General features: G+C 40.7%; 4 protein-coding genes across 17 annotated transcripts; 2 read left to right on the top strand and 2 right to left on the bottom strand.

Annotated features, from left to right (window-relative positions):
- Nucleotides 1–9,369: 9,369 nt before the first annotated feature.
- On the bottom strand, nt 9,370–10,323 carry OR6Q1 (olfactory receptor family 6 subfamily Q member 1). Its single transcript, XM_072638239.1, has one exon. It carries the CDS (start codon nt 10,321–10,323, stop codon nt 9,370–9,372), a length of 954 nt encoding a protein of 317 aa, XP_072494340.1.
- Nucleotides 10,324–43,797: 33,474 nt separating this feature from the next.
- Nucleotides 43,798–44,839, top strand: LOC140523310 (olfactory receptor 5P58-like). The gene is made up of 2 exons (XM_072638238.1): nt 43,798–44,377; nt 44,459–44,839. Exons 1-2 carry the CDS (start codon nt 43,818–43,820, stop codon nt 44,754–44,756), a joined length of 858 nt encoding a protein of 285 aa, XP_072494339.1. The 5' UTR covers nt 43,798–43,817; the 3' UTR covers nt 44,757–44,839.
- Nucleotides 44,840–67,991: 23,152 nt separating this feature from the next.
- LOC140522048 (olfactory receptor 5J3-like) lies at nt 67,992–68,951 on the top strand. The gene has a single exon (XM_072637097.1). It carries the CDS (start codon nt 67,992–67,994, stop codon nt 68,949–68,951), a length of 960 nt encoding a protein of 319 aa, XP_072493198.1.
- A 19,582-nt stretch (nt 68,952–88,533) lies between these two features.
- On the bottom strand, nt 88,534–141,192 carry CTNND1 (catenin delta 1). Of its 14 annotated transcripts, XM_072638675.1 has the most exons (22): nt 140,960–140,977; nt 140,698–140,767; nt 115,437–115,554; nt 113,838–114,125; nt 111,656–111,727; nt 111,292–111,444; nt 110,448–110,983; nt 104,199–104,662; nt 103,746–103,929; nt 102,257–102,374; nt 101,599–101,752; nt 101,202–101,219; nt 100,699–100,767; nt 98,503–98,630; nt 95,856–96,006; nt 95,298–95,490; nt 94,783–94,897; nt 94,083–94,170; nt 92,141–92,203; nt 91,431–91,531; nt 90,913–90,999; nt 88,534–90,638 (listed from the first exon to the last, which is right to left on the bottom strand). In XM_072638675.1, exons 4-22 carry the CDS (start codon nt 114,030–114,032, stop codon nt 90,627–90,629), a joined length of 2,901 nt encoding a protein of 966 aa, XP_072494776.1. In that variant the 5' UTR covers nt 114,033–114,125; nt 115,437–115,554; nt 140,698–140,767; nt 140,960–140,977; the 3' UTR covers nt 88,534–90,626. The 14 variants fall into 14 exon arrangements, with proteins under 14 accessions (XP_072494776.1, XP_072494777.1, XP_072494774.1 ...); XM_072638676.1 differs by lacking the exons at nt 140,698–140,767; nt 140,960–140,977 and adding an exon at nt 141,065–141,192 and having other exon boundaries at nt 113,838–114,036; XM_072638673.1 differs by lacking the exons at nt 140,698–140,767; nt 140,960–140,977 and adding an exon at nt 141,065–141,191.
- Nucleotides 141,193–144,179: the final 2,987 nt, after the last annotated feature.

Genomic DNA, 144,179 nt, shown 5'->3' with positions numbered 1-144,179 from the left:
TATTTATAGCAGCACTCTATGTAGTTGCCAAAAACTGGAAGTCAAGGGGATGTCCATCAATTGGGGAATGGCTGAATAAATTATGGTATATGAATGTAATGGAGTACTATTGTGCCATAAGAAATGATGAACAAGAAGACTTCAGAGAGGCCTGGAAGGACTTATATGACCTGATGCTGAGTGAAAGGAGCAGAACCAGGAGAACTTTATGCACAGCAACAACCACAGTGTGTGAGAGTTTTTTCTGGTAGACTTAGATTTTTGTAATAACACAAGAACTTCTTACCAAAAAAAAAAAATCCCAATGGAGGATCTCAAGGCAAAATGCCTGCCACACTCAGAGAGAGAAATATGGAAGTCACTCACATATTGTAGCAGATCATGTTTGTGTATGTGTATGTGTTTGTGTATCATGTTCTGATTTGTTATACGATTTCTTTCATTTATCTTAGTCTGACTACATAGCATGACTATAGTGAAAATATACTCAATAGGAAAGTATATGTAGAATCTATACAGAATTGTATGCAGTCGTGGGGAGAGAGGGGGGTAGTGGGGAGTAGGTGGGGAGGGATAAAATCACAATTGTATGGCAGTGATTGTTAAACATTACAAAATAAAAAAAAAAAAGAAAGGTTAAAGGATTTTTCAAGGGCCACATAGGTGTCTGAAGGAGGATTTGAACCCAGGGTTCCCAGACTCCAAATCCAGAGCCCTATTTACTATACCAAGTTGTCTGTAGGATATAACTTAACATCTAAGTGCCTACAGGCCATTCTGTAAGACTTCAGGGAACTGAGAAAATACTTGGTGGTCTCCATAGGGGAATATAGTTTCCATGCTGGAAATTCTTCAAAATTGATGAAATGATTAGTTCTAACCAAAAAAATAAAAATCATCCACAATAACAAAAGCCTTTAAAAGCCACAATAAGCTTTTTTATGGTAATTTATTATCAATTCAATAAGCATTTATAAAGCACCCATTATGTGCCAGTCACTACACCAGGCATTCGAGATACAAAGACAAAAATGAAACAGTCCTGACCTGTTCGGCCTAGAGGCTGATGGACTACCCGAGCCTTCTTACCTATTGTCCAGGTCTTCGGTGATCAGCCGGATTTACGTGTTGAGAGAAGAGACTTTCCAGAGTCGAACAAGGGTTAGGCTTTATTCAGGGTCTTAGTTACATATGCAGGGTGAATTCTTCCTCAGGAGAGAGGAATCCTCCTCCTCCCAAGGGCAAGGATCATACAGCAAGAGGATGGGAGTGGAAGAGGGGAGGGACCCTCCTCCCTCTAAGGGCCCCTCAGTGCAAAGGACGCCTTCAGGCTTTCCTGTCCCCACTTAAGCTCTCCCAGCCACATAGTTTGCACATGAATACTGTGCCTGCTCTCAGGCCCTAGCTAGTCACCAACAGGTGTGCCAATCTCAAGGGTGGGATGCTCTCCCCAGCAAGTTTCCCACTGAGAAGAGGTGGAAATACACAAGATAGCCTGTGTTTTTTGCCTCAATCCCCAGCTGTTCCCTGGGGGGCCTCGTGAGAACTCTAAGATTTAGAGGTCCTCACTTTTACCTGCCTGAGACTGTCCTCATGAAACTGAGCTTACACCCCTAACACTGACCTCAAGAAATTTACATAGACAATGAAGATAGGAAAGACAGATAGTAATTGGGGAGAGAGAGTGGCTGAGTAAAAGTGCTGAAAGCTGGAATCAAGGAAGTCCTCTTGTGGGAAGTGGCATTTGAGATGATCCTTGAAGGAACCTACAGACTCTAAGAGACAGAGAGGAGGAGACAGAGCATTTTACACACAGGGGACAGCCAGGGCAAAAGCATAGCAGTGTGGGAAATGGAATATCACATAAAGAGAACAAGTAGGTCAGTTTTTCTGAACAACAGAGTGTATAAAAGCGCATAATGTGAATTTAGTCTACAAAGACATGTTGGAGCCAGATTGGGAGGGGCTATAACAATGGGCAGAGGAGTTAGTATTTTTTATCTTAGAAACAATAGGGAACCATAGAAGCTTCTTGAGCAGAAGAGTATTTATGTACAACTCTATGTTCTATACTTTAGATCCTCATAAACCCATAAAGTAGAAAGTTCCAATAGCATTATCCCCATTTTACAAATATGGAAACTGAGGATTAGTTGGGGGAGATGACATGCAAAGGTCATCTAGAGTAGTGGAGCTAGAACTCTTCAGTCCTAGAGATCATTCCACTATATTAGCCTTCTCACTTAGGACCTTAATGTGTCACTCCCTGTTATGAGAATTATCATTCTAAAAGAAGGAATGTCTCCCTTACCACCCCCACTACACACACACACATACACACATGCACACACACACAAGCCAAAGAGAGCAATTTCAATTGACAGAAATATGCCTCTCTGTAACAGGTCAATAGATGGGGGGAGAACCTCACTCATCTTATCACACCATCATTGATGCCATGGTCTGGGTCTAATGCAGGCCAAGCACCTGATAATTTAGGTCTGAAATGAGAATGAAATGAGACACTCAGCATCCACCTCAGAGTAAACAAAAGGAAGCTTCTGTGGCCAAAGCAGGGAAAGGACAATCAGAGCAGGGAAGGTCTGATCATCCAAGAGTAAGCATTGCTTAAGTGATCACAGCTTCGCAGTGCATCCATATGCTATTGGTCTGTGATCACAAGGCTGAGAGAAGACCTGTAGCATCTCAGGTCCTAGTTTTTTTGTAGCCAGGCAACCAGAAATTTATATTAATGGACCGAGCCTTAGTCCCTTGAGCCACTTAAATCTCAAAGGACCATTTCAATGCCTTTTAAGGAAAAACTAACTTAATTTTCACTGGAGTTGAAAAGGGATTGGAGAAGGTTAGAATACTGCTACCACTATGACTGGCCATCACAGCCATTTCTGTTGTAAGTAAGGTCACCCTTGACTACATAAACCTTAGTGACAAGGATTATTCTCATCGATTGACATAAACCCAAATGCCAATGATGATTTTCCTCTTCCAGGAACTTTACAAATCCATGCCAATGGCATAATTCAATATGAGCTGGGAATACCTTTGTCAAGGATATACACTCAGAACATCTAGTCACAAAAGAAGCCATCCAGACCTGGAAAGATCACTTTGAAACCCCAGCCCTGAAAGGGCAAAGAGTTCATCTACTATGCACAACCTGTATGACCTTGAGCAAACAAATCACTTATCCATTCCAGAGCTCAATCCATGTATGGGATATGATTGGCCTCTAAAGTCCCTTCTGGCTCTCAATGTAGAATCCTATGATCATCTAGTATATCCTTACCTCGATGCCAGTCCATGATCCTTAGAGAATATAATACTTGAAAAGAATTCTTCTGAATTAGGTGGAACTAAAAAGAAGCTGCCATAGAGAAGGTAAATTCATCTTTCAGCCATGGGACTATGCACTTTTGGAAAGGCCAGATCTCTATTAATAATGGAGAAAAATGTGAGAGCAAAATGTAGCTTCCAGGCAGCTGCTGGGATGCTCCAAGGCAAGTGCTGGGCTTTTCTGACCAGTAACATTTGACCTTATTTCTTCCTCCAGATAAGTCATGGATCCCAACATATCAATTTTCTGACCACTGCTAGTTCCTCTCCTTCCTTTGCATAGTGCCCTGCAGAGCTCACCAACCTCAGCCCATGGCTAAGTGGTCATGGTCAACTGGACCTGGGTGAACTTGGTGGGCTCAGATATTGGTACTTTTGAGTGGTTGGACCAGGAATTCTGGAAGGAGACTGGAAAAAATGGAGGCTGTGTGAGCTTCTCAAAGAGGATCGATGGCCATATAAACAATGTAGGTGATGTGACTGATGCCATCCATACTTTCACTGCCAAGGTGATTGTCTGTGATTGTTACCACATTCACGTTAATATCCTAGCCAAGGTCCCTCAGGAGAAGAATGTTACCAGTAGGATATGGTTTTTGTCCACCTCCTTCCTTTTGAACCCCTTAAGTCTGAGGCAAATGCTAAATGGGAGCTTATACACTCAGGGCATACACTCAGGGCAGACAAGTGCCCGGTCTCAAGCACTTCCTATCCACTCTGTACCCAGTCATATACCCCAGACAATCACTTGATAAAATTGTTCTGGCAAGAGAACTGGCAGGTGTTGGGCTGCACCTGGCCCGGGCTTCTTCTATATTAACTGGATGGTACAAAGATGGGAGGTGCTTTAAAAGAAAGAACTGTACAAGGGAAGGATGGGAACAACATTATTTGGAAGCCAGAAAAGAGACTTAGAAGGGTTAGTGGTTAATAAACTTAACACAAGCCAGAAACAGGATGCGTCAGTAACAAAAATTCATGGAAATGTGGGATGTGGAAATGAAAATGCCTAAAATGAAAAGCATGCTCATGGCAAGGAGGTGGGGGCCTATAGTGACAGTCTCTATCAACTCTGAGATGCTGTTATTTTGTGATTCTGAATCCCAAAGGGGACAGTGAGGGTGGGGAAAGGACTAAATGAGACATTTAGAGAACTGACCAAGGTGCTGATTTGTTTTGCTTGGTCATCCTTATCTGTTAGAAGGAAGGATTTATTGGGTTCTGGGGGAGTCAGTAGAAATGACAACAATGAATAAAAGAAAGGAACATTAATAAAATACTTTTTAAATAAAAAAAAAATGTACCTGGCAAGTACAGCTATGAGCTGCCAGATTGTGAGGAGTCAAATCATCCTCAACCTTCCTCCCCATCAGCTTCCTCACTTGTAATCTTGAGGGGAGGGGATATCTTTCTTCCCTGTCTTGCTGAATTCTTGCTGAATTGTTCTAAATAAATTCCCTTGCCAACCTTTAAAGCTTCATAAACATAAGTTATGGTTATTATTATTATCCTAGGATGCAGAGTAATAATCGCACCATTTTCTGTCCTGGACAGAAGATTGTATTCAGCCCTGGGTGCCCCATTTTAGGAAAGACATTGACAAAAAGTCATATGCCCAGAGGTGGGTCACCAGGATCATGAAGAGCTAATGACTACACTAGTCAGCAGAAGTTCAGTTGAAGGAACAGAGGTAGTTTAGCCTAAAAGACAGCTAATAATATGAGTGGTCCATAATTACTGTCTTCAAGTATTAAAAGACTTTTCAGGGCACAAGAGGATTAGCCTTGTTCTGCTTGACCCCAAAGGAAAGAACTAAGGTAGAAGCTGTAGAAAGCAAAATTTCCAAAGGAAGAATTCACGAGATCCCCAAATTATGTAGGCTGCCTTCTCTGGAGGACTTCAAGCAGAGTCCACACTCCAGGCATTTCCACTGGCTGCCCCCCATCCCTCAAACACTCTCCCTCATTTCTACCTCTTGGCTTCCCTAGCTTCCTTCAAGTCCCAGCCAAAACCCGATCTTCTGTGAGAAGCCATTCCTGATGATCCCCTTTAATGCTTGTGCCCTGTCTCAATGGATTATTTCTTACTTACCCTGCATTTATCTTGTTTGTATATCATTGATTGAATGTTGTTTTCCCATTAGTCTGTGAGCTTTTTGACAGCAGAACTGTCTTTTACTTTTCTTTTTATACCCAGTGCCTGGCACATAATAGACACTTAATATATGTTTATTAAGTCATGGTGGAACAGAAAATACAACAAATTTTAGGTCAGACATGGTATTCAAATGCTTATACTGTCACCTGGTGGCTGATGCAGAAACTGCACTCCACAAAGCTATTCCATTCCATGTCTCAGGAAAGTACATGTGCCTTGGCATTCCCTTGTGGGTCTTTTGTCCTCCAGAGTCTGTGTCAGAAATAAGTTCTTCTATGCAGAGAAAACCATCAATACCAGAGCAGCTTCCTCTCCTTTTTCAAATATCTTGAGAATCATCAATGTCTTCAAAATTGTATTCTCTCTAGTACAGACTTCCATTATGTATATTTGGTTAACAAATTACTAATTCCTGTCATTTTTTTCTTTAGTACCAATCCTAGACATACATACAGCACAACGGATACTGTGGGGAGATTCCAAATATGACAATTCTACCAATGGAATTGGTGGAGAAAAAAGTTTTAGAAATCTTTACAGAACTTTTTCATTTTTCATCTATTTGCTCTCTATTTCTGGCTACATAGTATGCCCTTGGGATGATCAGGTTTAATTGGGTCTTTCATCAAGATTTCTGTAAATGTTGTTCATTCCCCTTCTTATCCCTATTTTATGAAAACAGTGCTAGTGATAATCGTCCACCATCCTGCTCAGTAAGATTTTACAAATGAGTTTATATTTTAAACTGTTGCTCTCCTTGGCTTCCATATCTCTCTACTCAGGAAGGACATCTAAGCTGATTGAAAACTTCAGCTCTCTTCTAATCAATTCAATGGAGCTACTACCTGTAAACATCTATTTCCTCTGTTTTCTCCAGATGGCCGGCCTCTCATCTATTTTATGTTTAAATGTCCCTTACCCTTGTTCCATGTTTTGAATTTATGAGTCAACTCAAATCTTTTTGGTTCAAGGTGGAGAATATATGATTTTTAATAAATTATTTTGATATAAACAATTGTTATTGAATAGCTCTTGCACACTCCATCAGGAAAGAAAGAATTTTGTGGGCAAATCAATAGTGATGAGTACCATTGGGATGTGTACTTATTCTCACCCAATGGCCTACCTTTGCCCCAGCCCACAATCCAAAAGTGATTAATATCCTCTTTTATGAATGAGGGTTCCTGGAGTCAGAAAACTAGAACTCATCATAAAGGTGTATGAGGTGTTCAGGGAGGACTAGTTTCTCAGGTTTGAGGACTAGCTTCTCAGGTTTCAGGGCTTGCCAAGCCCTTCAGAGGGCTGTTCATCCACCTTTAGTGTCTACCTGGAACATAATTCTCACCTGTGGCTCCAAGAAGCTGTGTTATGTGCAGTGGACACACCTAGATAACACTGTCTTAGATAGGCTAAACCAGGTTGAGAGTAACTGAGAGATCTTAAACCCGTCTGTGAATTAGGGGGACGTCTACCCCAAGTATGTGAAGATTTCCCCCAGTTGAATGGACAGATGGGAACAATTTGTTCCCACAGCCATAAAGGCAGCTGATGCAGGCATTGTGCAGTGCCTACAGCTTGGTCAGATTTCAAAGGTCATCCCTTGCATCTTGGACCATCACCAGTCATCCTGACTTTTGTCTTGCCACCAGACTTCAATGGATCTGGAAACTTTGTGCCACTCTGCCTCACTTAAATCCAATTCACTCAAAAGTCAAGAGATCATCAGTGATGTCATTAGTCCTTTTTGAAAACGAAAGACAAACAACCACTTGTTACAAATAGAACAGTGAGGCAAAGTAGAACTAGCACTGGAGATGGAATTTGGAGGCATCAATTCAAATCCCTGTTATAATGCTTACTGGTTATGGATCATTATATTTACTAAGAGCAAATCATTTAATCTTTCTGATATTCAATTTTTTCATTTGTAAAATTGTAAAAGGTAACATGGTACATTAGGGGACAAGGGGAGGGATAAGAAGACCTGCATTCAAATGCTACTGCAAACGCTTAGGAGCTCTGTGACTAGGATAAGCACTTTGAGCCCGTTTCCTCATCTGTAAAATGGGAGCATTGATAGCACCTACTTAACAAGATTTTTTGAGGAAAGTGCTTTGTACGTTTTAATGCATCCTAGAGCCATCATACCATAGAGTATTTCTATGCATTTAGTTCATCTTTAAAGGCAGGCTCCTGTAGTAGACAGAGCTTTGGACTTAGAGTTAGGGAGACCTGAATTCAAATCCAACTTCTGACACTTACTAGCTCTGTGACTATGGACAAGTCACTTAGTCCTCCATGTGCCTCAGGCACATTCCCTAGTGTCTATCCACTAAATCATATAGGAGCTACCATCTGTGTGGTAGAGGGAGCTTCCACATTGAAAAACTCCCACACTGCCTTTAACATATGATTAACCTTCACACACTGATCTTATAGAAGATTTAAATCATTCCCAGTTCACAACTTTAAAAAATGAAACAAGGGGTTAAAAAGATGCTTAATTTTCTAAAAATAAACATCATCATGTAGTTTTGGGAGAGAGAAGAAAAAGGAGCCAACAGGCTGCTGAAAGAAGGTTGAACCAACTCTCGTTAGAAACAGAACAGGTCAGAAGTCTCATGCTGATCAGTTGGGAGACCAGGCCCATGAGGGGTTGCTGCACTTCCATCCTGGGCAAGATCAGAAGGTCCAATCTCAAAAACAAAGGAAGGAAGGAAGGAAGGAAGGAAGGAAGGAAGGAAGGAAGGAAGGAAGGAAGGAAGGAAGGAAGGAAGGAAGGAAGGAAGGAGGGAGGGAGGAAGAGAGGGGGGAGGGAGGGAGGGAGGAAGAGAGAAAAAGAGAGAAGAAGAGAGGAGAGGAGAAGAGAGGAGAGGAGAGAGGAGAGGGGAGGGGAGGGCTAATGTCCAAAACAAAAAGTCTTGAGTCCATTTCATAGATAGGTAGAGGATTTACTAAGTGTCGTAAGAGCACAGGTTGAAGGAAGTAGGGGTGTCAAGTCTGGAGAAGAAAAGACTTAGAGGAAACATGGTAGCCATTATCAAAGATCATTGTCTGATCTCACTCATTCTTCTTGGCCTCAGAGAACAGAACTAGGAGTCAAGGGTGAGAAAGGCAAAGAGACAAATTTTAGCTTAAGAAAAAAATTCCACTCAACTAAAGCCTTGGGCTGCCTCAGGAGATAGTAGTTTCCCCATCTCTGGAAGCTTTCAAGAAAAGACTGGTTCACCATATGTTGGGTATGTTGTTGAGGTAGCTAAGAGGTACGGAGGATAGAGTCTTGAAGTTAGGAAGAATTAACTTTGAATTTGGCCTCAGATTCTAACTAGCTGACTAAGTCTGGGCAGGACATGACCACTCTCAGCCTCAGTTTATTCATGTGTACAAATATATCACCTCTTTCCCAGGGTAAAGCACCATACAAACCATAAAGTGCAATATGAATGCTAGCTGCTATTGTTTGGTATTGTTGTTTTGGGGGAATTCTTATTCTATTATAGGTTGATTCCATGGTCACTGAAGTCCTCTGCAGTGCTGTGAGTCTTGCCTCACATCTTATAGTGCCTTATCTTTAACCCTCAGGACCTAAGTTTTCAGGTCAATGGTTCACCCACTAGACGTCTTCATGGTGGGCTAAAAAAAGCAATGGGTTTGGAGTCAGAGGAAGACCCATGTTCAAATTCTACCTCTGCCACTTGCTACCTGTGTGACCTTGGGCAAGTTAATTAACCTCTCTGGGCCTCAATTTCTAAATCTGTAAGGAAAAAAAAGAGGGAGTTGAACTCAATGACCACTTTGGTCTCTTCCAACTCTAAATGTACAATCCTTTTTCTTCCAAAGATCTGAACCATTTACTCTTCATGACCCTTTAAACAATTTGAGGGACAAGGCTCGGCCCAGGGCCCCCTTTACTTCCTTGTTTCGGAGGCTATAGATGAGGGGGTTGAGCATGGGTGTGACGATGGAATAGAACACTGAAACCACCTTGTTGAAGTTCCTAGAGGAGGTCACCTTTGTCCGGACATACATGAAGAAAAGTGTCCCATAGAAAAGGCTTACAACTGTCAGGTGGGCAGCACAGGTGGAGAAAGCCTTATGGCGTCCTGCTGCCGAGTGGATGTGCAGCAATGTCCAGACAATGTTGCCATAGGATACAGCAATGACTGTGGAGGAAGCCAGAAGCACGGCCAGTGAGATCAGAAAGTCAGTTGTCTCCTTGAGGGTGACATCAGAGCATGAGAGTGCCAGCAGGGGAGATGCATCGCAGAAGAAGTGATCGATGACATTCGAGCTGCAGAAAGTGATCTGGGACATGAGGTAAATGGGCAGGATGGGGGTGAGGAAACCCAGCAGCCAGGAGGCAACAGCCAGACGGATGCAGGTACCCCAGGAGACTATAGCTGCATAACGGAGAGGCTCACAGATGGCCACGTACCGGTCATAGGCCATGACGGCGAGCAGAAAACACTCTGTGGCACCAAGAAAGGTAAAGATGAATAGCTGGGACAGACAGCCAGCATAGGAGATTGTCTTGCCTTCAGCTGGCCCAATGAATCCTGACAGCATCTTGGGCACGGTGACAGAAGTATACCATATTTCTAGGCAAGAGAGGTGCGTCAGAAAGAAGTACATGGGCCTCTGGAGCCTGTGGTCTAAGCTTACCACAAGGATAATGGCCAAATTCTCTACCATGGTGAACAGGTACATGGTAAGGAAGAGTATGAAAAAAAGATGGCAGGCTTCTTGGATACCAGCAAAGCCCATCATGACAAATTCAGACACCAGGGTCCAGTTCCCCAAGTAAGGTTGCATCTAGGGAGTGGAGATAATGTCAATGAGGCCAGAGCCAAGCTTTCTGTAGCCTTCAAAGTTCTCTGTCTATGTCATTATCTCTATGGCTATCTTAGAGGTAACTAGGCAGGTTGGTGGATATAGGGCTGGACCTGGAGTCAAGAAGAACTGAGTTTAAATCTGACCTCAGACACTTACTAGCTATTTCACCCTTGGTAAGTCACTTATCTTCTGTCTGTCTTGGTTTCCTCAACTGTAAAATGGGAATATTCATAGCACTTCTTTCACAAGGTTGTTTTGAGGATCAAATGAGATAATAGTTGTAAACACTTAGTACAGTGCTTAGCACATAGTAGGTGCTTAATAAGTGCTTATACCCTCCCCTCCCTTTCAATTCTATCTAACAGGGGTCCAATTAGGGAAAATTTGTGCTTTTCAGAATGCTGTCCAACAAGCACTAGCCCATTCAATCAGGAATCAATCATTTCTCATGAGGTCCCTGGCACCAAAAAGAGGGTCTGATGGCAAGGAGCCAAAATTCTCAAGTGACAGAAGTCATATGCAAGTGTAAAATCTATAGCATTGCAGACCAGTTGTATACAGCAAAATAGATAAGTGATAAGCAAATAAGGCATGTCACGTCATAATTTAGGGTTCTAGACAAAATATACAGGTTCCACCATTAATCATCTTCTGGCTATACATAGAGCCTCCTCTCCTGCTGCCCAAGGGACCTCGTATATCAGCATGGTCACCGTCTGGGTTGTGCTGACATTTCTGAAAGGACCTGTTGTCACTTTGGCATCATTAGTCTCCACCCCCACCATGAAGGAGTTAGGATCCTCAGGCCCAATGGTATAACCCCAATTCTGTGGCCCCTAACATCAGACCTGACTCTGAGCATCTGAAGCTTCATGTTTCCTAATTAGAAGGGTGTGTCCTTCTTTTAAAATGGAATGGGGCTGTCTTTAGAAGCAGGAGGCTCCCCTTCAGAAGACGAAGGCCGGGTGACCAGCTTATTGGCATAGTGGACAGAGCTCTAGGCCTACACTCAGGATGACATGAATTACCATCTTGCCTCAGACACTTACTAGTTGTGTGACCCTGGGCAAGTCACAACCTCTATTTGCCTCAGTTTCTTCATCTGTAAAATGGGGATAGTAATAATATATCACCTAGAGTTATTGTGAAGATCAAATGAGATCATTTGTAAAGTACTATATGAATGCTAGTTATTATTATCTCAGTTTACTGTAGAAAGGATTCTTATTCAGGTGTGGGTTTAACTAGTTGACTTCTCCATTCCCTTTCAACAATGAGATTCTGTGATTCTGTGTCTTACCTCCTCAAGTACTGTAAGCTCTGGAAGTCCTGGTGAAAGTCTTATACTGCTCTGCTAGAAGAGTTAGCTTGGTTTTAGTATCTGGAATTGAGTTAAATACAATTCCTACCTCCTTATTCCCTCTGAGGAGGCAAATCACACCCTGTCCATGCTGGCCAAGGTCCTAAGTCACTTTTACCTTATTTATATGTCGTAGCCTTTCAGAGTCATTCCAACCCATGAAATGAGCACAATAATGTCCATAAAAATAAGGCAGCTGAATTTCTTGAAATAATCAGTTTTAACCTCAGTCTTGGCCTTGAGTGACAATCAAATACACTGCCTTCCTCTGTGTAAAAAGGCAGAAAGTCATTTGTATAGAATGTTGCATATGCTGTCCGATGTCATCACTGGGTCAGTTGGTCTTGAGTTGCTAGAATTTTTTTGATCATTGCTATAAGGAAGTATTCAATTGAGCAGAAGCAGAGAATTTGAGAGTTGAAAGTGATCTCAGCATCCATCTAGTCTACCAACTCATACAACAAAAGGAATCCTCACTAGACTGTGCATTCAGAAGTCAAATCTGGAAATGACAAATGACAATAAAGAGATCGTTTTCATCATTATTTTGACGAGGACCCTTGGGGAGAGGGCAATGTGTAACCTGAATGAATGAGGGAATGAATGAATTTCTAAGGATAGAGGGGGGAGAAGTTGGAGGTCCTTCTTAATATCCTCAAAGTACACCAATAGAGTATTGGTGTATCAATCCATTCATGCATTTGACTAATTAAGCATATATTGTGTATAGAACACTCAACTAAGAATTGAAGGCAAGATACAGTTTGGATCAGATGTGATCTCTCTCTTCATTGAATTTATAATCCATGTAATAGAGACAACCATAATAGCTATAATTTGCAATATCTTAAGTGCATTAGAAACAAAGTATCTATGTGATATTCCAAGCATGGAAGATCATTATGAAGAAGGAAATCAGGGAAGGTTTCCTGGAGGAGGTATCCTCTGAAAAGGACATTAAAGGATGTGCAGGAATTCAATGTGCTAAGAAGGTATTGGAGGACATTCCAAGCTTAGGAAACAGCATAAGAAAAGGCATGGAAAAGGGAGACAACAGGACAAGTTTAGGGAATAAAGGAAATTTCTATCTGGCTAGAAAATAAGAGTTTGGGGAAGAGAGCACCATGAGATAAGGTTGGAAAGTTAAGATGGTGCAACATCATAGAAACCCATGAACACTACAAGGCAGTGTGAATATTTCTCAGTGGACAATAGGGAATCACTGAGGATTTTTGAGCAGAGGAGTAACTACATGATCAAATCTACAAATCACAAAAATTATCCTGGAAGTTATAAGAGAGCTGATTGGGAAGGGGAAGAGAGTGAAGGCAGGAAGAGATATGAAAATGTTTTGTTTTGTTTTGTTTTAGTATAGCCTAACTGCCTTATTCCTCCTAATCATTTCAAAACCTAGGATGAGAACACATCAAGATTTTAATTTGGAAGCTTTCCCATAGAAATTGGACTTAATTGTTGTGTCTACTTTTGCAAACTAAAGTAGAACACCGTTAAAAGTCAAAGTGAGTGGTGCAAGCTGGAAGAGGGAGAAAGGGAGATATAATAAGAGAGGATAATGGGCATAATTTACTGGGCCTCAGTTTGTCTCCCAGCTCTGCCAGGTAGTACCTGTGTGATGATAGGAAGTCACTTCACATCCCTTTCCTTCTATTTCCTCATCTACATAATGGGATTGGGGAGAAAGTAGAACTTTGAAAGACTACAAAATTCTGATCAATGCAATGACAAAGCAAGATTCCAGAGGTCCAGTGATAAAGTACATACATCACCCAGTTGCTGACCGAAAAATGCAGAGACATATATCTTTGGACATGACCAATGAATGGATTTGTTTTGCTTGATTATATTTTTGGTTACAAGTTTATTTTGTTTTGCAATAAACAGAGGGGTAAGGTTTGAAGAGGGGAGAAGGGAAGTAGTGATAATGTTACTAAAAAGGGGGGGGAAGGTCATTAGAATTTTTTTAAAGTATTAAAGAGAACAGAAGGAAATTCAGAAGGAAACAGACTTTGAAAATAGCATTTTGAATTTGAATTTATTATATTCTTTTAAAGCTGTAGATAATAGAAATTTGTGCTTTACATGTAAACTTCATTTTCTGTGCTTTGTTATAATGGTTATATGTTTGTTAAATTCAGAATTTTAGAAATATGTACTTTTAAATGAAGGTGTTAAACTGGATGACCTATGATCCTAGGTTTAAGAGCAGCCCCAGAGAGTGACCCAAGAATACCTGGCCATTGGTTGGATATAAGACATGAGGGATAGAAACCAGCAAAGACAATCACAAGGTTACAAATATAAGAAAATAGGTAAACAGGGGGACCATTAACAGAAAAAAATGCAAAGCTAGAAGAAGCAAGTTTACAAGGAAAGAAAAGAAACATGTTTTGGGACATACTGAGATAATCCAGAGAGGTAGATGGAGATATAGCTCTGGAGCTGAAAAGAGAGTACAGGAATGGAGGTAGAGACGTGGGGTCACCAACACGGAAGTTATGGAATTGCAGGAGTGAAGCAGATCAACCACAGAGAGAAGAGAACTGAGGCTAGATGGTGAGTGAAAGAACCCCTGTCTGTCATAAGGCATGTGGAAGAGGACAACAAACAAGCAAGAGAAGGAGAGGAAGGACAGCAGGCTAGCACTTCAATGTTTATGGTTCCTCAGCTATGGAAGTGCCCTATAAGCACAGTGGTAGAGGGCTGGCGTCAGCCCTCAAGTTCAGAAGACCTGAATTTGGATCACAGCTGTTACACACATTCATCTTCAATCTCTCCTTGAAGAGGCTGCTTTCCTGCTGCCTACAACCCTCCCCATGTCTCCCTCACTCTTTACTGCAACCATCATGTAATTAGATGTTTCCGCTTCCTTTTCCTCTCATTTTCTTCTAAAATCCCTGCAATCTGGGTTCCAGCCTCATTACTTAACTGAAACAGCTTTCTCCAAAGACCCCTTAATTGCCAAAACTCACGGACATTTTTCCGTTCTCGTTGTGAGAAACAAAAGAAGGAATTCTGTTTCCACAAGATTAAAAACTGCTCCCAGCTTTGCAGAAGTGATAACAGGACAGTCGGAGGTGACTGACTTGGAACAGTCAGAGGTAACTGGTTCTAATGGGAGCTGTGACCTAGCAGAACTAGGCTTCTGCTTAAGTAAAAGGCCAGAAGCTTGTATGCATGTTTAATGAGCTATTTGAGGGGGAACATATCAAGGAGGAGAACATGGAAGACATGCAAGTTGCATCTAGCCAATAGAGAACAAGGGGGTAATTTGAATTGGGAACAAGAAATAAATAGCCTTGCATTTGTCTGAACAAATGTAGTCCATTAGGGAGTTACCCATTCACAAGGAATGTAAAACAAATGTAAATTAGAATGAGAACTTTCTTGGCTTCACAAAGAGTATTTTCTTTCCAAAGCAAGCATGTTTCTTACATCATCTTTCTTGGCCTCTATAGCCTTTGACCCCATTGATCATGGTCTTCTGCTCTATACACTCTCCTGTAGAGATTTTCATGATATTGCTCTCTCCTGGTTCTCTTCCTGCCTGTCTGTGTGCTCCTTCTCAGTCTCTTTTGCCAGATCTTCCCCCAGGTCATGCCCACTAACTCTGGGTATTCTCCAGGCTTCTGTCCCCACCACTCTTCTCTTCTCCCTCTGTACTGTTTCACTTTGTGATCTCATCATTTCCCATGGGTTCAATTATCTTCTCTATGTGGATGATTCTCAAATCTATTTATCCAATCCTATTTTCTCTCCTGGCCTGCAGCATCAAATTACCAACTGCCTTTTGGACATCTTAAATTTAATATGTCCAAAACAGAACTCATTGTTTTTCCTCCTAAGGAAAAGGTCACATTACATGGCCTCTGAGTTTCCTTAAAGCTCAAAATCTCTGGTCCTATGATCATGTGATAATATTTCTAGTTCAACACTTTCATTTTATAGGTGAGGAAATAGGTCCAAAGAGGTAGTTTGCCCAAGATTATATGAGCAGTTCCTGTGAAGTAGGTAGGAATTACTATTCCCATTTTATAAAGGTTGAAATGGAGGCTAAGGAATAAGAAATGGTAACTGACATTTCTATGGTTCTTCAAAGGCTGGACTGTGCTTTCCATGCATTATCCCATTTGAGCCTCACAACCCTAGGAAGTGAATGCCACAAGTATCCTTATTCTCATTTGACAGATGAGCAGACTGAGGGAGTGACTTGACCAGCTACATAGTCCATAAATGTGGGCTGGTCTTCTTACTTGAAGATTATAAACCAAGTCTTCTCATATCCATCTCTGGAACCACTCATAAACTTAAATTTAGAATTGGGAGGAATTTCAAAGATCATGACATTTCAGAGATAGTAGTCTACCCCAAGTCTTCTACTCTGCCAATGAAAGGACCTACCTAAGGTCATATAGCTAGTAGGAGACCTTGGATTTAAACTTGGCCTTTGGAGTCATAGCCCAGTACTCTGTCCACTATCCCACGCTGATTCCCTAGTGGTAGGATTACTTAACAGAACTCAATGGATCTTTCTCCATTTCTACTGAGTGATCCATATTTTTTACTTCTCTAATACTCAGAATTTCTTTAAAATGCCTGCAGTCATAAAGGTTTTTTTCTTGTTCTTTCTCTCCACACACACCCCCACCCTTGACCCCTAGCTGCTGTTCCATGACCTCAATAATCTCCCAAAACCTTCTGAACCCTGCAGGGAGGTTCAAAGCTCTAGGGCCACCTGACATGTTCAGGGACATTTTCCAAGGAAGGTAGTGGGTTATTTTTATCTCTTTTACCCTTTGCTGTGAAAACTAATGGAAACAAAGGGAAGAGACCTATTTTACCAACTCTCTCCAGAAAGGAGGTAACTGATGGAAAGGGTCCCCATTAGAAGAGGATAATAAAAATCAATGACGATGGGAAAATGAAGTGTTTGAGGAGTGAAGGCAGATTTTAATTAGGAGGATTTATATGTTAGAGAGAAGGAAAGAACTCATTAGCACAGCTATTGATGAAAAAGCAGGGGAGGGAATATTTGAGATGAGCAAAGTAAAGAGAACCTTGCCCCAGGCTCTGGGAGAGACTGAATCTGAATGCTAAATGAATTGGATAATGAACTGACTGAGCTCCTGGCATTTAGTTCAGAAAGTCATGATAAATTCAGGGAACTAGTAGAAGAAGAGCAAAAGGTTGAGAAGCAAGTGTGGGAGCACTGAAGAGGGGACAGAGTCTGCTCTTTGAGGTGGCTCTTCCCTTACAAACTGCCCACCTGTATTCCCTCTGCCATTGCTTCCCACTGTAAACATAGAATATGAGCCACTAGGATGCCCTGACTCCAATAGCATAACTAGAAACCACCTCTGAGCCAAGAGGAGAAAGAGGGTGGATAGAATATAGGGCAGAGAAGGGAAAGAATAGTCATAGGTCACTAAGTCTGGAAGGAACCTGATAGGTCATCTATTCTAATCTTCTCACTTTACCCAGGAGGAAACTAAGACCTAGAGAGGGAAAGTAACTTATCCAAGGTCAGACAGGCAGTCAGCAACAGAGCTGGAATTTGAACTCAGGCCCTCAGATTCCAAATCCAGCAATCTTTCAAGCATACCACACTGATCATGGTGGAGCAAAAGATTTAGAGCTGAAAGAAAATCCCAACCATCTTGATCAACCCCTTCACTTTGTCCAACCACTTCACAGAGAAAGAAACTGAGGCCCAGAGAGGTTAAAAACTTACTTGTGGTCACACAGCAAGTAAGGAGCAATCAGAATCTGAATCTCTCATCATCTGACTCCTAATTCAGCATTCTTTGCACTCTCATGATGCCTCTCCCACATCTAGTCCAAACCCTCTACTGGAAATGAAACTGTGACCAGAAAGGGAAAGGTATCTAAGGGGCTCTAGCAATACCACCAAACAACATTAAAACTGACCACAGTCCAAGGTAGTACAAAGAATTCTGGACCCGGAGTCAAAGAAATTGTGTGATCTTGTACAAGTCACTTAATTCTCCTGAGTCTCAGTTTCCTTATCTGTAAAATGAAGGGACCAATGACCCTTCCAGCTCTCAGTGATGCACATCTAACCATCCTCTACTAGAATGTGAACAAGTCTCTTCTAGTTCTAAATCTATACTCTTCTAGCCAAGAAAGAGAAATCAGATGAGCCTTGTGGTGTAACTGAACATTGGTAGGGTCACGAATGAGCTTTCTAGGTTCCAGGACACAATTTTCTCCACCTGTCCTAGTTTTAATGAGGCTCCTGGAAATTAACCACACTAACTACATGTGCTAATGGCAAGGCAGCTGCTGACATGATAGATACCGACTGGAGTCAGGAAAACCTGAATCCAAATCCATCCTCAAACAGTTACTAACTATGTGACCCTAGGCAAGTCTTTCACTCTCTGCCTCAACCCATAAAATAAATAATAACAGCACCTACCTGCCAAGGTTGTTGTGAGGACCAAATGAGAGATTTGTAAAGTGTTTGTAAAGTGCTGTAGAAATACTATTAACCAATCTAAGAAGGAACTTGACTAGTGAACCTCAACTTATTGAGAATCAAAGAACCTGGTTTCCAATCTCTGCTTTGCCAATGGAAAGAAAATGTACAGATTCCATAGTGGCATCCGCTGGAGGAAGTCATTAAAGGTTTTGCCAAGGTTAAGCACAATTTATTGTTGTGTTGTTATTACATAAATCCTGAAATGAGTCTTGGATTTGGAGTCAAATGACCTAGGTTCAAATCCCAAGCAGGCCATTTAACCACCTGCCTGACTCCCCTTTCCCTCTCTGGACTTCAATTTCTTCTCTGTAAAATGAAGGAATTGGTTTAAGTGGTCTATAAGGTCACTTCTAAGTTCTAAAATCCATGACTATAATGTCATGTGGTTCTAACAGCATCCCTGCACATAGTAGGAGTTTAATATATGCTTGCTGAGAGAGTTTTTACTTTGGAGGGGAGAGGAATCAGGAGGGAGGGAACTGAGAAAAGGATTGTAATAGAAAAAGTACTGGAGAGTGACAATTATGCTGAAAAATTTTAGTAAAACTTCTTTTTTTTAATGTCAAGAGTGTATCATTCTGACCCTGGATGTGTTCATCACTAGTCAGCCTCTCTAGCGACAAATCCAATTCATTAAAGAGTGAAAAATTGGCTAGGTTGAACCATCATTTGACAAACCATTGAAATGACTTCATTTCCTTAGTTCTCTAGACTACTTTTCTCCTATCCTACAATATATCAGTATATATTGTACTCCCCAATCGAAGTACTTAGTGCCATGGAAGAATGAGCTACAAGGCCCCCAAGCAATGTTTTCTCTGCCTCCTCAAATTCCTCACATTCTACCTGAATCTCTTTGTCTCTCTCATATTCTCCCCAGTATCTTTATTATCAGTATACATGCCCCTTTCTGCAAGCACACATACACACATACATTCTCTCTCTCTCTCTCTCTCTCTCTCTCTCTCTCTCTCTCTCTCTCTCTCTCTCTCTCTCTCAAATTAGTGGATATGTCTTTCTTTTAAATATGTGTAATCCCTAGCATTTAATACAATGTCTTTTACACATTAGGCAATTGATAATTGTCTGTTGGATTGAAATAAAGCAAACCATTCACCTGCCTCACTCTTCTCTTGGCCCCCATCCTAAGAAGGGGAAAGGACTCACCATGTACAGATGCTTTGAGTCTAAAGATGTTGATGCTTCAGGTCATATTGCAGAACAGAGACACCCCCACCCTGAAACCCCAGGATGGTGGGACCTCAATCCAAAAGAAGAAAAAGTAAGGACAGCCCTCTAGCCACAATGCATTGGGGAAACACCAAACTAGTCAGGGGTCTCTGAACTCCAAGTGTCTTCCGGTTATTTTTCACCCTGCCTTTGACCCCTGGGATGGAGCCTCCAAGGAGGACTGAGCAGGAAGATAATAAAGAAAAATGGATAATGGAAATATGGAGCCTCAGAGGGCAGATGGACGGGTGGGAAGTTTCCCCAGGTGTGTGTCTGCTCTTAAAGAAACTTTTAAAATTAAAGAAACTTTTGTAAAGCACTTCCCAACCAACCAGTCAATCAGCAAACATTCAGCAAGTGCCCTCTATGTGCTAGATACCATGCTGGCCTTGAAGATATAAGCACCAAAACATCTGACCTCAAGAAGCTTGTGTTCCATCAAAGGAAACAATGTGTATATGTGTAAACAAAGAAGAGGATAAACAAAGTTTGGAACAAACATTTCTTTGATGTAGGGAACTCCAGGGTGAGGAAACTCCCTCCACTAAAACAGGTCAGCACCTTCTCAGCAATTTAAAGTCTTAGAAAGTTGCCTAAAGCTTAGGTGATTTGCCTAGCCACACAGAGTCAGGGGCAGTTCTTGAATCCAGCTTTTCCTGCCTCAGAAGCCAGCTTTCTAGCCACTGTACCATGCTGCATATGCATGAAACACCTTTATGATAAATAAATCCAAAGTCATAGTGGTGATTTTCTGTAGAAGGTGATGCATGATCTAAGCTTTGAAGAAAACTAGGGATTCTAAAAAGTGGAAACAAGGAGGGAGTGCATTCCAGGCAGAGGGACCAGCCTGTGCCAAGTTCCAGAGACAGAGTGTCATATGTGAGGAGCAGTAGAAAGGTTAGTACAGAACCTTGGATTGGGTGCTGGAAAAGATACAAAAGAAAGGAGGTTACTTTTGGCATCAAAGGACCTGAGTTTGAATCCTGACCCTACAACATGTTATCTGTAGGTCCTTGGACAAGTCCCTTCATGTCTATGTGCCTCAGATTCTACACGTACAGAACAAAGAGGACAGATTAAATGACTGCTGGAGTCCCTTCCAAATTTATGTTTCTAATCCAAGGATCAAGGAGGACTTCCTAAACAAGCCCAGGACTTGGGCTAATGTTTGAGTCGACACAGGACTCAATAATTGTAGGCACATATGCATCTCACACTTGGCATATCCCAAACAGAAAACATTATCATTCCCTCAAGACCCTCCCTGTTCCCAACTTTTCTAATACTGTGAAGTATTACATCCTCATGACCCATATTTGCAATATCAGTGTCCTCCAAGATCCCCTCTCATTCACTCCCCATATCCAGTCGCTTGACATATCTTGTCTTGACTTTCCCATCTCATCCTTCTCTCTACATCCCATACATCCTTGTCTTTACTCACACAGCCATCACCATAGTTCAAGTTCTAATCACTTCTCATTTAGACTATTACAAAAGCCTTCTAATTGGGCTCCCAGCCTTCAGTCTCCACCCCCCCCCCACACACACACACACATGCTAATACAAAGTCCACTCAGTTGCCAAAAAGATTTTTCTAAGTCCAACCAGTCACCTTTCTACTCAATAAATTCAAGTGGTTCACTATTACCTTCATGAGAATTCATCCACTTGGCATTTTAAACTCTTTGCATCCCAGCCCCTTCCTACCTTTCCAGTTGTCTTATCCTTTACTCCCATCCATGCAGTCTGATTTAGCTACCTTAGCCTCTTTCTCTTCCATGAACATGATACTCCATTTCCCATCTTCATGATCTAACTTCCATTATGCCTGGAATGCTTCCCTCCCCAGTTCCATCTCCCCTGACTTCCTTTAAGACTCAGACCAAATTTAACTTTCTGCAGGAAGGCTTTCCTAGTCTCCCCCCTCCCCCAAATGCTAGTGCTTTCCCTTCTGAGGTCACCCCTCTTCTGCTGTATGTATCTGGTATGTGTAGCCCTCCCTCATTAGAATATAAACTCCTTGGGGGCAGGGACTATTTTTTGCCTTTCTTATCACAGAGTAAGTGCTTAATAAAGGCTTCTTGACTGACCAAAGATGGAGGAGGCCATTCCAGACATTGGAAACAGCCTTGGCAAAGGCAGAGAGGTTGGAACATACAGGGCATGGGATGCAAATACTTTAGTTTGATTGTAGTGTACAGTCCATGATGAAGAATAATATATGTCTGAAAAGTAGAGTGGTGCCAGATGGCAGAAGGCCTTGAATGAAAAAAAAAATTAAATTTAAATTTAAAAAATGGATCATTACTCAATGTGTCATAGGGAACCATTGAAGCATTGTTTGGGGTGGGGGAAAGTTAACTTTTGTTTTTCATTGAGGAAGAGCAAAATCAGATTTAGTCACAAGAAAGACTGTACAATACATCAGTATGAATGAAGAAGAAATTAGAGAAAGACAAGAGGAGAGTTGAGAAGACCCTTTAGAAGCTACAGCAATAGTCTAGGTAGGTGTCAGTGATGACTTGTCCTAAGATAGGGGCAGTGAGAATTAAGAAAAGGGTACAGATGGTTAGAAACATTGGGAAATGGAATTGGCAATAATTGGTCAGTGACTGGAGAGAGAGGGGAGGAAGGGTGAAGTAATGAGATCCTTTCTTTGGCGCTTGAAATCTCCTAAGGGCTTCAGTCCACTCCAAAGTCTTGACGTAATTCTGTCCCTTTTTGGGAAAAGGATATTATATGAAGTATATAATTACAAATTATAATAATTTTAATATAATATATAATGAAATATATTATAAAGAATATATTATATAAAGTATATAATATTCAGTAAACTATGTAATCACAAAAGATATATACTTGCACAAATCTATGCTCCAACCTGCCTGATTTAAGTATTGCCAATATTTTATTACTTAACGGATCCATGATTTCATTCATGTCAAGAGACCCTCTTTCAATATGTTATCTTCTTGTCTGGTGTGATTCTACTCTAGGTTCTTCCATAACCCAAAAATCCAACAACAACTCACCGTTAAGGGCTGAGTATACAGGGACAAAAGTGACACAGTCTTTATTCTTGAGGATTATCCATTCTACTAGAGAAATGCAACATGTCCACCAATGAGCTAACACAGAAATATTCAAAATAGATATATGATGATGATTAAGGAATAGGACAGTGACTGAGGTCTCTTGAAGGAGGTGGCGCTTGAGTCAATCTTTGAAGAGAACCAGATGTTCTAAGAGGCAGGATTAAGGAAAAAGCCCTCAGACTTAATATAGCAGGGAATGACATGGTCAGACTTTAGGAAAATCACTTCAACAACAGTTTAGAGAATGGACTGGAGGAACTTAGAAGTATGGCCCATTGCATAGGCCAGGTAAGAGGGTACAAACTAGGATGGGGGCTACATAAGCAAAGAGAAGAGAAAGTACAAACGACAGTGTGTAGGTAGAAATGACAAAGATTTGGCAATGGAGTGGATAAGTATAGTGAATGTGATTTAGCAGCCAAGGATGACACCTAGGCTGTGAATCTGAGTGACCAGGAAGATGGTGATCCCTTTAACAGTAAGTGGAAAGTTAGGAAGGGGAAGGGGTTTTTTGGGGGGGAGGGAGAGAGAGAGGGGAGAAGAAGATGGTGAGTTTTGCTTTAGACATATTAAGTTTGAGATACATCCAGCTGGAAATATTCAAAACACTGCTGCTGATGCATGAATATAGCTCAGGAAAAAGACAGAAAGAGAAAGATGGAGAGGAAAAAAGGAAGGAAGAAAGGAAGGAAGGAAGGAAGGAAGGAAGGAAGGAAGGAAGGAAGGAAGGAAGGAAGGAAGGAAGGAAGGAAGGAAGGAAGGAAGGAAGGAAGGAAAGAAGGAAGGAAAAGAAAAAGGAAAGAAAGAAAGAAAATATGATCATTAGGACCGATGAGATTACCAGGTGAGATAGTATAGAAAGAAAGGAGGACTCAGGAGAGAACCTTGGGGACACCCATAAGTCAAAGCAACATGACAAAGCAATCAAGTGTTTGCCCCTAAGGGCAGTTCCTGGAATCTTTTCTGATAGGAGGTTGTAGTAATAATAATATTGGGAAACACTCATAGAGTGCTTTAAGGTTTGCAAATCATGTTTCCAGATATTATTATGATTTTCACAACAACCTTGTGAAACAAGCATTGTTACTATATTATTGATGTTATTATTGTTATTACAATTTTACAGATGAGGAACTAAGGTTGAAAGACTAAAATGGGCCCAGGGTCTCCCAGCTAGTGAGCGAATTAGAGGGAATTCAAACTCAGGTCTTGCTAATGCCAAATCCAGCCCTAGTCAATAAACCATGCAGATCTAGGAGATCGTTGGCTACAGAAGCAGTGAATGAAAGAAGAAAGGCGGTAGTTCTAGAGACAGCAGCTAGGTAGCATGGTGAATAATTCTGGACTAGGAGTTCAAATCCAACCACAGATACTCTGAATGAAATGTGTCTTTAGAACCCCAGCTTTCCTTTGTAATGTCTCTTCTTTTGGGTCAATGTGGCACCCACATGCGAGATGTATTTTTGAAAAAAGAGTGCCTTCCCAGTGTCTCACAAATCCTGGGACACCCTTGCAAGCCCAGGCCTAAAAAGAATTAAATATGTAAAGAGGCCAAATGACCCCAGAACCAGCTTCTTCTACTATCCTATGAACTGCCATAGTTGCTTTATGTAAGGACACGAGATTTTTAAAGGGGCAGACTATCCTGCCAACTATGCCAACAATAAGGCCAAATGTAAGGTGGCTGACCTGTTCTTCCCTTACATACCTACTATAGGGACATGAATCCTTCAATAAAATACTGAGATATCGAAGAGGGGCCCATGACAGTTTGGTTGTATAATAGGTTTATTAGGGTTAGTTAGGTTAATTGGATTAATTGAGAGAGTTTACTCATGAGACCCAGTCCTTGGTGGCAGGAGGACAGAATGGTGTAATGGATCCCCAGACCAAACCTGGACCAGGTCGTGTATTACCTAAAATCAGAACAAAGAAAACAGTGCCAACAGTGGCCCAGGGTCACTTGCAAGTGTTTCCTTCAGATAGCTGGAGCTTCTTTTGCTATCTATATTTACTCAAGGTAGTTTACATTCTCTGTTAGACTTGAGGTCACTTTCCCAGGCTCTAGATACTCCCCATACACTTTAATGTCCAGTGACTAGTCACCACAGCATTGATCTACACAATGTCTCAGAGCCAGAAGAGATCTCATAGACCTTCTAATCCAGGACTGCCATTTACAGAATCCACAGCAAGTCTTTCCTCAAAGATTTCAGTGAGATTTCCTTTGATCTCCTGGGACAACCCTTCGCACTTTTGTGTACCTCTTTCCATACATTAAACTGATATGTGTTTGAATATATAAATATATATACACACATATATGTATATATATGTGTGTATATATACACAAAAACATTACATACATATACATGTGTGTATATATGTGCACACGCATGTGTGTGTACATGTATGTGCATATTATATATATAAAGGAAATGGCAAACTAGTATCTTTGCCAAGAAAACCCCATGAATAGTATTGGCATGCTATGATCCACAGAGTCACAAAGAATCAGACACAACTGAACAATAAGTACACACATACATCAGGCACTTTTCCCTTTGATTGAGGTGAAGCCTCCCTCCTTATCCATCCTTGTGTCCCCTAAATGACCTTGCATGAGTTGTTTCTGTTGCTTGTCCCTCATTTTCAAAGAAAACCAGTGACATCACAGGGTAACTTAAGCATGAATTGAATTTCAGTGAGGAAGAGTTGCACAAAGTTGTTGGCCTCACTCTCTTCCTGAGTCACTGAAGTCCAGTGGCAGGACAAAAGTTAAGACAATTGGTGGTGGATGCAGTGAACAACCTTGGCATCTTGGATGTCTGACAAGGCTCTAAGGGCTCCCTAGTGCCTGCTTTGTGGCCATTGGAACAAATTGCTCTCATCTACTCATTCCACTAGGGGAAGTCTTCACATTCTTTGGATAGATATTCCCCTAAGTCACTGATGGGTAAGAGATTGAGAGAAAGTAAACAGTAAATAATTGTTGAATCAACATGCAAAAATCATGTCCTAGGTAGTGGTTACTAGCTTTATTACTAATCTAAGTTCATGTTTTCTTTTTTGAATCCTCCTTCCAGTTACATCTTTAAATCTCCTCAGGATGACTTTTCTTAGTTGTGCCTAACTTAGTTCAATCAAACATATTTTGAAATGGAAAAAAATCTATAAAGCTTTTCATAACAAACTCTTTCATCATCAAGGACAGTGGAGATACCACATTTGGACTTCATCATCACAGTCCTCCATTTACCCCATGAGGAAATGAAAATTGTCACCAACAAAAGTAAGGATGAGAAGAGTTGAATGAGATCAGTTATACACAATGGAGATCATACTGGAAGCAACACAATTTTGGAAACAACACAATTGAGCAGTAGATTCCTGAGAGGAAGAAACTAAGTATTTGGACCTTATTATAATCACACACACACACACACACACACACACACACACACACACACACACACACACACCCAAAAGGATATCTATTGTTCTGAGTTCATCTAGTCTATCCCCATCTAAAGACTTTTTGAAAATAATTTGCAGTCATGACAAAGGCATCCTAGATAAAGGCTTAAGAAGAGAACACATAGATTTTCAAAAATGAAATTTTATATATCTTTGCAGTCACACATAGCTGAAGAATAAATAACATAAGATCTTACTGAGCTTTTATTGTTTGGGAGACTACAAAATAAATAAGCATTTGATTCATTAGAGCTAAATGGAGACTTAAAGGATTTCAGTGAACAAGGAGTCTCTGTCAAAATAATACAAGATTGCTTGAAAAATCTAAAAACAGAGATGGCTTTGTCTAAAGCCTCTCTGGTTTTAATAACAAACAAGACATAAAACAGGGAGACGATATATGCTCACCAAAGGTTCCAGTCAGTTAACAAGTGAAGGATTCCTTATAGCTGGTGAAGTCCTAAAGAAGAGCCTGATTAGGATTAGTATTGTGCTGATTGCTTTGAGTTCTGCTACATTTCAGAGCTTTCCAATTAAAACACGCAATCACTCAAAAGAATTTGGTCCAACCATTCACCTTGGGAAAACCAAGTGGATGAAGAACATCTATTGTTCAGACTATGGTATGCAATTACATGGATAGCTCAGAAAGTTAACCCCTATGTGCATATATCTTTGATAAGACACTGGAAAGCCATGAACTAGGCCTAGAACTGAATATGGAGCGAAGCAAATTGGATTGTCTTTGGGAAATGTCATGGTTCTTAGAAACAGATAAGAAGGAAGGAAGGAAGGAAGGAAGGAAGGAAGGAAGGAAGGAAGGAAGGAAGGAAGGAAGGAAGGAAGGAGGGAGGGAGGGAGGAAGGAAGGTCAATAAAATGCTAAAAAAAAAAACAAAAGGAAGTTCAGAAGGGGACAGAGATAAGAAAGGCAATTTTGTTACTACTTTGTTAAATTTAACACTTACTTTAAAGATAATAATAATTTAATACTTATTTGAGCAGTAAACAATTTCCCAGGTCACATCAAGTAGCAGAACTAGGTTCTGAACTCAAGTCCTCTGCTGCTAGCTCTTTCCCACAATTATTAAGCAATCCATTACCAATACATAGATCTAAGTGGAACTCGAAGACCTTAATCTGGACATTAGTATTTTTTGTTCACCAGCATTGCTGTCTCCATACTAAGGCTTGAGAACTGAGAATTAAAAATGAATCTAAATAATTTCTGTTGACTATTTCATAGTCAATTCTAGTTCATAGAATATTTCATTCTACCAGGCCCCATCCCTACTAACAGCAGTGGAGAATAGTGCCTTGGTTATATATCTGTAAAATATGAGGGTTGGACCCAGCTTCTAAGGCCCCTTCCTTCCATTTACACTAGATATATCTTCTATGTACATAGTTATCTGCTTGTGGTCTCCCCCATGAGACTGTAAACTCCTTGAGAGCAGAGACCACGTTTTTGCCTCTCTTTGTATCCCTGGCACACAGGACAATGCCAGGTACACAGGAGGCATTTAATAAATGCTTATTAACCTGACGGTTTTTTTAATATATAATAGAAGTTCTTACTTTCATAATTCTCTTTTTGTTATTGTTGGTTTTTATACATTGAAACATTTGTGTTTGTGGATGATTGCTAATTTCATAACAAAAAAGACAAAAAAGTTAAGAAATTGCATCTTTTTTTAATTACCTCAAACATCTCCTTGAAGCAGAGGCCATTTTTTAATACCAACACTTATACGATGATGCTGGAATGTTGCAAGTCATAGCACACTATGGCCTCCAAAAAATTAAAACTGTTAATCTCCCAAACATTAATAAAGAGGTGCACAGTGGGCATGAACAAGCTGCAGCAAAGGAAGTAACAGGAGAAACAACATAAAAGATGCCATCAAAAAATGCATGACTAGGAGAGAAAAGATGTGTCAATTACATAGAAAGTGCATGGGTCAATCAAGGGGCAGCACATGTGTTCCACCGGTATCCATTCAGTGTCAAGAGACTAAAGGAAGGTCCTCGGTACTTTGATTGAACTTCTTATGTAAAACAGATGGAAAGAAATGGATGAGTCTCCTGGGGTACGTAGACATGCATTGGCTCCAATCTACCCCATGGGATGGACACCCACATCAATGAAATGAAATCCATTGGTGTATTGGAGGGAGCAAGAATCACAAGATCATAAATATAGAACTGAATAGGAGCTTAGAAACCATCAAGTCCAATCTCCTCACTGTAAAGATAAGGCAAATTCATCTCAGAGAGGTCATGGGTACATGGGTACATGAGAAGTCAATAACCAAGGCAGGATTTGAACCCAGGCCCTTTGTCTCCAAAGTTCTCACTATTTATACTACATTAAACTGCTGAGATTCACAACAGAAGGTTTCTCTGAATTGACTTACCCAATCAAAGCAGTTTGATATAGCAGGGAAAACTCTAGACTGACAGTTAAGTACCTTGGACACACTAGCCTATATCTTCCATTAGTTCTTTGTGCATCCTTAGACAACAAATTTCCCCTTCTTTGGTCTTAGTTTCCCATCTGTAAAACAAAATGGTGGGGAGGGGAGCATGTTGAATTAGGTCTCTAGATCTTTCAGATCTGACAATCTATATTATAAAGCTCCTTCCAACACTGACATTCTCTGTTCTATATTCTAAGGTCCCTTTAACTCTGACATTCTACACTCTCATAACAGTTCTAACATTTCATATTCTGAAGTCCCATGGGCTCCATGAAGTTGTGATGTTATGTGTTCTAAGTCTTCCAGCTCTAACATTCTCCATTCCTGACACTGTACATTCTGTGTTCAGAAGTCCTTCCCAGTTATAACATCGCTTTTTCAGCACAGGGTAGCAATATCATCTGGCTATTTGGGAACTCACAGAAGTTCCCATTCTGCCTTCATTGCCAATTATCATTATTAGAGAAACAAAGATGGTTCGAGCAGGAAGTAACATATCCACATGGGACCCTGAGGCAAAGAACAGCTCTGCAGAAAGTTGCCTTTCTGGACCAGTGGGGAAAGCCTCCTACAGATTGTTGCCATGGAAACAGAACCCCGCAAACTCCCATGGATGTCATCATCATTGGGATGGAGCACACCCCACAGTGAAAGCCAGAGAGGAGTCAGTCGGGAATATCGGCATGCACTCACATCACCGCAGCTGAGCCACCCCACAACCAAGCAACTGTCATCTCCGGGGGATCTAAACTGCTGCTCTAAAGCTGTGAATCCGAGAGAGAGGGTTAGGGGAGACTATTAGAGTTTGTAGTCCAGTTCCCAGAGGTCTTCAGAAAAGCAGAGGTCCTGAAACTTCTCCAGCCCACGGGCCCCATGGGTTAGGCAAAATCCTGCATAGACACATAGACACGTTAATGGGCACCCCCACACATACACAAACAGTAGAAACATACAGACAAGGCCTAATATGTGGTAGGTGCATACTAAATGCTTGAATGATTGAATGACACACATTCACATATATAAACACAAGCACCACTCCCACTTGCCACTATAAAAAAACAGAAACCCATTTTGGAAAAGGGGTGTCACTGAGACTCCAGAAAGGGATGTCATATGACAAACATTTATTAAACAAGAGCATAGAGCTTGTCTTGTTAAAAAAAAAAATTAATACCTCAAGGGACAGCCTCAAACTGGGTCTTTGTGATGTGTAGTTTCAGACCTCCAGTGTTAATCTCTTTTTGCCCTTAGCTAATTGGGCAGTTAGAACAGGGGCTTATAAGCTTTTTTGAGCTTTTTTTAATCCTTTGGCAGTGACTCTAGTGAAGCTCTTCTCAGCATCATGTTTTTAGAGGCATGAAGTGAAATACATAGTATTACCAAGGAAATTAGTTATACAGAAATACAGTTTCAAAATATTTGTAAAAAGCTAGTTTCATGCACCCTAGGTTGAGAATCACCAAATGAGAGGAATGATGGGAAATCTTAGATGTGTTACGGAATGAAGAACACAGAGAAGTGAGGTCAGAGGTAGTCTGGGCTGAGCTAGGACTCTTGGACCTCCCCCCCATCTCTCCCTCTCCCCACTCCATCCTCCCCTCCCCCGACCCAGTGTTCTTTTCACTGGAAACTATTTTTAGGGCTTCTCCAGGGCCCACTCCATTGAGGCCTGTCATTCACCAGGGAAGTTCTCCATTTACCCATCCCAAATACACATCCACCTTAATGTTCATTTCTTTGTTGTACAGTCATTTCAGTCATGTCCAGCTCTCCATGACATTTGGTGTTTTCTTGGCAAAGATACTGCAGAAGTTTACCATTTTCTTCTCTAGTCTAATGTTTTTTTGGGGGGAGGACTGGGGGTACAACCAGAGTTAAGTGACACACAGCTAGAAAGTGTCAGGTGTCTGAAGCCAGTTTTTAACTCAGGTCCTCCTGACTCCAGGGCTAGTGCTCTATCAGCTGCACCATCTAGCTGCCCCCTTCAGTTTAATCTTCATATCTACTATGTACTTTTTTATCGATATGTAACATAGCTACTTGACTGTCTGGTATATATCTGTACATGGTTCTTATATTTGCCTTTCTGTGTGCCCTATCCATGTGTCTAACCATGCTTTGCAATACGTGACTTTCTGGGTCCTCACTGCAGCAAGGTTACACTCCCCACAAAAGCTGTTACAAACTTTTTTCTTCTCTCCTCAAACCTCCCACATTACCCTCTTCTCCCACCAATTCAACTGATATCCTTGCCTCACACTATGCTGAGGAAATAGAGACCAATCTCCTTTTTCTGCCCTTTTGTACAACCCTTTGGCATAATCCCCCATTCTCTCCTCTTTTACTTCAATCCCTAATTGTTCGGCCTAGAGGCCTATGGGTTACCCGAGTCTTACCTTTTCACTGGTCTTCAGTGGCCAACCAGATAAACGTATTGAGAGAAGAGACTTTCCAGAGTCAAACAAGGGTTAGGCTTTATTCAGGGTCTTGGTTACATGTGCAGGGTGAATTCTTCCTCAGGAGAGAGGAATCCTCCTCCTCCCAAGGGGCAAGGATCTTACAGCAAGAGGATGGGAGTGCTCAGACTACAGGCCAATCTCAAGGGTGGGATGCTCTCCCCAGCAAGTTTCCCACTGAGAAGAGGTGGAAATGCACGAGGATGGGAGTGGAGGCGGAGGGACCCTCTTCCCTCCAAGGGCCCCTCAGCACGAAGAGCCCCTGGAGGGGACTCCGCATCCAGAAGGCCAACTGCACGAGATAGCCTGTGTTTCATGCCTCAATTCCCAGCTGTGGAGTGGGGTCTGAGCACACCTGTTGTTAATTAGGTAGGGGCTGAGAGCACGCATGGTATTCCCCACTCCAGCTGTTCCCTGGGGGGCCTCATGAGAACTCTGAGGTTTAGAAGTCCTCACCTTTACCTGCCCGAGACTGTCCTCATGAAACTGAGCTTACACTCCCAACACCTAATAAACAGATCTTTTCCCTGCCAAGGCCAACTTTTCTACACTTCTTTCTTCTCCAGCAGACATTGTCATCCCCTCTCTCTCTAATCTTCAATGAAAGAAAGATTCTTTTGGATATGTCTACTAATAGCATACATTTATTTGGGGTCATTCCTCCAAATTCGATGTCAACAAGCATTTATTAAGCACTTACTGGGTACTAGACTCTGTGCTAAGTGATAGATAAAAAAAGAAAAGGCAAAACATAGTCTCTGCCCTCAATGAGAGGGACAACATGCAAACAACTATACTTACGAGATACGTGCAAGGTAAATGGGAGGTAATCTCAGAGGGAAGACACTAGCAAGAAGAAAGGCCAGGAAAGATCATAGAAGCCAATATTTGTTCCTATTAGAATTGTAATGTTATCTCTTTCCTTTTTTTTGTTAGACAACCTGCTAATGGAAAGGCCTGGCCTGATGATTACACTATAATAACTGGGTTCGTTTCACAGGAACTCACAGACCTGAAGGAACTCTTCTTTCAGGTCATCCTCTTGATCTATTAGGAACTGTGGTCTCAGTTTCCTATCTGCAAATGAAGGGTGGCATGGGTAAACTAGCTCTAATGAAAATCCAGAGGTCTGTATGGGTCCTATGTAGGTCCCATTGTATAGTCTTTGTTCTAAGATCCTCCCCCCAGCTCTTACATCCCTCCCATTCCTTATTCTGTATTCTGACATCCTTCCCAGCGATATTGTCATTTCCTCACAATAGTGATGCTATCTGGCTCTCTGGAAACTGAAAAAAGGATTGACTGAGGAGGGTGCATTATCATGCTGCCTCTATTTCCAGGTCTCATTATTAGAGGAAATACATCATGTTAAATTTGACCTAGAGAGATCTCAGCTTTCCTTCTCCATGTACTTCCTTTTGAAAGTTCTCTTCTTGTGTATGTGCAATTCCTCTTGGTTCTCTGCAGAGCTGCTGGTCAGCTTCATTACCAGGGACAGGTCCATGAGGTAATTCTATGCAGTGGAAGGAGCAACCCAGACTCTACCTACCTGTGTGACTTTAGGCACATGACATCCTCTCTGGATCTCAAGCTTCCTTCCCTGTAAAATGAGCCAGTTGGACTAAATTATCGCTCAGTTCCCCTCCAGCTCAAAATCCATGATCTTATGAGCCTCTTGCTTCTTATATGACCCCACTGGCTCTAATGAAATCTTCATGATATAGAAAAGCATCTTCACTTTACCATTGTAATCTATGACCGGTCTATTCTGTCCATCTGCCACTCTCACCAAGATCTAAACACTAGTGTGCCCAGTCAGAGGCAGGGACCAAGGCTGTCAGTGCAGCTAACTCAGCCATGCAGACAGATTGCTTTAAGGTGGTCCCAACATAAGCAATAATTTCATAACATATAATTTATACAATATTCTCTCAATACACACACACACAGGCATGCACATACTCACACACACACATACACACACACACACACACACACACACAGTCAGTGCACTAACTCACCTGCACTAATATCACCATGGTAAAGGTCATTCTGGTTTCCCTTGCTATCTCAGTCAACCTCCCCACCATCTCCATCATACAAAATATACTCCTTACACCTATATCCTAGTCACCTTGGAGGATAAGATTCTCAGAAGCCTTCTCTGCCTGTCTCCCATCTCACACACACCCCTTACTCTTCTAGAAGTCAACATGTTCACTGTATACATCCAAGATAGCTCAGTATCCTAGCCTACCAAGTGTCCTTTGGGCGTCTTCCACCACCTTGGCCTACAGCCTGATCAGCCAATTAATCAACAAGAACTTATTAAATGCCAATTAAGTGCCAGGCTTTGGGCCAGTTCTTCGGATACCAGTACAAAGAACAAAACAAGTGCTACTTTCAAGGAGATTCATGGAGGAGACAAGTATGTGTGTGTATGTGTATGTGTGTGTGTATGCGTGTGTTGTGTAACAGAGAGATACTTATGTAAAGAGAGAGAGATTTTGTATATGTATAAAGTAAAAAACTTCAAGTATATACTAAGTAGTTAGAAAAAAGGTAATTTAGGAGGGAGAGTAAAGCACTTGTGGGGGATGAAAAGGCGATCGAGAAAGGCTCTGTACAGAAGCACTGTGTCTTAAAGCAACAGCTAGAGAGCACAGTGACTAGAGCGCTAGACCTGGAGTCAAGAGGACTTGGGTCTAAATCCAGTCTCAGATACTTTCTCTGTGACTCTGGACAAGTTACTTAATCTGTATCAGCCTCAGTTTCCTCATCTGTAAATGGAGATTATGATAGCACCTTCTCCCAAGGTTGCTGTGACGATCAAATGAAGTGATATTTATAAAGAACTACATAAAATGCTAGCTACTATTAAAGGGAAGGAAAGGAAAGAGAATGTTGTAAGAGAGAAGTAAGGAGGGAGTTCATTCCAGACATGGAGGGTGGCAGTAAAAAGTCAGATTGAGGTAGTATTGTATAAGGAACACAGAAGACAACTTTGGCCAGATCGCAAAAATGTGAGAGGAGGCACAAAATGGCCAATGCATTTAGAAAAGTTGGAATATGCTCTTTCTCTGGTACAAGTGGAAACAAAAGTCATTCTGTATTGTTGCTTTTGAATGCAGGAAAGAGCGTTATTAGCTAGGAGCTATGGAAAGAGTACCATGGCTAGGTGGATAGAGTGCAGGGCCTGGAATCAAGAATATCTGAATCTAAATCTGGCCTCAGATATTTACTAACTGTGCAATCCTGGGCAAGTCACTTAACAGCATTTGCCTCAGTTTTCTCTTCTGCAAAACGAGCTGGAGACGGAAATGGCAAACCATAATATCTTTGCCAAGAAAACCCCAAAAGGGGTCAAAAAGATTTGGACACAACTATAAACAACTAGACAAACAAAATGGAAAGAGTGAGAGTCTCTAGGACAGTCTGGCTTAATCTCTAATACAACTTCCATTTCCTGCCTCCATGCTTTTATCCAGGCTTTCCCCTTTGCCTGTAATGCTCATTCTCTTCGGCTCTGCCTCTTGGAATTCCAAGTTCCCTTCGAGATTCAGCTAATATGATTCACTTTAAAATATTTCTAATGGTTAATACCCTTAGTCCTGGATACCCTTGACTCCCATCTAAATCTCTACAATAAAAGGAAAGGATTTTTAGCTATCATGCAACACAAAGGCTAACAGATATTAAATTCAGGATAGTCTTTACTTAGAACTTTACTTTACAACAAAAGAAGATGCAAAGTTGCCTAACAAAGTCCATAGTCAAGATACCCTCTCTAGTGAACTACCACCTCCTTAGGGGCCTATACAATCATCCAGATTTATGGCACTGCCCTGGCTAGGACAATACCTTTCTCTCCCCAGACCCCCAAAATGGGAAAGCAACCTGTGTTAAAATCAAGCAACCTTCCCCTCTATGACTTCCTCCTTTGCCAAGGACCTATACAATCCTTCAGACTAAAATAAAATCCTTGATGTTTTTCACCATCAACAAAAAAGGAAAACAATCAAGTTTGCTAGGGAATCAACCAACCCAACCCTAAGTGACCCCCACCTTACTATGACCTATACAGTCACCCAACTTATGATAGCACCCTTAGGTGTTCCCCTCTCAAGATGACAGCATTCAGGGTCACTAAAGAATTGATCTTTCTCCCCTGGACCTGGGCAGTCCACACACCTTACAATGCCAGTGAAAGATAATGTTTGGGGTGGCTTTGCAATATGTGACTTTCTTAATATTCTTCCTTTCTAACATTACCTTCCCAGTCTCTTTACACCTTCCTACCTTCCACACACTCTAAGATGCAGTCACACTGGCCTCCTGACTGTTCCCTGAATAAGCTCCCCACTCCACACATTTTCACCTGCTGTCTCATTGCTTGAACAGTCTTGCTTCTCATCTCCTCCTCCTGGCTTCCCTGAAATCTCAGATAAAGATACATTCTCTTCAAGAAACCTTTCCCAGTCCTCCTTAATCACTTTTCTCTGGGAATATCTTCAATGTACCTTGTCTAAAACTTGTTTACACATAGTTGTTTGCATGCTTTATTCCCCATTGGGCCATGAGCTCCTTGAGAACAGGAGCTTTCATCCCCAGAGCTTAGAACAGTGCCTGGTATATAGTAGATCCTTAACAAATGTTAGTTGGCTGACTGGTTCCCAAATGATCTAGATTCTCCTTTTCTTGATCCAGAAGGCTTGGTCAGGAACTTCTCAATTGGACTTGCATCTCCTTCAAGGCTTCTTCACCGGTCCACCCTGTGTTAGCTTGTTTCTGCAACTCCTGGTTTGGCCCAGGCACTCCCTAATCTTTTGTAAAACAAAGGGCTCACACTAGATGAGCTCTAAGGTCCCTTTCAGCTCTGCCATTCAATGAATCCACACATAAAAGCTCATAGGTTCAGTCAGTAGCCTCAAGCTTTGCTACTGACACAGCCACCAAAAATGTGGAGATGGAAACATTATCATTCCCTGTTTTGTGACTTCCCCTCCACTCATTTCACTGTTGAAACTAAGCCAATTCCCACTTCCTTTATTATCACCCACAGAAGTCTGTGCCACCGTTTCTATCATCCTGGTTTCTGATGAGTCATGTGCTTGAATCATCCATGGGCTCAGTGCCTTCTACCTGCATATCCTATGCTCCACCAACTTCTTCTTCCTAGAATCATTCTTTTCATGTACACTCAGCTGAGTTCCAACAATATTACATGCCAGAATGAACTTGTGTCTGTTTCATACCACCATGATCCTTATGCTACGCCCTGAGAAAAAAAGGGAGTGGAAATGATGCTGAAAGAGATTGCTAATTTGGATAATTCTATATACAGTCCCTCCCAGAACATAATGTTGGGGACAGTCATACGGAATAGTTGGATGGAGTCCATTTCCAATCAGTCATCAGTCAATAAGTATTGAGCACTGAAAGGCATACTGAAAAAAATAGAAACCATGATCCCTGCCTTCATAGACATTAGATTCTAAAAGGAGTTAAGGCTGACATATCTGCAACAATTAATGTTTGCCAATGGTGATTGAAAGAATATGAGAGCCATGGGAGTTCAGAGAAGAGATCAGATCATTGTGGGAAAGAAAATAGGATTTGAGACATTAAGCAAAAGGGAGACACTATAGGTTTTCCAAGCAGGGGAGTGAAATGAAAAAGGCTGAGGATTAAGAAAAATCAGAGGGCCCTCAGAAGTGATCTAGTCCACACCAACATTCCAAACAAGTGCTCATCTGTACCCATTGTTTGAAAACTTCCAAGGTGGGGGAACACCTCCTCCAGCAAGTCATACAACTTTGGGCTGCTCAATTGGAAGGGAGTTTTCCTTAGGTGAAACTGATCTCTCTGCTGTTCCCTCAGCAAGGTAAGAGAGAGACAGAGAAGCCATGGGACACAGGACCCTTTAGAATCCACTCTAGCAGAGGATTTAGATATGTTTATCCTGAGTTGGTTGATCATCTCCAAGTTCCCATCAGGTATCACAAGAAAGTTACCCAAGGGAAGGTACTATCCGAACATAGAAAAGAATTTCTTTAAAACAAGTTATTTTCATAACAAGGCATTTGCTTCTCCTAATTATCTCCCCAAGGGGTCTCTCAGTGTTCAGAGTAGCCTGCAAAGGCCAAAGGACCATTTCCTTTTTCTTGTACATGCACATACTTTCAGTCTGCCCTGTGTCCTAATGAGCTCTTATCAGACTCTTGACAGTTCTTTATCTCCCTATTACTTAAATCTGTGGTCTGAGAGGTACTGAAAAGACACGAACAAATTAACCAGGTATGACAGTCCAGGGCACCATTAAAATGAAAATAATACCACAAAGCAAAATTACATTCTAACCCACAATTTGCAAAAATTCAGCAAAACACCTTTGGATTCCCCTTTCTATGACCTTTTCTCATCTTCTTTCTTTCCCCCTACCCCTAGTAACTGCTCTACATTCAGGAAAGACTCTCCTGGAAGTATCTTCAGCTTTCCTATGAAGTCGTAGCATCACATATTTAGAGATGAAAGGAATGCTAGAAGTCATCTAGTTTAATTTGATAAGTTCACAAACAAAATTTTCCATAAAATGTGTGTGGAGGCCTTGAAAATCATCTTCTAGGGCAAACATCACAATTTGTAGAGGAGAAAACTGAAGTCTATAGAGGAGAAGACTGAAGTCCAGACATTGGGAGTGACTTACCCAAGGTCATGCAGATATGGTATGTATGTAAGTGGTAGCACTGATATTTGAACCAAGGTCTTGTGGTGGCAAATCAAATGCCCTGGTACTTGTGCAGGTGATTTTTTTTAACCCAAGTGAAAGACTTACTTCTAAGTCTATTAAATTTCATTTTTTTAATTTGGTCCATACAACCTGTCATGACATTTTAGATCCTGACTGTTGCCAAGGGGCTTCTCTCCCAGCTTCTTGCTACTCAGGAATGTATTAGTTATATCAGTTACACCTTCATTCATGTCATTGATAAAAAAAAAAATGTTGGTGGAAAAAAAGTCCTGTGGTTGACATCCCATTAATTTGTATCTAACTTCCAACCATCTCTGAATCCACCCAAATGCATTATCATTCATTCATCTCTCCATCTTGCCCACAAGAACATCACCTGAGATCTCATCAAATGCCTGGCTGAAATCTAAATATTTCTATTTTTCACAGGCCTAACAGTCTAGTAACTCAAAAAAAGAAATTAGATTCATCTGACCTGGTAAACCCATGATTGATCCTAGTGATCACTACTTTCTTTCTAAGACAATCCCTTTAATAAAGCATTTTAGAATCTTGCTAGGAGGTGAAGTCAAGTTCACTAGTTTTACAAAGCAGCATGGAAAAGAGCATTTGTACCTACATTCTTCTCCTTTTTCAAAACTAGTTATCATCGTTGCCCATTTCTCCATATTTTTCAAAGACCATTGACAACAGTTAAAGAATCAGATCCAGTCTGGTCATTGCTCCCTTTCTCAGGGATCTGTCTCTTCATCTCAATCCTTTTCCTTCACTATGGCATGAAAGGATTTAGAGAATTTCTGACATTAGCAAGTGGATGGCAGGGAGAAGACAGAAGGATTTAAGAGTTTAGATGAAAGAAATTTCCCCACAGTTGGTGAAATCCCACGTCATGGGCACCCTCTTACCCCACCTTGCTAACTAGCTTAGTTTGTGTAACCAACAAGAAATACTTTAAAAAGCAGCCATCCAATTTATCAGCCCCACCAAACTCCCTAGCTCACCTGAGGAAGTATCTGATCCTGTAGCTGGACCAGCATTAACTGAAATATGCACTGCATCAAGGAGACACTGGTTCAAGTCCTGGCTGTTATCAAAGATTTGCTGCATGACTTGGGGAAAATTAATCAACCTTTCTTGGCCTAATTCTTCCCCTCTAAGAATACCTTACATCAGTAGAATACCCTATATTGAATTAGGGCAGAATCTAATGATTTTTTTGTGTCATAGACCCATCTAGATGTCTAGTGAAACTCATGGGCTCCTTCTCAAAATAATATATAAATGTAGAAAACAAAATACATAGGAATACAAAGGAACCAAATAAATTGAAGTAGTTATTAAAATGAATATTTTTAAACCAAGTTCATGGGACCAAGGTTAAGAACTTCTGTTTTAATTCCTGTTATGTCACAAAGTAACACAGAGTTGATTACTAGTAACTTTATGGTGATAAACAATAATATTTAGCTATAGTAATAAATGAAAAGTGTTTTGACATCCTTGAAACAAGGGGATTCTACAGGTGCTCTGTTCCACACTGCTCTGTAAATCTCATTCGAGAGTTCCCAAAACTCATTAAACCAAAAGTGGAGGAACCCTAGGGGATGACATACTAAGAAAAGAAGAATCCACCTGAGATTGGAGCCCTTGGCAGCAAATTTCTCAAACTCAAGATTTCCAAGATGTCACTCACTAAGCAGGATATCTTCCCAATGGGCCACTCTAGACCCCAAAGTATCATCTCCCAGTTCCTCTAGAGGTAATCAGAGATAAGCCAACCTCTCCTCCCATACCGTAAACTCCAGGGATGCCAAAAAAAAAAAGAAAGAAAGAAAGAAAGAAAAAAACTGATAAATATTAGAAGGATTATCTCAGGGAGAAGGAATCCTCATACTTTACAACACTGATTTAAGATCATCTCCAGATGAAACTAGACAGACAGTGATAGAGGTAGCCAGTGCCTCAGGGAGGGAAGGATTCCTAGAGAGGCCTCAGTGAGTCACACTCTCTAATGAAGCTTCACATCCAGTAGTGTCCATAGACACTCAACCATCCTTTGCTTCATCTTCCTTCTCTATGACCCTGCCACCTGAGGGAAAGTGGTAAGTCAGTTGTGAGAGACAGAAGTGGAAAGAAGAAAATAATCATTTATTGAGCATCTACTATGTTTCAGAAACTGGGTTTAGGGCTTTACAGATATTATCTCATTTTAGATGGGTTTAGTCATTTTCAATCACATCCAATGCTTCATGTCCCCTTTTGGGGTCTTCTTGGCAAAAATAGTAGAGTGGTTTGTGATGTCCCACTCCTGCCCATTTTAAAGGAGAAGAAAGTGAAGCAAACAGGGTTAAGTGACTTGACCAGGGTCACAGAGCTAATAAATGTGTGAGGCCATATTTGAACCCATGTCCCTGATTCTAGCACCTGCACTCTATCTGCTATGCCACCTAGCTGCTCTCCATTTTACACCTGAGGAAACTAAGATAAACAGAGGTTGCAGATACTTAAACAATGAAAAAGTGGCTTTATAATGATTACAAAATCATAGAATAAAGGAACAGCTAAGAATGAGAAAGTTTTTTCATTTTACAATCGAGAGATTTCGAAATCCTTTAAAAAGCATTACTGAATTCATTTAATAAATTTTTTGTTAAACTGAGTTTAATTGGATATGATTGGACTGGAGTGAAGTGGACTGGATTGGATTGGATTAGATTGATTCTGAGAATGAGCGAGATGTTCTCTCTCTTACTTATCAAGCTGAGTATTAAAGGGCAGGTCTCTCTGGAGGCTATTTCCTCCTACACAAAATGTCTGTGGTTCGGAGAAGTTGCTGTAAGTTCTCCAGGGGCCATAAGCCAGTAATACAAACAGTAGGACTTCAAGGGAAGAGTTCATAACATGCTCTTCCACTCAATTCTGTTTTTTCTATCAAAAATAGAACCCATTGAAATAGCCAAGAAGAAGATCCAATCACTAGATGTATACACAAAGGGTAAACAAAGACAGAAACATTAAGGACTGAGGTACAGTTTTCTCTTGAGCCCTAGAAAATAATGATAGGTGGCATTCACCTAACACTATATGTTTGGCTGCTAGGGACAGCTTGGGACAGCTAGGTGGCCCAGTAGATAGAGTGCTGGATCTGAGTTCAAATCTATCACACACTTCTTATCTGGTCAAGTTACTTAACCCTGTTTGCCTCAATTTCTTCATCTGTAAAATAGGCTGGAGAAGGAAATGGCAAACCACTCTAGTATCTTTGCAAGAAAACCCCATGAGAGGTCACCAAGAGTTGGACAGAACCGAATAGCAATATGCGTTTTGAGAAGTGCTACTATACATGTTATCCCATTTGATTCTCACAAGAACTCTGTGAGGTGAGTACCTTTAAAATTATCCCAATTTAAAGATGGGAAAACTGAGGCTGAGAGGTTAATCGATTTGCCCAGGGTAAACAGTAAATATCAGAGGCAGAATTTGAACTCAGCTCTATCCAGACTTCCAGTTCAGTCCTCTAGCCAATGTACTACTTGACACCTAACTACCCCCTCCACCTCTTACACAATTAAAGAGAAGAGAAATTTGTTTATGCCTCAGACATTCAAATGGCTATTCTAAAAGATGCCCTACAAACATTCTTAGAAGTTTTTAAATTTTCACATTTCCTGTTTTCATGACTCTCCCTTCCCTGGGCCTCCAAAGTCACTTGATAATATTCAACTCATACAAGCAATCACTAAGTAGCCCTTTAAAGGCTTGGGAGATCAAGGCTGGGAGCAACAAGGTTATCAAAGCTCCTGAGGATGACTGGACTCTTCACCAAGGGATATTTGGTGAGTGTTGTTTTGTTTGAGGTGGTTAGGGCACGAGATCTTGGGGCTCCACCTAAGTTGACACTGCTATCTTTCGCCTACTTTAACTCCTAAAACCCTCTCAAGTTTCTCTTTTTTTAATGTTTTATCTTTTTTTATTTTAGACTTAAATACTAACACTTACACAATAAGAAACATAAACTTAAATATTAAAACTTAAAAACAAAATAAGAAAAGAAAAAAACATCATTCACACAGCAGAATGTGAGAAGATTCAAAATATATAGCAATTTCTTTTGACTGAAATTTATAAAAATTTCCATTTCGAGAAGTCTGATGTAATAAATATGACACATTGTGTTGAGAGCTATCCATCTTTTCTTTGTTTCCTTGTAAGTTTTCTTTTGTTCTCTGCTGTGCACTTTTTACTTTGCTCTGTTTTCCCCTTTCCTCCCCACCCCTGCTCTCAATTTTCTCAAAGTGAATGATGAGGTGGAACTCCCCCTACGGATCTGGAGGAAAGCATGGCCAATAACTGAGGTATAGGCTGGACTATGGTCTATGTAAGGAAAGTACAAAAGGCAATGACAAGTAAGCAAGAGTCAGAGCCAGAGAGAGAGCACCTGACCGGTACCTGCCTCGGTGGGTACTAGAGACCTGTGGTTTGCTGTTCATCATTAACAAAGGGCCAGTGCAGCCTGGCTAACCTTTATGTCTAGGAAGTAGAGACAAGCGAATCTAATGGGCAGCCACCCATGCAGAAGAATGTAGAAAGGAATGCTTTTTAACATGACATTATATAAATGCAAATATTTTAATGCTAAGAATATTCCTCTCTCCATGGTCTGTAAATATGAATTTTAAGATTTCTATAGGAAAGGCTTAAGAGTCCTAGAGCTTAGCACAGTTTGTGGCATACAATGGATACTTAATAAATATTGAATGATTGATCAATACTGGGCAGTTACGAACCTCCCTGAGGCAATACAGCTGCTTTGTCCTGGCTCTGCATGTTGTTGGAAAAAGTGCTGACTCTATAGCCAAAGATTTGGGTTCAAATTCTGGCTTATTGGATGACTAGGAATCATCAATTTCCTTCCTGTAAAATAAGATTGGCCAAACAAGAGAAGAGAAAATACACTTTCTCTCCTTCTTTCACTGGAGAGGAAGGAGGCTCCATAGGTGTGGAATGCTACATACACTTCAAGATTTAATGTGTTAGCTAGTTTTATAAAACTGCTTTCTTTTGTTTTCTTTATCTTCTCTTTCTTGCTTATTTTTTTATCACAAGGGATGGTGTGCTGGTTAGGATAGAATGGATATATCTAAAAATGCAACTGATGTAAAATAAAAGAGGCATTTTTGTTATGACAGGTTGTCCCAGGTCCATCCCACCTCCAAGTCCACTATCTGTGGTCTGCAATTTTTGGGGGTAGGACCAGATTCTAAGGTATCAGATTACTGGCTGCTCCATCACAGTACTGCCTTAAGGGAAATCTGACTGGTGAGCCTTAAGGATTGAGCTTGTCCTTCAGCCACTATTAGAACTAAAGGAACCCGTGGAGTGTGTTTTCAGTCTTGGTAGTCCTCTGGCCAGTGATTCAGCCTTATTAAGGCTGGGCAGTTATTTCAGGCCCTGGGAGTTTGGCCAAGACACTAAAGAATAAATATCCCAGCAACATTCCCCATCCAGCACATGATGGCAGCAGCTTCAATAACCCAGAGAACCACACTGTTCTGGTGCTGTGCCTGTCTGGGGCCTAATTTCCAATTTTCCAGCAGGCCTTGGGCCAAGTTATATTAATGGTCTTTGATCATTTTCCTCTGAAACGTCTTTCTTTCATGACCTCCAGAGGCCAACCTCCCCATTCCACCCCCCAACCAAAGCTCCCAGCATTCCTTGCCTTATCAAGGTGATTCTAAAGGAAATAATAATAATGAATTAGCATTTACATAGCATTTCACATGTGTTACCTCACAACAGCCCTGAGAGATAGGTGCTTTTATAAACCCCATTTTACATGATGAGGAAACTGAGGTTGATAGGCTAAGTAACTTTCCCAAGGTCACACAGCTTCCTGAGAGAGGGTTTGAAGTCAGCCCTTTCTGACTCTAATACTGTATCCAGTGGGTGGGGTGGGGTGGGGAGGTACAATCTCTGCCCCGGCTCATTCTGAGGGTATGAGAAAACTTCAGGCTTTGGCTGGTGCTGAGAAAAGCCCACTTCTTATTTGGTCTCCCACATCATCTTTACAGAGAAATCAGAGCAGCAGTGGGAGCTATGGGAGAGAATCATACCATGGTCACCTGGTTCCTCCTACTGGGACTGACAGAGGAAAAGGAGCTGAAAGGAGTCCTCTTTGTAATCTTCTTACTGGTCTACTCAGTAACTGTACTGGGTAATCTGGGCATGGTCATCCTGATCCGCACCAGCTCTCAGCTCCACACACCCATGTATTTCTTCTTGAGCATCCTCTCCTTTGTGGACTTCTCCTACTCTACTATAAACACCCCAAGGCTGCTGGTCAGCTTCCTCACCAGTGACAGGTCCATCTCCTTTGCTGCCTGTGTGGTTCAGATGGCAATGATGACTCTCCATGGAACAGTAGAATGTCTGCTTCTCGCCATCATGGCCTATGACCGATTTGCAGCCATCTGCCACCCTCTGCTCTACCATGCCATCATGTCCCAATGCTTGTGTGTAAAGCTGGTGGCCGTGATCTATGCTGCAGGAACAGCCAATGCAGTAGTACAGACAGGGAATGTCTTCAGGCTGCCCTACTGTGGCCCCAACATCATAGACCACTACTTTTGTGATGTCCCTCCAGTGCTCCATCTTGCCTGTGATGACACAGCTACTGCAGAGCTTATCCTTTTCTCGTCTTCTGCTGCCATCACATTCATCACCATTTCTATAATCCTGGTCTCCTACACCTACATCCTGGTCACCATCTGCAGGATGCACTCCCTGGAGGCCCAACAGAAGGCACTCTCCACCTGTGCCTCCCACCTCACTGCCATCTCCCTCTTCTATAGCACCATTATCTTCATGTATGCTCAGCCAAACTCTGGGAAACTCTCAGACCAAAACAAGGTTGTGTCTGTGTTCTACACCACTGTGATCCCCATGCTCAACCCTCTGATCTACAGCTTGAGAAATAAGGAGGTGAAAACAGCCTTGAAGAAAAAGGTTCAAGGAAAGACTCAAGGGGAAAGTTAGTGTCTTCCTTCCCAGGACAATGTCTCTTCCTGCTCCAGTGACCGTGATGTAATGGAAAAAACCCTGGGTTTGAATTTGGGCCTTGCTTCATCTACCTACCATCAGCTTGACCTTGGGCAGATCAATGTCTCTTTCATAGCCTAGTTTCCTCTTCTGTAGTGAAGGAATTGGACTAAATGATCTCTGAATTTCTTCCAACTCTGAGACTATAATTCTATGATTTTGTTTTTAACAAGAGGCCAATGCCATCTGCCATGGCAGTGAGAATGACAAAGCAGGAAGCCACCTGATATCTGGGCAGTTAGGTGGTGCAGTGGATAGAGTGCCAGGTCTGGAGTCAGAAAGACCTGGGTTCATATCCAGCTTCAGACACTTACTAGCTGTGTAATCCTGGGCAAGGAAACTGCTTGCCTCAGTTTCCTCATCTTTAAAATGAGGAGATGGCAAAACTAATCCAGTATCTTAGTCAAGAGAACCCCAAAAGGGATCATGGAAAGTTAGACATGACTAACACAATTGAAACTACTGAACAACCACAAAAAGTTGTTACTAACTAAAAGATGTTGGGCAAGTTAGTTTGCTTCTCTGTATATCAAGTCCTGCCATTTATCATCCTCATTTTTCTAGGAGAAAATGGAGGCTTCTAGTAAAATGACTTGTCTGGAATCACACATAACTGTACCATAACTAGACCCCGAGTCTGACACCAAGAACAATACAACACACTGCCTCAATGATGCCACACGCTCCCATTTTACTGCAGGTCAAACCCTGACTGCCATGCAAGGCCAGTCCTAGATACCATGTGGTTCTTAGACCACTTCACTCCTCTCAGTCTTAGCTACAAGTAAAGTTTGCTTTATGACATCGGGGAAAACCTTGAATGGGACAAGAAGAAGAAGGTGGCCAAAGGACAAATTGGTGAGGGGGTGGGGGTATTTGGGAGAAGAAACAATGGGGTATAATAAGGTAATACCAGAATGTCTTAAGGGTGAGTGTATGTCTATGAACCATCTTTCTTTCTTTTTCAGCACGAGTTATGCGGATTGCTTTTACCTCTGGCACATCTTCCCGAATTATTCCAGCTTCTTGGCCCAGCTTGCAGGTCCAGGAACCAAAATATCATTGCCCTGATTTTCCATATACTGGGATCTATAGCCTACTTTTATATACTCAAGTAGTGGGTTATAGTAGAAAGAACTTTGGACTTGGGGTCAGGAAAGACCTGGCTTGGAATTCCTCTTCTCACCGTTATTTAACCATGGCCAAGTTAAATTCTCAGAGAGTCATTTTCCTTATCTATCATAGGAGGGTATTAATCTTTGCCTTTCCTTATCTCACTCACAGGGTCATTGTGAGAATCAAAGAAATGGATCTGTAGGAAAGTTTTCAAAAATTGACACATTGAAAGGCTACATAGTATAGTGAATACATGATCAGACAAAGTCCAGAAGACCTTGACTCAAATCCTACCTCTGACCCACCAAACTGTGTGATTGTTGTTCACTCATGTCTCACTCTGGTGACTCCATATGGGGTTTTCTTGGCAGATATAATGGAGTGGTTTGTCATTTCCTTCTCCAACTCATTTTACAGTTGAGGAAACTTAAGCAAACAGAGTTAAGTGACTTGCCCAGAGTGACACAGCTAGTAAGTGTCTGAGCCCAGATTTAAACTCAAGAGGAGTCCTCCTGATTTCAAGACCAGTGCTCTACACACTTTGGCACTACCCAGCTGCCAATTATCTAAGTAATTATGGACAGATAAATCACTTAACTTCTAAGTTCCCTCAGGTTTTTCTCAAGGACTAAAAGTTAAAGACAGCAGTAAATGTGAAGTGGTGGAGAAAGTTTTAACAAAAGCCATTCCCGGTCCTGATGAAAGCATCTACTCCCTCTTCCAATTCACTCTTTTTAACTGGACCTCAATTACCTCATCTGCCAAAGAAGTGTTTTGGATTAGACAATCTCTCAGGGCTCTAGCAACTCTAAATCCTATGAACAGTTCGAATTACAGATTTATACCATGCCTTACGTACTGTTTTCATTCAGTCATCCATTCGTGTCCAATTCTTCACGACCTTGTGGACAATAGCGCACCATTTCAATGTCATATGTTTTAGCATTTTGATGTTGTCCATGAGGGTTTTGTTGGCATAGATACTGGACCGTTTGTCAGAACTTTCCACTATGACCTGTCCATCTTAAGTAACACTGTATGGCATAGCTCATAAAACTATGCAAACCCCTCCATCACAACAAGGCAGTGATTATGGAGGGAGCCTTATATATAATAGGTTTTAATTAGTATTTTTTTATTTGAATAATCAATCTATAAATCAACTCTTTCATTGTAAGTGAACAGGACCATAAAAAATAAGTTTCTCCTTTGCTTCAGTAATCCATTAGTAGGCATGTACTCTCAAGAAAGTAAAAAGTAAATAAAGATATAAGATAAAAACTAATAAAGAATAAAAGCCCAACATATTGAAAGTAATACACTGATAGCAAAGAACTCAAAACAAAGTAGGTTTCCATCAATCAGGAGATAGTTAGATAAATTTGCAATGTGAATATAATGTAATATTATTGGGCTGTAAGAAAATATGCGTAGAAAGAATTCAGAAATCATGGGAAGATTTCTGTGAACTGACGCAAAGTGAAGTCAGCAGAACCAGGACACTACAACAATACATATGAAACGATTACTCAAAGAAAACCTAAAAGCTGAGCAATTGAAAAGTCAGATTATGAAACATGAAATAAATGAAACATCCCTCCCCTTCTCACAGAGGAGAAACGGAAGACTACTAGGACTGAATATTGGATACATTGTCAAATTATTTTGCTTAATTGCTTTGTTTCATCACAAGAGAGGGATCAATCTGGTTGGGGGACATTGAAACAACTTAAAGATAAGGAACATCAAAAATTAATACTATTAAAAAAAAAAGGTCTTTGGCACTAGAACTGATTACCCTGGGCATCTATTGTATATATCTGCAACCCCTGGGTATTACAAAGGGTTTGATTCATTAAACTATCTATCCTTTCTGATTACCATATAGAATAAACAGCTATTTCACCCTGTCTTTCAAAAACTGCCATTTTAATGGAACGAGTTGAAGAAAGATGACTTGGTCTTCATTCTTTGTTAGGGGTGTAAGCTCAGTTTCATGAGGACAGTCTCGGGCAGATAAAAGTGAGGACCTCTAAATCTTAGAGTTCTCATGAGGCCCCCCAGGGAACAGCTGGGGATTGAGGTGAGAAACACAGGCTATCTTGTGTATTTCCACCTCTTCTCAGTGGGAAACTTGCTGGGGAGAGCATCCCACCCTTGAGATTGCCCTGTGGTCTGAGCACACCTGTTGTTGACTAGGTAGGGGCTGAGAGTAGGCACGGTATTCACGTGCAAACTATGCGGCTGGGAGAGCTTAAGTGGGGACAGGAAAGCCTGAAGGCGTCCTTTGCACTGAGGGGCCTTAAGAGGGAGGAGGGTCCCTCCCCTCTTCCACTCCCATCCTCTTGATGCATGATCCTTGCCCCTTGGGAGGAGGAGGATTCCTCTCTCCTGAGGAAGAATTCACCCTGCACATGTAACCAAGACCCTGAATAAAGCCTAACCCTTGTTCGACTCTGGAAAGTCTCTTCTCTCAATACATTTATCTGGTTGGCCACCAAAGACCAGTGAAAAGGTGAGTAGACTCGGGTAGTCCATCGGCCTCTAGGCTGAACAATTCTTGACTTTAAAGAATGGAAAGTGAACATACCTTCCTCCTCTTGTCAGATCAGGGTAGATTATAATTAGGTGTTACAATGTTAGACATGGCAAGGATATTGATTAGTCTTGCTTAATTGTACCATAGGAGGATTCTATACAGGTTGAGCTCTCATTAGAAAGTGATCGCAATATTTTTTTAAGCATCAATATAGCATTTCTTTTAAAAAGAAGAATTAAGCTCTCTCAAGTTCATATTTCAACTCTATATACACACATCTCTTACCACTTGGATGATCTAGGCCAGTGGTGTAGGTGGGTGTGAAAGAAGGGAGACTAGAGAAATTAAGAAATGACAAACAAGAGTGACAATAATAACATCTTAACTTAAAAACTGCTTAAGAAGAAATGGTTTGAGCAGATGTAGGCATGTGCCAATGACATGTAAATGTTACGCATATGTTGGTCCATATTCTGTATTCCTGTTTTCTCCATTCCAAACTTACCCATGGAGAAAACCTTCCCATAAACTATGGAACTGAAGTGTGGATTACCTTGATGTCATTGCCCTTGAAGAGACCCCAGCAACTTCATTAGAAAAAAGCACTGGATTTGGTGTAAAAAGGCTAGGGTTCAAATCCCAGGTCAACTACATAATACCTATATACAAGTCCCTGAGCTCCAGTTTCTGCAACTGTAAAATGAGAAGAAAGAGAATAGGAGTAGTAACATGGGGGAGGGAGGCCAGCACTAAAGAAGAGAAAAGAAAATGAAAAGGGAAAAGGGAAAGAGGAAAAAGAGGAGGAGGAAGAATTGAGAAAATGAAGGCCTTGGTAGTCGCTAGTCATCAATTCTTGCATGGATCAGGCTGAAGTTGTGACTATAAAGGTCCACTCCAAGCTAGAGTAAGGTGACCAAAAGAGAAGAAGTTTAGTTTTAAAGGAAGTGTGAAGCCTAAGGCTATTATTTAGCCAGTAGTATCTCTGTTTTCAAAGGAGTTTGGTGCCTGGGATAAAGAAACTTCTAATGGAGATGCAAATCTATTCTAGCCAAGACTCAGAAAGGAACAAGAAAGCCAAGGTAGGAAGTTTGGGTGGAGCGTGCTGGGAAATTGTTTATTTTTTTCCTAGGGAGTTCTTCTGCAAGCTCATATCTGAGGGCTATTGCTTTTCCAAAGGAGCTACAAAAAGCTTTGAAGCTCTAAATTAAGATCACAGCAGAGCCCAATCTTATCATGAGGATGGCATAACACTATAGCCAAGGGCTCTCTCCACAAGCTAGAAACAGAGAGAATCTTCATAACTTTACCCAATGAGACCATGCATGAGAGTGGAGAACAGAGACTACACAACCCACAGAGTATCATATGACAGAAACTCTGCATGAAACAAAGGAGTGTTCAACAGAGACTAAATCTAATAAACAGAGCATGTCCAAGAGAGCAGCCTCCAGAAAAGACAACATATCAGGCAGAGACTTTATCACCCCCAGAAGATTTCAGAAGATCTACAGCATCAGAAATATGATTTACACCTCTATGCATGCTCTAGCCACACATGTTTCCTATTTGTTTGAACCTCTGAATGTGAGCTCTATGTAAATTCACTCCCCACTGATGCTGAAGCATTTGTGAGAGAATGGACCCCCAGGTTTATGGAAGAAATGTTTTATTACTATCTCTTCTGTTAGATGCCTTTCTTTGCCTTGAGGCAGCAATTGTATTCTCTAGCTAGCTAATAAAGGTAAATACACCAGTGGGGGCTCATGGGTTATGATTAAGCCCCTTTAAGTCAGGAATTGTTTCTTTTTTATCTTTCTAATCCCAGCACTTAGCACTGTGCCTGGCACATAGTTGATACTTAATAAATAGACTCACAGAATACATTGAACCTGGGGTTCATCTGAGAAACCCACTCTAATTTAGGGCCAGGTGCCATATGAAAGAATGTCTCGCATCCCCCAAAAAATGCTTCAGAGGTCTTGAAGACCTTCAAAAGTTCAATGTATCCAACCAAACTTTTTTAGTACCAACTATACCCAACTCTGTCTCAGTACTGAGGATATAAAGATGAAAAATTACTCAGTCCCAGACCTTAAAGAGCTTACAACCTAGTCTAATCCTACCATGGACATATTTCTATAGCACAATGCTTCAGACATGTACAAAAGAAAAGATACTGGTTGAATGGGATGAGATAGAGTGGAATGAAATGGGCAGAGCTGACAAGAGAATAGAATGATCAATTTCTGAAAGAATAATCATTGGAAAACATAATTCAGATATATTCTCATAGCATGTCAAAAGCATGTAAGACTTTATTACTCTGAAATGAATTGGTTAGTGATCTCTAGTTCCCTATGTCTCAAAGATGACAAATGGCTTTGTGCCTCTTGTGAAGGCACAGACCTCTCTGTCTTCAACAGAGAAGGGTGTGAGCAATAATAATCATAAAATCTTAGGACCTGGAATTGGCAAAGAAAACAAAAGACTGAAATAATCAGTGTTGGAAAGGCTGCAGTAAGACAGATACAGTAATAGGCTGTTGGTAGAAATATGAATTGGTCCAAACATTGTGGAAAGCCAGGTAGAAGGCTGCTAAGGTGACTCAAATATCCATACCCATTGATGTAAAGATCTCACTGCTAGGCATATACCCAGTGAAGGTCAAACATACCAGAAGAAAAAGGTCTCATAGATATCAATATACTCATAACAATGTCTTGTGGTAGCTAAAATGCTCATTAATCAAGAAATGGCTAAACAAATCATGATGCCAAAACATAATAAAATATTACTATACTATTAGAAATGAAAAATATGAAGAACTCAGAGAAACATAAGAAAACATATGAACGGACGAGGTAATGAGGTAATCAGGACTAACAAAATTATGTGCATAATATCTGTGAAATTATAATGCATAGCTGGTCCTGAAGAATGGAGAAAATGCACTTTCCTCTGTACATTGAAACGGTGAGGGTATGGGATATTACATATGTCATCTGACATGGCTAATGTGTTCGTTGATCTTGCCAGATTACCTTTGCTTTCTTTTTTAATCTTTGTTACAAGGAAAGATTCAATGGAAAAGCAAAAGAAATCTATTGGAAAATAAATGTGATCTAAATGCAAAAGATATCAATTTAAAAGTTTTAGACATAGGGTTGAAAAGGACCTTAAATCATAGGATTTCTGACAGAGAAGAGACCTTAGAAATCATAAAACTCACCTTTTCCATTATTACAGATGAGGAAACCACCAGAGGTGAAAAGGAACTTCGAAATCATGAATCTAATGCCCTTATTTCACAAAGGAGGAAATGAAGGACCCAGGTCATAACCCTACTACCACCACCACCAGCAAGTTGATAGAAAAAAGAAGACTGAGAGAAAAGGAGGGAAACAAGACAGAGAGAGTAGAAGACATGGATATAGAAATAGAAGCACATAGACAGAAAGTAAGACCACATAGTCCACAAAAAAAGGAAAGACTCATTGGTGTCACTAAAGAAAAGACTCATTTGTTTGGACCTAATGATAGAAACAAAATAGTTCCTTTACAGAAGGAAGAAAGAGGAGTTGAGACCAAGGCCATTCCAGAAAGACATATTCAGTAGAAAAAGATAGTTGGAAATTTTCCCCAAATAAATATTATTGGGGGAAAGGATGTCTTTCATTCAAATTCTGATGGGAAAGAAAAACATTCAATATTCTTTCTTCCTTTCTTAATGAATGAACTACATAAAGTGAGAGTCAATAAAGGAGAAAAAAAATCCACACAATTAGTTCATGTTCCCAAACCACTACACCCACCCAAGCCTAGTTTGGTAACAAAAATGCTACTAGCTGTGGTCAGCGTTGCCTTTTCTTCCCCAGGGAACCCAGTGCACCTCTTTGAAGCTTCCTCTGGGCAGTTTGAAGGGCCTGGAAAAGTGGAGATAAGGAGACGGAAAGATAATTTTTATAAAAAGACTGAGAGTGTTTCCCTTTGCCAAAAAGACTTAAGAGATGATGCTTAATGGATGGAAAAGTAGCATACCGCCTGAACCCCAAGGGAAGTGAGATGTGAATTCGATATAATCACTCAAACTCAATGGCTGGTAAGAACTAGAAACTTCTGGTTGAAAAGGATGGTAGGCACTCAGCTTCAGAGCTGGAAGGGACCTTAGATGTCATTGAGTCCAACCCCTTCATTTTACAGATGAAGAAACTAAGGCTTGGAGAGATTAGGTAACTTGATCAGGGTCATGCAGCTAGTTAGTATGTAATTTGGGGTTTGGACCCATATCTGACTCTCCGACTATTACGCTGCAAATTAGGACATCTTGACAAGAGCCTAGTTTGCCCTCTTCTACACCAGCAGGCGGGCCATAGGCTTGACTAATAAGAGAGCTGGAAATGTCTCCACCAGCCCCGAAGTATGTTTGGTCAGTTTCTCTCTTCCTACTTGTAACACTTCACCAAAGGATCACAGACAAACAAAACAGCTTTGAAAGTTACATATGAAATTACATTTTAAAAGAAACTGTACTTACCAGAGATAGTTTCGTGTACAGTTTTCTTTGTTCTACTCTGTTTGTGGAAATGCTCGTTTTAATTGATATTTATCAAAATCAGAACAAAAAAATTTCCCAGAGGATGTGGAAGAAGCAGGCAACAAGGACAAAGATGAGAGGGCAGAGGATGAGAAAGGGGAAGGACAAGGGAGGGAGGAGGAAGACAAGATAATGACAAGAAGGAGGAAGAGAAAGCATCTAAGCCTCCACAGGATCAGGTACTAGGAATAGATACCAGAGAATTCCTAACCATACCACAGAGCTGTAGCCCCCAGAGTTGAGGAATACCAGTGCACATAGGCAGAAGGTTAAGCAACAAACTCAGACTTTGGCCTTCACTATTACTGTGAGGTGTGCACACTATAGGTATCAAAGGAAGATGGAGAGGAGCTCCAGCAACTCCAGATTCCTTCCCCTCCTGAGGGCCATGGCAGAGGGAGGGAGGGCCTCAGACTTAGGTGTTATAGGTCTAGAGAAACACAGTGGTCTATACTGCAATGAGGGATGGACTCAGAATTGAGAGAGGTCCGAGTTTGAATCCCTTAGGCCCTTACTAGTTATCTGAATAAGAGCAAGTTTCTGATCATCAGTTTCCTCATCTCTAAAATTAAGAGAGTGGAATCTGGGCCCTGTGGGGTTCTTTCCAGCTCTAAATGTATGAAACCATGAAACAAGCACAAAAGTAATAAAGCTCTTTAAGGCTAGCAAAGTGCTTTGAAGACTATTTCATTTGATCCTCAGAACAACCCTGTGAGAGAGGTGAAATTATTCCCATTTTACAGATAAAGAGACTGAAGATCTAACATGTTTAATGACTTGCCCAGGGCTAGTATCAGAAGCACAATTCAAACCCAATGTTCCTGATCCTGAGACCATTCTTCTCTTAACTATGACTGCCAAGAATCCTGGGCTCACCAAAGGAGAAGCCCTCCTGGACTGTCCATGGGCTCAGTTTCAAGTCCCTTTCATATCTTGTAATGAACTTGTCCTACATTCCAAGCTTCAGTAACTGAGTGCTAGCATGGGAACTGAAGACACATATGAGAGTAAGAGATAAACCAAAGCTGGTATTCTTAGATTTCTTTGAGAGGGGCATGAGCCACATAGAGTATTAATTTTTTATAATCTCCCAAGCTCAAATCTGGGTCCACATGAGCCTAGAGATGCAATATTATATAAATATTACAGATAGGAAATACTGGGGGGGGCGAGGGGGGGAATCTCTCAAGTCCTTTATTTCTAGTCTCAGCTTCTTGGCATATGATCTTGGCTGTCTTCTTTAATTTCTCCGTGCCTCATCTTATCTATCATTCTATTTCAAGTCAACAAGTCAGCAAGTATTTATTAAGTGTTTACTATATGTCAGGCATTGGGGATATGAAGAAAGACAAAAACACTCTCTACTTTCAAGGAGTTCAAATTCTAATAGGGAGTCAAGGAAACAACTGTGAACAAACAAGATATAGACAGGATAAACTGGAGATAGTTAAAAGAAGGAAGGCCTTAGCATTAAAGTGGAGCTAGAAAGGCTTCTCAACAAAGGTGGGACTTTAACTGAGATTTTAAGGAAGCCAGAAAGGCCAGAGGCTAAAGATCCTCCACCTCCTGGGAGAAGGATAGCCAGAGAAATGCACAGAGTAAGAAATTGGAGTATCTTGTGTAAGGAACAGCAAAGAGACCAGTGTCAGTGGATCACAAAGTAGATAAAGGGAAGTGAGATATAAGAAGGCAGATAGGTGGTGCAGTGGATAGAGCACTGGGTCTAGAGTCAGGAAAACATCTTTGTGAAGTCAAATCTGACCTCAGATGCTTACTAGCTGTGTGACCCTGGGCAAATCACTTAATTCTGCTTGCTTCCATTCCTCATCCATAAAATGAGCTGGAGAAGGACATGGCAAACTACTCCAGACTCCCAACTGGGATCAGGAAGTGCCGACATGACTGAAAAATGACCCGACAACAAAAGGTATAAGAAGACTGGAAAAATGGACAGGAACCAGGATATGAAAGATTTTAAAAGCCAAACAGAGGATTTTATATCTGATACTGGAGGTAATAAGAAGCTGCTGAAGTTTATTGATTGGGGATGACTTGACCAGATCTGAGGTTTAAGAAGATCAATTTGATAGCTAAGTAGAAAATGAACTAGAATGGAGAGAAACTTAAAGCAGGGAGACTAACCAGCAGGCTACAAAAATAGTTCAAAAATGAGATGATCAGGGCCTTCACCAAGGGTGGTAGCAGTGCCAGAAGAAAGAAGAGGCATGTACTAGAGAAGTTTTGTAGGCAAAAGCAATAGAATTAGGCAAGTGATTGGATATGGGGAGATGAAAGACAGCGAGAAATTGAAGATGACACCTGGATTTTGAACTTTGATGACTGGGATGTGGTACCCTTGATAGTAAAAGCAAAGTTAGGAAAAGGTTTAGGGGAGGAAAAATAATGTGTTCAGTTTTAGATATGATGAATTTAAGGTACCTGTGAGATCCATTTCCAGATGTCTAATGGGCAGTTGGAGATGGGACACTGGAGGGCAGGAGAAGTTAAGGCTGGATAAACAGATCTGAGAATCATTGGCACAGAGATGGTAATCGAATGCATGGGAGCTGATGAGGTTGCCAAGAGAAATAGTGATGAGGTTGCTAAGAGAAATAGTAGAGAGAAAGAAGAACAAGAATTGCTTTGTGAATGAATGTACATGTGTCAATGCCAGCTGGGGACAAGAGTCACTCACACTCTCCACCAAAGTGAGGAAGTTGTGAGCAAAGTCCAGGAGTCTATGTTAGGGAAAGAATGATGCAGTATGGTAGAATCAAAAGACCTGGGATCTAATCCTAGCTTACTTTAACCTAGTTGTGTGGTCTTAGACAAGTCATTGTCTTGCTCCTTAAGCCTCAGCATCCTCCTAGGTAGGTTTGACTTTGACTTCCAAGGTTCCACCCAGCTGTAAAGTGTAGGCCTTGGACCTCAAATCAATATTTAGAATCTAGAGCTAGGAATGTCATCTGAGGGCCATAAAAGGCCAGGGTCACCTGGTAAAAGAATGAGCAGAAGCCTTGATTGTCACAACTTGTACTCCCTAGCTGAAGAGAGAATGTGTGCACCAGGGAGAAGGAGGGATGGTTAACAAGATCATCGATAGGAACTACTCATTCAATATTAACAAACCCCTGAGCTCTTCCTTATGCCCACTGGCATTTCCCAAGCTCTGGAAGACAGCGTCGCTGCTGAGGAAAAATTAAAAAACAAACCCAGTGTATTGACATAAATAAGAGACCCACCTGCTTAACAAGGTCCCAAGTGTCTCTTAATCAAATCGGCATCCCCAGAGCTCTGAGTTTCTTGGAGAACTTTGCCCAAGCCTTCCTGCTCTCTGTTACACCCTTTGAAAGCTCTCTACACCATTGCTGATGGGTTTGCCAGTGAGAAGGAATTCTTCCCTAGCTCTAAGTTTCTAACTACTCTAGCTCACTTGGGAAAGGACAGTGGGTGCAAATAAATGACTGAGGGCTGGTCTTCAGTGGCTAGGCAAGGATGATATGTGAACAATGTGGGCAAGGTTGATGGTAGAGCAAAAAGGTCCCCTACTCTTCTCTCAGAGAACCACATGACCCCCAGGGGCAGCAGGATCTGGACTAGGATAGGAGGAACTTCCTCAGTGGAAGAACTCAGGCCATGCGGACCTGTTCCTTCTGATATTCCCTGCTAACGAGACTATTGGACACCTACAATCAAGCCAGGAACCCTTAATCCATCAGGGGAAAGCAGGACCTCAACTTCCGCAGGCCCCATTCCCTAAAAACTGAAACAAATGACCAAGAGCAATTGAGCCAATCTCTCCCAATCTCTCTGGAAACCCCTAAGCAATTTAGACCCCCCAAGGAAAGGGGGTGTGGCGGGAGCACCCCCTCCCTGGGGCTTGGAGCATCTGAAGTCATGTTAGCTCCTGTAGGAAGGCAAGTAGAGTTATAAAGTAAGGGTAGGATGAGAATGGAGCCTACAGCTTGGGTGCAACATTTCCAAACACCTCTGCCAGAGCCCTCTATTCCTCAGTCAAAGCTTTTGTTGGAGGAGGGGCTGAAGACTAGTTCCAGAGAAGTGAATGATACAACATGGGACACCTGGAAGCCTCCTGACATGGGGACAATGAGGTGGATAAGCATTACCATTGGTAAAGCACCAGGCTGAAGAACTTTGTCTATCACAGTAAGTGATTATCTCTAAGTTTCTAAGTTGAGACAGAGATGTTTGGTGATGGTGATGGTGATGATGAAGGCAGAGTAGGCCTTGGAGCATGGGCTAATGGAAAGAAGACTGGATTTGGAGACAGAGGAGCTGGGTTTGAATCCCAGTTCTGTTGAGTACTACTCTTGTGACCTTGGGCAATCACTTCCTCTTACTGAGACACAGTTTTCCCTTTCTGTCTAATGAGAGTGTTGGACAAGATGGTCTATAAGGTCCTTTAGTGGGAAGAACCCTGGATTTGGAAAGAGAAGACTTGTGTTAGAATCAACACCCTCTCACTTCTATCTCAACTTCCCCAGGTCTCAGTTTTCTCCTTTATAAAAGAAGGACATTCTATTAAGGTCTTTTCTAGTTCTACATCTCTAATCCCTTAGGCAGTGACTAAATGTGTATCATGCTGTTCCTTCTACCTGAAATGCCACACACATACCTATCCAAATGACACCTCCTCCCTGACCACATCAGCATTAGTGTCCAGAACTAAAGATATGATTGTCTAGTCCCATTCTGCTCAGGTTAGAACACACCTGCAATACTGTGTTCCATTCTGGTGCAATACAAAGGAAGGACATTGACAAATTGGTTGAATTAGATCTGAGGTCCTGTTCCTACGCAAATACTGGGCTTGTGTGAGGCAATTTTCTAGTTTTGTATCAATCAACCTGGGGAGATAGAAAGCACACACAACACACTCCTTTGCAAATGTCTCTAATATGTTTAAAATACCTTAAATGTCTAGATTTTAAAGAATGATACAATAAAAAGAGAACTCATTTCAGGAGGGTTAAATAAGGAAAGCTTCCCAGAGGATACCTGAGGATAGTTTTGGAGATTAAGTGGGTGACCACTAGTGACATTTACATTCTGAGGATTTCAGAATTTTGCAGTTGAATTAACAAATGTTTAAAGGCCTACTCTTTGTGAGGCATTGGATACTGTGGATTCAAAGACAAATATGGAACAATCCCTACCCTCACAAAGCTTCTATCTTGCCCTGGAGATAAATGTACACAAGAAGAAATAGTACGGAGTAATTTTACAGAAAGGAGAGCCCTAACAACTGGGGGAGATGAAGAAAGGACTTGTGAAAAAAGTGGCACCTGAAGTGTGCCTGGCAGGAACCTAGGGATTCCAAGACAGAGACATGAGAAAGAAGTAAATTCTAGATGTGGCTTAACTCACGTGAAAAAAACCACAAGGGTAGAAAATGTGAAGTCATTTTTAAGAATAGATAGCAGGTCAATTTAACTGAAATGAAGAGGATGTAAAGGCAAGTAATAGGAAACAAGTCTGGGAAGGTTGGTAGAAACTGCATTGGAAAAAAAACCTATAAAATGGCAGGCTGAAGATTTGTATTTTATCCTAGAGATTTTTGTTATTCAGCCATGCCCAGCTCTGCATGACCCCAGTTGGGGTTTTCTTGGCAAAAATACTGGAATGGTTTGTTATTTCCTTCTCCAGCTCATTTTACAGATGAGAAACTAAGGCAAATGGGGTTAAGTGACTTGCCTAGGATCACACAGCTAGTAACTATCTGAGGCCAGATTTGAACTCAAGAAGACAAGGTTTCCTGACTTCAGATCTGGCATTCCATCCACTGTGTCAACAAGCTACCCATATCCTTGAGGTAAGAGGAATGACACTTGAGCATGGGGGCAACGTGGTCAGATTATGCTTTAGGAAAATAAGATTGGCAGCTATGGGAGGGATGGATTTGAGAAGGGAAAGACTGTAAGCAGAAGTCTGGAAGCCTAGGCAAGATGTAATGAAAGTAAAGTAATGAATTAAGATACTGAAAGGTAGAAAGAAGGGAATAGATGTGATAGATGTTGTGGCAAGAGGATTAACAAAATTTAGTAACTGACAGGATATAGATGATAAAGAAAGGAATGCTGAAGATGATTCCAAGGTTGCAAACCTTGGAACCTAGAAAGATGGTGGTACCCTCAACAGAAATAATGAGGTTTTGAGAAAAACTGAGTTGGGGGATAAAGAAAATTGTTTCAGTTTTGCGTTTCAGATGGCAACAACATATTTAAGCACAGATATACAACAGGAAGTTGACTTTTCAGGACCAGAGTCCAGAAAAAAGGATAAAAAATAAAAATATATAGATTTTCGGTATTTCTACTTAGATAATAACTGATAACAATGAAAACTAATAAAGTCATAAATAGAGAAAAGAGGATGCAGGACAGAGAGTCTGAGGATGCTGACATTTGGTAGGCCAGAAATGGATAATGATCAAAAAATGGTCAGACTGTTAGGAGAAGAACCGAGAATGTATGGTGAGGGAGTGTATAGGAGAAGAGGTGTCCAACAATGTCAAAAACTGCAGAGGTCAAGGTGAGTGAGGCTTGAGAAAATTTCACTGGATTTAGTCATTGAGAGAATATTGGTAACATTGGACAAAGCAGCTTCATTTGAGTGGGATGGGGTGGTTGGAAGCCAGATTGCAAGGGGTTGAAGAGTAGGAGGTGAAGAAATAGAAATGAGTTTAGACCCTTTTGAAGAGTTCAGTTGTGAAAGGGAAAAGATATTTAGGATGATAGCTGGAGCAGATGGCAGTACCAAGTGAAGGATTTTTAAGGATGGGAGATTTGAGCATATTTGTAGGCAGCAAAGAAGAAGCCAGTGGAAGAGAGATTAGAAGCAAAATAAAGAGAGGAAATGATTAAAGGGATAAGTTCTCAAAAGAGTCAAACGGGATCAAGAACACAAGTGGAGGGGGTGGCCTTGACTAGAAGGGCCATCTCTTTGTTGCACAATAGCAAAGAAAAAGGGAATGGGGGATAATATAGAGCTGGGTGGGGTTCTAAATGTTTTGTTAAACTTTCATGGAACCCTTTGGCAGTCTGACGAAGCCAATAGACCCCTTCTTGGAATGAAGTGCTTAAATACATAAAATAAAATAAGTAAGACTGTGAAGGAAACAAATTATGTTGAAATACATTTACCAAAGTATTTTGTAAAAGTTCAGGGACTTGCAATGTAGAGAATTTTTGAAGTATGGTATAAAGCAGGAGGCAGACCTCACAAATGACTTTATCAGTGAAGTAGAGGCCCTTTCCTAAAAGGGAGAGGGGAGAAATAAAGAAGACGATGCAGGAACATTAAGGAGGATAGAGAAGATATAGAAAAGCAACTGCAGGGAATGAAATCAATTAGAGAAAAATGAAGAATTGAAGCTCCAATTGAGACTGGATTACATAAATTTGTAACAGACACAGTAGGCACAAATGTGTGACTTCCTCCAAGGACATCCAGCAAGGCATAGCAGCAGAGGAGGTGGATGGTGGGGGTAAGACAGGATTGGGGTTTAAGAAAGCATGGACAGTATAGGAGGATGCTATAGTATAACAGAATTACAATAGAATAAGGAGGCAAGGGATTAAAGGGTAGAGGAAGGAAAGAATGAATGTTTATAGTATTAAGCCCTTACTATGTGGCAAGTTTTGTACTAAGTGGTCAGAGATACAAATATGTAAGTGAGACAGTCCCTGTCCTCAAGGAGCTTCTATTCTAATGAAGGGGACAGCACATTTAAGTGAGAGGTAGCCAGGGAAGGGAGTGGTGGTATAGGAACTGACAAAGATGGAGTGAAACAAAAGTGCAGTCCATTAATGTGACCTTCCCAGAGGAAACAGTAGTGTGGATTTGATTTTTAGAGCAAGAAGTAGAAAGGGAGATGAAATGGGAGGTGGGAGAGAGAAATGGTATGGATAGATAGAAAGTAGCCAAAATGAAGAAGAAACACCATAGTGCTAGGGAACGTAGAGCTGAATGTCTTAGCTCATCAGACGTAGTCTCTGGTGGTCCAGTTTGGAGGATGGAGCAACAGCATCTGGGGCTGAAGAGAAAACAGTGCACAGCTGAACAAATTGGGTGATGATCCAAGAAAGCACCAAAGAACCAACAAACAAAAAGGGACTGGGGGACATGGTACAGATAAAGAATAGATAAACACAGACAGAAATGGAAAGATAGAAGGTTATGGACAAATAGAAGAATTTCAGAATTTTTGTTCATGGAGATGGAGCATTTCTGATGATAAGATCAAGGGTATGACCATCTCCATCTGTCATTGAGATGGAGTGGAGGTCATGGGAGCTGGGGAGGTTGATAATTTGGAAGTCAAGGGCATTTGACAGGGTATCAACATATAGACTCATGTTCCTATGTAAGAGGACAACGAGTTGGGCTGGGAGGAGAGAGAAGAAAACCTTAAGGCAAAAACTAAACTCCTTGAGAAAGAAGGGAGACCTGAAATGGATGGACCATACTGCAAAGCAGAGATTGCTTAGCAACAGTTGTCGAAAGAGGACCTGGAAAATATAAGTGAAGAGCAAGGAATATCCCTGCTCTTCCTTCTGGACAGTGGGTTAGGAAGTTTGCAAAAAGTAGCACCTGGAGAGAAAATAAGATGGAGATGCAATATCTTAAAGTGAGGAGCTAGTTTTCTAGGAATGCAAGAAGATGGTAGGAGCATGAATTGAGTAGACCTAGTACAAAGGAAATTTTGTGAGAAAATAGAGCTTCTAGATGGCAGACTTTTAGATAGTCTTTCAGAGGCACAATTGACAAGAATGTGAAATCATGATGGTCTCAGTCAGCAAACAATTGAATTATTTAGTTGTTTCCAACTCTTCATGAACCCTTTTGGGGGTTTTCTGGGTAGAGATACTGGAGTAGTTTGTCATTTCCTTCTCCAGTTCATTTTACAGATGAAGAAACTAAGGCAAGCAGGGTTAAGAGACTTGCCCAATGTCACACAGATAGTAAATATGTGAGGCTGCATTTAAACTCAGGTCTTCCTTACTCCAGGCCTGACACCTAGCTGCCCCAAAATTAAACATACAATTAAATGCTAATCAAATAAATGGGAAATTGAAGTTATAAGGGGGAGCACAACCCAGAGTCATGGAGAGAATTCAAAACTTCTGTCTTTAATCCTCATGACACACATGTATTCATTGTGGTTAAAATTGTGCATGGTCTTAAGAAAAACTGATAAGAAATACTCAGTCGACAAAATAAGAGAAAAATGATAAAAATTTGACCATAAGTAGTAACTCTTTTGTAGAACCTAACCACTCACATAAACTGCTTGTTGCTGGTAACTAGCAATGATCAGACCAATAATTTGATAAATCTAATGATATTTATAATTACTAATTTTATTACTATGTTAAATAAAACTTAACCAATCTAAGCAGTAAGTAAACAGTCAAGCTTGTTTTATTAGCCAACATTTATACAGCCTTTAAGGGTTTGCAAAGAAGCACTTCATTATTTCATTTAGTCCTCAAAACAACCCTGTTACCTAGTTGCTATTATCATACCCATTTTGCAAATAGGGAAACTGAGGCTGAAAGAGGTTAAGTGACTTTTTCAGAGTCACCTAGTAATTGCCTGAAGCAGGATTTTTGAAGTGAGGTCTTCCTGACTCTGGGTGAGCATTTTTGTCTACTTTGCCATCTAGCTGCCTCATGAGTGTGATAGTCAACATTCCCCCATAATTATTTCATTTGTGAGCAGATGGTCATTTTCTTTCTCTTCTCTAGTAAATGAAATTAAACCTTCCCTAACAGTAGGGAGGACAGAAAGGCTGAGGGCGTTAGTAAGTCCTCCTTTGGCAATTCTCAGGATAATAGAGAAGGAATAATTAACTCTACCTCAAAGATTCAACTAAAGCAGTGAAGTACAACCCCAGATTACATCAGTGTTAGAACCTAAATATCCCCCTCCCCAGCCCAGGGCTTCATCCACCAAACACAGCACTTTGGGATGCCTGGGCTCCATCTCTTTAAGAGTCCTGTGGAGTCAGGGGAGGCTGCCAGAAGGACCATGGTCTGGTCTAGGATGAAAGAAAAGCAGTAAAGGATAGTAGAGGTTTGTGAAAGTTAGGAACAAAAGAGCACTGTCTCTGGAGCCAAGGGACCTGGATTCAGATTCTACCTCTGATGCTTACTATGTGACCTGGGGCAAGTCACTCTGGGAAAGCAACCTCTGGTCCACATCTGCAGTGGTGAATCCAGTGCCAGGTACCACATTCTAGGAGACTCTGAAAAGCTGGAAAGCATGTAAAAGAAGGTGACAAGGATAGTGAGGAGACACAAGATCATTCTCATAAGGACTTCTTGAAGAACCTGGGTTTGTTTAGCTTGGAAAAGCTAAGTATCTTCAATTGTCTGAAGGGTTATTGTCTATAAGAATGCTTAGACTTCTGTTTGACTCCAAAAGACAGATATGGCAATGGAAACAGTAGATGGAAGTGGCAAAGGACAGCTTATGACTCAGGGTAAGAAAAAAAACTTTCCAAAATTAAGACCTGCCTCAAAATGAAATGGACTGCCTGAGGAGCATTGTCTCCCCCTGTTAGAATTACATCCTTGAGAATAGAGGGTGTCTTCCCTTTTGGATTTGTATCCCCCAGTGTTTAGCACATAGAACAAGCTTCATAAATGTTATTTTATTCATTCATTTTGTTTTGAGTCTCTGCTTGATAGGATGTCAGGTAATTTGCTAAAGACAATGGAGTTTGATCCTGAGGGAAAGGGTGAGAGATCCGGATGAAAATGTCCAGCAAACTGCTGAAGATGCAGACTGGAGCCAGAAAGTGAGATGAAGAGGTTGAAGCCAAGATAGATCTGGAAACAGATCATGCCAGTCTAAACTTATTTCTTTTTGACAGTTATTAGACTGGCCAATAAGGGAAATGCTTCAGATACAGTCTATCTAGATTTTAGCAAAGCATTTGACAATGGTTGTCATGCCATTCTTATGAAAAAGATGGGGAGCTATGACAAGAGTATAGTTAGGAGAAATTTGAGTTGTTTGAATGGCCAGACTCAGAGAGTACGTATCATTAATGGGTAGATGTCAACTTGGAAGGAGGTCTCCAGGGGGGTGCCCCCAAAGATCAGTGCTGAGCCTCAATGGGATTTAATAATTTCATCAATAACATAGATAAAGGCAATGACACAAGGCTGAACTTTCCTTCAGAGGGCCTCAAGCATCTTGATGAATTAGGATAGGACATCTGCTGTATGTGCAGGCAAGGGAGGAGGGGAGAGAGTGTACAGTTGGTTGAGGAGAGAACAAAAGAGCTTGCAAGTTACCATGGGGATGAGATAAGGAATCAATAAAGATGAAGCAGTGGGACTGTTGAGCTGCACTGAGGGTCAAACTGAGATTATGCACCATGGATATGTGGTGAGTGAAATCAACTTGATTTCATGTTTTTACTCTAGTATTCCTCATCAGCCCTGGAACAAGAGCAGAGAATTTGAATTGGGGGGAGAGGGGTTTACTCAGGAATGAGAAATTAGACGTTGAGAACTACAAGAGCACATATGATCAAGGGAGTCCATAAGCCAGAAACTGCCCAATAAAGGTTAGTGACCTGTAGCAGCTCAGAGGGGAGACATAGGTCAAAGTGGCTTTGTAAATGCAAATCCAGAAGTGGGTCTAGAGGAAGTGAAACACTGGGGTAAATGGAGGAGAGGGGGGACATAGGCAATGGGACTAAGGTAAGCAGTCAGTATGAGCACAGTGGGTTCAAGATCTTCTAGATGATGAAACTATGCCTCCAAAACTGCCACCCTCTCAAAATTCTCCTTTCTATTCATCACTATCATGGAACCTCTGAGCCCCTTGACAACTGGGGTAATTTCTTACGGGATTCATAGAACTGTCAGAGTCAGGGAGAAAACTTTCTGTGTGCAAGAGCCAAAGAACCTGGGTTCAAATCACAATTCTATATCTGTGCATTCAATTTTTCGAAGATCTGTGATTTCACTGATGTGAATGCTTCTTCTATGACATACATCATAACCACTAGATTCTAAAACGGGAGAAGGTCTTCAAGAGGCACTGTGAGGGATATATTCCCCTTTGCACAGGTAACCTGGTCATTAGGCTCTCTAATATAGCAAGGCTGGTTCTCAGACAACAGACCTAAGACCAGCTCATACTTGAAGCTATTTTCATCATGGTAGGTGAACTTCTGCTCCATGGGCAAAGCCTACAAGAGGTTAGGGTCACCTCCATGGTTCCTTTGGTGGGAGACTTTAGTATCCTGATGCTATCCCACATTCCTAAATCCACATCACATCACTACCCTCCCTGAAGGTGGCCCATAAACCTCAAAAATCCTGAATCAAAATCACTAGTCCTTTGGAGGATTTGATCTTAATGTGTATTTATTTAAACAGATCTATTTCTCCCTATTAACTAGTGTGAGGGACTTACATGCTTAGCCTGAATGTATATATGAGAAGGGGAGAACAAGAAATTACATTTTTATAGATTCAGAGTTGCATATTGTAGGGAGGAGCTTTACAGATTATCTAGTGCAACTTCATGCTGGCTCTCTGTAGTCACCCAAAACTAAACCCATTGACTTTTCTCAAAAACCCTCCCCTCTTCCTAACTTCCCTATGACTGTCAAAGGCATCACCATCCTCCCAGTCAGTAATCCAAGTCTGAAACCTAGGTGTCATCTTCAATTCCTCACTGTTTCTCACCTCCCCATGACCAAACACTTGCCAAGTTCTATTGATTGCACCTTCAAAGCATCTTTTGTGTACACTTGTTTCTCTATTCTGGTCCTGCCTCCACCCTGGTTCAGGTGTTCATCACCTGTAGTAGTCTATTGGTCGATCTTCCCCATCAGAAGGTCTCTCTTCAATCCTGTCCATCCTCCATTCAGTTGTTAAAATGATCTTCAGAAAGCACACATCCGACCATGTCACACCCTCTTCTAATCAACTCCATTGGCTCCTTACTATCATCAGGATCAAAAACAAAACTATCATTTTGGCTTTTATAGTACTTCTTATGCTGGCCCCTTCCTACCTTTCTAGTCTTGCTTTTCTTCATATAGTCTATGATCCAGTGATTCAGCCCTCCTTGTTCTTACTCAAACAAGACATTTCATCTCCCAGTTTCAAGCATTTTCATTGGCTGTCTCCCATGAGAGTGAATACTCTCCTTTCTTGTCTCCTCCCCCTTATTTCTGGGGCTTCTTACAAGTCTCACTTCAAAGCCAATGTCCCATTTATCTGTAAATATCTCATTAGTACAGAGCTGTGTGTATATTATTTTCTCGTTAGACTATGAGCTTCTTGAGAGCAGGAACTGGTATCCTCAGGACTTATGGCAGTGCCTGATATGTAGAATGTGCTTAATCAATACTAGCTGACTGAGGCTCAGAGAAAAGAGGTCATGCAGCTGAAGTAGATCCTGGGACAAGAACTCAGGTATCCTATCTTCAAATTGGATTTCCATTCCTCTATACTCTATGATACTACTCTTGTGTTCAGGGGAGGCACTGAATCATGAGTCATAAAGAAGGATTTTACAAACCATCTAGCCTACCCTTCCTCTACTTTATAGAAGAGGAAACTGAGGCTCAGAGAGGTGAAGATGTAACTTGCTCCTATTCTTATTCTTAGCACAGTGAGCTCTATTTAATGTCTTCTCCCCACTCCTCTCTATTTGGAATAGAACTCTCTGAACCCAGACCTACAGAAACCACGGCCCCAATTCATGAGGGATATAATAATCTACTCTTCTTTGGAACAGCCACGGTGGGATGAGTTGTCTTAATTAGTGAGTGAGTGATCCCAAATTCACCTAGCCTGCTATCTATGTGGCCCCAGCACAGACCATGATTCACATCCTTTCGAGCTCTCTACGAGCTTACTCCCTGTGTGATTTCCATTTTTTGCTCTAGTCATCAAACCCACACTACATTTGCCCCGAAAATAGATGTGTAAATCAACTGCCCTGTGGCTCCTCTTGCATCCCAGTGATTTCCCAACCAAAATTCCCTCTTCACCATTCCCCATATGTGTTGTTTCCTCCATTAAAATGCAAACTACTCGAAGGCAATGACTTCTCACTCTTGTATTTATATTTACAGTGCCTGGCATATGTGCCTAATACAAGCTTTTGCATTCCCTCATTGATTCATCTCCACCATTTCCATAATCATTGGTCTCAAGTAAGAAAAGGAAGTGGCACCTCCATGGTGGGGAGCCCAGGCTAAGGCTGGCCACATGTCCATTTATGTTCACTACTAACTATTCCCTTGAGTCATGTGGTAATAATAAAAAAAGTAATCGTTGAGTAGAGGGGCTCCAGACCTTATTGAACAGAGGTCTCCCTGAGGAAACTCCATCTATCTGTGTAGATCAGCACCGGCTCTGCTGCTTACAGTCAGAGAGAATCCTAGAGCACTGAGAGGCTAAGTGATTTGCCCAGAATCACACAGCAATTATGTATTAGAGGCAGGGCTCAAATCTAGGTCACTCAGACTCCAAGGCTGGTTTTTGATTCACTATACTATACTGTTGTCATCATCATCATCATCATCATCATCATCATCATCATCAACAACAACATCCTTATCAACATTTAGATAACCCTTTAAGGTCTGTCAATCATTTGACATACATTATCTCATTTTAATCTCCAAACTGTTCTGTGAGACAGATACTCCAGGCAACATGATTTCCAGTTTTAAGATAAGGAAGGTGAGGCTTAATGAATCTACCCAAAATCACACGATTAGCATGTAGCAGAAGTAAGATTTGAACTCAGGCTCTTCCTGACTTAAGGCCAGTGCTTTTTCTACCATCTTGTCTCTTAGCACAGTAGAGGCTGAATTAATGATTAATTGATTAACTGGCTGTCAATTATCATTCTGCAGATGACTCCTGGAGAGATAGCTCTTGCCAGTGGCAACTTTACCCCTGTAACTCATTTTATCTTATTGGGCTTCTCTGAGTATACAGACCTGCAGACACTATTTTTCTTCATCTTCCTACTGATCTATGCCATGACAGTTGTGGGCAACATGGGCATGATGGTCCTGATCTACATTGACCCCCGTCTTCATAGTCCCATGTACTTTTTCCTCAGTATCCTCTCTTTCCTGGACATTTGCTACTCTTCTGTGGTCACACCCAAACTCTTGGTCAACTTTTTAGCCACTGACAAATCTATCTCATTCACTGGTTGTGTGGTCCAGCTGGCCTTCTTTGTGATACATGTGACAACTGAGAGTTTCCTTCTGGCTGCCATGGCCTATGATCGCTTCACAGCTATCTGCCAGCCCCTCCATTATACTTCTGTCATGACCAAGGTCACCTGCCTCCAGCTGGTGGCTACTTCCTATGGATTTGGTGGGGTCAATTCCATCATCCAGACTGGGAATGTTTTCATCTTGCCCTTTTGTGGACCCAATGAAGTCACTCACTACTTCTGCGACATCCCTCCACTACTCCGCCTGGCATGTGCTGACACTGCCACAGCAGGCAACATCCTCTATATTTTCTCTTCCTTGGTTACTCTTCTGCCTGCCACAGTCATTGTAATTTCCTATAGCCTGGTCCTGGTGGCCATTGGGCACATGCGCTCAGCAGCTGGAAGGGAAAAGGCACTCTCTACATGTGCCTCCCATTTCCTGGCCATTGCCATTTTCTATGGCACTGTGGTCTTCACATATGTCCAGCCCCATGGAAATGACAGTGGCACCGATGGCCAGATAGTCTCAGTCTTCTACACCATCATCATCCCCATGCTTAACCCTTTCATTTACAGCCTCCGCAATAAGGAAGTCAAAGATGCCCTTCGTAGGAGGCTCCAGGCCAATGTTTTCCCCCACTAACGCTTGTTGGGTTATGGAAGGAACAGGGGAAGTGTGGCACCTTCCAAAGTCCATCACTGCTTCACCTCAGTCCTCAAACACAAGCAATGGGGTGGATGGTAGAAGAGAGGAGAAATGGGCAAGGATGTTGAGTGGAAACTCTCAGAAGGAACTGTAAAGAGTAAATAGTAATTACTGAAATGCCAACTGAGGACAGAGTGGACAAATGCCCCACTTCTCTCCTTTCAACCCTCCTAGACCTATCTGTGACCAGGAGAGAGACTCTCACCTAATGGAATGAATTTCAGAAGACGGTATAGATGGAAAAGGATATTGGGTGGAAATTCTATCTACTCAGAAGAAACTGCAGTGAACAGTAATTACTGAGGACAGACTGGACAGATGTTCCACTTCTTTCCTTTCAACCCTCCAGAACCATCTGTGACTAGGATAGAAAAAGATCACTGTCTGTATTTCTATATAATTGGTTTCCTTTATCATCCTATATATTTGATATTATGCATCTAAAAATATTATTCAGTCACCAGACTGACTACCAAAGGGTTTCATGATGGAAAAATATGAAACGTTTGTCTTTGAACTTAGTACAATGTCTAGTCTATAATATATAGATACAATAAATTCTTATTGAATGAATGGAAGCTATTCAAACTTATGAAGCACCAGTTGCAGGTGGTAGCAAAAACTAGAGATTAAGGAATTCTCTCACCCGGACTATGAAACCAGATGAGATCATAAATTTGAAGCTGGAAGGAACCATAGAAATTATATAGTCCAGCCTTTTATTTTGCAGATATGTAAATTGAGGCACAGAGTGAAATGACAACAGTGGGAAGAAGCAGAGTTCAGACTGAAATCCAAATCCTCAGTCTCCACATTTCTGTGCTTCCTGTATTTTTTGGCCTGCTTTGTTTGAATTGCTTTGAGTATCTATGATTATAAAGCTTCAACTTGAAGTTCCAACTCAAGCAAGTTTTAAAAACACACTACTGTGTGCTAGGGTTAGAGGACAGCACAATCTTGAGCTGCCCTTTCTGGCTCAAGGACAGAAAGGGAATAGAGGCTTTTCTCTTTAAAAGTCCTTTCCTGATTGATAAAAAATACCTCCCTCCTCCGTGGAGAGAGGTAGGTGACAATCGGTGTAGAATGTTCCATGAATCATTAGACACTCTTTATGTTGTTTGGTCTTGCTTCTCTGGTTTGCTTTATTGCAACTGTTGTTGAGTCATTTCAGTCATGTCTGACCCTTCATGATCTCATTTAGGGTTTTCTTGACAAAGATCTTAAAACAGTTCACTATTTTCTTCTTGAGCTTATTTTACAGATGAGGAAGTTGAGGCAAGCAAGGTTAAGTGACTTGCCCAGAGTCACACAGCTAAGAAGTATCTGAGGTCATATTTTAACTCAGGTCTTCCTGACTCCAAGGCCTGGCACTCTATCCACTGCACCACTTATCAAGAAATAACTGTGGTAAAAAGAAAAAAAAAAGATATCAAAACATCTTTAAAATTAAGTATAATACAAGTGCTTCCTTGTAGCTGGGTTGAGTATGAAAAGAAAGTTTCCATGTACCTTCCAGTGCTTAGCACAGTGTCTGGCACATAAAAAGCCCTTAATAAATATTTGTCTGACTGATACGTCTGCTGAGCTGTAGGTTGAACTTTGGTAAAAAACCAACTTAGTCAACCTAAGAAGGTTTAAGACACAAATGAAATCATACTGTGTCCCTCTTTTCCCTTTTCCTTCAATATTTTGTATACAGGTTAGAATAAATCTTGAGAAAAAATTCAGAGCAGTGGGAAGAGCACTGAATTTAAAGTTGAAGAACCCAGGTGTGACTAGCACTTCTGCTTTTTCCTACTTGTGGTCAGCCTAATCTTCAACCAATCGTGGACTCCTCTGGATTTCAGTTTCCTCAACTGTAAGGAAGGGGGTGGGAAGAGGTGGGAGGGAGAATCCATTTGGAAGAAAGCAACCAGGATGGTGAAGATCTTGGCATGGTAGGCTTTCTTCAAGCAGGGGCTGGAAAACCACTGATTGGCAATATGGTAGCCAGGATTCTTGATTGAGGGAGTTAAGGAGGGCCAAACTTTGTAGGTATAGCATGTATTGTACATAAACGCAGCTCCTCTTACTTATATGGCCCCAGAGCTGGCAATTTGGTTATATAGACATATATCTTTGAAGCAAGAAGCCGGGACAAGGAAGTCTTTCACAGTTCAGGAATGTGATAGACAAACAAAAGTGTGTGTGTGTGTGTGTGTGTGTGTGTGTGAGAGAGAGAGAGAGAGAGAGAGAGAGAGAGAGAGAGAGAGAGAGAGAGAGAGAGAGAGAGAGAAAGAAAGATGAGATGAGATGAGATGAGAGATGAGAGATAGTAGATAGAGAGCTGGCAGACTTGTTGGCAAGTTGGCTAGTTTTGCTGAAACTTTTTTTCATTATTTTACTCTTCCCTTTTTATTTTTGATTACAATGTATAGCTTATTATGTAGGGAAGGAGTTGGAGGGATAGGAAAAAATTCAAAAATAAAGGTAATGTCACATCAAAAGGATAGCAATAAAAATTGAAATTTAAAAATGAATGACACCATGTTCTATCTATCTGCCTGTGTGTCTGTGTTCAAGTTTATGGCTTTGTAAATGCAGGGTGATCAGCTGCTCTGCACCAATTAAGTCCTATCTGTCCCAACTCCCTCCCATTGGGACACACCCAGAGTAGTCTCCAGAAGTTAAACAAAAGTCAACAAAAGCCAAGCAGCCTTTCCCGAACAGGAATTGTGGTGGAGGGTGTTTTACAGTCATGGTGAGAAGTCATACTGACTCATCCATACCACAGATCTCCAGGAAAAGAAATTTGGTATTCAGGTTAGGGGTGAGATGCAGCTCACACTGACCCAACAGGAGATTGATCTAGATACCCCAGACTGACAGCTCAATGACCATCAGCGAGTTGACCTAGATGACCAGATCTCAGGCACCTTGCCCTGAGTGACAAAAACTGAAAGAGGTAATCAGTGTTCTAAGCACCAATTCTCACTTCAAGGCCTTCTGCTCTTATCAAAGGGGATTACCCTGAAGCAGAGCAGGACCTGACCCATGGCTAAAACTTCCTTTATGATATTTTACTTCCACTATGTTGGCAAACACTCACATTGCTCCTCAGTATTCTCTAAGAGGTAGCTAGGCTTTTGACATTGTTGGAGAGTGGCCACAATTTCCCCACGTTGATGTGTACTAGGAGAAAAAGAGATGTCCAATAATAATAGTAAGACGTGATGATAAGAGACATTTGATAGATAGCTGATCTCAGAGAGCAAGGAAGAAATGAATTCAGATTTTACCTCTGACCCATACTGGCTGAGATCCTGGGTAAGTCAGTTCACCTCTCAATACCCTAGGCAGTTAATTTTTTAAAACTATAAATTGCAGAGCAGGCTAGAACTTGCATTGTAAAAGGAGTGTCCTCATCTGAGAGACCCTGATATCAAGTCCAGCCTCTATCCCTACAGGATGTTCATAATCAATAACTGCCCTTGGCTTTATTTCAAGTTCCAATCTCTTCCCAGTCAGTTGACGCTTAGTTTTGCAGGATTTTGGAGGAGTTAGGTAAATGGCTTCTGACTGAAGTAGAGAACCTGGGCAGGAGATCACTCTGAATAAAACTGCCTCTTGTTAGAAGCCTTCTTTATTTCCAAACTAGGATGCCTTCTAACTGGTTGCCAGGGAATAAGATGACGTTGCTACGAAGAAGAGAAAATACACTGCACAAGATGCCTACATGCCTGAGACGGAGCCTCATGTTCTCTGCTACTTCTATGGGAAATGATAATGCAGCCCCCGAAATCACACCTGGAAGAAAGCTCTGCATTGGCATCCAGTTCTGAAGTGTGTGCCAAGGTTTATAAAGGATTTTGCATATATTTTCTCATTTAAGCCTCCCAGCAAACCTATGAGGTTGGGTGCTATTATTATTCCCACTTTACAGATGAGGAAACGGAGGATCGGAGAAATTAACTGATCTGTCCAGGATCATATAGCCAGTGAATGTCTGAGGCTGAATTTGAGTCCAGAACTTCTTCAATCCAAAACTACTTCTCTGTTTGCTCTACTTTACTGTTTCTCATTAGTTGATCCCACTGGAATATAAGTTTCTTTATGATAACACACTAAAAATAGATCTACATGAAATGATGCAGAGCAAAACAAGTAGAGATAAGAAAAAAATATACGTAGTAACTACAACAATGAAAATGGAAAGACCTCCAGAATCCTCTGTATCTTAGCGGGGAAAAAAATTATAGATTACTGGCTCAAAAATCGTACAATCAATCTCATTAAAAATGTCAATGCTAACAAAAACCCCTATTGCATTTCCTGAGAACTGGTACCCACCTAACCTGTTTCTCCTTTGCATAGAGTATGTGAAGTTTTAAAGATAAGTCAGAAGATCACAGAGTGGCAGGGAGGGTGGTTGGAGAGGGAAATGAATACATTTAATCTAGCAGATATCACACTGTGAATGTTGAACAGCTTAAGAACCCTCACAACAGGAAGGCAGCTGACTATGGTGGAAGCAGGGCTAAATTGGAAATCAAAAGAGTTGAGTTGGGACCCAGGCTCAGTCATATACCAACTATACTACTTCTGTAATCTTAGGTAAGGCTCCTCTCCTTTCTGGATCTCAGTTTCCTCATCTTAAAAATGAAGGGGGTTCAAATTGTGAGGTCCTTTCAATCAATCAACAAGTCTTATTTTTTCAGTGCTTGTTACCTGTCAGTCACTGGGGTTATATAGAAAAAAAATAAAAACAACTCTGCCCTCAAGGAGTTTATACTTCAATCAGAGAGACAACATGCACATATAAAAGTACGTGCAGAATAAATACAAAATCTTTCAATTCAAAGTAGTTAGGGAGAGAGAGAGGGCAACTAGGTGGTTCAGTGGAGAGAGGTGCCAGGTCTGGAGTTAGGTAGACTCAGCTTCCTGAGTTCAAACTAGCCTCAGACACTTACTAGCAGGGTGACCCTGGGCAAGTCACTGACCCCTGTTTGCCTCAGTTTCTTCATCTGTTAAATGATCTGGAGAAGGAAATGGCAAACCACTCCAGTAGCTTTGCCAAGAAAACCCCAAATGGGGTCACCATGAGTCAGACATGACTAAAGACAATTGAACAAAAGGGAGGAAGACTATAAGTAACTCAAGAGAACAGGAAAGGTCTCATGTAGAAGGTGGTGCTTGAGCTATGTCTTGAAGGAAGAGAAGGGTTCTGTGAGCTAGAGATGAGGAAATGGATTCTAAGCAGGGTGGGCACATGGAATGCTGTGTGTGAGAATCAGAGGGAAGGTTAGTTTGGCTGGACCATAAAGTGAAGGAAGGGGAATAGTATATAATGAGCCTTAAAAGATAGGTTGGGGTCAAGGAGTGGAGGATTGAAAAGCCAAACATAAGGGTACATATTTCATCTTTGAAGTAATAAGTAGCCCCTTTGCCAATGTCATGGTTCTCCTCAAGAGTGAAGGACAAACAACAGCAACTGAAGGTTACTGAGTAGGTGAGAGATATGGCCACACCTACACTGGAGGAAAATCACTTTGGCAGTTTTGTGGAAGAAGATGGATAGGTAGATGAGAAAAGGAAAAGTTGCTATAGTCGTAAGGTCTCAAGTGAACAACTGACTCATTAAAAAATAAACTCTGTCACAGGATGAGTGCCTGAGCCTCAGAGGATCCCTGTGCCACCACTTTTGACTCCCTGACATGTCCGTTGTATAGATGAATGGCTTATTTAATTAAAATTGCTGTTTCTTTTAAAAATTCTTCAATAGTGCTTCATCTTCAGAATGAAGAATTATTGTTCCAAGGACAACTGGAAGCAGCATGGTGAAAAAGGGAGAAGTCAACAAGCACTCAGATGAGAAAACCCAGAAGTTGGCAGCAAACAAACAACTGGGCAGTTTCCAGTTCAGAAATTCAATGGTCACTTATGAAGTACCTGGCTCTCTTTATCCCCCTTCCCACCTTGAGCAGGTGGCATGGTCACCATTTTAACTGAGGAGAGCCAACATGAGCTTTGGTTCCCCCTCAATATTTCTTGACATCTTTCTTACCTCCCTAAGTGAAATGTAGCTGGAAGAATATTTCATATGTGCCTTTAGAGTCTTTACATCCCCAGGCCTAGCCCAGTGCCCAGCACATAGTAGGCCCTTAATAGATGCTGGTTGATTGATCAGAGGTCAGATTCAATAAGTCAAGATGGCACTACTTGGTTAGGGAACTATCATGGTGCCTACTCTTCCCTTTTATTCAAACAAGGATAAATTTTAGAAGTGTAAAGTTGCCTATAGCATCAGTGGCCAACACCTTTAAGATGTTTTAGTTAATTTTTCTCAGGGAATATACTTGGCTGGTGGCTAAAATTTTAAAAACTCAATTAAAGTGCAAAAATAATATGGAAGCCCAGGAGGACAGATATGCTATGCAATCTTCATCCCAACAGGGATCTCCAATCTCTCCATCCCTCATTACCTTATCCTCCTTCCCTTCCCAATCAATCAATAAACATTTATTAAGCACTTACTATGTGCCAAGCAAGCACTTGCCAGGTGCTAGGGATACAAAAACAAAGAATAAAACAATTCCAACTCTCAAGTTCCTAGTCTATAGGGTGAGATGCATATAGAGAGAAATATATATATAATGGAAAAAAAATATGGCATAATTAGGGAAGGAGGATACCAGCAGTTGGGGGTGCAGGCTCAGTCCCAGGAAAGGCTTTACAAAGAGATGCATTCTCTGAGGCAGAGGTGAAGAAGGAATGCACTCCAAGCATGGGGGAAAACCAGAAAGACATGCAGAAATGAGATAGAGTGATATATGGCAGAAACAGAAGGAAGGTCACTTTTATTAGACTGTAGAGTACAGGAAAGGGAGTATATAAGAAAGAAGGAGAGGTTAGGACTAGGTTGTGAAGGTATTAAAAAGTAGAGGAGCTAATATTTAATCTTAGAGCAATAAAGGGCCACTAGAGTTTATGATCCATAGGCAATTAACATGGTCAGAACTTTGCTTAAGGAAAAGAGCCACAGGAAGAGTAATTAGGAAGATAGTCATTTAACAAACATTTATTAAGGGCCTATCATGTGCTAGACACTGTGCTTAGCTCTAGGGAAACAAAGTAAGGCAAGGAAAGATGAGGAGGGTGGGGGGAGAAGGCTACGCATGAGTGACAGCCAGTGAAAATGAACAGAGAAAGGAAATAGAGGATCTTGGGGATCTTTGTCTTCTGTATTTAAACCATCCCTTGGTCTCCTTTGCCAGCTCCTCTCCATATCTAGCTAACTGTGGATGTTCCCCAAGGCTCTGTCCTGGGCCTCCCTCTTTCTTTCCCCGAGCTCCCATGGTTTTAATTATTAATGTCTTTATGCAGATGACTCACAAATCTATATATCCAGCCCATCTCTCCCAAGAGCTTCAGTCTTTATCACCAAACACCTTTGGTTTATTTCAAACTGTATGTTCCCTGGGCATCTTAAAATCAACATGTCCAAAAATAAAAATTTCCTCAGTCTCTCCCTCCAAACCAAACTCTCTTCCCAAATCCTCCACTTCCATTGAAGGAACCACCACTGTCCCAGGTTTGTAATCAAGTTATCTTTGAGTCCTTTGGCTCTCCAAGAGACTAATACTAGCTAACACTTTCTGTTGCCCTTGCTGGCACTTTCCATTCATCATTTTTTTACTACTGAATATCCCACTATTAGAGAAAAAAATGATCATGCTAATCCGGTTCTGTGTTTGATGTCAGCTGTATTGTTAGAAATTGGAGGATTGGGCAGTATGGAGAAAGGAGAAGACATGTCCAGGATGTAGCATGAGGCAGCAATGAAGCAGTGAGCCAGGACAATACTGATTTCTTTACTCGAACTACCTAAGTGCAGGGTCGTCCTGCAATATTTTTTGTTTACCAGCCAGCTTAAGAAGTAATACATAGAGAAAACTAATAACCAGAAGCAAGTAGGCTCCCTTACTACATTATTCATATTGTATATAGATAGAATGTAAGCTTGAGAACAGGACCTGTTCCAGTCTCTGTATGCCCAGTGCCTGGTACACTTCCTGACACGTAGTAGGCACTTAGCTGCCTTATGATGCATTGAAGGAATTGGGGATGATTAGTCAGAAGAAAATAAAGCTTGCCATGGGGGAAGGGGTAGAGAGGAGTGGGGAATATTGACTAGGAGAGCCTTCAAGTGTCTGAAGGACTAGATGTATTGTGCTCTGCTCAGTCCCAGAGCACAGAACTGGAAGCAATGGGTGGGAGTTACAAAAAGGCCTGCTTAGGTTTGGCTACAGAAAACTTCCTAACAGTTATCCAAAAACAGAATGGGCTGCCTAATGAGATTTTCAAGCCAAAGTTAGATGGATAACAGTTTGGATTGGACTTGGTGGCCCCTGAAGTCCATTCCAATTCAGGTTCTTTGATTAGATGAGCTCCAAAGAGGATGAGGGGAGGAGTGGAAATCATGAAGGAGGTGACATTGGAGCTGGATCTCGAAGGACAGATGCATACACAGATATATACATGCATTCAAAAGGTAGGGATGAATGGGCCATGTGCATATTTGGGGCATTTTCAAGGACAGGAAATAGCATAAACAAAGGCAGAGAAGAATTGGGTACATACTGTTTCAAATGGCAAGTGTTCCAAGCAGCTAAGTGGCTCAGTGGATAGAGCACAGCACCTGGAAGCAGAGACACTCCTCTTCCTGAATTCAACTCCAGCCTCAGACACTTACTAGTGACGCTGGACAAGTCACTTAACCCTATTTGCCTCCCTTGGTTTTCTCATCTGTAAAATGAACAGAAGGAAATGGCAAACCACTGTGTGTATGTGTACATATATAACAAATCTACAAGCCCAGAGGGATGGCACATCCTTTCTCACCAAGAGGACCCTAGTTCTGGACTTATGCAGACTAGTACCAGCACTCAGGGATCCTGCCCCCAAATCAAGAAGGCAGGCTCTTCTTGAACTCTGGGATTCATTTACATCCCTACCCTAAAGGAGAATTCCATAGATCATCTTTAAAATAAAACTTGTTCAGTTTAAGTCTAGGATCTTCCCAAAAGGAATGAACTTTGTATGAAGCAAAACAGGTATAAGACAATTATTTATTTCATCACAAAAGGAATGCTTAAAACACAAGACTCAAACACACACATTGATCTAGAATGATAGCATGATATCCATAATCCCTATTATGCTCCCCTAGGAGGTTGAAACTTAAGGCATGAAATACTCTGTGGAACTCTTCAAAGGCATTGTTTCACTTCAGCTCTGAAGCCTTTCTCAGTCCCCCTTACTGCAGTGCCTTCCTTCTGTGATTATCTAATCTATCTTGTTTATAGTTTGTGTACAATTGTTTATATGATGTCTCCCCCATTAGATTATGAACTCCTTGAAGCAGGGATTTTTTTTTCTTTGTATGCCTAGCAATTAACATAATGCCTAGACCCTTAATAATAACTTGTTGACTTGACTCTGTATTAACTATGCAGCTCTAGCAATGATTTTCTTCTACTAGGTAACCAGAATCCAGTAACTGGAACTCCTGCCCTCTTGAACTCAAAAGGTCAAGGCTAGGAAGATTCCTTACAGAATTATAATTGTTTACATGTCCTCAAGGAAGGAAACACAAAGCAGTTGACTTGAAGCCAGAGACCTGAAGCCTCGCCTAGAAAATCACATACATTCATTGCCATGTGTTATAGCCATCATAACTGATAGATGACCTCTCTCCTCCCCAGGCCCTTCACCCCCTTCTCTCCACCTCCATGGAAGTCCAAGGCAATGTTGTTCAAGGAGATGGAATATGAGATCACTTGTGCAGGTAGAGTGGTTTGCATTGGCAAGAAGTAGGCCACCTCTTTGTGTGAAATGACTGAAGGAGGAGATAGTGGCAGAAGGCATCCTAGTGGTATTACATGAGGAATAAAGCAGAGCTCTCTGAGAATGGCTTCAATTTTTTTCAGTAACATATGAGGCAACATTCTCACCTGATAGGGTGGGGAGGTTTATTGTGGGAAATTTGAGGAAAGATGGAAGTTTTGGAAAAACTGTTACAGAGAGTGGGATAATGAGCTGAAGTGAGTTCAATGAGGGCAGTGTAGAAAGATTACCTAGTAGCAGTGAGGGTCCAGTTGAGATTATACAGCATTAATTTATAACGGGCCCAGTCCGAATGGCCTCATTCTGATGGTATTATTCACCTTCAACCAGCAACATGTGTGTAGGAATACAGGTGGCAGATTGTGGGAGTGACCCAAAGCAGAAGCTTAGCAGGGAAAAATTATAAAGAGGCAAGGAACTCAAGAGCACAGTGCAGAGTCAAAACGATTTAACTAGGAGTAAGATGAGGAAAGGAAGAGAGTAATACAGGGCCTGGGAGAGGCCTGAGGGTTTGAAGGATTGGAAGTCCTAGTGTGGATGAAAGGTAGAGTTTGGTATGGCAAAGAAAACCAAAGAGGTGGAAAGTCAATAGATTATGGCGATTGCTGGGTTCTTGATCATGGAGGCAGTGCTTTTGTGGGTGATGGCATGATTAAGGGTATGAACATCTTTGTGTGGAGGAGTAGGTCATAGGAAATAAGTAGGAGGAACTGAGAGATTAGAAAGTTTGAGGGATTATCTATCTATAAATATGTTTAAGACCCTAATATGAGGGCAGGAGTTGGGGAGATATAAGCCAGGTACTGAACTTATTAAGGAAGGAATGTGAGTGTCCTAGAGAACAACTACCAGGATGTTCATTGGGCGGAAGATGTGGGTTGTATGGACCTCAAAGGGGGGAGAACCTGGAAGTGATGATGGGGAGTAAGGAATATTCTAATTTCCCCTCCTCAACTAGTGAGCCAAGAGGAATGAGTAAAAGTGCAATCAGTGCTGGAAAGGGTGGCTAGGAATGCTGTGTCATTAAGGGGAACGAAGTCTAAATGAGAACCAGAAGATGGAAGGAATGGAAAAAAAAATTTATATGAAATCACATTTGTTGTCTATTGAACGGACATCCCAGAGGGCACAGATATCATTTGGTTGGGACTTTCAGGCGGGCAGGTTGAAAGGAAACGAGAATGAGGAATTGGGTAGTGGCAGATGGGAAATAGAGTTTGGATGTTGATCTATAGGGGTTCAGAATCACTAGAATGTGTAGGTTATGACCAGATGGGAGTTTGTTGATCATTAAGTGAAAGGTGTCTTTCTTATTCCCTTGCAGAGGCTAGAGATCAAGCAGGAGATAGAAGACATGATCAGATGTTAGATCTCTCCACAGAACCCTCCTTACACTCCTACCTGGAGCGGGAGATAGGTAAGAGATGGGCTCTGAAAGAAAGCAAACTGCCCCTTCTCTTCCTGCAGGAGACTTATGAGCCTGCTAAATCCCTGTCAGCTTCTCCCACTGGTCTCTCCCCTTTGACTTTTTCAGTTACTGAGTCTGGACTGTCTGTCTGATCTCTGTGGTTTCTCATCTGTCCCTTAAGTCAGGGCCCTCTCAATTTACTGAGGAAAGTAAAATTTGCCAGCAATGACAAATGACACATACCATAGGTCCCAAGTAATTCTTTTGGTGCAGAATTCCCTGGTATTAAATTCTAAAGTCCTGAAAAGTCATATTCTAACTAGCTGCTGGGAAGCTAAGGCAGCTGCCATCTTTACAGTCAGGACTTTTGCTTTTTGAAGGGCAGAGTTCACGTCAATCCTCTTCAAGTACTTTATCTGAAGGACTGCTTCCCTTCAGCAGTTTGTCTCTCCTCAAGCTGTCTCACACAAAGGGTCCCTTTTTTTTTGCCCCTTTCAGCAAATAAAATGTCCATAGTAAAAAGAGAGAGTGAACAGTTGTCATAACAATATAGCTTTGTGCTTTAAGGTTTGCAGGGGACTTTGCATGTTATCTCATCAGATCCTCAGCACATTTCTATACTGTAGGTGTTATCATCCCTATCTTACAGATGAGGAAAGTAAGGTTGAAAGGCTTTAACCTGCCCAAGGTCACACAGCCAGAAGTATTTGAGACAAGATTTGAACCAGTGTCCAGGACTCTACTTCACTATCTGATTGCATTTACATAATTAAGGGCATGGGTTAAGTGCTTGCTGTGTGCAAAGCACTGTCCTAAGTGCTAGGGATACAAATAGAAAAGACAGACCCTGATATCAAGACGTTCACATTCTACTGGGGGAGACAGCACAGGGTTTCAGCTGCGAGTCTGCTGAAAAAGTCTTATAGTCTTTAAGGTACATTATGCTAATGTCACTTCATTTAATTAGGACAATATTACCTTAGCCCAGAGAAAAGAGACAAGGGCTTGAACTAGGGTGGTGGCTAGAGTGGGGAAGAGGAAGGCAATAGATTTTTCATCCCATTAAAAATGAACTTCCTCTTCCTTTCTACTTACCTCATGCTCCCTATCCTTCAAGACAGCTCAAATCCCACCTCACCTTTCTCCACTGCACCTCCCCTCACCCCTACTCCCCATGACTCCTCAGTGCTTGCTTCCATTTTTTAAAAAAATTATTTTTGATATTTCCCCAATTACATGTTAAAACAATTTTAGACTTTTTAAAGTTTTTAGTCCCCAATTCTATCCCTCCCTCCCTCCTTTCCCCCTTCCTTGAAATGGTAATCAGAAATGGGTTTGAGACTGGGTTTCCTTATCTCACCCAGGCTATTAATTCAATGACCATTCACTTGCCCAGTTCCACTATTGATTGGTTTGGAAGTTCAGATCTTCTGTTTCCAACCTGGGCTAGGTCACCCCTTTTCCTTGCCCTCTAGATGGGGTGAGGTCATGTGATTAGCTTTAGCCCAGTTGTAGCTCAGAACTCCTGATCTCAATCTACCAACCTTAGCTCCTCCAATAACAAATATTATAATAGATGTCAGTCACTATATCCATTCCCTCTCATCTCAGAAATAGCTTCCCTAGCCTCTTCCATGAGGTCAAGTTGCGTCAGTCAAGTATACTTGGTGCACTCACTCAGCCAAACGGCATCAATCCCCCATCATCAAAAAAAAAAAAGGAATTTAGAGTCCAAGGACTTAGATCTCAGTCTGAGCTCGGCTACTTCCTACCTCTGTCACTTAACCACTTCAGGCCTCAATTTCCATGTCTGTAAAAGAAAAAGATCAGACTATATAATTTTTATGAATTCTGCATGATTTCCCAGTCAGGGTGAAAGGAATCCTTAATCCCTAGTTTTTGCTACCACCCACAACTGATGCTTCTTGAGTTTGAATAGCTCCAATTCATTTAACAAGAATTTATATCTATGTATTATATACTAGACATTGTACTAAGCTCAGGAACAAAGGTGCCTATTTCTTTTGTATCATGAACCCCTTTGGTAGTCAATCTGGTGACCTCTGGACCCCTTCTCAGAATATTTTTAAAAGCATAAAATCAAAGCCATAGAATTATAAAGGATGCCAATCATATTGAAATACTTATAACTACGTAGATGTATTTTAATGTGTAGACCACAGGTTAAAGACTGCTGATCTATGGACACAAAGACAAAAAATAAGTAGACCCTACTTTTAAAGAGCTCATATTATTTGTGAGTGGACTGAGGAGTGAACACATACATTATATACAATCTTATATTTAATTTCTAAGATACTTCTGGTGGAGTGGACAACAGCAACTTTGGGGAACTATGAATCTTCCTTTAGGAGATGACACAAACTGCACTTTGAAGGAAACTAGGAATTCTCAAAATCAGAGGGCAGGAAGAAGCACGGGGCCTGGAGTCAAGAAGACCTGACTTCAAATTCTGAAGCTTCAAGACATATACATCCATCCTAGCCTATCCTTGGCAAATCACTTAATCTCTGATGGCCTGACAAAGGATCTACTAAGCAAGGAAATGGCAAGCCACATCAGTATCTTTACCAAGAAAACCCCATGGACAGTTGTGGTTCATGGGGTTACAAAGAGTTGGACACAACTAAACAATAGAAAGGCATGCATTTTAGGCATGAGAGTCTGTACAAAGGCACAGAGAGGGAAGGTCACATATCAGTGACAGGAGGCAGGCCAGTCTGGCTAAAGCAGAATTTATGAAGAAGGGTAAACCTAGAAAGGTAAGATGGAGACAGATTGTGAAGGGCTTTAACACCAAATGGGAGTTTGTGCCTTCTCCTAAAAGTGAGGAAGTTAGCTGTGCTTGACTTTGCCAGCTTTGCCCCCTTGACTTAGCTGCCCTTTTAGTCTAGAACATTCTTCCACCACCCTTTCAGTTTCCTTTTATTTGTAGCCTTTCCCTATTAAAATACAAGTTCCTTTATAGCAAGAACTATTATTTTGCTTATATTTGTACCTGCTGCCCATAGCAAGATGTCTGGCCCATATTAAGTACTTAATATTGCTGGCTTTACCACCACCCTAGCTTCTACCTATGATAGATCAGCCCTCAACTCTGATCTCGTTTCTAGACATCTTTAAACTCTACATGTCCCAAACTGACATCCTAATTTTTTCTCCTCAAATGCTCTCCTCTTCCTAGTTTCTCCAATACTGTCGAGGCTTCATCCCAGGAGTTGAGGTGCCTTTTGCCCCTCATATCCAATCTGTTGCCAAGTCTTGATTATATTTCCATGACATCTCTTGTATATGCTTCCCTCTCTTCTGACACTGAAACCACCTTGGTCTAGGTTGTCCTATTACCTCATGCTTAGGCTTGTAAATAGCTTTCTAGTTGGCCTCCCTGTCTCATCTCTTTTTCTATTCCAGTCCATCCTCCATTTGGTTCTCAAGTTTCTCTTCCTGAATTGTTGATCTGACCAAAACTCTAGTGCTATCATCTTTAGGATCAAACAGAAAATGTGTTTTGTTTTTAAAGCCCATCAAAACCTTGATGCTTCCTCTCTAGGTACACAACTATCCAGTGACACTGGCCTCTTTGCTGTTCCTAGCACCAGGCCTTCCAAATCCTGATTATATTTTCACTAGCTGTCCCTGGTAACTAGAAATGCTCTTCCTCATCTCATGCCTTGGCTAACTAAAATCTCAGCTTAAAATACACCTTTCATAAGACTTTCCCCACTCTATCCCCAACCTCAAACCTCTCTCCTCTAGGATTGCCTCCAAGTTGCCCTGTACATATCCTGTACATACACAGTAGGCATAGTAGGAACTTAAGTACTTAGTGGCTTATCTTCACACACACAAAATACTACCACCACCACCACCACCACCACTACTAGAGTTGTATGCACCACTTTCAAAGCCAGCAGAGTTAAGGAGGGAAAGGCAGTAGGTATTCTCAAATGGCTAGGGCTTGCTGATATATTTAAGAACGCATTAATGCCTTTAGTCATTCTCATTCCCTTCATTTGTAACAGGCCCTCTTACTGCAGGATTTGTATCTACGTTGTCATTCTTTGGCCATAGCAAGCCATTGTTATTACTAGATCTACGTTGTCATTCTTTGGCCATAGCAAGCCATTGTTATTACTAGATGGAAGACAAGATGGTGATTTTTGAGGATGCCATTAAAGATAAAAAGCTTTCAATAAAATGAACTAAGCACAATAAAAGCACTGGAAGACATTTAGGAAGCATATAATGGATCAAACCTAAAAGTGCTTTTCTTTACAAATTGAGTACACACTTGGCTTATCTGGAAAACTTTCCACCAATTTTCCTACACTGTGTACCCTTGCTCTGGGTCACTGCCACCTTCCTTGAATCATTTTCCTCCACTTGTGAGTTTTCTGGCAACCTTGGCCTCTCCACAAAGGGTTCAGTTAATACATGTACATGCAGATAGCGTCCAAACCCATCTATCTGGTCCCAACCTCTCTCCTGAACTCCAATCCCATCTCTTGTTGAATATAGCTAATTCTCAAAAATGCCCCAAACTGATCACCCTCCACCTACCCCTTAAAAAAAAATCTGCCCTCCCACCCAAAATTATTTCAACTAAGTACCACCACCTTCCAAATTACCCAGGCACAAAGCTTTGGAGTACATTTGTCCCTTAGCCTCACAGCCAACATGGCTCACAGATATTTGAGCTGACAGCAACACATACAGGTTGAATTAAATGACTTCCAAAAATGATGCTATCAGTGATCCATTGGACGCCCTCAAAACATGGACCTCAGAGGTAGAAAAGAAAGCTTCTAAGAAAGGGGTTAGACCTATATCAAATGGCATGTCTTCTCAATGAGGGTGGGTGAGGAGGGAAAAAATTTGGAACTCAAAAGTTTTAAAAATTAATGTTTAAAAATGTCTTTACATGCAACTGGGAAATAACATGCAAGCAATGTGATATAAAAATCTATTTTACCCTACAGGAAAATATAAGGGGAAGGGGATAAGAGAATGTGTGTGGGGGAGATAGAAGGGAAGGGCAGAGTAGGGGAAGAGGTAATCAGAATGAATGCCATGCTAGGGTGGGGGGGAGGGGAGAGGTGGGGAGAAAGTTTGGAACTCAAAATCTTGTGGAAATGAATGTTGAAAACTAAAAAAAAAGGGGGGGGGGGAATTTAGAGAGGTAGGAATAAATATGGATCAAGGACATTAGCTTAGCCTGAACATTTTCCTTCTGTATAGACCCATTTACAAGGCCAACCAACCAACTTGTGGTCAAATGAGTTCTGTACTGATTAGGTTACTGTTCTTTTCCTTTTCTGCATGATGGAAAGATCCTGCAATCTGTGGAAAGGAAGTGATGAGAACACCTGAAGCAGTTGTTACAGGAAGTTGTGTTTTTTAATGCGAAGAAAGGGAAGTTTCTAACCTATAAAGCTGGAATTCTCCGCAAATGATCTACTAGTGCTAGATGCAGTAACATAGTTGCCTTGCCTTCCTTCCAGCAGAGCTTTCTGTGGTATGGCCAATGGCAGGCATTTTTCCATCAAATGCTACTGCTAACAGGAAACTAGATACAGGTTTGTAAAGTGTAGTCTTTGAAGGTGAAGCCTACATCAGGCAGGTAGGTGGCACACTGGCCTCGACCCAAACTCAAGTTCAAAATGGATACTTGGGCAGCCTGTGGACAAGTCATTTAATCACTACAACCTTAGTTTCAATTTCCTTACCTGTAAAATAGGGATAGTAATACTCACCTGTTAGATGTTTCGAGGATTAAATGGGTTAACAAAAGGAGTTTGCAAACCTAAGCTGACATACAAATAATAACCATTATTTTATTATGGGGGGACAGTGAACCTTCAGACCTATGGAAACTCAGAAATCCTTTAGCTCCATGCTAAAGGTCAGTTAGATGGTGCAGTGGATAAAATGCTGGGCCTGGAGACAGGAAGACTCAGCTTCTTGAGTTCAAATATGACAGACACTTACTGTGTGACCCTGGGTAAGTCACTTAACTGCACGCCTCATTTTCCTCATCTACAAAATGAGGAATATAGAAAGGCATGGCAAACCACTTCAGTATCTTTGCCAAGAAAACAACAAATGGGTTCATGAAAAAGCAAACGTAACAGAAAATGACAACAGTAACAGAATATAGAATCCTCGTAACAAAAGTTCATATGATAAAATAAGGACTATCAATTTGGGGAAGTCAAGCCTTATTACAACTTTAACACAATAGAGGGAGATAGTACAGTCAGTTTGGCTATAATGTCTTGAAAATGTGAGTTTGTTCCAACATAATTGAACATTTATTTTGAGCAAGAGTGTATTTATACTTGTTTTCTTCGAAACATCAAGAATGCAGAAAACTACCATTTCACAACAACTCATAAGCTGCAACCTTTCTGATGTCTACTTCCATAAGCAGACTTCAAGTCTTTGTCAAAGTAAAATGCCTTATTTATGGTATATACAATTGCATATAAAATGCCATGACTATATATACCATATCATCTGATTGCATGTATACACTCATGGGCAACAGCTTGTAGGAATACATGAAGGCAGACCATGAGTAAGAAGTTTGGAGGAACCCTAGAAACCCAAGTTAGCAGTGGGCAGAGGTCTGGGCCCTACGTACCCTCAACCTTCTACCATGGTGGAACCAGGACAAAGCTGAACAGCAGCACAGAGTTTCAGACACCACCATTTATATTAATTTCTTAACTATTAAACATGCATAAAATTATTACCATTTTCTATTAAGTAATATCTTTTTTTAAATGTCACCAGTGAAGTCTTTTTTTTCCTTAACATTTAAAGTTAACATTTCCCCCCAAAAGCCCTGTCGTTATTATGTGATTTTGTGAACATCATTGCTTTTTGGGAAAGCATGTATGTTATCATATAACTGACTGTATAGTTATGAGTATTGCCTCTGGAGTTAAAAGAGTTCAAATCCCACCCATGTTTATCACTGATGTGACCATGGGCCACTTAAGGCCTCAATTTCCTCATTTATAATATGAAGGGGTTGGCCAGATGGTGTGAGGTCCCTTCCAACTCCATAGCTTTGATCCTGTAATGATAAATCAAAGTATAGAGCACATTTTAGTAAATTCACATTACAGCTCTGTTTTATACTGATTAAGGTCCCAAAGAAGTGACTCTTGTGACTCTTCTCTGAAGACCTCTTCAATAAAGTAAATTCCTTTCAAACAGCAAGCATTTTTTGAGCATCTGAGTTAGAAGGGCAGTATGTCAGATGTACAGGAGAATCAATTTATTTTTCATTTGCTTTCTGCTGCTGGAGCTATCACAGAAGTTTCTCTTCTTTACCCAAATGTTAGCTCAAATATAGCACATGCCTGCAATAATGGGTTTTGCTAGATTTGGAATCTTAGATGTTTGTCCTTAATCTAAGACAAGACAATGCTCTTGGCCTTCCCAATAAAAGCTTCATAATTTACCCAATAGTATCACGTCACATTTGAAAATACCTTTTAGAGGCCGAAGCAAAGCTGGGCTATCTCACACACTGATACATCAATAGCTTTTCCAAAGTACAGATTTAGCCAAGGGACTGGCACCTCAGTTTCTTTAGAAACACTTAACTTTACATCTGAGAACTCAGTTTATCTCTTTGCTCATTTCTGTACTAACTTTTAGCCTTTCGTCTCCTTTAAATATCTTCTCTACCTAAAATTAGGGGAAATGATCTGGCTAGCTACTATCATTATTCTCCTTTTTTCCATACAAAAGTGAAACAGTTGGAATCCTATTCATAGCCTTAAGGAGGAAAAATTTTCTATTGCTCAACCATGACCAAAGGAAGATAACAGTAACAAACCCTGAATTAACGTTTTGGTCCACTGAGGAAGGTACAGGCAGGCCTCTGTATTATTATCTTGCATTTCCTGATGCCTCATACATTTATTTGAACATATCTAACCAAAAGAGTCTAAACACTTTCAAATGAAAAGAATGTAATTGTTCAGACACGGGTTTCTGGGAACTCATTGCATTATATAAGCAGGACTGTCTAGATGAATGCAATCCAGACATGATATATTGCAAAGGCTTAAAAGCAAAGGTTTATCAGTAATTCTGTTACAACCTGGAGAGGCAATGGGAATGATATAAAAGCACTGAGAAACACCTGAGGCACAAGAGAAATAAAGAGACATGGTTCAAAGCAATGACTGAATTCTTTCACATACACACTTTAAAAATTTTATTTATATAAAAACCTCATTTGTTTTTAAAAGCGTTAACAAGAAAGAGAAAAGGGCACGGAGCAGAAGACATGTCCCATGGTAGTGTTTGGTGGGGAGGTGGGATTTTTGGTTCTTCTGGAATTGAGTGTTTAGTGTTTTATATTCACACAAAAAATTTAAAAAGGTCCCCAAAGCCCATATCTGTACTGATACCCACAACCCCACTGAGAAAACAGAAGAGCACCAGAGGAAAAGAGACAAAGGTGGAGGAAGAAGAGGGGACCACAAGGAGACCCAGTTCAAGCTAGGACCCACTCCCCTCTGTGCAGTGTTAGCAATCCTGGGGTCACTGAGAGAGCAAAAGGCTCCCCTCTACCAGCAAGGGGTGGGAAGGAAACAATGAGCACCCAAGCTTTAGGGCAAGGAAGTTGGGCACTTTCTGCCCCAGCCCAACAATCAACACTTGGGGAAGTCTTCCAGTTGCATTGAATGTGGCTTTGAATTTTAGTGAGGGAGGGACAGGGTTAAAAAACAAAAAAACAACAAAAACAAAAAACTGAAACCACATAGCAGCTGACTCTTTTCACTACCATGCTCAAATGCACTGAGCTAGAGAGGTGTAAGAGAGCCCAGACTTTCCAGAAACCCTTCAGAGATGATGCTGAAATTGGGGATCATGTCTCACAACTTTTCCCTTTCCCCTTTCAACAATTTAAGATTTATCCAAGTAGGATTATTGCTGGAAATCCCAACTTTCACTGCTGGGTGTAAGTATGTTAAGGCGGAAATAAAGGGTCATCTTCCCCCAGATCAAAAAGATAATTTGGGTCCCTCTAGGCTCTAAGAGCCAATCACTTGATCTCCCCTTAGTCTCAATGGGGAAGCAACAAAATCTAATTTGCAAAATCATTGGAGATGAGGCTGCTTCGGCAAAGAAAGGCACATGGCGGGGGAGGGGACCACCCCAAGCCAAAGGCACATGGGAGAGGCAAAACCAGGGCAGCCTTCCTACACAAAATGAGGAAGGGCAGGAGCTATGTACATAAAAATCCTTCTCTTGGCCAACCCCAGGGGAAAGCAAAACGAGAGGGGAAAGATAAAGGGTTAAAAGAAAAAGAAAAGAAAAAAAAGCTTTAAAGTTTCCCACCTCAACTTCAGACCAACCACCTTATGTACATTCCCCCCTGCTTGATAGATGAGGGAGCGTATAGTTGTTTTTTTAAGTGACCTCTTTCCCCCCTTCCACCTCACTCCCCCAAGAACATTGCCTTAACAGCACAGCCTGATTCCCCTTTCTTAGACTTTTGAAGCAGATTTGGCCATAACACCTGTGGTAGGATGAGGAATGAAGGGTAGAGACAGATTCAACAAGGGGTGTCAGCTACTCACTAACAGTGAGTTAGAATTAAAAGTCCTTAAATGGGCCCTGCCCTCGACATGCAGGAAGAAAGGTCTACTACTACTCTGCAGGATCCCTTGGTGAGATGCCTCTCTACCCAAATGGAATGTGCCAATGTTACCAACATACTTTGCTTCAAAACCAAAATATCCATTAGGAATAGGAGGAGAGAAGAAACAAGAATTCACTCCCTGCCCATTAAAATAACTTTCCCTTGCCCACCAAAAACATTTTAAAAAGGAAGTGTCGGTCAAAACACGAGAGCTTTGATAGACACCATATACACTGAAACCAACTTCTAATTCTTCCCATGGCTTTTTGATGAAGAATCTGAAACTTTCTTCCAACCTCCATACAGAACAAGCAGCTCTAGGGAGAGCTGGCAAAAGAAATAATCTGCAGCAGTTTCTCAAGGCAGGAGAAATTGAGGCATCCTATGCAAGTGACTGAGTCAGACTCCTTAGGAGAAACCAGGGTCAGGGAGGGAAGAGCAGGCATCATTGGAAGAGACTGGGGTTGAGAAAAGGAAGGCAGCCCACATAGGGCTAACAGGGCAGGAGGCAGCCTGGCAGTTGGCACAACAGTCCAGCGAGGGAGGGGGTAGAATCATCAGTCCATTTCACCACCAAAAAATAAAAGTACATATATTATAAACCCAGATGAAGCTTGAAACAGTGGTGCTAAATCTTCTGCTGTAGAAAAAAAAGAGAGAGAAGAAGACGTTTAAAAGGTTGGTAGTGAATAAGCCAAGAAGATGTAAATCTGGAGAAAAGACAGTAGCAGACAACGGAGGGTCAGATCCCCAGCTCAATGTCCCAGCCTCCCAGCAGCATGATCATCACAGAATCCCCAAAGACCCATTATGGTCAGTCATTCGTTGGTCAAATCTGATCAGTTTGATTGACCCACTGCTGGCACACAAAGGCCTGATTTGAGAAGGACCTCATGTGTGGTTGAAGGACATACCATGGGGGGATAAGACAACTGGTCCCCCTCATCATCCATAACCAAACCATCCAACTCTTCCTCCAGTGATTCCTGCCCTTCCTCCTGCTGTAAACACATGCAATTTGTTAGTACAGAGTGGGGTGACAGAGAACCATGTTAGTGTGTGCCAAACCCTAAGGAGGTTTCAGAACTTCTGAAATGAGCAGTAATAGAACAGAAAGAGAGGGATGAACTTTCAGAAAATGGTAGTGGCAGACAGAGGGGAAGCATATGGGATATGAATATCAACAGATGAAAGTGGAGTTAGTCATAGCAAAAACGTGCTTGCAGTAATCTTTTCCTCATCTTCAATATCTCAGAGGGTCCAAGAAAGGTCAAAATGAATAAAAGCAGCTCTCTTTTCTCAAAGAGCTTACTAAATCGAAGGGTTTGGTGAGTGTGCACTAAAACAAACAACAACAACAAAAAAAGCCCTCCCTAGAGGCATAAAAAACAAAGTCAGACTAGAGGGGCTACAGGATTGAAGAAACAGTTACCATTAAGGGTGTTCCTTTCAATGGTTCCATTTCACCCAAGTCCCCAGATCGGTCCAGTGTCCTATTGTGGTCTCCCCTCTCATTCAATGTGGCATAATTATCTGACAGAAAAATCATACACAAATGTAACATCCCCAGCCAGTACTTAATCAAATACTCATCAGGCCTATGTGTCCTATGCTAAGCAAATATAGACTGTCTCTGCCCTCATTTAGCTCAAAATATATTTAGGAAAAAAAGACTACCTTGATTTAACAATCACTATTTAATTATTATTTACTGTCTTGTATTATTTTCTAAATTACTTATTGTAGACTATAAATGTGATAGTAGTCAGTAGTTAAGGGCAAGTCACAGATTACTTCCTGGAGAAAGAACTTGAAGAGTGGTATATGAATATAATCTGGCTAGGCAAAGAGCATGAAGCAGGGGTACTGACTGAGGAAAAGCAAAATTTGATGTACACATTACAATAAAAATGGGAAATGAGAATGGTCAGGGAGAATGAAATCAGCCATGACTCTTAAAAACTGGGCAAATTAGATTAAATTTTATACTACTAACAATTAAGATGTAAAGTTCCCCATAGTCAAACCAATTGGGAGCAGAAAGGGTAAAATTATAAAAAGAGTATAGAGCTAGATAGCATCCCCCAACCCTGATGAGAACCTGCTTTCCTTATATGGGAGAGTTATAAACAAGCATCTTACCTGATGATTTGGTATTTGGACCCATGCTGCTCATCTGAATTTCCTCCCGGTCAGGTTTTTTATCTAAATAAAGTCAAAGCATGGCATGTCAAAAGCCAAACACTGAGCACCCTTATTTCTAGCTGTCATTTTTTTCTTTATTAAATATAAAAACTTAACATTAAACCTTGACACAACCGTCTAAATATTCTTAGTAACTATCAAATTTCTGTTAAGAGGTTGATATGCAAGATCTATAAACCATTAGTAAGTGGTCAAAGGATATGAAGAGTACTCAAAAGAACTATCAAAACCTATTAACCACTTGAAATAATAATCCACACCACTAATAAAATAAGTGTAAATCAAAACAACTCTGAGGTTTTACCTAGCACTCTGCAAACTAGCACAGATTCAAAAAATGACAAGACTACTGCAGAAATTGTGGGAAGATAGTCACACTGGTACATTGTAAGTGGTACTATGAATCAGTGCTACCATCCTGGAAAGCAATTTGGAATCACTCAAATAAAGTAACTAAAATGTCCATTCTTTGACTCAGAGATTCTATTTCTAGGCTTATACCCCAAAGAGGTCACTTATAAGAAAATCTTTAATACATACCAAAATATTTTTAGCGGTACTTTTTGAGATGGCAAAGAACTGGAAAGAAAGTAGATGCCTACTGATTGGGAAATGCCTAAACATACTGTAGTATATATGAATGTAATGGAATAGTATTGTGCCATAAAAAAAACTAACATGATAAATAGACAAAACACGAAAAAACCTATATGAACTAGTACAAAGTAAGCAGAGTCAAGAAGATATATGCAATGACTATGGAACAATTTAAACAGAAAAGACTGCCCTACACCAAAAAAGTGAATGTTACAAAATTATCAAAAACAAACACATCTCAAAAGAAGAGATGAGAAAATACTCCCACAATCCATTCCTTTGCAGAGGCTGGAGGTCAACAAGTGTTGCACATATTTCCAGACTTTTCTGATGTATTCATCAGCCATACTGATTTTTTTTTTGTCTTTAAAAAACACTTTGTTACATGGGATGGCTCACTGAAAGGACCAGGAAAAGGGTTAGTAAGGGAAACTACCGCTGAGAAAAACAATAAAAGACCAATAAAAAACTTAATTTAAAACAGAAATTATTTAGATCCAACACTTTAAGGGTATGTTCCCAGGAAGAGAATTAGAGTCAAAATCTATTTTTGTCATTTTCATTGAGAATTTCTAGGTTCTTCACAAAAATTTCTGCAAGTTTGAAATTCCACCAATAATGAATGAAAATACATGTTTCTTTATAGCCTTATCAGCTAAAGTTTTTTTGGCTATACTTTCATCAATTTGATGATGTGAGATTGTATATCAAGGTTGTTTCAACTTGTACCTCTGATTATTAGTGAAGGTTACTGTGTTTCCAAATGATAATCTTATGTTTCTTCTTTTTTCCCCGGTGACCATTTATCCATTATGGATAAATCCATTATGGGTATTGTACCATAAGTGACTATCATTTTTATTCACATGGAAACAGCCTTTACTGCAGCTTAAAAGGACTCAGGTAAAGGATAAAGAAATTCCAGGTTAATTAGTTTCCCACTCAAAAAAAAAAATGCATTAATTCATGAAGCACACTAGCAAAAGGGGGTTCTATAAATCTAGGATTAAACCATCTTGGGGTCACTAAGAGATGTCAACCAGGAGAACCAATAGTTTCTTCTTCATAAAAATGGTAATTCATAAGGACAAACATGTTTGTGTCAAGCTAATTCTCTAGTCACCCAACCTTCTGCAAAAGATTCAGTTTTTAAGCAAACAACAAAATGAATAAAGATAGTTTGGACTGCCCAGAAAAAAGGTGTACTATTTTGTAATGAAAAAGCACCCTGAAAAACAGTATGAATAGATTGGGGATGGGTAGGCGGTATTATTTATCTTACCTGATTTTTGGTTTCTGTCAATAAGAGGGAGGGTGCTATCATCATAAGACTGGCTGCTTTGGCTTCGAGAAGCATTATTTAGATTGACCTGGAGACAAGTGTACAATACATAGTTAAACGTCTGAGTTTACAGTACCATCATGTCCTCTGTAGCACTATTCCCAAATCTAACTGAACTTAATCAAAATCACAAATAAGTAGGGAAATTAGCAGACCAAACAGCAAAACTATTCATTACAATAAGATAAATTAATAAGGGTGGCAGCGATATAATGGTATCCATAAAAAATTTGATTAAAGTTTCAATGACTACTTTTATGACCTAAATGGAATTCTTATCTGCAGAGTAATAAACAGCTTTCTAGAACTGCAAGTTAAAAAACAAGACTTAACCCACTTTTTCATTTCCTCTACTGTAACAGGGACATTGTTTAATGGAAGAAATGTTACACTGGGGTTTAGTTACTTTCAAGGTTACCACAATATGAAAAAAATGAGAATGATATTCTCTCTCAAGGGAGGAAGGAACTGAAGAAGAGAAGCTTCTGCAAAAAGTTATAGAAAATAATTACTTTTAAAACTACTGGTGGAATCTTAAATCAAAAACAGTCATTGTGATGAGAGGAAAACAAGGAACATGGAAAAGAATAGGCTGTTAAGTCTCAGGAACTGTCATAGTCCCTATAACTATGTTCAATACCTGAAAGTCTGATTTTTTCCACCCTTCCTTCTCCAGCGGCTTCCGAAGTTCCTTGTACCCCCAGACTGTCTGTAAGACAAGTGCTGCTGCCCGAACCTCCTTTTCTGATCGATTACTACAAAAAGAAAGAGATAACCAAACAAGTCTTTGGTATGAAACTAGGAAAAGAACACAATCCTTCTCCCCCTTTCAAAATATAAAGAATATATGAATACATACACATCGATTTAATTAGGTATTTTGTCCCTGACAACAGGAATAAAGAATGTGAGAGACCATGGAAGCCTCCAAGACATCTGCATCTACCTTAAAGGTGCATTTTCCTTTAACTAGGTTTTGGCAAATGGAACACCTCACTTTACTGAATGAATGAGGGGCAACGGGGGCAGGGGGGGCCCCACAGGAAAAAGGGGGAAGGTGGGGCGACTCAAATGATGGTGTCTGAAAGTTGCACAGAAAAGGGTCAAGAATGAAAGGAAAAGGAAACTTCTCTTGCAATGGAGGTCAAGACAAACCCCGCCTTGTTGATCAGCACTAGCTTCTCAATGCCCTGTGTCTCTCGGAGTTTCTTGGCAGCCTCCAGGTTCTCTGCAATAACTTCATTGATAGTATTCAGAACTGAGACGACAGTATCCTCTGAAAAGTTGCGAGAAGAGCCCTGCTGACCACTTGGTAGGTTCTTTACAAGATTGGGGATAGCATGCTTCCCTGTAACATTGAAAGAGAAGATAGGTGAGGAAAAATGCATTTCAAAAGGCCCTAGACTACTGTATTCAGCTACAGTAAGCACATGAAGCTGCAAAACACTGTTCCAATTAAATGATCTTTGTTCCTCTATAACTGAGGCTTCTTCCAAAAGGTCAAGGGAGAAGCCAGGGGTACCATGGGTTTATTCTGTTTTTCTAAGTTAAGTCGGCAGTGCTCCTCCCTTTCTCCAGGCTGCCTGAGGCAGTGGGATGATTAGGCCTTACACTCTTTGAGAAGAGTTGGTTATCATACTGCAACTTACTCTAGCTAGTGCCATAGCTTCATAAAATTATGGAAAAAGGACTCTCCTCCCTGGCCCATCTCACCAATCAGTTCCTTATTTCGTGCATCCACAGCCAGATTGCGTAGAGCTCCAGATGCAGCTTTCACCACTCGTTCATGCTCATTGGTCAAAAGGTCAGCTATGGCAGAGAGTGCCTTCTCTTGGCGCAGTGCTGAACGGATATACCGGCCATACTAGAAGGTATCAAATCAATAAACATTTTATTAAGCACCTACCGTATGTATCAGGAATTGATTAAGCTCTAAGAATCTGAAGACAACAATGAAACAATTCTTATCCTTGAGAAGCTAATATTCTAACAGGAGAAAACAAAGATAAGTAAAATACATAATACGTATAATATGCATATATCTAATATATAGACAGAGGGAGTTTGGGGAGTAATGGACTAGTTACTACTGGGGATGGATCAGGAAAGGCTTTGAGTTCAGTCTTGAAGAGGCAGAGATGGGGAGAGCTGAAGAGAAAGGGGTGGGGCCAGGGGTGGAGGGAAGTAAGGAAATATTATTTATTGAGTGAGGGAGGAGGTGGGGAGTGACAAGACCTGAATTTTAGGAAAATCATTTCTAGTGGCTCTGAGGATGATGTATTTGAATAAGGGAAGAGGTTTGAGAGAACAGTCGAAGTGAGAGGTGATGGGGATCTGAATTAGAATGAATAAAATAAGAGACAGAAACAAGACTCGGTAGATAACACTCATACTGTGAACGTGGATAACTGGAAAGATGGCAATGCCCTAAGAGCATGATAGAGAAGTTCAGAAGGGGATGGAGGTAGGGAAGGGAAGATAACAAGCTGTTTTGTAAACCTATAAAGAAAATCTGGTTCAAAATGTCCAACAAGCAGCTGGTGATGTGGGACTGATCTGGAAGTAAACTGAGGAGGGAAAATAATCAAAGTCACTAGAGCTGTTGCAGTAACAGAGACTGTAGAAGTTTCACAGGATGAGACGTGGCTATAACCACAGTGAAGGAGCATGGCACAGATGATGAACCAGCAAAAACTGAGGAGTGTCCATACAGGTAAGAGAACCAAGAAAGTGGGGTCAGGCAGTCAGTCAATGAATATTATGAAGCACTTCCAGGGTGCCAACACCGGAAGACCTGAGGACACAACCCTGCCTCCAAGAAGCTCACACTCTAAATCTACAGACAATACATGTACTGTAAATGGAAGCTAATTTTAGAAGAACAGGCACCACCAAGAGACACTCCTACAGAAAGCTGCTTTGGAGCTGAGTCTTGAAGGAAGCCAGGGAATTTAGAAATCAGATGGAAAGAGGGAAAACACTGCAGGCCTAGGGAATAGTCACTACAAGTTCTTAGAATCATGAGAGGGACATTAAGTAGGAAAGAACAGACAGATGATAGAATACAAGGGGGGGAGTAAAGTACAAGAAGATGAAAGGTAGGAAGGGGTTAGACTATAAAGGGAGGATATTGTATTTTATCTTAGAGGTAAATACCAAAGTTATTGAGTAGAGGGGTTAGACCTGAGCTTCTGAAAGACTATTTTGACAATGAAGAAGTAGTGTGGGGGAGAGACTTGGGACAGAGAGCTCAACCAGAAGCAAGAGATGATAAGGGCCTGTACTGGGTTGGTACCTGTAGGGGATATAAATGAGACATGTTGTGAAGGTCAAACAAGTGTTAGCAACAGATTTGATTTGTGGGGTAAGTCCAAATGTGAAGTCAAATGTGGCACTAAGGCTGGAAGCCTGGGTGCCTGGAAGGATGGTGGTACTCTCTACAGTAACAGGAAATTTCAGAAGGAGACAATTTGGGGGGAAGTTCTGTTTTGAACATATTGAGATGCCTAACAGTAGAGGAAACCTGCCTGAGAAGACAGAAAAGATTGGATTAAAGGTACATGTGGAGAGAAAAGGGGCTTGCTTTGGCAAGAGGAAAGGCCAAGTGTGAGGGAGGAAATAGTGAACAGGAAGATGTCTGCTTCCTATAAGAAAAGCAGGGGAGAAGAAAGAGCTCCTGGTAAACTCTCTCCAATTTTCTGGTCACATATGAGGTCCTCAGCTGAGAAGGTGGAGGAAGGATAATAAAGTATTACTGTGGAAGTGAGAGGGGTGGTGAAACAATTAGGAAACTGTATGCAGAAGAACTGCTTTGCAGTGAAGACCCAGTTGACATTAAGTATCAAAAATCTGTAATGGATCCAATAAAGAGTTTTGAATTTTTTCCAATTTCATTCAGCAACATATGAATAGGAGTAAAAGAGGCAAATGTTGAAAATATATAAGGTCAAGGTTTTACAAGTCATGATTGGCAACAGAACAAAAAAACCCCAAAATGAAGAAGAGTAACCAGGAAGGTAACAAGGATTAACAAAGTCAAAAGCTCCCGAGAAGTCAAGGAGGATGAGGCTAAAGAGGAGGCCGTTAGATCTGACAGTTAAGAGCTCATTTGTAATTCTGAAGGGAATCATTTTAGTTGAGTGACAAGGTTGGAAGCCCCCTAAACAAGAGAAGGAGGGGACAAAGGGTAAGGAATCTAAGAAAGGACAGATATAGGATGATAGCTAGAAAGAATGCTAGACTGTAGAGGTGATTTAAGGACAGGGAAGTATGAGTGTGTGTGAGATTATTGTCCATAAGGCAGCTGAAAAAATGTGGGGAAAAGGCTGGAAGTTAGGTTATATATTAGAACTTTTCTCACCGTCCAGCGGCCAGCACACAAATTCTGGATGGCTCCAGCTGAGGCCTCCAAAATCGCAGGGGTCCTGCTCTCCTTAAGAAGAGAGATATATATACGGACCACCTCAGGCTGAAATAGAAGCTCATAGCCTGCAAGAGAGAGAGAAAAGACATAAGATATTAGAATTCCCTTACTAAAAGAGTTATGACACTGATTGGATATGACTGTGACTACAATAAACCACACTAAACTTCTCTAGTTCCTGAGGCAGAAAACTCATGTAACCACTTCCATTGCTTCTTGGAAGCTGAGACTTCTAAACTCTAAGTGAGTAACCTAAAGCAATGGTGCCACAGAAAACAGGCGTACCCTTTTCTTTTCTGCTTCCTTCTAACATTTCCTTCTTTTTTTAGGCCTCTCAGTGACACTTTCAGGAATTGTTTATCCTCATTTTACCAGTGGCACTCAAAGCTAAAAGAAGTTACTGACTAGTGGTCTGATCCTAATTCATTTATTTTTAAAAATCAACCATGTTCTGCCTTTTACCCATTCTTATACTTTTCTCCTACATATATCTATATCTACACACACACACACACACACACACACACACACACACACACACACACACACACGAGTAAATATATAATAGATAGATATCTAGTAAACAAACCTCAACATCTGGTGAACAGAATGTGCTGTGAATTGCTGATGAGTTTTGCGTTTCAAGGGCTTCACACTTCCAAATCAACTTCAACAGCCTAGCTAGAAGCCATTTGGAATTTCTTTAGGATCAATACTCAGTGTTGTGTCATTTAGTAGGTACAACCACAGCAGAGTAGACAGAATACTAGCCTTGAGATCAGGCGATGGCTATTAAAACTCATCCGGGCTGTAAAGCCTACTAAGCTATGTGTCTTTGTGCAATTCACTCTTCACAGTGACTTAAATAATGTTCTTTCAACTTCAATTCCTGAACTGTAAAGTGGGGCCAACAATTAAACTGATTATTTCAAAGGTATATTGTGAGAAAAGCTCCTATAAAACTTCAAAAGAAGTTAAAATCATAAAATGTTGATCACTATCATTTCAAAATTCATAGATAAGGGAGAAAGAGGCCATGAAATCTACTCATCTATTCACCAATATAACATTTCAGAAAGTGTGCTGACAGATCACTGCTTTAGGAGCCAACAAATCTTTATTTAGTGTCTATTATGTATAATGCATGAGATGTGTGTGTTCGTCCTTCCTTGCCAAAGAATACCATGCCATTAGACAAATGATGATATGACTTGCACTTGACTTTGTTTTGAGCGAGAGAGGACTGTGCAGGTCACCAGCCTCACTTCTCCTCCAGAGCCATCTGAATCCAGTAACCAGATGTTCATCAGGATGACTGCAGATGACCCAGGATGAAGCAATTGGGGTTAAGTGACTTGCCCAAGGTCACACAGTTAGCAAGTGTCAAGTGTCTGAGGTGAGATTTGAACTCAGGTCCCCTGACTCCTGCACTGGTGCTCTATCCACTGCACCACCTAGCTGTCCCTGACGCATGAGATATAGCCAAAAAGAATCCTTATTCTCAAGGGACTTACATTTTATAAGGGAAACAAATACAGACACTTGGATGCATGAAATACCTACAAAGGAAATAAATCAAAAAAGGCCTAACATAGGAGCTGGCATTTCAGATGGACTTTTTATATTAAATCTATTTATTTTTAGTCTTCAATATTCACTTCTATAAGATTTTGAGTTCTAAATTTTTCTCCCTCCCCACCCCAAGACAGCATACAATCTAATAAACATATTTCAGGTGGACTTTTAAGAAAACTTAGGAATTCTAAATGTCAGAGTTGTAAAGAACTACATTCCAGTTGCAGGGCACAGCTTGTACAGAGGCACATGTGCACGAAGAACAGCCAGTAGATCAGTTTGGCTGAATCCCAAAGTGTGTGAAGGAGTGTGATGTGTAATAAGAGCAGAAAGGTAGACAAGCCTCAGATTGTAAAGTTTTCCTTGCTCGAAGAGTGTGCATTTTATTCTAGAGGTAAGAAGGAGCTATGAAGCTTTAGCACGGGTGCGTCTACAATATTAGTTGGCAGTTGTATGGAAGGGAGGGGAAACTGGAGCCTGGGAGAACAGGTAGGATGGGTTTCAAATTTCTAGGATTCAAAGAGAGATAAGATTTTCTAATAAAAGGAAAACACTTACCTCGAGCAGGACTGGTTCTTTTGGGAAAATCTACTGTGTCAGTAGTTGGATCCTCCATGGGTTTTTTCCCTTTATAAAAGTAAAAAAAAGATAAGAGGAGATGAGAAACCAAGTACCCCAAATATAGTCTTTCTTCTTTTTCATCCCTTCCTCCATGGTGTGGATGAGTGAGAGATATTCCTTCCCAACACAGCACATCTTTTTTTTTTTTTTAATCAGTCTCTCTGAAGAATAAGCCAAGAGGCAAAAGAAAGCCAAAGCTGCTAGCTCCTCCTAGCAGAATCATGCAAAGTGGAGACAACCTCTAACTACTATCACAGTCTTAGGTGCTGCCAGGAAATAGCATGCCAAGAGCCATTAGTTCAACCTGTTTCATTGGGCTCTCCATACTCTATTTCCCCTGCATGCACCCAAAGGAAAGGATTAAGAGGGAGGTGCTAGAAAAGCTAAAACCAAAACATGCATATTAGATATAGGCAAGCCCCTCAACAGAATCCACTCACCTCTGGAGAACCACTCATCTTCCAGTGCAGCACCCGAAGTGGAGAGAGGAGCAGAGACAGAAAGGGAAGAAAATGCAGGAGAAGGATGACAATAGGACCACAAATAGGCAGGAAAGCACAGATAGGAAAAAGAACACAGGTGAAAAGGGAAGAGTTGGGCACAGGGGAACCCCTGAATTAGCAGGATTCTCATCCCATCACCACTATCCCAACCAGTTGTCACCACTCCCAGGACAGCAGGGACACACACATAACGTAGGGGAAATGGCAGAACAGGGATGCTATCGCAACATTCCGGATCCTAAGCTGCTCGGCTTGTGGCTTGCACCAGGGGATGAAAGGGTTCTTTTTCTAATCATTCCCACAGCAGAAACAAGGACTAGGAGCTAGGCCTCACCTTTGCCCTTTTTAGATCCAAAGCAGCTGGCAGCATGAGGCCCTGTGTTGTTGGCAATGTTAGGAGGAGCCTCCTGGTATCGCTCTGCCTGTGGAATCTCCCGATGGACTTGGTATGACAGGTTCCGTAGAAGGCAGACACAGTTTTCCACCAGCTGAGGGAATGGGGTGAAAAGTTCAGTAAGTCAGATCAAGAGTAAAGAGAATCAATATGTCCAGAAGAGGTGGTTAGTGGTGATCTAAGTATTAAACTACCAGGCCTCAAAAGAACTGCCCAGGCCAATACCTCTGAAGAGGTTGTCATATAAGTGCTGGATCCACTCTTCTGTGGTATGAACAACATAAGCTTGAATTAGCCTGATCATGTAATTGCTTGCTTCTTCCCTCCACCCATAAATAAATTACATTTCCTAATCACAAGATAAGATACCAACTGTTACATGAGGAATAGATTAAAGAAGTGATTCCTTTTCAGAGGGTCCTCATTCTATTTCTCTTAGGTTATTAAGCCAGTAATAGAGAACAAAGACTGGTGTAGATGAGACCATTCAGACATATATGCTGGACAACTGAGGTCTGCCCCTCTAGGTCCCAAATGTTTCTTTGAGCAAAGAACCCAAGCCACCCTCTTCCCTGGCCCCATTCCTGTTTTAGTTTACCTTGCTGTCTGAGTCCTTCTGCCCAATCTCCGCCTGGACAATGAAGATCAGGGCATCCACCAACCCATCACACTCCCGAAGTTTTCGACGAGCTTCGCTTCGTTCTGAACTGACATTCCTGACGGGAAAAGGGAGAGTCTAAATTCAGAAACTCTCCTCTCTACTTTTTTGAAGTCTGTAGCAAGTTACCCAATAACAAACAGCTCTTCCTTTCTAAGCATATATTATTTGCATTATTGTAAAAGGGAATGAAAACTTAGGTATTTTATCAAATAGAGATTAACATGCTCAGGTCTGATCTTTAGAAAGATCAATTTGCCAACTGAGTGGAGAATGGACTGGGTGTGAAAAGGCTTATGTTGAGGAGATCAACCAATCAGCAGGCTAATGCAATATGGTCCAAGCGTAATGTGATAAGGGGCCCCCTTAGGTTGCAAGTTTGAGAGATCTGACATGACAGTGATGATCTCCTTTATCTTAAAAAAACAATCTCTAGCTACCTCTAAAGCTGTGTTTGCTCAAAGATTTTTCATTATGTATTTTCACTACTCTTCCCAATGTTATCTAAGTACCAACTGCCATCACATTCACATCAAAGTAATTTGGACTCCACGGAGTCCAAATGTGGCAGTTTTACTAATGCTACTAATTTGAATAGACTAGAGCAACACTGGCAGATCTTTTTCCTCTTTACATCTGTTTATCCAGTTTTAACTACAGATACTCTTTGGATGATCTGTTCAACCTTCTATCTTATTCTTGGTAATGTTTTACAAACTATCTCCTACTCTAATTGGGCAGCATAATCTCTTCACTTGACAAGAACATTCAGAGTCTGCTGGATAGAGTTCTGTCTAGTCTCTTTCTGTCTCCACTTGGCAATTTCCACTTGACTTTTAGTAGTGTTGAATTTCTCTTAGGAAATAGTGGTGTTTGTGCCTTCACTTTTGCTCATTTCTCCTTTTTCAGCTGACTTACACATATCAATTAAGAACTGCTATGAACTGCATTCTGTTTCTCTTTTGAGACACCATGTATATTGTTGCTAATTTAAATTTCTTCTTAGATGAAGCATTTATGAATCACTGTTCTATTTAGTTATAGTTTGATTCTTTGGGTTGACCTGCAATAAGAATGTAAATAAGGATTTGGCAGCTGTCCTAGTACTTTATCAGCTTGCTGGTTGCTGGCTAAAGGTTCAAGAAATGTTTGTGCACTGCCTAAAGACTGTGCTACTTAGAATAAGACACTTCTACCTCCATCACTCAGTAAATACGAGGGGCCACCATAGTGAACTTTGAGCAATGAGCCTCTGTATAGTTAGTAAAGTCGGTTGTTAAAACAACATCAGGTTTGATGTGAGGACTGTGCTCAAAGGCTTTCTAACTTTTATACTTCACTGGCAAAGCCTTTCAGTACCAGAGTAGGAGTTTTGTGGAGGCTAACAAAATAATTCACATATGGATATTCTTACAGCATCTGTTGTTACCTAAGGCAGCCAGCAGTGTTGGTGAGCACTGACTCCCATTCAATATGGCGAGGCTTACAATCTTCATTGGGCTCCCGCTCCCAGCCAGAATGTGGGATGATCACTTCATCTGTCAAGGCATGCAGTGCATGATCCACAATCTCCATCTTGATAGAGTCATGAGATGAGAGGTTCCAAAGTGTCCCTGGCAAATAAAGATTACAAAGACTTAGTGAGCTACCTCTTCAGCACTGCTCTCCATGTGTCCCAAGACAGTGCTGAAAGAATAAATAAAGGATTTCTTGTGCCTACGATCCTACCATCACTCATGTTCCCCAAAAGTAAAGTTAACTTGGAAGGAGGGAAGGAAGGAAGTAAGAAAGCACCTTTTTCCAATCTAGAGTAATTCCCTCTGAACATTTACTGCAAGAAGAATTACTTGACCTATAAACTCTCTTTCAGCCCAGTGCTTACCTGTGATGACTTCTGTGAGGTCCATGTCACGGGCCTTTCGTAGAAGACGAACAAGGGCAGGAACACCATCACAATTCTTTATGGCAATCTTGTTGTCCTGGTCACGACCAAAGGAGATATTCTTCAGAGCCCCACAGGCCCCATGATGTACCTCCTTTTTGGGGTGGTCTAACAGACCCACCAACACTGGGATACCCTTAAGTTTCCGCACATCGGTCTTCACTTTATCATTACGATAACACAGGTGCTGCAAATAGGCAGCTGCATTGGACTTGACAGCATCCAGGCGGAAGCCCAGCATGGCAATCACCTCTGGCAATTCTGGTTGCCTCCAGTTGGGAGGTGGAGGACCTCCCTTTCTCAGGCTGTCCAGACTTGCTAAACTTCCCCTTTCATGTTGAGCCAGGGGAGCCCAGTAGTATTGGTCTGGGGGTACTTCCTCACCAATTATATCTTCATAGCTCCTGAATGATTTTAGAGAAAGCAAAGAAAACATAAAGCAATGTGATCTAGTCTTTCTCGAATGTACTATCTTTAAAGTATGAATTGGGGGTATTGGTAGTACTGGGCATTCCCAGATCTAACAGACAACCCAAGGATCTAACTTACTTAACTTACAGTGACCAGCCACTCTTCGCATTTAGTGAAAAAGGCATTAGTTTTTAAGGAATGTGCTGTATCAGTTATGGTTAATGTCAAGACTCTAAGCCAAGATTTTTATTTATCTACTGCTTATATAAGTGGCAAACACCTTCAATGATAAAACTAAAATCAGAAAAACCTACCCTTCAAGATGCATTTGAATGACATTTTACAGTTAATGACATCTCCACGAGTAAAGAAATGAGGCTATACCTTAAATCCATACATATTTGAGGAAACAGAACAGGTGGATAAAGCAACAAAGAAAGCATACATAAAAAAGCCCAGAAATGGAACTTACAATCACTAACTAAAACAGGATATAAAGTACTTACATAAGAAACAGCTGAAAAGGGTAAGACCCCCTTGGCATACTTCATATTCTACCTGTACCCTAAGTTAGAAAATGTGAGGGGCCTAGAGTGGCACAATCAAGAACCTCTTGCCATATCATATTAAGATCTGGCCTCAGTATTTGTGTGTTATTTTTTTTTTGTCACAGTGATCACCATCAACTTAGTATTTCAGGCTAGCAATCACCTCAGGAATATAAGAATGTAATTCAAATCAGACTTCTTTTTAAGATTGATTCCCTTTCCACAAACTTTGTTAAGAGTCTGTCATTAAAAAAAAAAACACCACAAAACCTTTTTATTGTCATAAAAAAAACTTTGTCATTAATAACACAACTAGGATACCTGCCCACTAGGAACAGTAGCAGGCACTTTTCCCTTATGCTGACCCCAAGGCTAAAACAATGGACAGTCCTTGGATTTCAGTACCCAAAACCAACCACTAGAGGGTGAAGCTGTCACACTATTACTTGATCATAACCATCAGGAAGAGACCCACTCACTATCTGTGAGGTCATCTCATTCCATGACTCCCCCCAGGAGAAAGGAGAATCTATTGTTTCGATCTCTTAGAAGAGGCCTACAGTTTTTTATTAGCTACATTATTAGCGCCTATTGATACTCGAGGTTACAGTAAGAAGTTCTGTGCATGCTTCCTACAAGACAATACCAAAGGCCTCAGTCTAAGAGTTGCTTTTTTAAAAAATCTGAGACTTCCTAATTTTGCCTCCAAGAATAATCCTTCCTCTCTATAGGTCATTATCCCCTGAAGGTCAATAACCCTCAAATATCCTGCCTGTAGTCAGCCTTGTTCCCCTCATGTGACAAGAATAAAGTACTATGAGTGCTGGTGTGAGCTCCCTGACTGTACAGCCTAGTCATCTACCATAATAAAGACCTGAATAGAAAACAATATTCTGATTCAACACATAAAATATAGTCTGTCTGGAAAGCTGCTGAGAATCAACAAGCATATCTTTTATTGCTAACAGGTTACCATTAAAACAATGAGCTAAAGTACTCACAGCAAAACTTCAAAATACTTAAATTCAAACATTTATTATAAACTTAGCATAAATGTACATGGGAAATCACCTCAAACTTACTATGACATAGAAATAGAATCTTAGCTAGAAGAAACCTCAATTATTTATCATGTTTGTGGTTTCTCTTCATTACTTGTGTTAAAAAGAGGCCCAGAAGTTCAACGACCCAACCTCAGCCACATAGCCAATTCTGCATGGAGGTCTCTTGACAGCTCAGTCCAGCACTATTTTTTTCACATGGTACATTGCCACATTGTTTAGACTTTGACCTTGTATTACTCTCCTAGGACCGGAACAGGAAGCAGAGGAATGTTCTTGCTGGACAAGCAGGTTTTTAATCCAAAACTATTTTGGCATATATCCAGAAACCAGGCACAGAAATCTCTCTTCACACAAACTCTTCAATCCACTATAGGACAGAAAAAGCCCTGTTGTTCACGCCCTCCTAGGGCCAATCACTTCTCACAAATGAGAAATTCAGGAAATAGACTGGTACCTGGGAGCCAACACCTTGGGGAGGGATCCTGCCTAGACAGCCACAACTCACCAGGATTCTAGGTGGCAGGATCTAAACCTAATGTCCCTCTATGAATAATGGATGAGTCAGAGAGGAGGGCAAGAGATAGACCAAAATATAATCAAAAGATAGTTTACTCAGGGATGGGTAAGGAAGTCTCAGTCTTCCTCCTTTGACTGTTAAGTGAAGTCATTTAGCACCACACCAGAGAAATCAGGATCAAACTCTTACTTCAGAGGGTCACAACCCTGTGGTAAGATTTAACACAAACTGATAGTGACATATTTTTAATCTTAAATTCACCAAGTAGCTGCCAAGTATAAGCTAATCATTGGGGATAGAAAAACAAAAGTAAAACAGGACTAGCTCTCATTAGGACACCACCCTCGAGAAGACTTGAGGAAGAGAACAGTGATAGGTTTTAAGGAAGGCTACCCAAGCTGAAGCCTGAAGATAAGGATTGTAAAAGACAGCCAGGAGAAAGAATAGAGAATGCATACTTTAAGGTCATTTACATGCTGGGTTTGGGGAACAGCCCAACCTGACTTTACTTAATTCAGAGGATCATGGGAGAGATCTGGAGCTACAATGGAGCTTAGAGCCAAGTCCGAATTTTACAGATGAGGGAACTGAGGCTCAGAGAGGTTAAGGAACTTGCCCAGTGTCACAAAACTACTAAGAAAAGATGGAATATGAAGGCAGGTTTTCCTGATTTCAAGTCCAGCTTGCTCTCCACTATGTCACTTTATCTGGAGCAAGTAAAGGTGACACAAGACAAAAGCAAAAGTGTGTGATGGTTCTAAGAATGATGTCAGGAGCCCTAACACTCACAATGAGTGAGGGTAGACAAGGAATGTCCAGATAATCTCTCCAGATAACAGCTAAATAAAGTGCATGTAGAAGCTTAAAAAATAAGAGGATCTAAGAAGGGACAGGATTGATGCTTGAGAAGTATGAGATGATGGTGAAAATGGAGACTGAACTTTCATTTGGCTTGGTTCTTTTTTCCCGTTAAAGGAGAATGATCTCTGAACTGGGAAGGGCAGAAAAAAATGGTAACAAGACGCTGAAATACCAGATAAGGAGACAGACAGTAAGAAAGCACTTCAATGCCCTGGATGACTTTAAGCCATCAGGGCTAGATGAGCTCCATCACATGATACGGAAAGAACAGCCAGATGGGATAAGTTGTGCCATGGTCAATGAAAAGAGAAAACCATCCCAGTTCTCAAACAAAGGCAGGAAAACTAGGCCCACAAACTACACGGGAGCAAGCTTGACTATGAATCCTAGTGAAATTTTGCAATATACTACTCAAGAGATAGTAGGTAAATAAAACTGGGGGTCATACAGTCTTCACATAGTTATTAAATTAAGAACTAACGCTAGAGACATATTTACCTAGATTTTTTCAAACACTTGGCAAAGATACTATTCTTGTGAGAAAAATGAAAAGATAAGGGCTTAAAAGAAAACCAGTGTAGGCAGCTGGCTTCTTATTTAAAACAGGAAGTGGACCAGCACAGAATTAACAGCTCAGTTCTGTGATTATCATCTTAATACCATACCTAACCAAATAGTCATTTATTAGGCAGCTAGGTGGCACGGTGGATAGTGGCATAGGTCTGGGGCCAGGAAGACCTGAGTTCAAATTTGACCTCCGACACCTATTAGCTTTGTGACTCTAGACAAGTCAAAACCTCTGTTTGCCTCAATTTTCTGAAATAGGGATAATAATAGCAACCAGGATTGTTATGAGGATCAAATGAGACAAAAATTTTAAAGCATGGTACCTTGCACATAGTAAACACTATGTAAGTATTTGCTATTATATTCAGCCTTTTCTTGAAGATTCAGTGAAGGGACAGGGAACCTACTTCCCAAAGCAGTCCCATTTGGCGTAAAATAAGACCCTAGATCTTTTTCAGATATATTGTTAGCTAGCCCTGCCTTCCTCACTTTATATTTGTGAAGTTGATTCTTGAACCCAAATTTAAGACATTTACATTTATCAACATTAAATTTCATCTTGTTCAATATGGCCCAACTAACTTTAACCTACTGAGGTCTTACTCTTTGATTCAGCCATACCATTACCAAGCCATACTTCTTAGAGAAAGAGGAAAAGGACCCATGTATGCAAAATATTTATAGTTGCTCTTTCCATAATAGACCCAAACTGGAAACTAATGAGGTGCCCATCTCTTGACTAGGAGATAACAGACTTAAAATGCAGAATTTTTGGACATAACCTGTGCAGGAATATTTTTGCTGGACTATGCATGTTATAAGAATTTTTTTCTTTTATTTCTCAATGGGGGAGGGGGAGTGACAGAGAAATAATATGCATATTTTAAAGGAAATTTTTTAAAGGAGAAAACCAAGGCCCCAAACATAATTTTGAACATGTTCGGCAAAACATGGTAATGCCACAGAAAGTAGAAACATGAAATTTAAATACATCAATGGCCTAGAAATTTAGTATCAGTAGGACAGATTTGGTCATTTTAATACAGTTAAGGAGGTAGTCATTCAGCAAAGATAACTGTCAAAATCCTTAAAATATTTGTCAAAGATCAGGGCTATGGTATATTCATTAAATGATACAACGTTTATTTTTAAAGTATGAACCTATCATCAGAAAGAAGCCTTTAAATATCTGAACATTCAAATGAATAATAAAATTAAAGGTTCTATATTTGAAGGGATAGCTCTCTGAAAGGGGATGGTGAATACAGCGGAAATTTTATGCAATGCAAGAACAAAAAGATATCAATAAAAATCTAAAAAAAAATAACAAAAGATGAAAAAGTCAAGGTCACAAGGGCTGTGGGAAGACCAGTACTCTAACAAACTGTTGAGTAGAATTGTGGAATGTCCAAAAACCATTCTGAAAAGCAATCTGGAATTATGCTTTTAAAAAAAAAAAAAGAGTCTAAAATTCCAGTAACCTTTTACATAACAACCATTTACTAAGGCAGAAGAAGTGATACTAACAGAGATGCAGAATAAGATAAGCATTTCCAGATAGGACCCCTGTATGCATTTGTTTTCCTGTTACAAAGAAGGGCTTCCTATTTGGGGTAGAAGAATAAAGTATTGTGGGAGAAGTTGATGAGCTGTAATTGACTGAAATGTCCCCAAAAAGGCAAGAAAAGAGCAAAGTAACACACTTTCTAAAAATATACAAAATAGAGCAGGAGGAAGGACAGAAGGGAATTCAGACAAGCAGGTCAGTTTTGTGACTATCATATTAACATACACTTAAAACCCCAACATAATAAAATCTCACAATTTCAAACATGATTCTTTTTCTTTCCTAATGTTCATGTTTCTTGATATTTACTAAGTTTCCAATGAAAGAAAAAATGTATTTCCTTTTAAGCAGCAGAGAAGAACACCCCCAAAGTGAGAAGTCTCATCTCAATGGACTAGCACTGTAACTATACCTTAGACTGAAAAATATTTTGATAAAGACAGAATGATCACCTCTCACTGTATAGGTGCATGTTCCAACACCCCATTTGGGTAACTTGCACTGCTCTGTACCAAAGCCTAAGTACCGACCATAAGCTATCACGGCAACTACAGCTATAAAAGGGTATCTTAACTGAATGCTGTCAGTCAACAAGATGTTATACCTTTCCCTGTCCTGGAATCACAAAAGAGTCCTCTCCAGATCTAGGCCTACCTGAGACGTCGGCGAGGGTCAGATGGTGTGCCAGTGCGGCGGGCAGTGCCATAATCAGGCATCATACCATAGTCCAGATCATCGTAGCCCATACTACGCTGGTCATCCTCTAATCCATAAGGCTCTGGATGGAAGCGATGTAGATCCACACTACTTCCACCCACTCGAACTTGGGGTTGAGGCCCGTAGACATCTTGCCGACTTGGAGCCCGATATCCTTCCATACTGGGACGGTACCGCTCCTCAATTCGCGTCACCCGGGACAAGCTACCATAGTTGTCACTGCTACTGGGGTAGCCATCTTCATAGTGACGGCTATAGCCATCTGGTGGGTAATGGAAGTTCCTGGGGAGAGTGGCAGTGCCTGCCTGTCCCACATAAGGGCCTGGACCCCCATTGCCATTCTTGCGGAAATCACGGCCCAGGGTTTGGATGTAATTGTTAGAAACTGAGGAGCCATCCACAGGAAGCCCATCTGGTCCCATTGGGACTGGCTGTACTGTTCGTGTTGTCACAGTCTTTACTACTTTCTTGACCTTAAGGGGCAGAGGAGAGAATCAAGGAAACAAATTAAATGAAGGACACCTGTCACATACTGATTCTCCTACCTTGCAAAGGCACCTGAGGAATGAAGAGACCACTCGGGTAATAGCTAGAGCTATGAGAAGAGGTATTCTGGACCAATATTTCCTACCTTTTCCCTTCATTATCTATAAAATTTCCCCAATATCCTACTTTCTTCAATACAATCATCCATACTCTCTCATCCACTTTGGCAAGTACCCAAAAACCTAGCAGTAAATTCTCCCCCACCCTTTCAGGTCTTTCTAAAGTACCAACTCACAGTGGTCTCTGTTCGGCGAGTGGTCCCATCATCAGAAGTTTCCACAGAAACAACAGACATTGCTCCCTCAGGATCCTCTTCTGTGTAGGTCTCCACAATTTGCCCTGGTTCTTGCATCCTGGGGATGGTGCTGTACAGAAGGTGACTGTGGTCCTATATGAAATAATGGGAGGAAAGCTACTATGGTATGGCCCAAGTGAATACTGACATTAGAAAATAAGAAGAGGGAATACTTCATAAACTCCAAAATGTATGGTGCTTAGAGGTGGTTTCTTAGCATCTCCTCATCTTCTTGGGCAGTCAACCATATTGACTCCTGACTGATAAAAGAACGATGCAGGCTCGCTAACCTCTAAAGAATTACCTGGGGTCCGTTGAGTTTCAAATCTGAAAATTTTTGCCTCTCAAGGTCAGCATCGCCCACAAACCGGCCGTTCTGAAATATATACCATAGGAAAAGTTTATTGCATGGTCTTCCCATATTCTCTGAAATACAAACATCTCCTTTTATTACACGGCCTTTAAGATGAGGTTATCACTCAATGTTAATAATGTATTCTAGTGGCAAATGGGCGAGATTTGCATTGAGAAGGCCTCTATCTGAATCCTGGCTCTGTCACTTATTTACCAATGTGACCCTAGACAAGTCCCTTCCATTTTTCCTCATCTGCAAAATGAAGACAATTAGACTAAATGCCCTCTCAGGTCCCTTCCAAATCTAAATCTATAATTTTTATTATTTTAAGTATCCAAATCTCCTGCTGTTTTCACCTTACTACAAGGAATAAGAATAAACGGGCCTGGATGTCTGGGACAATGGTGCCTGACAAAAGGGAAAATGAACATGAGTTCTCAATTTTGCATGGAAGCCATGAGATTAAGAGTTTCAAAGGACTAGGTTGGGTTTTCCCCAAAGACATTCAATATACTGCTCCTATACTACTCTTACCCCCCAGCCCTGTGGGAAACACCTATAATGCCTCTTATAAGCAGCTCCTTGAAGAAGCAGAAGCAGTACTCTCGCCTACCAGGCATGAAGTAAAATCCAAAGTGGTCTTAAAAGTGGCACCAATCCCCACGATATCTCTACCACTGGTTTCTAAAACTATTGAACAGGACCCTTTTTCCTAGGTTGTCTTAAGAAACATTCTTTTAAAAAACCCACAGACTCTACTGCCTAAAAATGTATTTGCCAACTGGTCCTTCAAGGAACTTCATTCCCTTTTAGCTACAGAATAAAATTTTAAGGACGCTAAAATTCATTAAGTAGGGACAAAGACCTGGCTACCTCGGAAGAAGCCCTTATTTCATTACAAACAAGCTTCAGAGAGAGGAAGCAAAACTAGATTTCCTTCAGTGGAGAGGAAGGGTGTGGTTTTTTTTCATCCAAGTGAAATTCAAAGAAAAGACTATACTTATGATCCTGGAATTCCCCACCATCTCACTGATTCTTACCAGTCCTACTCTCCCCTCTCCACCTCCTTTTTTTTACTTAAGAATGAGTCCCAAGCAAAGAGAAAAGAAATTGAGTGGCAAGATGGGGTTCCAGTTGGGTGATTTTCCAAGGAATCCATCCTCAAATGGAAATCAGTCAACTGGAGTCCCATCTTGCCACTTACTCTCTTGACTGCCCATTCCCAAGGATTTTCTTTTCTATCTGCCTTCACACTCAAATAGGCTGTGAGTGAAAAGAAGTCCAATGTCTCCTACCTGTAGCTCTCTCAAGATTTTATACTGCCTATCCAGCCAGCAACAGTCCCTTAACAGAAAGTAAACTGGACAAAACACTAGACAAGATTTTTTATCACATCAGGACCAGGATAAAGAAAGAGAAGAAGCTTCTCCTTTTGAATACCCTGAGCTGCTAATGTCACACCACAGACCAGCAGAGCCTCCAAGGCTCCTGTGGTTAGCAGGGCTGAACAGCAACATGGTATTTGCTTTCTTCCCTTTTCCCTTTACTAGAACAGGAGTAGCCATAACCCTTTCTCACAGACATGAATTACACAGTCAACAAGGAAAGTACGCAGGGCCAGCATGAAGTGGGAGGACACAGTTGGTGGACACAGACCTATGCCTGAGCACAGCGTGTTCCCTAAGGACCAAAGTTAAGCTAAGATCACAAGCTACCCAATTTCCCCAACCACTGAGACATAGCTTCCCCTCTCCCCTGTACTGTCCCAAGAAAGCTCCAGAAGTTAACACCAGAGGATGAGAGTAAATAGATGGTTTCACTACACAGCTCTGAATTGCAAGCTCTCATTGGTGGCTCTACAACCCAAGCCAGAAATATCAATGCAACAGAACAGGCCAAAGGAAGGGTGCTCAGCAAGGATGAGTTCATAGTGCTCAAAGCCGCCGCCAGCTTCCCCTAACACTCAATAGGTACCAACCCAGAAGATGCCTATTCACTGGAAAAGTTTACCATAAAGCATGGGCACCATGGATAGTCCATCACCATCAGAACAGCTTCCTGGGAAGAATCTCAGTTGCTCTGGTGAGCACCTCAAAGTTCTACCTGCCGGTCTAAGGGGAAGAGGGGTTACCTGATGCCGGCGGGTGAGGGTGCCGTTGGCCATGATAGAGTTGGCATCCTGTGGCGAGACACGGACACGCTCCAGTTGCGCCGAGACGTGGCGCCGCTCCTCCTCTAATGCCCGGGTCAGCTTCTCAAACTGTGCCTCTTGTTCCTTCACAGAGGCCAAGATGCTGGCGGTCGACTCCACCTCTGAGTCGTCCATGACCCTGAGGGACGGAGTCGCCGCAGGGCAGAGTAAAGGGGAGGTAGATCACAGAGGAAGGAGGGAGATAACCTCCCCCCTCACTTCACACCACTGGGAGGGGTAAGGGAGAAGAAAGAAAAGGTCAAAGGTAAGAAGAAAAGATAGAGATCATCAATCCCAGAGCCAAAGCCTACACCTTCAGGTTTGTACCACAGTATAGGAAGGAAACTACCACCAAGCTTAGCAGCCCATCACCAGTGTCTGGTCAAGTAGGATTACTCTCCTACTAGTTTCCCTCAAGGCATAATCAAGAACTAGATAGATAACTGGGATAAATATGGCTAAGCAACTTATTCAGGTGATAGGAAACCAGGATATGCCTAAAAGCTAGTTAGGCTTGTTCTAGTTGGAAGTTCTGCTGATCTTAGCAGCAGCAAAAAGTTGCAACCCATAAAAACATAAACACCATATCACATTTCCTACAGGGCAAACTCTGTCCTGGAGGGAATCTCTCTCAGGAAAAGGATGGGTATCCTCTCATCTGGAACTAACCTGTCCTAGACTTCATGATTAGAATTGCTGCTGGGGAAGTTAAAAATCACAAACTAAAATCTGCAAACAGAACTGAAGCTCTCCTTAAAGTATTTCAATTTCCCAGTAATCAAAAAGGGGTAAGAAGCAAAATGCAAATTTAGGGTTCTGGTTCTGAACTTAGATGTTCCTGGATCTGACAGTTTCACATTTAAGGCCAACATGGCCTCAGGCATGACTACTGCAGAGATAAACCAGGAAACATTAACCAAGAAGAAATGAAAAGTATCCACAGAAAGTTTGTATAAAAAAAGGCAAGTTCTGGGAATTTAGACAGTAGGAGAATGAGCTTTAGAGTTCTGAAACATTGGTTTTGACCCTGAAACATTTTCAGGTAATTGTCTTGGAAAAACCAAATGAGAGATATTCCCTAAAACTTCATCGTCCAGTCAACATTAGGAAATTTTGTGAAGACATATATCACCATGATTCCTTCCCTAATGGACCCTGTAAGATACCTCAGCATTACTGCTACAATAATCAAGACTTATGTGTTGGGGAGAGAAAGGTAGAGATGGGAGAGGGAGGACTTGCCTATGCCTTTCTTCTCAGTGTTCAGAGAAACATGTTAAGGAAACCACCCCCAACCATTACTTTAACCCATCAATCGCAAATTGTTTTATTGGCTAGAAAATCAAGGGTAAAGAGCATTAAAACTGGGGCCCTAAAGGATCAGTATAAAACTTTGCACCCCAAACATATATCTTTGGGAAATATGGATTTTAAACAAACCCACTCTACCCCATACCATCTCCTTTTCCCTCCTTACCCCAAAAAATAGAAAAGTAAAAATCTTATTAAAATATATCTTTTTAAAGTTTCCATACACACCTGTTAAGAAGGGAAGGTCGGATTTGATTGGCTTAACAGAGAACAGGCCAGTCTAGATGCAAAGAGTCATGGAAGAAACATCTCAGCCACCACCAGGGAGGAAGCAGGAAGGAGAGAGCTGCAGAGATAGTGGGGAGCAAGGGAATGGGAAAGAAAATAAATACACCCAATAAATAAACAGTAGGAACAGAGAGAAGTATTAGACGAAAGAGACTCTGGGTATGGAGAGGGAAGAGGAGTTCTTCACACCAACAGTCCTTAGACTATTACCATACACTTTCTGGCCCTACAGTACAAGGGTCACACACAGCTTTTGGTGAAACCTGGATTCCAGGCCCATATTAGTCTTCCATTTGAGCTGCCCACCTGAGAATCTGCAGAGAGTTATAGTTTAGGCAGCAAACTACCTACTTTCTCTCTGCTACTAGCAAGCGAAATAGGAGCTGCTATCAGCCAAGACTTTTCCCTCCTTTCCTTCCCCCCCTCCACCCCAAGGTGGAAACCTGAGGGCCTAGTCGTGGCATGCCTACAAAGGCGTTTGAGAAACCAGAGCAATCATGGGGGATGGGAGGAGGGGGAAGGGAGAGGGAAGAAGACTTGTGGGGACTAGCCTTGCCTAGCCTGGGCCTCTTACCTCAGCTCCTTTTCCCACGCTCCCCAGAGCAAATCCAGCCCTCTAGGACCAGTCTGCGATAGGTCCCATTTGCTCAGCTTTACCAGTTCAGGGCGTGTGCATGCAGTCTTCAGCAATCAACCATGCCCAGAGGAGGCTGGAGAACAGGTGCCCTGTAAATTCTTCCTATGCCAAACACACCTGCTCATTCTTCTACCACTCCTACTTCCTTCTTTGAATGCAGTTCCCAAACCCAACAGTAATGCCCATGAATGTGATCTCTTCATTTCTTGTTCCACTTCCTATCCAAACTGAAATCTTACAAATGTCTTTCAACTATGACTAATGTCATCCTCCAGCCTCCTGAAATTTTCTTTACAGCTCTGCTGTTTAAGTCTTTTATTTCTGCCTTCAAGGTTGCAACTATCATTCAAAGAAAAGTATCTTTAGTATGTAACCTTTCCAAGTCATATTGGGGTCCTCATACTTGAGTGTGCACAGAAAAAAAGTCCATTTGAATCTTTTGATGAAGCAAAAACATGGAGATAAGGGCAAGTAGGTTAAGTCTAACAAATATTCTCCTCGTCCCTTAGTTTCAACTGGACCTCAGCTGCATTTCCTACTGACAGCCTCCACCCTGTAATCTTCCTTTGCTAAGAAAGGCCCAAACCATAACTACCACAGCTCATACAATGACAACCCTCCCAGCCACAGGGCCACAATAGCTCCCCTCCTCTTTACTTCTACTAGATCTATTCCACTGTGGTAAGTAGCAGCAAAAACTATACATGAGAATAACTACATCTAGAGCTTCTGATTCTAAAAACATTACACTTCAACAGGTGAGCAGGATCAAGGGGTGAGTTAGAATAGAAAAAAACAATTAGGAGTTTAAAGTCCTGAGTTCTAATCCTAGCACTACCAAATAACTATAGATGTTCTGTCTCCTGCCAGGAGAATGTTAGCTCCTCAAGGGCAGACTTGATTTGGGGGTTTTGTCTCTGCATATTCAGCACCTGGAATACCGCCTGGCACAGAGGGTGCAAAGTATTATATACAAAGACCTGATTCAAAGCCAAAAACGCAAACAATTTCTAGCCTAAAGGAGCTTACATCCTATAGTGGGGGTGAGGAGAAATAATATGCATGCAGGCAAATAAATCCAAACAGAGGCAATACGGTGCTGGAAAGAGCCTGCCTTCAAACCAGGGAAGATATAGGTCCAAATCTACCAAGTCATAACCTCTAAACACTCCTGACAACTCTCTAGGTTTTAAGTTGTGGTACAGGTGTCTTTCTGCACTGGTTGAGCTTCTTGACAGAGTTCCTTGAACAAATGAAATCACAGATCTGGATTTCAACAACAAAATACAATAGAAAATATAATTTTGAGAGGGAGAAAGTGCTAATGCTTTGGGGTAGGGGAATGCCTGATCTGTGCTTTGGAAGAAGAAGCTTGAAGTGGTGGTAAGAAAAGAATAAATACCAGACAAGGGGAGCAAACTAGATGGAAAATCTGCAGAGGATTTTAACAGGTCAGTTTTGACAGAAATGGAGAGGTGACAGGGAATAATAAGAAATAAATTTGGAAAGGTCTGTGGGAGCCAGATTGTAGAGGGTTTTAGATGACAGAGGACTTTGCATTTAATCCTACAAGCAATAGGGAACCAGTGAAGATGTCTATGAAAAGAAATAGGACAAGTGATTTTTCTACCTGGTATCTGCTCACAGTTAAGTAGGAAACTCCTTTAAAAAGCATCTTTCCTTTCTGGAGATCAAAATACAAAACAATTCACTTTCATTTACATATAAGTTACACTTCTACTTCTTCCAAGACTACCATACAAAGCTTCATTTCTTAAGCTTTTTGAGAATTTCAAATCTAAGGTGGTCCTTAAGAAGAGATAATCACACCAATCACTATACTAAAGCAGGTTCTCTAGGGTAAAATCAACTCCAAAAGCAAAGATGAGAGAGGCTGGCTAGGCACCAGTTTGATTTAATGAGGTCTAGGGGAAGAGTGTCGGAGGGGGAGGGTGTCAAGTGGACTGCAATTTCAGTAGGAGGGTGTCAGTGTGACATGGCAGCCAAAAAAGTGACTAAATCCTCAGCTGCATTAACAGTGGCTTAGTGTCTGGAACTAAGGAGGTGACTGTCCAGCTCTGCCCTGGTCACACCACATGTCAAGTTTTGTTTTCAGTTCTGGACACATTTCAGAAAGGATATTGGTATTATGGAAAAGAGCCAAATGAGGATCAATAAGATGCAAGAATTGGGATGTTTAGCCTGGTGAAGAAAAGATGTAGGGACAATAACAGTCATCTTCAACTTAGAGACATAATCAAGCACAGTGGAAAGAGTGTTGAACTTGGAGTCAAGAAGACTGGCTTCAAATTCTGGCTCTGACTTTAGCTCGTTCAATGGGAACCAATCACTTAACCTCTCTGCCTGTTTCTTTATCTAAAAAATGAAGATAATAATTTATTATTTTAGGGGTCATATGAGATAATGCATGTAAGGCACTTGGAAAACCCTTAAAGTGCTATAGCAATGTCAACTCTTTCAATTCTACTTCACCCCAGAGGACAGACCTGGAAACAATAGATACTAGTTGCAAAGAAGCAAATTTAGGCTTAAGGCACAGGGAAAAAAGCCCCCAATAATTACAGCTACCCAAAAGTGGACTGGGCTCCCTCAGGAGACAGTGTGCATGCCATAGAAGGATTCCTGTCAAGGTACAGACTGGACTAAATGGACTCTGGGATGCCTTCTGAGTCAGTGAATAAGGAGCCCTATAGAATTATACTTTTAAAAATCACAAGTCACAGAATCAGAACTGGAAGAGATGCTTCATAATCTATCTAGTCTAACCAGTCCCTGATCAAGGATCCCTTCCTACAACATCCAACTAGCAGACATCTAGACTTCCCTAGAAGGCCTTATTTCAATGAGGGAGAACCCACTACCCCTCCCAGAGGCAACATATTTCCCCTTTCAACAGAGTCACAGAATTGGAAGAGACTTCAATGACTAACTAGTTTAATCCCAAGAAACCCTAAATTGTAAAAGAAACCCTAACTGTAAAGAAATTTTTTTATATCTAACCTGGAGTTGCACCTACAACTTCCACCCACTGTTCCTAGCTCTGCCCATTAGGACCAAACAGAACACATTTAACCACTCTTATATTTGATTTTTAGATGCTTAAAACACAAGAATAAAACGAGTCTCTTTTCTTCAAATAAGCCACTAATACTTTGTAAAAATAAAACTCTCTACTTAAATGTTTAGGAGTGTATGTGTATAGCAAACCAGAAAGTGAATTCCCGGTGTCCTGACCTCCCATGTTGTGACTTGAAAGGAATTTTGGAGAAGCATTTAATTACCTAAATTAGTGTTTGCCTCAAAGGTCATGGATGCCATTTTTAATTCTTGGGGAACCCTTCATATACCAAAAACAAGAGTCATTTTGTTCCTTCTGCAAAGGAACATAATAAATCAATACCTTTCTATAATCTCAGCAGAGAACAATGCTTGCTATTGCAGGTAATAAGGTTCAAATTCTACCACCCCTATTTTGCTAGTTGGCTGTAGAGGGAGCACACTATGAAAAGAATTACAGTACCTCTCTTCCCACGTGTTTTACTTTCAATGTCAACCCATTCCTACCAACTCTACCCCTCTGCTATTCCCCTAAAAAGACACATTAGATCCATTCTGTCATGACTGCAACAGGAAACAAATCATATTCTTTCACTCTAAAACCCCATTACTACATAGGATAATTCTACAAGATTCAAAAGAATTCCTTTTCTCCCCTTATAGCTACACTAAAATCCCTCTCCAGCCCAGAAGCTGTACTTGAGAATTGACCTTTACCTGGGTTTTGGCAATTTCAGTCTTTCCCCATGGTTGGACTCTATTTCAAACCTAGTGCCCTTATTGCACTAGTAAGGAAAATGAATGGGTCTTATAGGAAGCACCGTGAGGGATGGGTATTATTTCAACTCATCAATAACCGTCATGGTTAAATGTAGTTGTGTGAGCAATATCTCTAAAGGCACAAAAACATTCTGAATGGACTGGCATTGAATACTAGAGATAAGTCTGGGGTAAGGAGGCAGCTGTAAGAATCAAAAGACCAGAAGACCAAGTCCCTGGATTGTTCACCAGCTGAGTGACTATAGGCAGTCAAGTCATTTAACATCTTTACATCTTAACCGTACATCAGAGAGGCTAGGAACTGCTGTCTGTGTCCCTTTTAGCTATGTCTATGACTCTAAAAACACTTTTACTGAGATCTAGAACTCAAAAGGAAAGTGGGATAGTAGCCATGAATCAACATGGTACTTCAGTCTGTTCAGTTTTATTATTTTGACCTCTGTGCTCTATCAGTCTTTTGGGTTTCAACTATGACTTATCTAAAAAAAAAAAAATAGTAACTTCTACTTTAGAAGATGAAGGGCAGATAGGAATTTCATTTGCTTCCTCCAAGTATTCTGTGGGGTCTTTCCAGTCAAAACCATGTATAATGAAATGGCTGAGAGGTGTTATACCAGCACAGTGGCAAAGCAAGGGTGTGGTTCTCAACTAAAGAGCTGGGGCCAGTTCTGAAAGGCTTCTGAAGGAAACAAAACCTGCTTCTCCCCAGAGCATGTATGACACACACAGGACTGGTCTAACAAGTCCTTCTGATCTCTCAGGCCTAGCCAACTCGCCTCTTCTCCTCCCCCACTCTCCATGTGCCTTTTGAGGGGCCTCCACTTGGGACTGATAACACTGAATTCTCCTAGTCCAGAAAAGTCTGAGACACTGTTACCTCTGTCCCTGCTATATTCTTCCAAAGGCACCTCACCTAGCTTTATAAGGAAAGGCAGATTAAAAAAAAAAAAACAAACTAAGATAAGGAAGGGCTAGAAGGAGGAGGAGGTCAGGTTGTAAGGCCAGAGGCAGGGGAGAGGCTGAATGCCTTTTCCCTTTCCCAATCAGAGAAAGTTAAGGGGGAGAGGAATTTAGGTACACAATGGGGAAAAAAAAGCATACAAGTGAAAATGAAGCATTTGATGTTTTGGCTTTTTTTTTTTTTTTTTAGTATCTCTCGTTGATGTACCTTTTCAGTTATTTTAGAGGACTGGCAAAGCCAAAATCTTCAAGTACAAAGTTTAGCCTTTATTCCAAATCTTTCAGGGATTTATACACTCCAATATTAGAAACAAAGTACACTGAGACCCCATTAACATCTAAGCCCTAAGACTACTGGGATCCAAAAAAATAACCTTCTGAAGCTTATATTTCTTTTTCAGGGAGGGGGGATGGTGAGGGGGAGGTGAAAAAGAGGCAGGCTACTTACCCCAAAACCCTCCCTTTCCTGTCATCTCAAATTTCCTACAATTTAGAGCTACCCTAAAAAGGACAAGAAGGCTTTAGTTTGTCATGTTACTCATCCCAAAACCTCTGGACAGAAACTTGAAACCACTCAAAGAGTCATGAAGGATGTTCCAGACCCTTGGACATGCAACAAGGAAAGTCAAGAACCTCTGAAAGAAAGTGACAAGAAGACTAGGGGAGGAGGGAGATGATACTTCTATATCGGCAGCAGAAACAAGAACCACTTCCTCAAGTAATGAGAAGGGAAACCTGGCTTAAAAGAAGGGCACCATTTCAATTACAGGATGAATAAAAGTAAATGTATGGGGGAATGGGGATAGGGGGCTGGTGCTCAGACAGAGTTAATTACCCAGAGCCCAAAGTGAAACAGACGAGAATACAGGGGAAAGGATACAAAACTGAGATTCTGATTATCATCTCAAACACTGGAGTCCTATTTAGTCATAGGATTAAAGCTTGTTTTACACCCAGATTTCCCCTCACTTTAAACAGTGCAAACATAAAGGAACTCCACGAAGGACAGACTGTTGAGGATAGGAAGGTTGATTGAAAAATACGTGGAAGGAGAACAAAAGTGTTAATAGTAAGTAATGACATACAAGTCACTTGCACCGCTGTAAAACCAGACCCTAAAACAGTTAGCCTATAAGACAGGTGACTCACTGGTCACCTCTGTCTCAAGAAGCTAAATCCCTTTAAAAGTATAGCTCTTTTAAGACCAGGTCAAAAGCAGAAAACTTTGGAGAGTTGGGGTAGGAAGCTAAGAAAAGAAAAAACCAGTGCTGGCCAACAGCAGGACAGAGGGTAGGGATTGTTCCAGAGGTATGTTAACAATCTGCCTCCAGGGCAGCTGTCCTCCTGGGCAGTCAAAGGGGGGTTTGTGTGTGAGAGCTCATGAAACAGCTAGCTTGGCAAGAGGTTGAAGGCTCAGTTACCCAATCTACAATGTGAGAAGTGATAGATGCCTCTTCTGCAGCTGAGGTAGAAAGGAGGCTGAAACAACAATGAAATGAGGGAGCTGGGAGGAGAACGAAGCCAAATAGTATACTACAGGTGTTGTTTCAGTCTAGACAAAAAAGGTAAAAATTATTTCAAGAAAACTGCAGATACAGAGTTTCCTTGAAGAACAGGAAAGTTCTATTCCCTGCCATTTCTTTGGATAAGTGTCACCCTGGCCCAGCAGCAGGGGTCATTCTTGGGTGGAGGCCTAGAAAAAGGGCCCAGAACTTCACTCTTGTCTGCCTGTTTTTAGCAAAGGGTACATCTGGACAGTTAATGATCGGAATAAAGAAGAGTTTGGCCACTACTTTCAAGATTTACATTCTTTGCTCCTGAGCCCCTAAGACACTTTAAGCAATGAATATACTAAATTGCCATAGAAAAGCAGCCACTGGGATGTTTCTATAAAACATCTTCCTACTCCCTTCTTCTATCCTGAATCTTCCAAAAATCCATACCTCATAAGGCATAACTAGAGTCGTACAGACCTTTAAGTATCACAGTATCCAGACCTAAACCCTATGGTAAGGGTACTAGGATTAAAAAAAAAAGATAATGACCAGAATTCACATTCTTCAATCACGGAGATCTGCTGGATCCCCATGTCTGAGACCTAGCGGTCACACAAAGGCGGCTCTCTTCTCAGTAGGACTCTGTAGCAGAGCTGCTCTCTCCAGGGACAAAGGGATTTCACAGGAGAACCACAAAGCCAGTGCCCCTCTCCCGTTCCCCCACTCCCAGCTTTCTCACTTCCTGTCACAGTAGCACCAGACCACAGTCTCCCAGAAACAAACAAATACAGAGTGCTGGATTCTGGGCTGCAAGCCAAACACATTCCACGGCATCCTGTCTACCAATCACCAGCCAGAGCTCCCACTTTGCCCAGTTCAGTTCCTTATCATGTTCAGGGAAAACAACCCTCCTCTCCCTGCCCCAAACCAATGCTACAGATGAAGTCCTATGCTTTTCCAAAGCAGCAGGGCCGTTTAGTATCAGGGAAGGAGAGAGTAAAGAGGAGAGGGGGGTTTTAAAAACTCCTATTTGGCCATCACAGTACTTCCTCACTTTGTAGGCAGCAGGACTCTGGGAAAAAGACTGCTGCTATACCTCAATTAGATCAACCCAATGGGACAATTGTTCTATACCTCCCCCAACCCCCAAGAATGAAACAACCCTTTCCAGTCACCAACACCACCCTGCCCCAAATCTGGCTTATGACTGCCAGATAAATCTTCACTCACCACACAGCCTTCCCTCAATTCCCAGACTGCCCAAAGGAGAGGCAAAGAAAATTGCACACAGAACAGAAGCAGCCAACACTTTATATAGGGCTATATATGGATAACAGCTTTTCACCAGTTGGGGAACAAAGTCCATTCTAGTCCAGAAAAAAGGAGAGAAAGCCAATAAAGGATCTCTCAAACACAGTACAAGTGGAAATGTCCCTTGACAGGTCAAGATGACTGCCTCCAACTATATTACCTGATATGCCCACCAACCTCCCTCCCTCTTCTGCTTCCACCCCCAAATACAATAATCCCCTAACAATCAGAGGGTTGCCCTGGTACTGAGAGTTTAGAGTAGCAGAAATGAAAATAGGCTACTTCTAATTCATGACAACAGGAGAAACAACGCCCTTTCCTTTTGCTGCAAAAACACAGTCCACTGGGAATATGCCCTAAACTTCAGGTCAGGGTAAGATTTGATTACTCCTAATTCTTACCTCTCCAGAAGGTAGAGGAAAATCAATCTTTTGAATGAGAGCTGTTTTGAAATCCCAAAGGGCTTTGTATTGCTTTTAGAAAGGGTCTGACCAGGTTCATTCTTAGCTTCATAATTCCTTGGGTTATCCCCAGCTCCATCTGCATGCCCTCTCATACTAGTTAACAATCAGCAATCTTCCTCCTCCTACTGGGCCTCTCTCATAGGCTCGCCAGATGACTGACCCTAGTCAAAGAGAGGAGTAATATACAAGTAGCTCAACATTTGATGGGAGAAATTGGGAGATTCAGACCACATCTACGGCACTGCTATAACTGCAAAGAAAGGGGCCGTGGATAATGGAAAGCCACTTGAGTCCGAAGATTAGGATAGAAAAGAATATGAAATAGTTCTGTGTTTTGCATATTAAAAATTCTAATAGCATGCGACTATCCTAGAAAGCAATTCATATGACCTGGCCATGGCTTACTAAACCACTGTCCCTTGTCAGGACAGTTTTAACGGCACACTTCTAACAGGAAACCTACACAATGGCATAAATAAAACACAAGAGCTCTCATCTAAAGTCATACCTTACTCTTTCATCTTTCATGGTAACTGGAAGGTTAAAAAAAACTTCTTACTGTATCTCAACCCAAACTCTTTCTCTACCAAGGCACAACCTAAGATAAATGACAAAGGCCAATTCAACATCATTTTGTGGGATGGTAGTACTAAAACAAATGCCACTGACAGGGATGTACATTTTGAGATTCCCTACAAATCTGAGATTGCAGAGGGCAAAACCCTAGGAATTAGACACACCCAAATTATGCCACTCTCCTCCGAGAACATTCAGAAAGAGGAGGTGAGACAGAACTTAGGACTGCTGACTCAGAGCTCCACTCACTCAGTCACTAAGAGGCTAGGTCGGGGGGAGGAGACCAGTACAGCAAACCTGGTGCAATTCAGCATGACCTCATCAGAAGCCCCAAGTTCTAATTGCATCTCTGTTTGCAGACAGATTTACAAAGACCAACCAAAGAAATAATGAACGTGCAATGAAAAGCCATTTGAGAAGCTTGAGACATAACAAGACAAGATCAAAGTATTCTTGCTTTGCCATCTGACCTCCCACAGTTCAGTTCCAAAGCAGGTAGTAAAGTTTTTTGGAAAGGGAAAAAAATAAAATAGGCATGTCATTTGGCTATTCTCTAGACTGCTAACATTCCTACACGGAGTTAAGAATGCCTAGGAGTTCAATCTCAGAATTACTAGGACCTTGCTAGTAACTACACATCCTCAGAACTAGGCTGATGAATGCACCAGCTGTTTCCACTCCCTCCTCCAATCTCCTCTCTCCCCTTATCCCAAGGGACCCTAGTTCAAACTCACATGAAAAATTTAACACAATTGACTGGTCAGGAAGAAGTGTGGACTAGAATAGCAGCAAACATGCCAACTGGTCCTCCTTAGGTTGGATACTCTCCCCATCTCAGGCTCATTCTAAAAATAAGAATCTTCAACACCCCCTTCCCAGGAGGGTTCTCTGCTAACTGCATCTTCACAGACAATAATTTAAAAAGAGGCTTCCAACCCCTTCATTTTACAGTTAAGAAAAAACAAGAGACATGAGAAGACTTGCCAGAGGTCATAGAGCAAGTCAGGGGCAGAGGCGAGACCAGAACGCTGGCCTCCAATTGTAAATCCAGTACTCTCTTTTCACAGGCTTTGCTTTGTTTGGATTTCTGATGTCAACGAGTATAGGGGAGGTATGGGCTTAGGTGGAATGGTAAGCTTTATTCGTTAGTCCGTTTGTTTGTTTTGGAACAAGAGAAGGATCCCTTACACCATTAGCTGCAGAGCTTCTAGCAGGACAAGGGCATGAGAAGTTGCCCAACTCAAACCAGAGCTATTTCAAACGTGACACAGAAAGGAGCAGGCTTATACAGCAGCACTTCAGAAATGATTGTGCCCTATAAGAAATGATGAACAAGAAGACTTCAGAGAGGCCTGGAAGGACTTATATGACCTGATGCTGAGTGAAAGGAGCAGAACCAGGAGAACTTTATGCACAGCAACAACCACAGTGTGTGAGTTTTTTCTGGTAGACTTAGATTTTTGTAATAACACAAGAACTTCTTACCAAAAAAAAAAAAAAAAAAATCCCAACGGAGGATCTCAAGGCAAAATGCCTGCCACACTCAGAGAGAGAAATATGGAAGTCACTCACATATTGTAGCAGATCATGTTTGTGTATGTGTATGTGTTTGTGTATCATGTTCTGATTTGTTATACAATTTCTTTCATTTATCTTAGTCTGACTACATAGCATGACTATAGTGAAAATATACTCAATAGGAAAGTATATGTAGAATCTATACAGAATTGTATGCAGTCGTGGGGAGTGGGGGGTAGGTGGGGGGGATAAAATCACAATTGTATGGCAGTGATTGTTAAACATTACAAAATTAAAAAAAAAAAAAAAGCAAAAAAAAAAAAAAAAGAAATGATTGTGCCCTGTCACACTGCTCAAAGACCAGGGAACCCAGCTACAGTAGCATAAAGTTGGTAATGCCCTCCCCCAACCAGAGTCATCCAAGGAAGGAAGTCTGAACTTCCTCTTCAGACAAGAAGTGACATCATGCCTTCCCCTTTCCCGTAAAGTTCTAAACAAATGGTCCTGCTGAGCCTTGCTAGACATCCTCCCTGACCTGTTACCCTATTCCACAGAGAGGGAACAACTGGGATGTATTCTGGAGCAGATTTCCTCCCAGCAGGTATGCCCGCTAGGACACCTCTCTCTAAGAAAGCAGCTATAAAGTCTACCCTTCTTGGAATGGCCTTACTGGGCACTTTGGATAGAACTTGAATGAACAAGACCTAGAACATATTACAGGCATGAATCATCACTCACTATGGGATTTTCTCATTAAATATCTCTAGTGTAGGGTAACATACACCTACTCCAGCCATCACCACCATTTACTCAACGTAGAGAACTGGGAAGATACACAGATGAGTAGAATAGTTCCTAACTTCAAGGAGTTTAGTAAGAAAATAAGAAACAAACACAGATTGCTATGAAAATACAATGTCATACTGTACAATTACAAAACCAAGTGTTCTGTGAGGTCTGAAAGGAGAAAGACTGCTAACATGGATAAGGGTATGGAGGTGAAAATCCTACAGAGACAGCATGTGAGTTGGGCTTCAACAGATGGGTCAGACTTCTTTGAATTAACCTTCAGAAAAGGAAGCGGGAGGGCATTACAGGAATAGGCCACAGTCTGAGCTTAAACAAGTGGTGTGGGGTGTGGTATGATGAAATAGAGATCAGAAATCTAGATGTGACCTCAGAAGTCATCTACTCCAAAACCTTCATTTTACATAGTAGAGAGAAAGTTGGCCTTGCAGTGAGGAAGACCTGGCTTCAATTTCAACATCTAACACACACTGGCTGTGTGACTCTGGGAAAGTCACTGAGTTGCCAATATGTATTGATAGTGGGAATGCCCTCCATCCATAAAATCGCCAATCTGAACCAAAAAGACTATACAATGATCTAAGGTTTATGAAGCATTTTATGTAATTATCACATTTGATCCTCACGATACCTGGTGAGGTAAAAGTACTACAAATATTTTTACCCGCTTTTTACAGATAAGGAAACTGAAGCTCAAAACATTTAAGTGATTTGCCCAGGTCACACATAGTCTCAAAGGCAAGATTTGATCCCAGGGCTCTTCTGACTCCACTATACCAGATCCAAGAATATTTTCCAGAAGTTGAACCAACAGGACTTGGTAACACTGGATGAGATGAAGGAGGATAAAATTTTAAATTATCAAAGTTATGAACCTGAGAGACTGAGTGAATGGTAGTATCATAAACAAAAATAAGTGAGGTCAGAAAGGAAGCAGCAAGAAGGAAAAATGCTAAGCTTCGTTTAATAATAGCTACCATAAGTTTTAGACATGATGAGTTTTATCTATCATCCAGATGGAGATGTTCTGCAGGTATTTGGAGCTGTAGGTCTGCATCTGTGAAGACAGATCAGAACTAGAAATATAGATCTAAGAGTTATCGGTACACTCAGAATTTACGTTTCCAGCAAGTAGATTTACTAAACCAACTTTCCAAAAAGGAAGTATAGAGGTAATGAAATAAATCATTCTTATATAATTCATACTCATTCGACACAAACTATTCATCCTGGATTAGACGTTCTTTGAAAGTGTGAACTCAACCACAGAGGCCACAAGTATGGAGTCTTCTTGGTTCTACCAGATCCTAGACAGACACTCTACCACAGAAAGAAAGCACATACCAAAGAACATACCCTTCCTCAGCACCAGATGGTAATGAACTCAAGGGTCTATAATTGTTGCTCTAGAAGGCATTTCCCTTCACTCCACCCCTCAGTTCACACCAGACTACACTATCAGCTTGCAAATAAACAGATTTTTTTAAAACCCAGAATACCTTTTCAGGATGCCCCTCAGTAAAGAAAGTAAAGGATACAGACTAGATGAGGGCTCCAACAGTGTTATGGCTCCTAAAACATTTGCTGTCCAATCGTTTCAATTCTGTTCAGACTCTTGGTGACTCCATTTGGGGGTTTTCTTGGCAAAGATACTGGAGTGGTTTGCTATTTCCTTCTCTGGCTCATTTTGACAGATGAAGAAACTGAAGCACACAGGTCAACTGAGGTCATACAGCTAGTAAGTATCTGAGGCCAGATTTTACTTCAGGTCTTCCTGACTCTAAACCCTGCACTCTATCCATTGTGCCTCCAGCTGCCCTAAAGCACTACTATTTCTGTTCAAATCACTCCTCCAACTCAAGACTTTCAGTATGTCCCCACTGTCTACCAAATATAAAGTCCTAAACTCATTAGAGTGGTATCCAAGACTCTCCATAATATGGCTCCAACGGTTATCTGGTAAGAAAATCCCTGAACTCGAAATCAAGATGGAGTTTTCAACCTGGTTCTGCCACTGGTTATGTTGGAGTTATTTAACTTCTGAGCCCATGTTCTCATCTGAAAAATGAATGGGTTAGAAGAGATGCACATTCAGATCACTTCCAGCTCTTAATGTCAATGGCTCTCTCTCTACTGCTTTCCTCTAATACAAATTGTAATTCTAGCTCATCTAGGCCACTTTCTCAAAGAGTAACTGGATGTTCCCAAGGCCTTAGAAGATCCTCCTTATCCTTGCCTCACATCATTATCATCAAATCCTATCTTTCAAGGCCCATCTTACATGCTACTTTCTCTGATGTCTTCCCTGATAACTCCATTAGAAAGGGCCCCATTAGTACCTAATCTTCCCTACTAGAATGTGCACTCTTGAAGGACAAGGACCATATGCTATTATACAGCTGTGTTTCCCCACATTATGCCTTACATACAGTAAGGAAGCAGGGTTGGCCAACTGAAAGAACATGAAGTTGAACTCTTACAAAGTTTAACTATAAAAACAATTTTATCTGAACAATAAAAGGAAAAAAAGCATAGGAAGTCTTAGGAAATTGTATGTCTGTTGGGATATATAGAAAAGGAACAGAAAAAGGATGCAAAGTAATGAAAGACTACTCTACTCTACAAGGAGGCAACACCAGGCAGTGGAAAATGAAGCCAAAATCTGGAGGCAGAGGATTCTGGTTCAAGAAATCCTTGCTCTGGCATTGACTGCCTATTTAACCTAGCCCAACCCACATTACTTCTCTGAGCTGCACACCTCAACTGTAAAACGAGGAGATTTAGATGAGATGGCTTCCCTGTTCTGTAGAGGGCACCACCATCTTTCCAGTCACCCAAATTCAGAACCTCAGTATCATCTTCAATTCCTCTTTTTTGCTCCACATATCCATTTAGCTGCCAAATCCTGTCTTTTATTATTACCTCCATAACATCTCCAAACTGTCCCCATCTCTATGGACTAGTAACCTAGTTCAGGCCTTCATCTCCTCTCAGCTAGACAGTTGGTAAGACCTTCTTAATCTGTCTTCCTACCTCAAGATTCTCCCCTTCAATCTATCCTCCACACAAATTTTCATTTATGAAGCACAGCTGTAGCCATATTACTCTTATTCAAACTACAATGGCTCCTTATTGCCTCTAGGATCAAATATAAACTCCACTGTACGGCTCTGAAATCCCTTTGTGACTTGGTCCCAATCTACCTTTTTAGCCTTATTAGAGATTACTTGCCTTCTCCCATTCTACAGTCTAGTAATCATGCTGGCTTTCTGGGGACCTTATGTCCATGACTCTGTACTGGTCTTACCCCTGGCCTAGCCCCATGTATTAGCATGTACTCCTCCCTTACCTTGGCCTCTAAAAGTCCCTGGTTTCCTGCAAAACTCAGCTCAGGCTCCACCTTTCAAACGAAACTTTTCCTCATAACTCCAGTTGCTATTATATTACTTTTCCCTCTGAAAAAGTTACCGGGTAGTTATTTATTTGGCATATAAATAACCAACCTTAGTCCCAAAGAGATGAGATGGCAATTCTTTTTCCATCCCCACTCCCTTTTTAGAGGTGGGAGACTAAGGGTGTAGAACACTGCATGTCATTCTTCCCTGACCGACCTTTCCCCCACTTTCATAAAGTTAATTTTACCATTTGAGGATGTGTGTAGTATGGGTGCTATCTGCCTCAACAGAAGTTAAACTCTTCAAGGACAGGGACTGTTTTCCTCTATAGATCTACAGTGAATGGCACCAGGAAGTGCTTAATAAATGCTCATTGAACAATGTGTGGTACCTTTTAGCCAGTAGCAGTTATCCTCTAATAGTCCTCTAACACCTCTCCCTTTAGACGAGAGAGTGAAATATGCCACCCACTTAATTTAACTCTCAAGTCTTCAGGAAATCTGTAGGATTGTCTAGATTATTTCCTACACCATACAATAGTTACTTAACAAAGGGAGAAGTGAATGAAAAAGAGGGAAAAAATGCTTCCTGCTTGAGGTCATCTCCCAAGAATGATATGAAGTTAACAGAGGGACAATTAGATAGGTATAATTAAACGGAAAAGATTCTATCAGGTCAAACTCTAGGGCTACACTCCAACTCAAGAAAGAAACACAGACTCTTTCACAGAGTTGATGAGTGACTATACAAGCCACGAAAGGGAAAGTACAAGACTGGATGATTCAGGGCAGAGGGAGGAAAAAAGAGGAAGATGTTTATATCCTTTAACATTCTCCTAAGAGATCAGCCCAGAATAGGCAATCATTAATATTGATCTCCCTTCCTCTATTCCCAAGTCAACCAGGGAACATCTGTTTCTGATACATAAAAGAAACATAAAATCCCTGTCTGATCACATTTCCTGAAGCTCAGGAGACTATGGATGTGGTCCATCAGTAAATTTGTCTCCCAGGAGGCAAGGAGATGTTTCAGGAGATGAAAAGGATAGAAAATACAAAAAACTAAAAAGCTGGTATTTCATTATTAAATATCTGGCCAAAATGTTGGAAAGTCATTTGGAACAACGAACCAAAAGTCACGAAAGTGTTAGTTACCTTTTGACCCTACCATACCACTATACCTCCCCAAAAAAAATCAAATAAAGAAGAAAAGAACCCATATGTGTAAAATTATTTTAAAGTAATTTTTTGTAGTAGCCAAGAACTAGAAAAAAAAAAAGGGGGGGGTGTCATTTACTGAAGAATGTCTGAGCAAATTATACCATGTGAATATAATTGAGTATTACTCCGTAAGTAATGATGAAATAGATTATTTCAGAAACCTGGAAAGACTTGTATGAACTGATGTAGAGTGAAGTGAGCAGAACCAGGAAAATAAAAACATAAAGCAAAATAACTCTGAAAGATCTGAGCACGCAATCAATGCAAAAGCCAACTTTTGTTCTACAGGATTGATTGATGGTGAAGTTTGTCACCCATCTCTCGACGGAAAGGCAGAAAGAGTAAAAGAATATCTAAAAAGAAGTTCAGACAAGCAGGAAAGCTTTGGAAGCCACAGGCTGAACTTATTACACAATTAAAAAAAGTTAGCTGAACAAAACAGATACCAGTAGTTTCAAGTACAACCCTCATTATCTAGTCTACTATGTAGAGGGAAAACTTTATGGTTATTAAGTTCAAAATAAAAATAAATATTTGACCAAGGGAACAACACACACTAGACCAAAAAGTGCTCTCCAAACACAAGTGAACCTAATCCTGTCTTCAGCAATAAAGGGTGCTCAGGAATAGATAAAGGGTGGGGGTTATTTCCAAAGGCAAAGAAAGGTAAAGCCTCCAATTTCAGTCCCCAAACTTTTCCAAGGCAATGGTTTTGTTAGTATCATTAAAGCATAATTTACCTAAGCAAAATTTACCTGATTCTCCAAAAAGCATAGACTGGCAATGGCCGTGGGAGGGGGGGAAGAGACGGTAAAAAGTTGTAGAAATACAATGCTTGGTACCCTGAAACATCCATATTACTCTGAAACTTTTTCTAATTCTACACTTTGTTCTTTGGCGAAAAAAACTTCCTATAAATTTCCTGATGAGCGGAATTTTGGCAACTTAGCATTCATGTGGCAAATTGTGGCCTGCTTCACAAAATTCTAAAGGTAGTCAATGGAGAGAAAAGTTTTCCAAATTCCAACAAAGAAGCAGTGAAAAGGGATCAGATTGGCACCAATTTCTCTTTTTAAATAGGTCTACTCTATTTTAAAAGTGTGCTGGATATGTAGTCTCTACTTCAGTTCAACAAGGATCACTTCACCTGCCCCGAAATGGGAACTGTAGGTGCTTTGATAACTGGATTGAAAGGTTGGCCTAGTTTCTCTAACAATGTCTTATGTCTTCCACTGTCAGTGTGATAGTGTGACTTATTAAAATTCCCTACCACCAAAATCCTTTTCCCCTAAAGTGGAACCCACAACCTAAAGTACCCCAGCAATTCATTAATGTACTTCAGTCAAATCTCCAGCTTCCCAGACAGAAGTAAAAACCTCCTATTGGCATTTTCAGGGAGGCTTATACAAAACCAATTATTTTCTTGGAGACAGGATTTACCTCTTTAGCCCTATTTATGAATGTGAATTACTAATTAAGCAAATATCAAGAGCACTGGATATGGAATCCTAGCTCTGTCACTTCGTAGCTGTTTGACCTTTACCTTTGAGCCTCAACTTTCTTGTCTATCAAAGTACTCGTACTGGCCTAAATGATGGCTAAAGCATACTCCAACTTTAAAGTCCTATAACCTGACACAATAATATTCTACATTATTAGGGACAAGGGTGATTCTACTTACCTCAGAATTTTTATCTTCCTTCAAGACTTAACTTAGGTGCCTCCTTCATAAAGTCTTCCTCAATTCCCATCCTACCCCCATCAAATAATGAAGCTCTTGCTTTCAATTTTTCTTATACCAAATTTATTTACATATATGCTGTTTCCCTGTAGTAGATGGTAAGCCCACTGAGGGCAAGGACTGTGTATTTTGTGACTTTGAATCCCCAGCACAATAGGCACTCAGTGTTAAGTGAACTGAATCGTCAGTTTTACTTTTTTTTTTTTAATATACATTTAAAGCCTAAATAACTTTGAAGTAGCTAATCATAATAGCAATTCATGTTAGTATAGTGCTTAATGGTCAACAAAGTACTGTGGTTAATTTCTTCCCCTTAAAAGAAAAAAATGTAGTTTATTCTAAAACAAGAATCAAAAGCTCCTTTAGTTAGTTAAATTACCATTAGGGTCAAGCAATGCACATGAACGATACTGACCTAAGTAAGAAATAAAATGAGGGCAAGTGAAAAAGAGAACAGATTCAGTCCTTCAGAGGAGACAAGAATAAGAAGTGAAAGGGAAAAAAAATGGGGAAAGGCCATCACAAACTGCGTCTCTGCTTAGAGCCATGCTACTCTTGCTCAAAAATCCAAAGTAGCATAAATGTCTGATAATTAAAAATACAGATATTAAAACAAACAAGAATCAAAAGAATCTCTCCAAATTCTCTCATCAGAGACTGCCTTTTGGCTTATCTCTGTATTCCCAAAGCTTAGTACAGTGCCCAGACTACAACAAGCACTTAATAAATGTTTGTGGACTTGCCTTTCATCACCGAGCAGAGGGAGGGCCCTTCGCAATTCTTAAGTTCAAGCCACTAGCCCTTAAACAGCTCACATTTAAATAGTGTTTTAATGTGGATAATGGCTTTTTCTCACAACTACTGTGCTAGATACATAAAATATCATTAGCCCCATTTTACAGACAAGGAAACTGAGGCACAGGATTGAGTCAGTTTGTCCAGAGTTATACTAAATATGCCAGAGCCAAGATTCAAACTAAGTTTCCTGCAGTCTGACAAATAAATGATCATAAGAACTGAAGCTTTTACAAGTTTTCTGGACATTGAAAAGGAGGTTGGCTCAGGATGATAAATAGGACATGAGGAAAAGGTGCACTTTTATAGGTTCAACTACCAGCATGAATTGGAAATTCTCTATTTGTAAAACAAATAAGACCTCAGGCTAAAGATCCTGGTTCAATATCTAGCTTTAGCAACTATTAATAATATAAGCCTGACCAGTCCCTTTTCTAGTTAATCTCTGGGTCACTAAAGGCATAATTTATGAACCAGAAGAGATAACTCACAAGGTACTGCCTGTCCTTAAAGAAGTAGGAAAAACTTGTATTACTATTGTTAGGTTCTACTCAAGGGGCCTAATCAATGGAGATGCATTTGAACTCTGACACCAATTTATCACATATATCACAAATATTTTATGAAGAGAAGGATTTTTGTTTTATCTCCAGCCTCATCTTACCACTCATTTTAGTTCACCAAAGAGTAGTTCCAAAACATTTGCTAAACACACTGAAGGCAGAACCTTTCACTTAAAGACAGAAGTTCAATAGATATCTGGCAGTAAAAGTATTTTTAAAAAAATTTAAGTGCATACTAATGACTTTCAATAACAGAAGACTGGTTTGAAGGATAAATTTTTCAGATCCACTTTATTCTGAACCTAATGTTTACAAATGACTAAGTAAAAAATGTGACTCATTTGCTAGCAATAAGCATTTTATAATAGTATTGAATGTTACATATCACTTTATAAGACATTTCGCAATACTTTTCATTTTTTTTTACCATTCTAATCACATTAGCCAATGGAAAGTGGGATGAAGAGAAGTAGGGAATTGATCATATTCTTATTTTAGGAACCTGTGCATTTTATTTAAAATACTCCTGCACTTTTTTCAAAAGTCACAAAATTAAAATTTTTAAATTTGGTAACAGTGTACAATAGAATAAAAAAACAGGCTGCCAAATGCTATATTTTAATTTTTCCTGTTTCTAGGACATGAAGAAACAAGAAAGTAGAAATGTTATTAATCAGGGCAAAAACAATGTTACTGATTTTATTCAATTATCCTAATCTGGTATTGGTATAAAATCCTTTATAAAAGGATAAAACTATTATTGAAGGACATTTGTTAATGTGACACATCCCCCTAAGGCAGACTAGTGGTTTTCATACACTACTGAATGATTTAGAATCAAATATTGAACAAGTAGTATCAAATGAATAAAATGTTCATATCAATGAGGAAAACCATCAAGTGTGTCACAAGTAAACACATTATTCAACAATGTCTATCCATACCACAAGTCCATCATCTTAGATTACACCGCACTGACCTAACAGATTCGGCAGAAGATAGTGCAAAAGCTTCAGAGTTCAAGTCTGCTGGAGTACCTACCTGACAGACATTTCCTCAAGAGGACAGAAAACCTAAAGATTCAGCAACCTCATCGGGTCCAAGCTTTTTATATCACAGATACTAAAGTGCCTTTATAAAATGGAGCTCTCCATAAAAGAAGCACATTTGGGAAGTTAAGTGTAGTTAGAAGAGGTAGAGAAGAACAGGAACACTAATGAGTTATTACAGAAGCTCTGAAATAGTTCAAACATTCTGGAAGTATGCAAGAAAAGTGACTTCACTATCCACATTTTCAGACCCAGCAATCCCACTATTAGATATGTACACCAAAAAAGTCATATAGTTAGAGATATAAGGGCCAACATATACCGTAATATACATAGCAGCATTCTTTAACAGAAGTAAAGAAAAGGGAGAAAAAGTAGATGCCAATTGACTGGGAAGTGGCTCAACACACTCTATCATATGAATAAAATATTACTGCATAGCAAAAAAAAGTGGACTTGAGAAATTCAGAAAAAAAACTGAGCTTTTTATGCAGTGAGGTAGAACAAAATAAGTGGAACCAAAGAAAACACACAATGACAATGCATCACTTCATGGAAGCCTAATTCTAAGCAACTGAAAAACCAGTGAAGACCTCACAGAACAATCCAGTGAAGGTTGGAATAAAATGAGAAAAGACAAAATATTGCCTACATTGTGAGATACAGTTCACTTTGTTGAGTGTCTGCTTTGTCAACACATCAGGGTATTCAAATAAATGACTGATTACAAATACCAACAAAACTTCAAAATTCAGACAATAAAAATTAAAAGCCCACTGGCTATTAGTTAACATGCTAAAAGGCACCACAATACTTAATGAAACCTAATAAAACTTTTCTCAAAGTGCCCCCAATTACCAATCATTGGCTAACAAAATGCAGAAGTCTGGGGATCCTTTAGAAAGCTCATCATCACTTTGCTCATGGTTCTTTATCAGATCTAAAACATTCTGAGGGAGACTTAAATTTCACAGGGAACATCTAGCAACTGGGAATTTTTCTAAGCCAGGATAGCCACGTTCCATTCTCACTATTTAATATTTAATAACTAATGATTATACAAAGTATAAGTTTGAAGAGACAAACTACTTTCAAAATGTCTGATAAGCCACACAACAAAAACACAAATCAATGCATGCTCTCTATTCCCCATTGGTCATTCTAAACCAGAGCAGTTGTTCCTTCCTTCTAAAAAATCTCCTTGCCAGGCTACATCAATGCTCTATTGGCAACCTTGTAGGCAGCTGCACTTAAGCAGAGAAATCCCTATTTTCAACTGAGTGCGACGTTAACCCTTTTTTGGGGGGAAATGGAGATTAAAGAACAATCCCCACCAGGCTACCCCTTTAGGTAAGGTTCATATAAATGTGAGCTTCATCTTTTTATGAATGCGGTGTAAGTATGAAAAACACTACTAGTAAGCCACAAGAGCAAAAAACCTTCTACAGCAGAGTAATGATGCAAGGTGGATATTATTTCAAACATAAGTTCTACCTGGTCACACCTCTGGAAATATTCATAGTCAAATGTATTCATTCCAAATCTACAAAAAGGATAAAAGGATTTCAGCAAAGAAGAAATTTACTTCAGGTAGAAAATTAACACAACCAATACTGAAACATATCCTTAATTGTACGACTCCAACAAGGCATGTTTTTCTCCAGAGAAGAGTAACATTAAAAGTTCTTAACAAGTTTAAGTATGCTAATGAAGGACAGCAGTGGCTTCCGAAGATCTGGAGTAAAACTAGGCCCAAGACTTTTTAGCCAAACTATGTACTTCACAACATTTTTGCCAGAAGGCATGCAATAGGAAAAAAGAAAAGCCAGAACTTACATTCTCTATTGTCAACAAATCCAGGTTTTAAAAAGGTGAAGAAGATTCAATAGTCTCAAAGACTGAGAGGTTTTTACTTGCATTTAGATTTGGATCTTATGTTACCAATACTTTCCTCCAAGGTTCTGTACTACAGCCTCAAGGATCCCATGCTCTAATACAAATCCATTTGCAACCCAGCCCTGCTGCCTGACAAGTGACTAAGAAGCAAAGACTAGCCCATTTCATATAAAGGTTCTTTGGAGAAGGAAAACCATTACTGAGATCAAGATGCTGCACAGAAGGCAAGTTTCCTCATCAAAAGGTTGAAAAAAGTATCCATTTCTAGCCCAGCTTCTTTTTCCCCATCATGGAAATAGTAGATAGTTAATAGGTTTTCCTTTGATGAAATAAGCAGGAATATTGTGTACTTTAAACCAATATGGAAAAGTAAAATGAGGACCTTGAACAAGATGAAAACATTGTGCCATTTACTAGGGTTTGTTTGTTTTTTTTAAACTACCCCCTAGAAATGGCAGCAGTCTTGGCCTGGGAAATGGAAGTAAAAGGGGAACCTGCTACCAGAAGAAGGATATAATGATTTCTTCAGGGCAACACAAAGTCTCTTAATGAGCCCGTAGAGGTCCATTTCTTTCCATCTATTCTATCTTCTCTTTTGAAAGACTAGTTACATTCACAAGACTGTCACCTACATCTCTTCAGGGAATAGGACAACCAGGTTTTAATTTTAACTACTTGGAACTGGTAGTAGAAACTCTAAATTCCATGTCAGATAAAGGCAAATTTTATAATTCCATTTCTCTATGGCCTAAGAAAATACAATTATGGGATTTACCCCCAATTCAGTTCCAACACTGCTAGAAAAAATAGAAGCCTGACAATACCCTGCCTTCTAGGAGATTTCACAAGAACAAAGGTCACTGGATCACTTATCAAATGGACCATTAATACAAAGGTGAAAACAAAACATAAAAATATGCCTACTTAGCCTACCGCTCAAACTGGAGGGCATTCCCCTCACTTCCAAAAGAGGAACCCGACGGTACCCTTCTCTGGAGTTCCAAACCTCCTACAATTCTTGAATATAGGAGACAGAAGACAAGTCTGCTTCCTCATCTAAAACAGGCCAATGACAACATCTAGAGCTGCCTCCACTAACTCTGGACCAGAGATTTCTTAATCTGGGGTCCATGGACCAAAGAATATATTTCAAGGCGGGGGGAGGGGGGTCTCTGGGGGAAAAGTTCTGTTTTTACTAATGTCTAACTAAAATTGGCATTTCCTTCAATTATTAATTTTTAAAATTATGCTGAGGAAGTCAATAGGCTTTATCAGATTGCCAAAGGGGTCCCATAGCACAAAAAATGTTAAGAACCTCTATTCCAGATACTTACTTGGATCCTACCATCACTGTGCGGTGTCCATCCACCAATCACCACTACCCAGTCTTCAAAAGCCTATTTTCCATTTTCAAAATGTCTTTGTAATCTTTCTCAACAGATACCCACTTAAAGGTTTAGAGGGATAATGGGTCAACTAGCAATTCTGATCAGTCATCCAAAAATGTATTTAGAACCTCAGGCTGAAGCCAAGGCAGAAAAAGGGAGATGAATAGCGTCCAAATTCTTCTAGCCCTATTCAAATAAAGACACAGTCGAAAGGGCTGAATCAATCATCTCCTAGGATATTCCCCATAAATGTGCCATCCTTTCTTTTTAAATTTAGACTGCAGAGTCAAGGAAGAAAGAATTGATAAGGCTTATAGGAACCACTCCACTTTGGTCCTGGCATAAAGAAGAAATTCCATTTTATTTTGAAACCCCTAAAGCAAGTAACTCCCTCAACACTCCAGTTTTGCATGCAAAAACATTTTCAGGGAAGTTTTCTAATTAAAAAGGGAAGGAAATAAACATACATGGAACTTTTAAAGGTATGATAGTTTAGGTACTAAAGGCCACTAAATTAAGGCCCATCTTGTTGCAATTAGGTCAAGAATATAATTGCATGTATAGTTTTTAGAGTAGCTCTGATTGTTAAAAGGGCAAAGGGAGAAGAGGAAGTCTAAGTCTTTAGCTAATGATCTGACTACATGATCATCTAAAATTTTGTTGAAGTACATATAAAAAAGTACTTCACAAATAAAAAAGATTTAAAACAAGGGAGGGGAAAGTCAGTGGCCTACAATGCTACGAAAGTTCTGATCTTTTAGGAAATCAACTAAAAATCTACTCACCTACAAAACTAAACTTCAGTTTTTTAAAAATATTTTTCCTCTTAAAATTCATCAAATGAATTGGAAATTCAAGTGTGTAACAGTTTTCTGTTCACCTTGTCTAACCTCTCATTTCTAAATAAATAAAAAGCTAAGATCATTTCTAAACTATTTTTCTCCTTCACTCAAGTAAACTAAAAGACCTCCTAATTCCAAAACTCTCGTAACAGTTTTTGCAGATTTTCGGAAGTAGGGGTGAAAGTCTTATCAACTTAAGGTAGTTTTAAGAAAAGGGAAATGTAGTCCATGAGAATCCATTTGTTTTCTTTTAAAAGGCAAGGCAGCAGGGCCAGTACAAGAGAAAGAGGCTCCCACCCACTGCACCTGGAAAAGTAAAAAAACGGGATCCACCCAGGAACATGAGGCTGAAACAGAGTACGGGAGTTTAATCACACTCTTGGGTGGGGAGCGGGGGGAGAGGAGTGGGAAGCCACTACCACAGCTTAAGCTGCAAATCTCCTTGCAACTTTCCACGTCCACAAACAGGGCAAAAAGTAAAATAAGTTTTAAAACATATGAAAAGCCATCTACGAAACCAGCTTTCGACCTGAAGACAAATTCCTGTCTCAACCCACACAATACACCAAAACCCAACTTTGAGAATTTTGTTACCAAAGGTTATGTAAATATGTTCACTTAGACCTAGAAAGCAATGAACAGTCAGAAAGTACACCAGCAGACAAATTCACAGGACTGCTCTTACCCCTCAGGAGCTGCTCAACTAGCTCCCAGCGCTGGAGACCCAGAAGTTTTTCCTTCTCCTTGCTGTTTTGCTTTGAAAAATAAAATTAAAAGTAGCAAAAATTGAGAGGAAAAAAATGTTTTAAAATTAGCCAGCCTAGCTGAATTTCTCCCAAACATCCAGCACCTTTTGAAAATCCCTCTAGTTAGCAAAAATTAAAAATTCAACTAGATAGCCTATCATTCCCCTCCTCTGGACACATTACACAGACACAGACACACACCTCGTTTGCAGACTTCTAAAAAACAATCCTTTACAAAAAGGAACCCCAATCCTTGCCAGTACTGCCGAAAAAGACAAGGACAATAGTGTATTAATTTTTCTCCACCTCTTTCTCCTTTACGGCTCGTTCCTCTTCTTTCTTTCCTTCTCTCCCTCTTCTTTTTTTTTCTTTCCTCTCAGATCCAACACCTAAAATGGAAGTTGCACCCAGCCAAAGGCAAGGGAGGCTGGGTGGTGACAAACTGGTCTGCCAGCCCTACCCCCTCGCTTTCCTAAGTGATGTCAGCCTTTGAGCACTTCCAATAGAAACCTGGCATAAATCAGGGAGCTGACCTTATCCAATAGGAAACTTTATTATAGGAATTAGAAAAAAAAAAAAAAAAAGAGAGAGACAGAAAAAGACACAGAACTTTTAAAAATACATATGCATATATATAATATGTATATCTACATGTATATTGCAAAAGCAAAGGATATACAATCCTAGAGGAAGTATGGCAAGGGCTGAGCCTGAATGGAAAAAAAGTGTTTAGTTTTTTGAGTTTTTAAAAAAATCATTGCATAGAAAAAAGCTTAAGCTATTTCCTGAGTTCTCTTTGAGGATGGGACTGTTGAGGATTTTGCGTATGTCTCCTCAAACCCTTTCCCCCTGCTTTCAGATTGTAGGGGATGTCCAGGCATCTGTCAATAAATAATAATAAATAAATAAGCTGTCGATTTATATATCGATTTTTTTTTTGTTATTAACTATGGGGGAGGGAGAAAGAATGAGACTGTACTTAATCCATTTATGGGGAGACTGGGAGGGGTCTTCTTTGAGGTAAATCTCAATTCCATTGTTTTAATTTTTTAAAATTGAAACTGATTCCTGGGCTGAATAGTTTCTTTAGTATAATCGGTCTTTGTTCTTCCAATCAAAAAATGTGTGAACCATACAGAATATAGAAGGACAAGTGATGTAGACTAAAAAACTACCCAGATAAATCAACTGAGAAAATCTCAGAAAGATAACAGTATATGTTTTTTGGAACTGTTGGCAGAGTTGGCCTCATGATTGCTAGTTTATCTCACACTGGACTACACAAAAAACTGTTTACATTCCTTTTTTTTTTAAACATATTGATATGTCTAGCATAAATGACGCTCTTAAAATGTCAGGTCCTAAAGGGCAGGGGTTGTTAAGTTTCTGGTATAGAATCCAGCACACAGAATTTAATATTCACTGAATATTAAGTTATGTGAGTTGAAAACTTCCTTTTCATTCTGAAAGGAAAAAAAAATCCCAATATCTGCGAACAATAACTGACAATTTCAGATTAATTCTACTTTCAATACAGGTTTTCTCGTCAGATTTCTCCCCACCCGGTAAAATCTTTTAGCAGCACCCTAGGGGACAAAGTGCATTACCGTGGGCCCAGCCCTTCACAATCTCACCCCACCCTACCTGCCCAAGTTTATCTCATAGATCCCAGGCAAGAACCCGCCCTGCCAGGAAGGTTAATCTTGTCACTATTCCTAGAACAGCCCCTCAATCATTTCGGCTCCCACGGCTAGACTGGATATTTCCCTAAACTAATTTTTTCTTCCTTCTTCTCAGACACTCTAAATCCCAACCATCTGTCAAGAACCAATTCAAGAGTTAGGCCCCACCTCTTTCACAAAGCATTCCTAACTATGCCATATTGCTCTTTGAACCCTGTATAATAGAACCAACACACGAATATTAAACCTAGTCCCATAGTGTGAAATGCCTGGGCCTAAGATTTTTTTTACAGGAATGGGGAAAAAAGCATGACAGAAAGGAATGACGACTTGGATAGGTTTGAAAAGAACAGTATGAGGATTTCGTTAGATAAAGGAACATAGGACTGAGAGCTAAGGAGACCTTAGAGATCATTCTAGGGCACTTTTATTTTATGAAAGAGAAAATTGAAGCTAAGTTAGTAAAGTGAAGTGAACTGCTCAAGGTCACAAATTCTTTAAGTGACAGAGCATCCTTAAAATCCAGATTCTTAAGATTCCCAAACTAATACTTCTGGTTGTCTCCTGAGAAAGAAATGTACAAATCTAAAACATAGTGAAATGGCAATCGATAAACAGCATTAAGAATTGATAATCACAATACATTGCACATAATAAGCAATAAATGTTACTTGAATGATTCACTGATATCCTACTAGACCAAGACGGCTGCCTGGAGAAAACAGAAAATATTTAAAGGAAAACAGGATATGACACCGTATATTACTGTACTTAAAAAACTGCTTCAGATTAGCTCAGATAGAAGAGGTCACATGAACTGAGGGCTGTCTCATGAAAGTGCATAACAAAGAAATCTGTTTAAAAGTGGCTTTATTTGAAATTTCCAAGTTAATCTGCAGAGAATGAAGAGGACATTCATGAATTTGTAAATAACATTAAAATAAAGACACATAACAGATCACCAAATAAACACGGTAACAAAAAAATTTAATTAAATGTATCTAACCTGCACTTCTAAATAAAGATTGCTAAGCACTGAGTGGAAACCACCTCTATATTAAATTAGAAAAGAATGAGGGGTGGGAGGCTGCTTCATAATATCTTCTATTTCTTCATCTATATACATGTTTTATTCCCCCAAAAGAATGTAAACTCTTTTTTCTTTTGGTCTTTTAGACCAGGTTCATCGCATATAGCAGGTGCCTAATATCTGCTGAACTGGATTAAATACAAAAAGAATCAAAGTTGTATTACGAGCACATACAAATTCTCTGCTTGAGTCTTAAAAATACACAGAATATATTTTTCATTCAACTTCAAAACTCTCTAAGGCTTACAGAACCATCACCAACAGGTACACAGAATGATGATTTAAATTGGTGAAGTAAAGATTAGGAAGAAATTTTAAAAGTAGAGAAAGGACTGATAAAAATAAAATAAAACAAATAAAATAAAATCACCATCTATTCATCTGCATATAAACAACTATACTATATTAGCCAACTCTGGAAATCTACATTAAAGAGATTAATAGCAAGAAGTAGAGATTAACAAACATTCAATCTGAAGAAAGCATTGGATAAATACATACACACAAAAAATGCCCTTTTGGTTACTAGATATCACCTAAAACGTATGATTTTTGAGATCCTGAGAAGGGCTATGATGTGCCATTTCCTTTAAAAATTCTGCTGACCCGGGATGAAACTGTAGTTATGCTAGCTAGGATAAAAGTATAA

This window comes from Notamacropus eugenii, chromosome 2 (genome assembly GCF_028372415.1).
Source record: "Notamacropus eugenii isolate mMacEug1 chromosome 2, mMacEug1.pri_v2, whole genome shotgun sequence".
Taxonomy (NCBI): domain Eukaryota; kingdom Metazoa; phylum Chordata; class Mammalia; order Diprotodontia; family Macropodidae; genus Notamacropus; species Notamacropus eugenii.
This window is presented reverse-complemented; position numbering and strand designations above follow the sequence as displayed.

What these genes read in the sequence shown, in the direction of transcription:
- OR6Q1 (XM_072638239.1), bottom strand. Translation starts at nt 10,323, where the DNA reads ATGCAACCTTACTTGGGGAACTGGACCCTGGTGTCTGAATTTGTCATG.
- LOC140523310 (XM_072638238.1), top strand. Translation starts at nt 43,818, where the DNA reads ATGGGAGAGAATCATACCATGGTCACCTGGTTCCTCCTACTGGGACTG. An exon ending in CCTCCAGTGCTCCATCTTGC is followed by an intron (nt 44,378 to 44,458) that starts CTGTGATGACAC and finishes TTCTATAATCCT; the next exon opens with GGTCTCCTACACCTACATCC.
- LOC140522048 (XM_072637097.1), top strand. Translation starts at nt 67,992, where the DNA reads ATGACTCCTGGAGAGATAGCTCTTGCCAGTGGCAACTTTACCCCTGTA.
- CTNND1 (XM_072638676.1), bottom strand. Translation starts at nt 114,032, where the DNA reads ATGGACGACTCAGAGGTGGAGTCGACCGCCAGCATCTTGGCCTCTGTG. An exon ending in CCTCACAGAAGTCATCACAG is followed by an intron (nt 103,930 to 104,198) that starts GTAAGCACTGGG and finishes TTTATTTGCCAG; the next exon opens with GGACACTTTGGAACCTCTCA. An exon ending in AGAAGGACTCAGACAGCAAG is followed by an intron (nt 101,753 to 102,256) that starts GTAAACTAAAAC and finishes CCATTCCCTCAG; the next exon opens with CTGGTGGAAAACTGTGTCTG.